General features: G+C 51.1%; 2 protein-coding genes across 2 annotated transcripts; both read right to left on the reverse strand.

The window, feature by feature from the left end:
• Window positions 1-35,085: 35,085 nt before the first annotated feature.
• On the reverse strand, window positions 35,086-44,463 carry MATN1 (matrilin 1). Its single transcript, XM_061149142.1, has 8 exons — window positions 44,367-44,463; window positions 42,286-42,632; window positions 40,962-41,184; window positions 39,917-40,042; window positions 38,515-38,931; window positions 37,465-37,617; window positions 35,807-35,887; window positions 35,086-35,217 (listed from the first exon to the last, which is right to left on the reverse strand). Exons 1-8 carry the CDS (start codon window positions 44,461-44,463, stop codon window positions 35,168-35,170), a joined length of 1,494 nt encoding a protein of 497 aa, XP_061005125.1. The 3' UTR covers window positions 35,086-35,167.
• A 15,545-nt stretch (window positions 44,464-60,008) lies between these two features.
• Window positions 60,009-85,676, reverse strand: LAPTM5 (lysosomal protein transmembrane 5). Its single transcript, XM_061148403.1, has 8 exons — window positions 85,512-85,676; window positions 69,752-69,845; window positions 68,813-68,889; window positions 67,043-67,177; window positions 66,210-66,332; window positions 64,952-65,047; window positions 62,658-62,750; window positions 60,009-61,403 (listed from the first exon to the last, which is right to left on the reverse strand). The coding sequence occupies exons 1-8, from the start codon at window positions 85,596-85,598 to the stop codon at window positions 61,314-61,316; spliced, it is 795 nt and encodes a 264-aa protein (XP_061004386.1). The 5' UTR covers window positions 85,599-85,676; the 3' UTR covers window positions 60,009-61,313.
• Window positions 85,677-142,990: the final 57,314 nt, after the last annotated feature.

Consider the following 142,990-nt stretch of genomic DNA (forward strand, 5'->3'; position numbering starts at 1 on the left):
GATGTACTGTGATAGTTAATTTTATGTTTACTTGGCTAAACCACAGTGTCCAGATATTTGATTAAATATTATTCTGGGTGCTTCTGAGACAGTGTTTTTGGATGAGATGAACAACCGAATCGACGGACTTTGAGTAAAGCAGATTGCCCTCCAAAACGTGGGAGGGCCTCGTCCAGTCCAGCTGAAGGCCTGAATAGAACAGATTGACTTCCCTCAGGGGAGAAAGACCCCTGCCAGCTGATTGCCTTTGGATTTAAACAGCAGCTCTTCCCTGGGTCTCCAGCCCGACATCCTACCCTGCAGACTCTGCATTTGCCAGACCTCCACATCTCATCAGGCAATTTCCTTTTTTTAAAAAAAAAAGGATTCTATCTCCTGGTGGTTCTATTTCCCTGAAGATCCCTGACTAATGCAAGCACTGAGTCTTATTTTATTTCTAATACTATGAAATATTTATGCTCTATCCATAAGATATTCTGTTTAAATATAGATATTTGTTTAAATATAGAAATGTCCTCCGTCAGCAGATAATCAACAAATGCTTATTGAGCAAATGGGTCAGGTCCTGACCCATTTGCCTTTTCTAGAAGACACTACATAGCTTCCAGTTCCCATGCATCACCCGCCCCCCCCCAACCTCCAGAGTTCACTCTCTCTCTTATCCTTTACTTGTTAAATTCCCATTCATGTTTCAAAGCCCAGCTCACTTGGTCTACTTGAACTGCTATACCTGGCAGAGAGGTGGACCAGGTACCGTAAACAACTGTTTCCCATGCAAATAACCTTGATCCTTTTTAATCTCATTAAAGGTATCAAGGCACTGTCACAAAATTATGAAACCCTAAGAAGTAAAAAACAAAGACATAGCAGAATTCCTAGGAGGTAAGAAGCACCCTAACTAGCTTTTCCCAAAAAAGTTTTACAAAATCTTGGAGACCTCAATAGGAGACAAAGTCTAGCACCATGCAAAGTGACGAGCTAATAGGAAATTCCTGCATGAAGAGAGACCCCCACAGGGCTGCACCCTCAGTGAATGGTTGAATAAAGAATAAACACACGGAAAAGAGAAGAGCAGTGAGAATACTTGTCTGACTCAAACTCAGTGTCAGGTAAAAGGAGAAACACTTTACAAAGGGTTGTAACTACAAGCCCATTCTCAGGTGAATTTGGAATCAAATTTGTGATATACATCATTCAAACAACTAACATTCTAGTTGGTAGTGACCCCACACTGATGAGCAGCAATAAATGCAAACTGAAAGAATGTAACCTCTAAGAACCATAAATTCACAGCACACACAAGGGAAAAAGTACCATAAGTGAGAGTCCACAGACACTCAAGACTACAGAATCAGACCCATGAAGACTCCAGATGTCAGGATGATTAGTCAGGAACTAGAAGAGCTTTGTCTAACATGTGTAATGCAATAAAAGAGAAGATTGAAAATATGAGCAAGCAGCTAGAGACAATAAAAAATTCAAAAAAAAAATTGACCAAGCAGATTTTAGAATGAATCAAAGAAAAGAGCAGTTTAGAAAGAGTTGAAGAGACTATTAGTGAGAAGGCAAGTAACACTGTTGAAGAATGCAGTACAAAAAGACAATAAGATGGAAAATATTAAAACAAGAGGTTAAGAGGCAATGGGAATGAAGAACTATTTGAAGATAATTATTCAGAATTACTGGAAGACAACAATTTTCATCTCCCAAACATTAAATGAGAAAATTAAAGATAGTCACACCACACTGTAATACGTATAATAAAACAACAGGAGAGAGAGAGAATTAATATCAAAAACAGCCAGAGACAACATCTCTCCTATTCCATTCCCTCACTCCCTCCCCCCAGGGGGAGATGTTTGAGGGTACATACTTGCAACTAGGAGATAAGTCCCGGAAACCTAATATACAGTATAGAGATTATAGAAATAAAAATGTATTATGAAAAATAAATTATTTTTAAAATCCAGGGATGGGGGGTGGAGATGCCTACAAAACAAGGATGCATTACTTCTCAGCAGCAATGGTAAAAGCTAAAAAAAAAAAACAGTAAAGTACTATTTTCATTGCACTAAGGAAAAGCAGCTGTCAACATAGCAGGCTAGCAAACCTATCTTTAAGGAGGGAAAAAGAAAGGTATTTTCAGACAAGCAAAAACAAAGAGTCCACCACCAGATAAATTCTAAAGCATGCCTTTTTCAGGTGAGAGGAAAATTACTCCACTCTGAAGGATGTGGTTTGGGCAAAAGGAAAATGAGTCCCAGTATAAGGACTGAGAGAAAAAATGAAATGGTGACATGCTGATTATCACAAGGGGAACCTAAACTAACATTAAATGTCTGAAACAATAATAATCATCTCTAACATCAAAGACAACAGTGTGATAACGATAATAAAATTTCATTTCAGAGGTTAGAAATAAACAAGAGAGAACAAAAACACCTGATAAGAATCCCAGGTAAGTTGAGAGAAGGTGATTAGAGCATCCCAGTGTTCCCATATTTCTTGGGAGCAGTGTAAAAAGACCAATTAACTTTAAGCCTTGTTGATTGAAGTAGACATCTTAAAGCAACTAGAGTAACTGCTAGAAGAATATATCAAATAGACCAAAGCCTGGACCATGTGTCAGGACCAAAAGCTAGCTCCACAAATGTCAAAGGATGGGTACAAGGACTCGGATCACAAAGCAATTAGGTTAGAAACTAATAATGAAAGAGATAATGGGGGAAATGCCCTTGCATTAAGAAATTAACCATATTTCTAAACAATTCAAAACTGAAAGAGAAACAATAATGGAAATGTTTAAATATACAGAAAAATAATAATGACACCATGATATATTAAAACTGATGGGTATAGAGAAATTGATAGTTAGAGGTTCAGAGCCTTAAAAAATGAGAAAAGAGCTTAAAATGAATGAGATAGCTATTCAAAGTGAGATGTTAGAAAAAGAACAGAATAAACCTAGAGATGCAAGGAAGGAAATAAGAGACAGCAAAAATTAATAACAAAAATAGAAATAAGAGCAAGTGTTTACTGAGCAAAATTCAGACTTAAAGAAAGCAGGGAAAACCACTAGACCATTCAGGTACAACCTAAATGAAATTCCTTACAATTATACAGTGGAAGTGATAAATAGATTCAAAGAATTAGATCTGATAGACAGAGTGTCTGAAGAACTATTGACAGAGGTTCGTGACATTGTACAAGAGGCAGTGATCAGAAACATCCCCAAGTAAAAGAAACGCAAAAAGGCAAAATGGTTGTCTGACGAGGCCTTACAAATAGCTGTGAAAAGAAGACAAGTGAAAGGCAAAGGAGAAAAGGAAATATATACCCATCTGAATGCAGAGTTCCAAAGAAAAGCAAGGAGAGAAAAGAAAGCCTTCACAGTAATGAAGAAATAGAGGAAATGCAAAGAAATAGAGGAAAACAATAGAATGGGGAAGACTAGAGATCTCTTCAAGAAAATTAGAGTTACCAAGGGAACATTTCATGCAAAGATGGGCTCAATAAAGTATAGAAATGGTATGGACCTAACAGAAGCAGAAGATATTAAGAAGAGGTGGCAAGAATACACTGAAGATCTATGCAAAAAAGATCTTCATGACCCAGATAACCATGACGGTACGATCACTCACCTAGAGCCAGACATCCTGGAATGCGAAGTCAAGTGGGCCTTAGGAAGCATCACTACGAACAAAGCTAATGGAGGTGATGGAATTCCAGTTGAGCTATTTTAAATCCTAAAAGAGGATGCTGTGAAACTACTGCACTCAATATGCCAGCAAATTTGGAAAGCTCAACAGTGGCCACAGGACTGGAAAAGGTCAGTTTTCATTTCAAATCCCAAAGAAAGGAATGCTAAAGAATGTTCAAACTACGACACAATTGCACTCATCTCACATGCTAGCAAAGTCATGCTCAAAATTCTCCAAGCCAGGCTTCAAAGTTTGTGAACCAAGAACTTCCAGATGTTCAAGATGCATTTAGAAAAGGCAGAGGAACCAGAGATCAAATTGCCAACATTCACTGGATCATCGAAAAAGCAAGAGAGTTTCAGAAAAACATCTAATTTTTGTTTCATTGACTACACCAAAGCCTTTGACTGTGTGGACCACAACAAACTGTGGAAAATTCTTAAAGAGATGGGAATATCAGACCACATTTCCTGCCTTCTGAGAAATCTGTATGCAGGTCAAGAAGCAAAAGTTAGAACTGGACATCATGGAACAATGGACTGGTTCCAGATTGGGAAAGGAGTACGTCAAGGCTATATATTGTCACCCTGTTCATTTAAATTCTTTGCACAGCACATCATGTGAAATGCTGGACTGGATGAAGCACAAGCTGGAATCAAGGTTGCCGGGAGAAATATCAATAACCTCAGATACACAGATGACACCACCCTTATGGCAGAAAGCAAAGAGGAACTAAAGAGCCTCTTGATGAAAGTGAAAGAAGAGAGTGAAAAAACTGGATGGGGGAATACGTGTAACTCTATGGCTGATTCATATCAATGTATGACAAAACCCACTGAAATATTGTGAAGTAATCAGGCTCCAACTAATAAAAAAAAAAGAAAAGAAGAAATTTAAAAAAAAACTCAACATTCAAAAAACAAAGATGATGGCATCCAATCCCGTCACTTAGTGACAAATAGATTGGGAAACAATGGAAACAGTGACAGACTTTATTTTCTTGGGCTCCAAAATCCCTGCAGATGGTGACTGCAGCCATGAAATTAAAAGATGCTTGCTCCTTGGAAGAAAAGTTATGACCAACCTAGACAGTATATTAAAAAGCAGAGACATTACTTTGCCAACAAAGGTCCGTCATGTATGGATGTGAGAGTTGGACTATAAAGAAGGCTAGCACCAAAGATTTGAGGCTTTTGAACTGTGCTATTGGAGAAGACTCTTGAGAGTCCCTTGGACTGCAAGGAGATCAAACCAGTCAATCCTAAAGGAGATCAATCCTGAATATTCATTGGAAGGACTGATGGTGAAGCTGAAGCACAATACTTTGGCCACCTGATGCGAAGGACTGACTCATTGGAAAAGACACTGATGCTGAGGAAGATTGAAGGCAGGAGGAGAAGGGGACGACAGAGGATGAGATGGTTGGATGGTATTACTGACTTGATGGACATGGGTTTGAGCAAGCTCCAGGAGTTAGAGATGGACAGGGAAGCCTGATGTACTAGATTCCATGGGGTCACAAAGAGTCGGACATGACTAAGCAGCTGAACTGAACCGAACTGAACTGATTTACTGAGCATCTACTATGGGTAGAATGCAATTCTAATATGTATTAGCTCAATTAATCTTCACAAGCATATAAGACACACACTATTGTTGTTACTCTTTTTGTAGATGGGGGAACAGAGGCACAGAATGGGTAAAGCAAACATAAAATAAAGAGGATTGGCAATGCCAAAGATTGGTTCTTTGAAATAACTAAAAAAACACAGTCTCTAGAATGAGTGAAATAAGAAAAAAAAGTAAATAGAGAGAAGACCCAAATAAACAGCGTAAACGATGGGAAAGAGACCATACCACAGAAGCTACAGGGATTAAATAGATAAATAAATAGGAGAATATCAGAAATAACTTTATGACAATAAATTTGAAAACAGATGACTCAGAGACCTTCCTGTAAAAAATACAAACTATGAAATCTGACTCAGGACATTTTTATGTCTTGTTGCACAATTGTATAACATTATGAAAGAATTAAAGAATCTATATTAGAAGTAGAAACATTTTGACAAAGACACTGGCCCAGATGGTTTATAGCATGACGTCTCAGACATTATAAATAAAGAACAATCTAGTCTTTCAAAAACAGGTCCCATTTATGAAGCTAATAAAACCTTGACAGTAAACCCAGAAAAGAACAATATGAGAACAGAAAATCACAGGCAAAATTCTGTTAAGAACACAAATGCAAAATTTTTAAACATAAGATTAGCATATGAAATCTAGCAATATATAAATAATAAACATATCGTGATCAATTGGGGTTATTCCAGGAATGCAAGGTTGATTTAAAGTTAGAAAATTAATTAATGTAAGCATCACATTAAATAGTTAAAAGAAGGTAAAACATGTAAATATCAATAGATGCACATAAAATTCAGTATTCTTCAAGACTAAACTCCCAGCAAACTAAGAATGAATTAGACTTTCTTAGCAGGATAAAGAGCATTTCTGAAAAATCTAATGCAAATATCAAACATTATGGTAGTGAAAACAACTTTCCCTTTGAAATAAGGGATGAGACAACAGTCTCTTCCGTCACCACTCTGGAAAGGTTAGAAAGAAAAGCAGTGAAAGGTGAAAGGAAGAAATAAACCTGTCCTTATTTGCAGATGATGTGATTGTCTATGGGGAAAGTCTAAAAGAATCTACCGATAAATAAATAGAATTAATAAAGCAGTTTATGTGTATATCTAATCATGTTATACACTTTAAATATCTTATCATTTTGTGTCAATTATCTCTCAAAAAAGAGAATTAAAAATAAGGAAATTTAACAAGTTTACTGGTCACAAAATCAATATACAATGACAAATTACATTTCCATGCCTCAATAAAATAAAAAGGAATATCATTTATAGCAGGAAAAAAAGTATAAAATACCTAGCAACAAATCTAATGAAAGTTACTGAAGCTCTTTCTGGAGAAAATTAATAAGTTCAATTTGTTTAATAATTATACATATGATAATAATTATAGCTTTTACTGTGTGTGTCTCTCTTTCCCCTCCCCTGTCTCCCAGCTGTTATGTTCATCCTTGAGTAGGGGGAGGACCAGCATATTTAACAGAACAATTTCTGTTTATTGATTATCATTGACCTGTAGCTTTAAAAATTTGAGTTCTCCATACTATCTCCTTCGTTATCTTTCTCACAGGTGGGCAATAATATTGCTATCAGCATTTCAGGAAATAAGTCTCAGAAACGTGAAGTAATTTGCCAAAGGATGGTAAAGTGTGCAGGCAGCAGCAGAAACCAGGTCTGTTTTGTTTCAAAGTCAAGCTCTTTCCACCCCATCTGGTGCCCCTTAAACAAGAGCTCATTGTTGATTAACAGTGTGCTGGAAGCTGGTATTAATGAAATGCAGCAAAGAACAAGATGGACATGAACTTGCTTTCATAGAACCCAGAGTCCTCTGAAGAAAAAAGATTGTTAAGTAATTACCACAGAGCTGAATAATGCCATTCTATGGGGGCTCCGAGCAGGGAACAGGAGGGCTTCCTGGAGGAAGAGGTATTTACTTACAAACCAGAAGAGGCGTATGAGTCATCCTGGTAAAGAATAGTGGAGAGGTTAAGGTAGAAGAGTGATGGAAAGGTATTCCAGGCTGAGGGAACAGCATGTGCAAAGGCTTGGAGGAGAGAGACTGGCCTGGACACAGAACAGAAAGCTGGCTAGAACCTAAGCTGTGGCCAGTGATGGGAGGCAGGCAAGGGCTGATCCACACAGGTCCACCACGGCAGTTACGGAGTTTGGGCTTGATCCTAAGGAGAATGGGAAGTTGTGCAAGTGCTTTTCTGTTTTTTGTTTTGTTTTGTTTCTGGCTGTGCCGGGTCTTCGTTGTTGCACAGGGTTTTCTCAAGTTGTGACCAGCAGGGGCTACTCTGTCTTCTCGTTGTTGCAGAACACAGGCCCCAGACCACAGGCTCGGTAGCTGTGGTATGCAGACTTAGTTGCTCTGCAGCATGTGGGATCTTCCTGGACTAGGGATCCAACCTGTATCTCCTGCATTGGCAGGCAGATTCTTTACCACTGAGCCACTACGAAAGCCCCCACCGAAGAGTTTGAAGAAAGAGAACATCATGTTTGATTTGGGTTTTAGAAGACAGAGTGGACAGAATAAAGGAAGAAGTACTGAAGTCTGGAAGCTGGGTCAGAGGAGAGTCTCATCCCCAGCCTACCTGCTTTCTGTCCATCCAGAGCCCTTACAACCTCATGAGGCCACCCCCAATACTGGTCGGGACCCTAGGCCAGAGCAACAGAGGCCAGTCCCGCAGCTGAGGCCTTCAGAAGGGAGATGATTAGTCCCCAGGCTGACAGAGGGGCTCAGAAGTTTGGGGGCAGTAAAAAGAAAAGCCAGAATCAGGATCTTGGTGCCCCCAGGACACACCGTCTACCATCGCTCATCTCTGTCTCTGCTTCTTTCTGCCGAGTGACCTCAGTTTCTCCCACTGCACCTGGGCATGACCCACAAGGCCAGGGAAGGTGACCCCAAGAGTCTACTTTGAGCTCTGACTCCAAAGGCAAGAGGACAGCAGCAGAAAATCCCAGGGGAGGCCTTGATGGGTGGGTCCTGAACCAGTAAGGAGGCAGGACTCTGATTGGCCAGCCTGGCCAAACATGTCCATCCCGGAGCTCTAAACTGGGAAGTGCGGAGGCCAAAGAATTGTAACTGATGGGAGAACAGAAATGGAAAGGCTGTACCATGACCTGGTAATAGGGGAGGCTAGTGAGCAGCTTAAAAACAAACCAAGTACATAATCAACAAACAACACATATAGACCGACATGCAGGTAATGATGGGTGGTTGAACCATTTATTACACCTTTCCCCCCAAACTCTCCTAGAGCTAACTAGTAGAAACAGACTAAAAACCACCAAAATAACTAGTCCGTCTGGATCAGCCAGTCCAACCTCCCGTCAGTGCAAGGAGGAAAGAAAGTCAGATGGTGTTTGGGGCTGGACTCACAGGTGACCCACGGTGCTGTTCTGAAAATTCTGTCCAAATAACTGCCAGTCAGAGATCCTCCTGGAGTTAGCAGTGTTACCAGGAGCTGTCCAAAAACCAGGCCAGAGTGAGTGGACTATTGGGCAAAGGCCAGAGCCCCTGCCCTCTTATTTCAAGCTGCCTATAATAAAGAGCCACCTGAAACCCACAATCCACACCTTCCGCAGCCCCCTGTGACCTCAGACAAGACCCGGCTTGACAAACCCTTGAGCTCAGCAATTCCACTTCACAGTATCGATTCTAGAGAAACGTTCTCACATGCACACAATGAGACATTCACCCAGGTTTTTATTGCAGCACTTTTTATGGAGAGAAAAAAAGTGAAAGGAACTTAAATATCTATCAATAGGGAAATGGTTTTTTAAAAGACGATGCGGACTTGCCTAGTGGCCCAATGGTTAAGGATCCGCCTGCCAATGCAGGGGACATGGGTTTGATCCCTGTCTCAGAAAGATCCCACATGCCAAGGGGTAGCAAGCAGTCATGTGCCACAACTACTGAGCCCTGGGCACCCCAGCACCTGTGCTCTGAAACAAGAGAGTCCCACACAATGAGAAGCCTGTGCACTGCAACTAGAGAGCCGACCCCGATTGCTGCAGCTAGAGAAAAGCCAGCACACAGCAACCAAGACCCAGTGCAACCCTAAATAAATAAGTAAACATTTTTAAAACAAGATGGCACTTCCAAGCCATGGAACATGACACATGACCTCATTAGAATAAGATAGCTCTCTATGTGCTAATGTAGAAAAATGTCTGGGATGTTACTAATATTAAAAAAAAAAAAAGCCAGATGCAAAAACATGCATATTGTATGATACCTTTCATGTTTTTTGAAAGACCCATAGCAAAAACACATGCATATGTATGTTATAAATGCATGGAAATGAAGCTATAAGGATTATACACTACTCTGATAACAGTGGTTACCATGGAGAAGAGACTGAAATGTAGGGGTGAGTGGTGCAGGAAGGTAGCCCAAGGAAGTTTTTCTTTATCTGAGTTGTTCAACTATCTGACAAGGAAAATATATGCAGATAGCACTTGCACAGTCAAAGTTAATATTTAGGGAGAAAGTCAGGGGGTTATATGCATTGTAGCACTGTCAGTAATACCAGGAAACCCAAAACCAACCTAAACACTCACCTGAAAAGGACCAACTAAACCAACACAGGCACCTCTGACAAAAGGACACTGGGCAGCTGCTGAAAAAAAATGGGGCAGAGCCAAGTAGGAAAATATTCTCTGAAAATGAAAAAAGCAAGCTGCAAGAATGATGCTTGGAGTATAATCTCGCGTTTACAAGACAAAGGTGAGTGAGGGAACAGACATATGCCAAACCACTAACAGGGAGTGTCATCGAGTGGAAGGATGCTCTTGGAGTCGAACAGATGTAGGTTCAATCCCTGCCCTGGACCCAGCTGAGTGGTCTTGGTGATGGGTCATGGGTGGAGGAGGGTGGGGGTGGCACCAGCTCTAAGCCCCTTTGCCACTCCTTGAAAAGAGAAGGCAGCAGAACCTTCCTTGCAGGGCTGAGAACAGGATTGAGGAACCATGAATTTTAAAAGTCTGACTCTGCAGCCATCTTTCAGTAAGCTCGTTGTCCTCAATGCCTGCACTGTTTCATCTGGAAGTGGGTTTCAGAGCTGGGGGAACCAGACACTCAAAATGCACTCTTCTACAATGCTGATTTTTACAGCGAGCTTGCATCACTTCCATGTTTTAAAAACTAAAAGAAGAAAACAATCCAGCCCAACAGCTGCCTGAGATGTGTCCTCTGACAGCACCTGGATGCTCCACCCCAAGGCTGTCCAGATGTGGAACTCCTGGGCCCATCACGCCGGCCATCACAGACCACGGGCTGTGAGTGTGCATGCCCAGCCACCACCAGCTCTCACCTCAAGAAAACTGCTTCCAGTTCCAAGACTGTGATTATGGAGAAACACAGGTAAGATGAGCCAGGCCCTCAGAGCATGAGGATCCCTCCCAGCTGCAGGCTCAGGCCCAGGGGGGACGGGCAAGAGGTGGGTGACAGGTGTTCTCCTGTCGCCTGCCTGTCTGCATCCTGGGATTTAATACAATTTGGACACTTCAGCTGAGTGGCGGCCGGGGCTCCAGCCACGTGAAATCAGGCAGATAAATACTGGAGCAAAGGGCGCCGAGACCTTGACTCTGTCATCTTGTCACCAGCTCTGCCAGCGCCCCGCTGGCACGTTAAGTCGCTGAATCAATCAGGGCTGAAGGGAGGAGGATGAGAATTCCACAAAATTGCACCTTGAGAATCACATGGTTCTGCTGCTGTTCCTTGGAGCATCTGGGAGGCCCATCCAGTAACGGAGGGGACCCTGGCCACAGGCAGTGGATTCTGAGCACCTACCCTGAGCCAGGCTTAAGAATTCCAGCAATGCAGGAGACCTGGGTTCGACCCCTGGGTTGGGAAGATCCCCTAGAGAAGGGAAAGGCTACCCACTCCAGTATTCTGGCCTGGGAAATTCCAGGGACTGTATCCATGGGGTCGCAAAGAGTCGGACACGACTGAGCGACTTTCACTTTCACTTCACTTCACCACACGGCAGGTCAGCACGCATCCCAGGAACGCAGCAGAGACAGGACAGCAACACGCTTCTTAGAAGGAGCTTCTGGGTTGGGATCCCCTCTGTCCCCAGAGTCCAAGCCCCGACCAACGCGAGGGCGGTATCTTTCACTCTCCAGAACTGCTCTGGGACCCAGGAACCTGAGTGCCAGTCCCCATCGGGCACTGTGTGGGTGAGCCCTGGTATGATTGGCCAAGTCACCCCTGCCCTGGGAACACTGGAGTGAGTGTAGGGGAGGGTAGAGAGTCTGACACTTGCTCCTTCATCTCCCACATGCTTGGCACCATACAGAGCATGAGGGTGAGTGGGGAACAATGTGGACATGCCCTGGAGGAAGCAGGGACCTTGAGGAATGAGGCCATTATCCCTAGGTGGCCAAGACAAGCCCATGGGGCCTTTGCTGCCACCCAGCCCCTCTCATCTAAAGGAAATCAGTCCTGAATATTCATTAGAAGGATTAATGCAGAAGCTGAAACTCCAATACTTTGGCCACCCAATGCAAAGAACTGACTCACTGGAAAAGACCCTGATGCTGGGAAAGATTGAAGGCAGGAGGAGAAGGGGATGACAGAGGATGAGATGGTTGGATGGCATCACCGACTCAATGGACATGAGTTTGAGTAAGCTCCGGGAGTCAGTGATGGACAGGGAGGCCTGGCGTGCTGCAGTCCATGGGGTCACAAAGAGTCAAAAACAACTGAGCAACTGAATTGAACTGAACTGAGCCTCTCTCAGCTTGGGGAGGGGATTAAGCACAGAGACCTTTGTCAGCCCTTCCGGGAGGGCAGAAAAATTCCCCAGGGAGGCCATGGACCAAGCTGCCTCCATCCCTCGCAGTGACTTTATGCCCAGCATAAGCCCTCCACCCTCCCTCTGTCCCAACCTCACAACACCTCACTTAGAAAGTTCTAGGTCTCCAAAACACACCAAATACCATGTTGATCGATATTTTGCCTACTCAGGGTGATTGTTGCTGTGGTTTTCTGTCCCTTTTTTCCCTTTTCCACCACCTGCCCCACATCATGTCAAGATGACATCAGTTCATGCCATCTCTCCCTTCCATCCACCCCCACATAGCTGCCCCGTTAATTCCCTTGGATCCCCCACAGATGACGGAGCAGCTGCCAGAGCCTGTGCTGCCCTGGACAGCAGCCTGGGGTACAAACCTCTAGACCCCAGCATGCTCTGGGAACAAACACCACTCGACTCACCCAGAGCATCTGACCTTTCGCCTTCACCTCATTCCTTCCCCCTGGAGGCTGAGTCACAGCAAGCAAGCCCCTGCCCCAATCTGGGCCTCAGTTTCCCATCTGCAGAGTGAGTTCCCAGCAAGAGGATCATCGAAGACAACATTCTCCATCCTCATTATACAACTGCCTCTCCCTGACTCACGGTGGGACCCTCATGGGATAGGACCATGTTTCGCTCATCTCCAGGTCCCAGCTCAGGGCCTGCATACAGGAGGGCAGGCGGCGTATGGTTCTGAGAGGGACTTGGAGTCCCACAGAGAGACTGGGGGCTGGGCAGGAAGGAAGGGTGAAGCCTCAAGTCCCAGCTTTGCTCTTTACCAGGCACAACCCCTGAGCACTTTGCACCAGAAGGTCTCCTGCCCTCCACCGTAAGACGTGAGAGCACCCTCACCTCCATCAAGGCTGTGGCTGGAGGTCAACGGGTGTAAACCTCTCGGCACAGAGCCCAGCACATACCAAGTATATGATGAAGATTTGTTGTTGTGGATGACGATACTTAGAACAACTGCTTGAATAAAACATATTACTTAAATAAAACATGTTACTTCCTACTCTTTTGAGACTTCGGCTCCCTGTTAGCATTCATTCATTCATTTCACTCACATGAACTGAGCACCTTCCACAGCCCAGCAGGACTCCCCTGGGACTATAGGGGTGAAGGGGACGGGCAGGGCCACCCTCCTGGGACTGATAGTCTCCTGGGGAAGAGCGTCGATCATCAAGTAAAGGAATAAACTGAACAGTCGTGGACAGGAGAAGATCTTTCTGAAAATGATCTTTCTTCTTCGTCTGAGAACAGAAACAAAACAAAACGCTGCATCAGCTTTGGGGAGGCTCTCTTGTCTCCACCGTGTCACGGACACTTCCTCCAAATGACACACCCTCCCCTCTTTCCTTTCTCTGCCAAATGAGTTCCCACTTATTTCCCAATCCCCAGCTGGCGCCAACTCTGGGCCCTTGCGGCCTTTCCTAGACACCCACCCCGCTCACAACAACCCCTCTCCTCCTCCAGAAACCATCCTCCCTTCTCACCAGACACGCTCACCTCCTCTGGGCTCCAGAGAGTCTGCAGCATGTGACCACACCTTTGACCCAAGTGGGTTGGACCAAGAGAGGATGCTTGACCCAGGTCGGAGCAGACTGGGATCTAGGCCTGGGAGCCTTGATCTACTGGGAGGCCTGGGAAGAAGGAATCCTGGGCTGCAGGGGGAGGTGGGGACAAAGCTGGGAAGACAGAGGACTGGGAGGCTGGACAAGGAGCTTGTGCCCCCTCTCCCATCCATGTCACCCATCCACATGGTGGGGCCTAGTTGTTCACTCACACATGCTCCAGGGTACTTTCGGGCCTACCCACTTGAGAACCCAGGAGATGCCTCAGAGTCCTGCTCACCCCTTCTCCTTACTGCCTGGGCCCTAAGCAATCTTCACGGCCACTGGAGGAGAATCCTGGGTTGGCCATTAATGCGGACCTAACCACCCAGGGTGGGAAGCGACATCCCAGCCTGCACGCCCGGCCCCAGCCCCCCGCCACTGTCAGGAGGTGGGAGATCACTCGCTGAGTGATTTGACATCTGCCCCAGGGGCTGCTCATCCCATGGATGGTTGATCGGCGGGGAAAGCAAGGGCCCCAGAGGAGGAGCTCAGTGCCCGCTGAGGGGATGGGGAGCCCAGCTCTCTGCCTACACTGGCTACAGCTCAAGAGGGTGGGGAAGGAATGAGAGAGAGGTGGGACTCCCCTAGAGGATAGGAAGCAAACATGGGGAAGGGAGGATAACCGTCCTCTAAAAGCACACAGAGAGACAACCCGTTAATTTAATGGGTTGGTTTTTTTTTTTCAAGATTCCAAGCAGCTCGTCAACTAGGTTTTTTAAATACCATTTTTCAAAATCCTTTGTGTCTAAATCTGGCCTTGTCCAGTAAGTACATTCAACCCCACACTGTGACCCCCGCATCGCACAGGCTTGGAGGCCCTGCCCAACTGGCTCCGGGGCAGGTCTGAGACTGGGTCTGGGGGCTTCCCAACAAGAGTCGCCTTTGCGTCTTCCTCCTCAACACCTTGCCCTCTGCCTGTGGAGATGCTCCCGGCCAGGTGTTCACACCTCTTCTCTTCTCTGCTCTCCTTTGCTAGATGAACCAAAGTGTCAAGGCTTAAATAACCACCCCCACCACTACTGACAACTCCCAAGCATTTCCCTCCAGCCTGGAATTCCAGGTTGTTAGATTCAGCTGCCTTCTCGACATCTCCTTCCAGCCATTTAATGAGCATCTCAAACTTAGTACCTGAAACTGAATTCCGAACCGTCACCTGTCCCCAGCAGTGCCGTCCCATCCACCGCCTGCCCCTTCCACCGCCATCCCATCTCTGGGAACAGAAGCTTCCTCCTTCTCATCACTCAGGATAAAACCCAGAGTCCACCTTGACTGCTCACTGTCTCTCACTCCCCACACCCAGCAAGCCCCCAGCACATCCCAATGGCACTAGCTCCAGTGTCCCACACTGACCATTTCCTCCCATCGCCACTGCTCTGGTCCAGCCACATGCCTCTCTCACAGCTGCATGGAAGGGCTCTCTGCTCCATGCCCCACCAAGGCTCCACTCAACCTCAATCCAGCAGCCGGGCACGTCCAAACACAAGTCAGAGCACGCGACTCCTCTGCTCAAAGCCACCCACTCGCCCCGGCCCCGGTCTCCCATTCCCATAGCACTCAGGGTGACCCTGAGGTCCTTACAAGGCCCTGCAGTGGCAAGCATCCTCCCCCAACCCCTCCCTTGGCCCCGTCTGGGGTGCTTGCAGAACGGAAGGAAGGCAAAAGAATGAGGGCAAGAGTCCGACCTACCTGCCTGAGCAGACAGGGGACCACAGCACACACCCGTGCTTGGATGTTTGTGCCCCGGTGTGTTTGTACACTAATATGGCCCCCAGGTGCACTGCTGAGGGAGTGAGGAGGAGAGAGCCAAAGGGAAAGAGAGGCAGAAAGCATCGTCTCACTTAACCAGCCCGACCTGCATATCTGAATGAGGAATGTATGTGTGTGTTTGGGTCAATGTGTGTGGGTATCCATGTTGGGGGAGGGGGGGCGCGGGGGGTTATCACACATAAAGAACTCACTCTCAGCCAGCCCCACAGCCCACCTGATGGCTCCATGCCTGACTCTGGTCCTCGGGGACATAACTGAAGAGGGTTCTCTTTGCAAGCTCAAAGGGAAAAGAAGTGTCCTGGCAACCAGGTGGGAAGTGGCCGGTTATAAACACCATGGAAGATGGGAAGTGAGGTGGCGGGTAGCAGGCACTGGGCTTCGTGCTAAGCGTAGCTTCATGGGATGTGAAAAGGATTATAGGAGGCAAGCGTGTACAAGGCTGTTGGTACCTAGTAAGTGCTTGGTGAAAGACAGCTCTCGGTATTATTATCTTGTCATCTTTTCCTCCTCTTGACAACCTCCTGGAAGCAGGATTAAGACCCCCATGTCACAGGGGAAGCTTAAAGAAGTGAGTCAGAGACCTGGGACTTGAACACAGGTCTTTGTGGCTCCAGAGCCCAGGCTCTTGACATGGCCCACCTGCTCTACCTCAGTCCTCCAGAGCCCGGAGTCCCCACTGGTGCTGTTGGGTCAGGACTGACCTGCAGGCAACAGAACTTGTGGTCAAGGGAAATATGGAAAAGAGTGTCCAGGGTGATGGAGTCAGATCTAGCCAGAGAGATAGCCATCGCTAGTGTCAACATGCAGTGGACAGGTAGGGAGGAGCAGGAACAGACCCAAGTTGGAGGATAAGCATAGACCCTCCCCCCTACGCCTGGCATTCAAGACCTTTCTTGATCTGGTCCACCTTCTCAGGTGGACATGCTACCCTGAACCATATTGGGTTCCTATTTCCAGTGCATTCTATTTTTTTCTCTTCCACCTCATTCACCTGGCAAACTCCTATTGATCCAGCAAAACCCAGATTAGAGGCATTCTCTTCTGGAAAGCTCCCAGATGATAAGTCATGGCGTCTCCAGTGAGGAATCTGGGTCTCAAGGAGGTTGAGGCTGTGTCCATGGTTGTCCCCACTAAGCAGCAGAGCCCACGTCCAAACCAAAATGGTTCAAGGGATCTTCTGAGGCGGAAGCCACCGGCCTCAGTGACCATCCTGGACTGAGATGAGCATTCTTGTCCATCAATCCCAGCCTCAGGGCCTCCCTACCCTAACGCTGCCCTCACTGCCCTGTGATTTGGCCCACTCCTAACAGCTGACCCCAGCTCCAGCCTCTTGGAAAGGGCACACGGGGAGTCCAGTGGCCCAGGGCCAGATCCTGCCTCAACACCTGCAGAGCTGTCTTCAACTTCCATCACGTCTCTGAGCTTCCGTGCCATCCTCGGTCATACAGGGATGACAGTGTGTTCTTGCTCATGTGGCCTTGAGAATGAGCCTAATCCATGTATGAAGGAAGCCAACCCAGAGCCCAGCGCCAGGCGATGCTCCAGGCACAGGTGTTAAGTTGGTCCATGCAAGGCCCTTAGATAATGCTGGCTTTCACTAAACAGGGGGCATTCCACGTTGTGGCACCCAGTTGGACTTTGATGCATGTTTTTAAGATGCATTAGTTCCTTAATGGGTTGAATTCTGGCTCTGACAGTTTCAGCTCTGACTCCCACCAGGGCCTGCCCTCTCCATATCTCACTCCCCTTGTCTGTGATCCTTTATAAAGCCTTGTCATCCACTCCCTGAGTTTCAAATATTCATGGCAGTAAAACCCACTCAGATTCAGGGAGACAAAAAACCAGGAGGGTAGAAAGAGAGAAACACTATCAAGGGGAAGCCAGGGGTGTCACGGCACCTCACACCCCTCCGGGGCCAGAAAGGCTGAGTTCAGGATGCCTGTATGAACAGGGGCTGCTAATTAAGCACAGAACTCCAAGAATGAGAGTCCTGGAGGAAGTTTGTTATTGACTTTGCTCTGAAGGTAGGACAAGGTGGGCGACTCATATGGGGACAGATTTAGGCTCAGCATCAGCAGCCAAATCTCCTCATCAGTGAGACAATTTGTCCTGTCAGGTAATGAGCTCCCTGTCCCTAGAAGTGTTCAAGTTATTACAACAAAGAGGGAGCTTTCTATATTACAGGAGGGAGTTGGGCTAAAGTTATTTCCTGTGCTAATATCCTGATTCCAACATTTCTATTTCAACTCTGTTCCTCTGAATGCTTTTATGTTGTCCCACGTCTTTTGTAAAGATTCCTAAATCCTCAGATTTGGCGGGCCTATGAGTCCATGAATGTATCTGTGCTCCTATTATTCTAGGACTTTGTACAAAGATGAGATGCTCAGATCTTGTGGTTTAAAGATTCTATAAAATGTATCTTTGAGCCTGTGAAAGATGCTCTAATCCCAAGATTCTGTGCATCTCGAATGCTCTGAATGGTACTAGCATATTCCAGAAGGCTCCAGCTACACAAGGGAAGTGAAGGTTCAAAGATCCTGGGCTTCTCAGACGTTTTGATATCTTTAGGAGATTATTCAGTGGTTTTTCTCCAGGGACCTCTCAGCATTAAGAAATGGAGTCCCTGGGTGTTCCCATTCCATTCGCCTCCCTCTCTCATCCCCACCTGGCTCACCCTGCTTTCTCTCTTCAAGGACCCAAAGCCCTCAGAGTAGAGTGAAACATTCCAGAAGTTTCCACCCCCACCTCCAACTGAGCCTCCACCTGGTTAACCTGTCAGCAGAGACACACCCCGTCCTCGATGCTAGTCCACAAACTGCTTCTCTGGATTCTCGCACATGCACTTCCCCTGGGGACCACCCCCCAGCTTGGAGCACCAGGGCTGAGATACCCCTTCCTGCACCCCAGGTCCTCTCCTCCTGCCCTGCCCCGGCTCCCAGACCTGGGTGACAAGTGTGGGCTGCCCCTCTGATGCCCTGTGGTTGGGACCTTCTAGGTGGGGGAGTTGTCACTTGTGACAACCCAGGTATAAGGTCACCACAGGGATGCCTGCACATGCCCCCACCTCTTGGGTAGGTTTAATTGGTCTTAAAGCCCAGATAATAAAAACCATTAGAAAATCTTCAGGCAGATGTCATAGAAAATCTCTGGGCCCAGAAGAACACCTCAGGGATTTTTTTTCCTCTAGTGGGCTGCCGTCTATGGGGTCGCACAGAGTCAGACACGACTGAAGTGGCTTAGCAGCAGTGTTAATTATCACAAGAGTAGGGACGCAGTCTTTGGAAACCAAGTGGAATTTTTCTGGTATAAGTTAAGTGTTAGTCACTCAGTCGTGCCCGACTCTTTGTGGCCCCATGGACTGCAGCCCAGCAGGTTCCTCTGTCCATGAGATTCTCCAGGCAAGGATCCTGGCGTGGATTGCCATTTCCTTCTCCAGGGGATCTTCCCAACCTAGGGATCGAACTCAGGTCTCCTGCACTGCAGGCAGATTCTTTACCGACTGAGCTACCAGAGAAGCCCCTTTCTAGTGAGTTTCACTCAAAAGAAACACCTTTGGGAGCAAGAAGCCAGGAGCACACTTTCCTTTCAGTTCTGTTTGTGTCCCTGATCCTCTCACCCTCTCCGTGGAGCTCTTCTCCTCTAGGCCTTGTTTAATCTGGGCTCTCAGCGGGCTCTGAGCACCAGACATCCTGCCGGGTTCACTTTGGTTTTTCTGGAAAGAACTGGATTCCGGGGAGGGACACATGGGAGAAGGCAGGGAGGGGCTGGAATTGTAGAGGCTGCGTCTGCAGTCGATCCTCCAGGGCAGCCCCCACCCACCCTGACCTCAGCGGGCAGGTGGCGGTCCTGGGGAACCTGTGTCAGAGAGGGAACCTGGAGCCTAGAGCCCGGCAGACTTAGCTGTGGAGGCGAGAACCCGGGGTGGCTGGGGCTAAATCTCTCAAGGTCTGGGTACAGAGGCCTGCCTATGAGGCAGGAGGGGTTACTGGGGACCAGGAGGCAAGGGTTTCCGCCAACCTGCTCCATGTGGTCTGGAGGCGAGAGCATCTCTGGCAGCTGCCTCCCTGGCCCCTCTGATCAGAGGTGAACAAAGGAGCCTGCGCCCTCCTGGGGCCGAGGCAGGACAGCCATCAGCTCAGGAACCAGAGACCAGGCTGCCTCCCTGCGGGGAGAGGCCTGTGAGGCCAGAGCATCAGGGGCAGATGAGAACCGAGCAGCCTCGTCACCGCCCTGGCCTGGATCCTTCCTCCCCTCGCAGGGCTGAGGTGGCAGCTACAGTGACGGCAAAGACAGCCAGGAACAGGGCCAAGGGGAGAGAACGCAGGGCCTGGGGGCCTGAGGGAGGGCTGACCTGGGCGAGAAGGAGGAGGAAGGGGAGATGGAGCGGGCTTGTGTTCAGAGCCCCCGGCCCTCAGCTGTGATGGGCACTTCACACACTCTGTCTTCTGTTATCCTTACAATGGCCCTGGGAGCCTCCTTTAATGTCCCCATTTTTCAGATGAGAACACGGAGTGTCCACGATGATATGACAAGCCCGAGTCCCCAGCTGTTCAATGACAGGGCCAGGTTTCCACCCAGGCCTGTCTGGCTCCAAAGCAGGTGATTTTCCTTGTGCCCCAATCAATGCAGACATGAAATAAACAACACTGGTGCTTTTGTACTGTGGTGTTGGAGAAGACTCTTGAGAGTCCCTTGGACTGCAAGGAGATCCAACCAGTCCATCCTAAAGGAGATCAGTCCTGAATATTCATTGGAAGGACTGATGCTGAAGCTGAAACTCCAATACTTTGGCCACCTGATGCGAAGAGCTGACTCATTTGAAAAGACCCTGATGCTGGGAAAGATTGAAGGCGGAAGGAGAAGGGGACGACAGAGGATGAGGTGGTTGGATGGCATCACTGACTCAATGGGCATGAGTCTGAGTAAACTCCAGGAGTTGGTGATGGACAGGGAGGCCTGGCGTGCTGCAGTCCATGGGATCACAAAGAGACAGACATGACTATGTGACTGAACTGAACTGAACTGAACTGACAGGCTCCATAAGGGCAGACAACAGGGCCACAGTTGTAAGCTCCAGGAAGGGCACTGGACTAAAAGCGGGAAACTGAAGCTCAAACAGTGGCCCATCCACTTCCTAGATGCCTTAGGCCTCTCTCAGCCTCAGTTTCTACATTTGTTAAATGGAAGTGATGACCCTATGGCAATAGCGGGAGGAGGGTTAGAGTGAGACCTGTGTGCCTGGTCACAGCAAAACACGAGCTGAAGCAGGATCTAAGGTTGTGCTCTGAGCTCTCTGCTGGCTCCTTTCCTAGAGATCTCTTGGTTCCTAATTCTTTCTGAATCCATCCATCTATTCATCCATCCACTCATCCATCTATCCACTTGTCTGTCCATCCACCCATCCATCCACCCATCCAACCATCCAATCACTCTCTTGCTGATTTACAGCAGGAACCTAAAACTGCTTTGAGCAGGTCCTGGAGGGAGACACCAGGAGGGATGAGACCATCACTGATGTCTGAAGGCCCTCCCAGTCCCGTGAGAATGGTCACAGGTAGAGGAGCTGGTGAAGTCCTCAGGGAGCACTCTCCCTGGGAGCATCAGGGGGGACTGCAGGAAGCAGGGCTAAGTTACCACCAGCTAAGTACCACCAGTCTCAGCAGCGGAGGAAGGGCATTCTGGGCAGAGGCACATGTGCAGAGGAAAGCAGGCACAGACGAGCCTGACTTATTCGAGACAAAGCTTAGCGTGGCTGGACCCCAGTTTCAGCACTCAGGTAGGCGTGTCAGGAGGGAGCAGGAAGAAGCCACAGCTTGAAAGGAGGCAGGGCCAGACTCGGAGAAGCCTTGAGTTTCAGGCCAAGAAGGTTGAGCTTGAGCCCACAGGCAGTTAGGAGCCACTGAAGGTTCTTGAGCTGGGGCATGGCAGGAAAATACAGGACAGGTGTGAGACGGACAAACTGGAAGGCTGTGCATCTCCTGGGCCCGGTACTGTATGACCCTCCTCTCACAGAGGGTCTCCTGGCACAAGGACCACAGGTTGGATAGTAGTGGTGTTAGTTGCTCAGTCATTTCCGACCCTTTGCGACTCCATGGACTGTACCCCACCAGGCTCCTCTGTCCATGGAATTCTCCAGGCAAGAATACTTGAGTGGGTTGCCATTCCCTTTTCCAGGGGATCTTCGAGACCCAGGGATCAAACTGGTGTCTCCTGCATCACAGGCAGATTCTTTACCGTCTGAGCAACCAGGGAAGCCCAGTTTGGATAACTAGTGCTAATAGCTGGGGGCGGGGGGGCGGGGGTGTGGCTAGCGGTGGAAGGGATGGGTTGAGAAGTGGCCTGGGGTCAGTTCAACCCAGAGCCCCGCCAATGACCCAACACACAAACACACAGCCTACACACCCCAACAAAGTCCAAGGGGGTCCTGGAGTCAACCCCTCCCCCAGTTCCCACCTACCCCAAGGGTCTCATCACCAAGGGGACTGTTTCAGCCCTTCTCTCATGCACCCCTCCCCTCCCCTTCTCAGCAAGTGAGCTCACTTCTCTGCCCAAAGAAAACCCAAGCCTCAAAAGAAACCCCCTAGATTTCCTGACACCAAACATTCTGCCTCCCCACCCCCACCCCCAGCCCCATCCCCAACTCCCACCCCCCTGCCCCCCACCCCTCCCGACAGCACTCAAGGCCCGTCCTCTTCCTCCTCCTGAAGATGGAGCTTGCCCCCTCCCCCTGCCTGGGCCCAGACCTGCTCCTTGAGGCCCCTCCTGCCCCACCACTGTCTGTCCAGGGGGAGAGGGAGGCACAGCTTTAACCTCTTTATCTATCATCTGTCTGTATTTATTTCTGTCTAGCTCTGTGGCCCCCTTCCATTCACACCCAATTCATATTTGCTTGTATTCAAGTCTCTCACCTTGTAACTAACAAACCTGAACTCCGCCTCCCCATCAGTTGTGTCCCTCTCTTTCCCCTAACAGCCCACCTTGTTAAACCACTGGCCCACAATGGTTGTGAACCACCCCCCCAGCACACACACACATGCACACACACACACACACACACACTCCTGAGCCCAGCACAGTCCCCATGCAGCCCCTATGACACTGTATCTGTCCACTCCGACCTCCACACTGGTTCCTCCAGGAGCTCCTCTAGCCTGCAGCCACCGCTTCCTGTCTGGCCTCTTCCCACTCTCAGCCCTGTCCACAGCCACACAGTGGCCAGAGGGACCTTCAGACCCAAATCTTCCCAGGTTCCTCCCCTCCTCACACCCTGCGTAGCAATTGCCCAGGATAACATCCCAACGCCCTGGCATAGCACCACTGCCCCCACCATCATTCATTGGAATGGATGGGTGAATGGATGGATGGATGGTGGATGATAGATGAATGGATAAATGAGACGTGAATGAAGGATGGATAGAGGCTGAATGGATGATGGATGGGTGGATAGATGAGCATGTCAAGGACAACACATCCTAACACTCAGAGCTGGTTCAGAACCCCCCAGATTGTGCCAAACTTTCCCTGCCCAACCAGCAGATCTTCACCCCAAGAGAAGACAAAATCGCACAGGATGAAGCCCTACTGTTCTGAAGACCTGGCCAGCCCTTTTCACTGCTCTTCACAGCCATGACCCTATGAGGTGGGTCTCTTGGTCTAAGGCCACAGTTAAGGATATAGTGGCTCCAAGCAGCCCCGTGGGTGGCCGAACTGGACGGACACCCAGCCTGCCTGGCCCAGAACTGTGAACATGAGGAGGGCGCCCCTGACAGGGGCTGCTCACATGAAACTGTGCTGAGGATTCTTCCCAGCTGAAAGCCGTGGGTCGCGGCACCCAGAATAAGCTCCTGAGGTTTGCACAGTGATGCTAATACTACCAATAATACCACCACATGCTGCTGCTGCAGCGCCGAGCAATGACTCGCTGATGAGGTCCAGGCCAGCCCCCCGCCCGCCTCACGGGGTTTCATCCCACCACAGCTCCTCAGGCTGCTACGGCTCCTCCCCACATGACAGAAGAGGAAACTGAGGCTCGCGAGGAGCAGCGAGCTCCCCAAGATGCCCCCATCCCGCCACCGGCAGAGCCAGGCTGGACCCTGGGATCTCATGGGCCTCCTCCGTGTCTCCCGAGCTTCAGCAGTTTCTCTGACCCTCCCGGGGGTTGCCGCCCACACTTCTACCTGCACAATACTGGTTTTGATTCAGTCCGACCCTTTGACTTGAAATGGCCTCCCTTTTCCAATTTGCCTCACCGTAAGCAATAACATCCATGAAATCAAGGTTTAATGCATTAATTGCTTGTGAGGTTTTTTTCTGATATTCATTAAAATAAATACATGACTGGTAAAATATAGAATATTAATGTTTGCCCATGCACCACCTGTGATCACCTCTCAGACGCCCACTCCCTGGGAGACTCCACGGCTGCTGGTGGAGAAGAGAGGAGGGAGAGGAGGTGGCACTTGAGCAGTGAAGCCGGTCTGGTCACTCCCAGCCCAGCCCAGCCCAGGTCAGCGGCAGTTCTTCCTCCTGGGGAGGCCTCACCCTCATCTGCTGCCCCAGGCTGGGCCTTGGCCAAAAGGAAACACCAGGGCAGCTAGAGAGGGGCCTGTTGACCACCAGCCATGTGAGGGGGGACCCTGGGGGAAGGGACCAAAAGGTTGTGATGGCCCCAGTGGGATGCCTATAGGAGTGCTCACCACGTCCACTCCCTACTAGTTCTGGCCCCTGGAGGAAGCCCCAGGCTTGGGACAGATTTCCTGGCTCTGCTCCAAACACAGGAGAGAGGCGGGGAGGGATTACTGTCCACAGGCCAAGGACTCCTGCCAGGAATGAAAGCAGGAAACTGCAAGGGAAAATTTGATACCAAGAGGAGGGGAAAGCCTTCCCCACTGTGGTCACACACCCAAGCAGCAGCTGTGCCAACCAAGGGGGCGGAGGGGAGGGAGGTGGCAGGCAGAGAGGCCCCGAGTGGGAGGGAAGGCTGCAGGACTGGGAGGGGAGTCTGTTCCAGCTGACACGGTAGAGGGGATGGGATCAAGCTGGACAGAGGTCCAGAGGTAGAATCGGTGGAACCAGGATCCCAGTCTAGGAAGGGGTTTCCTCCTGGAGGAAGGAAGACTCTGGGATCAAGTGGGGTAGACAGGCCGAGTTCAAGTCCCAGAGCCTCTCCTTGTCTCTGGAGGTCCCTTCTGGTCTCTGAGGCTCGCTTTACCCAACCTGTACAATGAGGATAATTGTACTTCCCTAAGTGGTTGTAAGAAATAAACAAGGTTAGCACTCTTAGGACAAGGCTTAGCCCATAGTAGGGCTTCCCTGCTGGCTCAGATGGTAAAGAATCTGCCTGCAATGCAGGAGACCTGGGTTTGATCCCTGGGTTGGGAAGATCCCCTGGAGGAGGGCATGGCAACCCACTCCAGTATTCTTGCCTGGAGACTCCTCACGGATAAGGAGACTAGCGGGCTACAGTTCTTGGGGTCGCAAAGAGTCCGGCACAGCTGAGCAACAAAGCATAGCATAGCCCAGAGAAAGCACAGATAATGTTAGCTATTCATAGAGTTAGACGTATAATTACTATTATACTGTAAGTATATTATTGTATGTTTGTTTATATGTTTATGTTATTGACATAATTATTATACTTTTGTCATTGTTGCTCAGTCACTCTGTCATGGCCAACTCTTTGCTGCCCCATGGACTTCAGCATGCCAGGTTTCCTTGTCCTTCACTAACTCCTGGAGTATTGCTCAAACTCATATAAATTGAGTCATATTATTTATATATATTTATTTATTATTTGCATAATTATATGACTTATTTATTTTAATTTATGTCTTAATGTGTTATATATAAGTATGTAGTTATACTATATACATTGTGAAGTGAAGTGAAAGTCGCTCAGTCGTCTCCGACTCTCTGCAACCCCATAGACTATACAGTCCATGGAATTCTCCAGGCCAGAATACTGGAGTTGGTAGCCTTTCCCTTCTCCAGGGGGTCTTCCCAACCCAGGGATCGAACCCAGGTCTCCCACTGAAGAGACCTCCCACTGAAGGCAGATTCTTGACCAGCTGAGCCACAAGTTAATATACCACAAATTGCGGTTTATAAATTATGTTTTATTATTATCACTAAAAGGCTAGGGGAACCACGGGAGCAGATATGCACTGTGTGGCCCGGATGCCTTCATTCTTTCCCACATTCACTCAACACACAGGATTCTCAGGAGCAACTTGGAGCAACTCTGCCCCAAGAGGCAGAGCGGTGCTCACTCTGGGCCGTGACTGCACAGTCACAAGCCCTCAGGTGGGTACGTTAGGAAGGACGGAGGGGCTGTAACTGTGACGGTGCCGGGGTTCCAAGGTCAGTTCCCAGGGAAGACGTGCCTTGTGTGCGCCTGGGGCAGCCCGCGATACCCTGGGTGCAAGGGGCGGTGGAGGACTGGCCATGGTCACACGGGTTCTGAGCACAGGCAGGGTGGCCACCCTCTAGGCCGTCCCCCTGCAGGGCCCCCTTGCCCCGTCACTGAGCCCGGGCAGCCACTCACACCTTACAAGGAGGCAGGAGACACAGAAAGGATCCACTTCAGGCCCTGGGACCTGGGGGGACGTGGGAGGGCTGTACCCTGACCTGTTAGCAGATTTTCATGCAGGAGGAAAGGACCATTTCTTTTTTTCTTTTTTGCTATGTGGGATCTTAGTCCCTGACCAGGGACTGAACCCAGGCCCTCACGGGACTGCCAGGGAAGTCCCAGGAAAGGACTGTTGTAGATGTGAGGAGATGTGCTTCCTCCTTGAGGCCCTCGGGGGAGACCTGTGACTGAGATGGGGCTCCTGGAAGACCTGTGACTGAGACAGGGGTCCTGGACCCAAACCCCGACGAAGATGCAGCTTCTGTCCTGAGCCCCTCAGGCCCCTCGCCCCACACTGGGCACTCACACCCTGTCTCCTTTCAGTCCTCACACCCCCGCCGGCGGAGACTCATTCTCCCCACTTCCTAGGCGGGCAAACTGAGACTCACAGGAACCCAAAGACATGCAGCTCAGGAGGGACAGCACTGGGACCTGATTGTGAGGTGCCCTGGGGCCCCCAGTCACCTCTGCCCCAGGGTCTCTAATAGCCCCTTCCCCGGGCTGCAGTTATTTTTGGCTTGAGAACACATGCCCTGATTTAGGGACAGAAGACTTGACCACTGCCCACTGCAACAACAGAGGGTGGGGGAACAGGAAGATGTCTCCTGGGGGGCCTCCTACTTAGCCCCCACCCTGCCCCAACATTCAGGACTAAGCTGCCTCCCCTAGTTCAGCAAAGCCCCCTGGACAGGCCCTACGAGAAGGAGGTGACTCCAGCCCAGGCCCTTCTCAGGGCTCAGAGCGAGCAATAAGAATGGGAAGATAACACCCACCTCTGAGACTTAGACCCACAGTCTGCCCTCCTGGCCCTGTGTGCGGGAGGGAGGGGCAGTTTAAAGGGATTAGAGTACTGAGTGTGAAGAGTGATGGAACTGCCCCAGCTCACAGGATGGAGCGCAGAACCCCATTCCTGGGCTGATGGTGCCATCCTGTGGCCAGCTTCCACCATAGCAGCCCCAGGTCTGCAATTCCAGCCCCAGTACAGTTACTTAGCTCCAAGGTCCAAAGTGATCCTTGAGATGTTCTTGCCCAGTGTCAGCGGTCCGTTTCACAACTGGGGAAACTAGGTCACCCAAGTAGCAGCAGAGGCTGAGTGGGTACAGTAGGAAATAGTCCAACGGGTCTGAACAACAGCCAGACCGTACAGCACCTAGAATGCTCAACTACTAAGAATTTTATCTCCAAGATAATAGGGAGCCTGAGAAGGTTCTTGAGCAAGGGTGTATGTGTGACTGATCAGATGCTCCGTGTAGGACCATCACTTTGATATCAGTGTGCAGAATGGACTGAAGATCAAGACAGGAAAGCCAGTTAAGCTGCTATGGTCCCAACCTGTGGAGGAAGGACTAGAACTTCCTTTCATCCTAGTGAGTCTGAACCCCAAATAGAGAGGCAACCTTGGTTTCCCCATTCGCGGAAAAAAATTATTTAAAAAGGGCACTAAGAAGTTATTAGAAATTGAGTGTATATTTCAAATCACCTAATGGCTGATCCAAAAAAGGTAATTCAGTGAGTGATCTAAATCTGATTCTGATCCTAAATATGCAAAGGCTGCCGTGCCCCCACCAGAGCCATCCCCTCCCCAGGCCAACATAGCCTGACGGTGGCTGAGCCCCCTCCCTTTCCCCTCTCTACCCCTCCCCTTCTCCTCTCCTCCCCTCCCCCACCACGAAGCCACTGGGAGAGGGGAGATAGCACATTCACAAAGCAGGAGTCTCTGAGCATCTCCTGCCTCCTCCCATATTAACTGCATTTGTATCTGGAACAGATGGGGTGTTGGGACTTCCCCACCCTCTACCATTTTTCACAGCGCATTGGTTCAGGAGAAAATCATGTAATTAAAAGAGGAGAAATGCAAAACAATCCCCTTAGCGGACTTTGCCATCTTCCCTCCCTTGTAAATCCATTAATGAACTGTAATTACAAAGACAAACCCCTTATTGAAACCTGGTAACCAATTCACTGGGGGGCCAAGAGACTCCTATTGTCAGCCACAACCTGAGGAAAGAAAGAAAGAAAAAAAAAAAAACTAATTAGTTTAGCTTGGTTTATCTATACAAAAATCAAAAAAACAAAAAACAAAAATATCAGTTACAGAGTAACTTGCCGTCTGCCAAAAAACTGCAGCTGCCCTGGGGAGATGCTGGTTTTTCTTCTTTCTGGGACTTGTTTATAACCTTCTGTTAATCAAACTGAAAGCAGAGATGGGGGGAATTACACAGAAAAGGGCGGAATGGCAAGGGGACCTGGAATAGCTGTGGCAGAATTGAGATGAGCAAGCAGCAAGAGTTTGGATTTGAAGGATCCCAGGATGCCAGCCCCTGCCTTCCCTGGAGCCTGAGACGTGGTCCTTTATGAGCTCACTCCCCACCCCACCCCCATTCCCCCCATGCAGGGAAGAATGATGTGATCCACAGGAGCTGTTCCAGCAGGGGTTCCATGCGTCCCTGACCACACTAGTTGGGACTACTCATTAGTTCTGCCTGCCCTGCTCTAGGCCCCTGCATATCACAACCCTCCTCCTTGAAGAACCACTAAGTCGATTCAGTCATGTCTGACTCTTTCCAACCCTACAGACTGTAGCCCTCCAGGCTTCTCTATCCATGGAATTCTCCAGGCAAGAATTCTAAGAGTGGGCTGCCCTTTCCTCTTTCAGGGGGAATCTTCCCCACCCAGGAATCGAACCTGCATCTCTTACATCTCCTGCATTGGCAGGGGGGTTCTTCACCACTAGCACCACCTTGGAAGCTCAGGTTTCTGGACCTAGAGAATCCTTGCAGCCAACTCACCCATCACCGGGGAAAGGCAGAGCCCCAAGCCTGGCCAGTCACAGCCTTGTCTCCCCCTGGCCGCTACGATGGTTCAAGAGTGAGCGGAGGACCCAGTCAGACCCAAGGGGTCTGAACTATAGGAATGGCCACATACTTGGAGCTGGCAGAGGGTCAGTGCAGAGCTGATGGGCTGTCTCCAGGAGAGGCCGTGCCGGGGCCTGAGGCCATGGTGGTGGAGACCAGAGTCAAAAGTGGGGAGAATCCGAGGCTTGACAACATTGCTGATCCCTGCACCCGCCCCCCAACCCCACCCCACCCCACCCCCTGCAGCACCTTCAGCCGCCGGAACCCACCGACTCCCTTCTTGGGCTTAAGTTGCTTGCTGTAGAGTTTCTGTCACTTGCCACCAGGAGCTCTAACACTCTGTTCTGCCCCCACCGTGCCTGTGGACCAGCCTTCCAGTCTTTGAACTCACTGCTTCTCCTGCTAGCTGTGTCTTACTCTCCCTCCGGGCATGGAATTTCCTCAGGCAGGAATGTTGGAAACAGGAAGTAGTCCCCCTTCCCCACCCCAGCATAATGGCCATATCCTGGGCATGTACCCTTCTCCATTTGTTGCTTTCATAGAAAACCCTGAGGCTCCAGATCCCCAAGCCACCTCAGCTCAGCCTGGATTGGGGCCAAAGCCAAGTCTGACCATAACAGCAGCATCAGGCCCACTGGGTCTAGCCTCTGAGCTGTGGCAACCCCCAGCCTTCATTCTGGGGACCCTCCCTGACTGGGTTCTGAGGATTCTCCATGGCTGGCACCTCCTCCAACCCCAGTCTGTTGAGGAGGCCCTTACTCCCTGCCTGGCCCCCACCAGTCCCCACCTTTGGGGTCCAACCCTGCCCCCTCTGCCCTCCAAGGTCCAGCCTCAGGCTCCTCCACGACCAGATCCACTTTCTGCCAGACTGTGAGCCTGCTGACTGCCTGGGTTGGGAGCAAGGGGAGGTCACTGGGGTCTGCCAAGCACCTACTGTGTGCCCCGGGCTTGACATCTATTATCACAATCAGCAGAGTTCAGGGATTGTTCTTGAGAAAAGCTTTAGCGTCAGATAAACCGAGGAATCAGCTCTTCCACTGACTCGGACAAGTCCCATCACATGGAACACAGTCATGCTGCCTCCAAGGTCACTGCACAGATTCATCGGGGCCTCTAGCACCATCTTCAGAAGCAGTTTCTCAACTCTCCCCACAAGTTAAGTGTTTGAACCAGCCCGGGTCTCACTGCCTCACCCTGAGAGGCAGGTTAGCTGCCTGCACCTGCCCCAGCTCGGGGATGCGACATGGATGTCTGGTCCATGCCCATCCCAGCTGAGGCCTCTTCACAGCCCACCTCACACTCCATCTGAGGGTTTGTAAGAGAAACAGGAGTCCTACTGATAATTGGGAAATCTGGTCCCTTCACCCCCTTGCTTAAAACCCTTCCATGCCTTTGTATCCCACCACAGATGGAGCCCTTGCCCAGTCTGGTCCTGGGCTCCATCCCTGCTCCTGATTGTCCCCCCACCCCCAGGTAGAGCTGCATCCAGACCCTTGGAGGACCACATACCTTTCTGCCTCAGGGCCCTTGCACGTTCTGCTCCCTCTTCTTGACATGCTCTTCTCCACCACCCCTTTCTCCTTCCTCTTAAACCACCTTCAGATCCATGCTCAAGTCCACATCTTCCAGGACACTTCCCCACCCTTGCATGACTTGACTGGACCCTCCGTTATGAGCCCCTGTGGCACACCTTTGATCAAAGAAACTTTCACATATTAAGGTCTGGGGAAGTCATTCTGGCTTATCAAACAAACATTATGCATCTGCTTTAATTATTAAAGAAAAGGGTCTGTTGACCAGAAGTAAAGAAAGTACGTGTTAGTCTCTCAGCCATGTCAGACTCTTTGCAACCCCATGGACTGTAGCCTGCCAGGCTCCTCTGTCCATGGGAGTCTCTAGGCAAGAATAGTGGAGTGGGTTGCTATTTCCTCCTCCAGGGGATCTTCCTGACCCAGGGATCAAACCCACGTCTCCTGTGTCTCCTTGCATCGGCAGGTGGATTCTTTTCCACTGAGCCAACTGGGAAGCCCTTTGGCCTTTGGGGATGCTTAGTAAATGTCAAAGGAAGGAGGAAGCAATCAGACCGGAACTGTCCCTGCAACCCCACAGCCTGACTCACGGCTCCCTTCCTCCCCCCAGCCCTCCACGCCTCCCCCAAACATGTCACTTTTCAGCTCCTCTCTCCCGCCCTACACATCTCACTTTCCAGATTTCCCCTGCAGGGCTTTCCCCTGCAGGTCCAGCCCTCCTCAAATCCCCCTCTGCTGCCTCCTCCAGGGATCCCTGCAGGGCTGGCCACACCCATAGCAAGCCCTCTGTCTGCCTAAGTGATGACCACTGGGAGAAGCGTGCTGTTGCCCTGCTTACTGTTGAGGAGGCCGACATCAAAGAAAGTAGGAGTTTGTTCAAGGCAAAGGAGTTGCAGGGGACTCACACCAGGGATGTGTGACTCCAAAGACAACCACCTGCCATCACCTCCCCGTGGGACATTTCCTGGAACCTCGGGGCCCAATGCTTGGTCTCTGCCAGGCCAGAGAGGTTCCCCCTGGCTACTTTGCTATCTTCGTTTCTTTGATTTCATCAAGGAAGTTGGCAGCTTTTGGTCTTTAAGTGCACACCACCCGCTTCTTTGGAGATTTCTCCTCATTTATTTCATGTTTCTGGATCATCTCTCCATCTAACAGATGAAGAAATAAGGCCCACAGAGAGACAGGGTGACTTGTGCAGGTTCACATAGGCAGAAATAAGCGTGACTGGAATGTCACCCATGAACACAGGGACCTCGGTCTATTTTGTTCTCTCTCTAGCACCCAGACAAGGGCCTGGCATTGGTGCGGTACAAGCGTTTGCAACTGACTGTGTGATGGAGTGGCCACTGTTCCCAGAGGCCCCCAGGCTGGCACCCCTCCCTGCCTGGCCTCCTGAGCCTTGGCACTCAGGCTATCGCCCACAGCAGAGGGAAGGCTGTCCTCTCCTTGGCTTCCTGCTGGGCCAGGGTATGGGCATCTGCTAACATAACACAGAGGGGCCAAGCTCCCTGCTGAGGAGCAGAACCCTTGCAGGGAGCCACGGCGCACCCTCTGGGGTGGCTTCCCAGCGAATGGCACAGCCTCTGGAGGCCAAGTGGCCACAGCATCTCAAGGGACAGCAATGCCAGATGGGAGCAAGGGAGGTGTTGAGGAGCTGACAGGTGTGGGTGTGTTCCTGAGGCCAGGAAACCACCCCCAGATGGCATCAGTGGTGCCAGCTCCACTCTGGATGCAAAGTGTGGGTGGGCACCATACTGCATGCCTCCTATTTTTTCCTTAGTCACATCCTGCAACCCCACCATGAGGCAAAGCGAGTAGTTTTCTTCCACGCTTGTAGCCTGTGGGACTCAGGTGAAAGGCTCCACCACGTTGGCAGGCCGCTGAGGAGCTAGAAGCCAGGATGCTCCAGTCACTTCCCAGAATTGAAAGCTGAGAACCAGAAGACCAAGGCCTCACATGGGTTATGGGGGAGATACAGGTGAGGAGACAGCCAAGTCAGGGCTTTTGTGTTGCATGAAACAGACCATGCAACCATGTTTATCTTTGCTGAGGTTGACTGGGTGTCTCATGTATGACCAGACAGGGAGTGTAGCCAGGCCCAAGGAGGGGGCCAGTGAATGACCCCAGGTGGTAGATTAAAGATGGTCACAAATTCCTTGTCACTCTCCCCCCGCATAGAGGAGAGGTGAAGTTTATCTCTCCGCTCGTTGAACTTGAGCTAGCCTATAACTACTTTGACCAACAAAATGTGGTAGAAATCAGACAGGGCCACTTTGGGCCTCAGAAACTTCTGGAAGCCCTGAGCTGTCGTGTAAGAAGTCCAGTTTCCCTGCTGAAGAGCCCACATGGAGAAAGTAAGGCCCTGAGACTACATGGAGAGAGAAACAGAGACAAAGATAGGGACCCAGTCTGACAACTGTCTCCACCGAGGCAGCAGTCATGTGAGTGGGCCTCACTGTATGTTCCAGCCTGGTGGGGACTCATCACTGCAGCTGCAGCCCACACCCAGTGGGGCAGAAGAACCACCCAACTGAGCCTGGTCAATCACAGAATCACACAATAACAGGTGGTTGTTTCAAGCCACTAAGGTGGCTTGTTGACTTTGGGGTGGTCTGTTTTACAGTAGCAGGTCACTGAAACAGCCTTAGACTAGAAGGCCATCAGCAACCCAGCAAATGCTACTTTTCCCCCTCCTGATGATGGCAACCACCAATCTCAGCCATTCAGCACACCTGGAAGAAGAGAGACCTCCCAGCTTCGGCAGCAGCTACCAGGTAACTAGGGTCCACACTTCCAAATTCCCAGAAGAGAGGCAGCAATTGGCCCAACTTGAATCACGTGATCCCCTTTGACCAATTAGCTGAGCCCAGGAGGCAAGGTTATCCTGTATCCACATGACCCTGCTGCCCCGCCCCTATGGACATGCTGGGGGTGGGTTGTGGGGATAATCTCAGGAGGCAGGAGGTGTGGACTGAGCAATCGCCACAGAGGTTAAGACAAGGAGCCTTTTCAGACAGCAGAAAAAAATCCTTGTCCAGAGACTGGCACAAAAAAAGGGCTGGGTGAGAGCTGTGCAAGGTTGTGTGACTTTTACATTGCTCTTAGGAGGCTGTGCTGTTTTACTAACACACAGGTTAGTTCGTGGGTGTTGCTGGTAGTGTTAGTTCTACCTCCTTGATCTTCCTTCTAAGGAAGATCTTTCAGGATGGTCTGAGCTTCTTATAAAAGCCTTTTACAAGCTCTCAAGTATGAATCTAGTACTTATGCTAAAGGTGTTCCATTAAACAAGAATGGGTTCCAAGTTCCCCCAGGGGAGGTACAGGTTTGAGACTCCTGAGGCACCTGTGACAGGGTCAGGGGGACATGGTGGTCAAAGACCTTCTTGGTACTGTCCCTGAGGTGGAGGCTGCAACTGTCTGTGTTGGGCATGGGGCTGAGGCTGCTGACCAGGAAGCAAGAGAGAGAACTCCTAGTCAGGGTGTGGTGCTGGGCAGAGGGCAGAGGGTCAGCCCAGGCTCATCATCTGCCCCTCACCAGCCTCACACACATGCACTCACTCACTCATCCCAGGATCTCCTGGTACAATCTAAACCTCTCAGCTGGCTAACAGGGCACCCTCTCCAATGGAAGAGACAAGACTGTGTCTTTCCCACAGGCCACCATCTCCCCACCGCCCCACCATCTCCCCACCGCCCCACCATCTCCCCACCACCGACACAGGGCACAGGCTCTTTGTGTGTTGCCTGAATGAATGATGGATGGATGAATGAATGGGTGGATGGATGGATGGTCCTCTCTGGTGCCACGGCCCTTCTTGTCTGATGCCTTTATCTCTTGATGTCTCAAAGTCCCAGATTCAAGAGCCCTGTCTCTCCAATGAGCAAGTCATCTCATCATTCAGACACTCAGGTTTCCCATGTGTAAAATGGGGATGACTCAAGTCTGTTCTGGGTAAGGTTGCTGGGAGGATGAACAGAGATCTCGTCAATGAATCGGTAATTGAAAAGTCAGGACAGACATGCGCGGGTTTGGGAGCAGTGGCCATCTTCCCTGCTACCACCATTGCTGAGTTCTGCAAGCAAACTCATCACCTGCCACCCCCACAGTCCTTCCTCCTGCCCCCCAGATGACCACATGGCCGCCAGCCTCATTCAGTGCTTACGTTAAATCACATTTAATGGTTTTTCAAAAGGGAAGAGAGAAACCAGAAAAGAAATTCACAGCACTTGCAGTCAAGAAAGAGTGAACTGAAAAAAAACAGGAATATATTAAGCTTTTGATTAAAAAAAAATGCAAACGCAGTTCCTCCCACACTCACCCCGTGTTCCTAGTCATGTTCCTCACTCATGTTCCTAGTCACATGCCTACCCTTGGGCGTACACACACACACACACACACACACACACACACACACACACACACTCCCAAACAGGCGCACTCTCCCAGCACACACACTCAAACACACATTCCCCCCAGGCTCAAAGGGTGAAAGAGGAAGAAGCCCAGTCCCGTCCTGGGGCCCCACCCCTCCCAAACCCCCCCTCGCTGAACTGGCAAAGCTAGACTAAACTCGGGCTCCAGGGGACACACGCAGGGCTCCGTGCGCTGCGCTGGGGACAGGCGGCCTTAGACGATTCTGTTCTCCAGGATGGCCAGCCGCTTACTCACAGCTTCCAGTGGACTGGGAGTTAAGGAGAGGTGAGGGCTGACCGGAGCAGGGCAGGGACAGGGTGGCACCTGCATTCAGGGCCCCGCTTCCAGGACTTTCTCTCATCCCTCCCCATAGCGGGTGCTCTCACCAGTGTCAAAACTTACCCATCCACGGCCCTCAGGATGGTGCTTTCCAAAAACGAGCCGGCAGTTACGGTGGGTCTGGAAAGCCCAGCCCTGCCCAGGTGCAGGTTTAGGCCTGCTGGGTACCTGCCGAGTCCTGCCTGAGCCCGGGGAGCTGTGCGGGGTGCCGCCCCATCTGAGAGGAGCCTGGTGGGTAGGCAGGTCACCCAGCGTCTGAGAAAGCGGAGTCCGCAGGCACCATGCTTTCCTGACTGTATCCAGGACTCCGTGTGTGCCCAGCTTCTAGCTCTTGGTTTCTGCCTCTCCTCTGTCAGTACCAAAGCCAGGGCCAGCCTCCCGGGCCAGGATCCAGCCCGTCTTCAGCAGGAGCCTGCCCGACCCCACAACACAAGGGGCAGGGCTCTCCTCCCCCCGCCCACAGGGCCCTCCTGACCTCTCCCCCTCCTCGCAGAGGCTTCTGGGAAAGGATATGCTTCCGGGTCAGGGCCTGCAGCAGCCCCTCTACTTTGGTCTGGAATTTCACGATGGACTCGCAGGCACACGGGTCTTCCTCTGGGGTGGGCAGAAAGTGGGAAAAGGGAAAGGAGATGGTGAGTGACTGCTTGCCGGGGAGACGGGTAGTCACTGCTCGGGGCCAGAACTGGACTGCCTTGGGGAGTGTGGGACCTGGGACATGCAAGAAGGCAGAGACATGTAGAGGTCTTGAGACAGAGCTCCCAGGAGTGACAGAGGGGGCGATCCCTGAATGTCTTCCTGACCCCTCAAAATCCTGATAAAGAACTCCAAAACAGCCTCCCCAACGCTGGTCCCCTACGATGTGCAGGACGCTGTAGTCAGGGGCCCCGAGGTCATCCTGGTGACTCCTCACCCCAACTCTTTGGGTCCGAAGTCATTAATCCCATTTTACAAATGAAGAACTCGAGAAGGAAAACAACTTGCCCAGAGCCAGCAGCTAGTTAGTGTCAAAGCAAACATGCAAACCCCAGGACTGGGGAATCTACACTCTTTACCACTGGGAACCAGGAGAGGAAGCAGGGTTCAAATCCTGGCTCCTCCAGTTACTGAGTTGTTCCACCCCTCTGGCCTTGGTTTTCCTGTCTCTAAAATGGGGATAACAATATTCCTACCAAGTAGGGTTAAACGATTTCACATTTGGAGAGCACTGAGAACAGTGCCACTTGTGGAAGAGCATTCGGTACACGTTTGCTGGTTATAAAAAATCAGACAGAGGAGAAAAGGAGAGTGAAAAGGCTGGCTTAAAACTCGACATTCAAAAAACGAAGATCATGGCATCCATTTCCATCACTTCATGGCAAATAGATGGGGAAACAATGGAAACAGTGACAGACTTTATTTTCTTGGGCTCCAAAATCCCTGCAGATGGTGACTGCAGCCATGAAATTAAAAGATGCTTGCTCCTTGGAAGAAAAACTATGACCATCCTAGAGAGCATATTAAAAAGCAGAGACATTATTTTGCTGACAAAGGTCCATCTAGTCAAAACTATGGTTTTTCCAGTCATGTATACATTCCAGTCATGTATGGATGTGAGCGTTGGACTATAAAGAAAGCTGAGCACCGAAGAATTGATGCTTTTGAACTTTAGAGAAAACTCTTGAGAGTCCCTTGGACTGCAAGGAGATCAAACCAGTCAACCTTAAAGGAAATCAGTCCTGAATATTCATTGGAAGGACTGATGCTAAAGCTGAAGCTGCAATATTTTGTCCACTTGACGTGAAGAACTGGCTCATTGGAAAAGACCCTGATGCTGGGAAAGATTGAAGGCAGGAGGAGAAGGGGATGACAGAGGATGAGATGGTTGGATGGCATCACTGACTCAACGGACATAAGTTTGAGAAAACTGCAGGAGATGGTGAAGGACAGGGAAGTCTGGCATGCAGTCCATGGGGTCGCAGAGTTGGACATGACTGAGCGACTAAACTGAAAAGTCAGATTGGTCAGCCCTCCTCCCAATTCTGCCAACTCATGATGCTATCCCAGCTCCTGTTTTCCCCACCCATATCTAGTCCAGGATCGTTACACACACACACACACACACACACACACACACACGTATCGTCAGAGCCCCACCTGCTCCTCCCATCAGTGCCCTTTCTGGTCTCACTCACCCACACAGATCCTATTCTGCAACTTCTTGCCAATCTGGTTGATGGTCTTGAAGTCAGCTGTGTAGAAATAGTGCTCTGCCACGGGCTCCGAGGCGATTTCCCTCAGCTCATCCTCCACGGCATTGCCCACGCCCACAGCAAACATTTTAAAGCCTACCAAGAGGGACAAAGTGAATAATGGTGGCCATGGGGACAGGCAGCTTTCTTGATAGCCCAGTTGGTAAGGAATCTGCCTGCAATGTAGGGAACCCCGGTTAAATTCCTAGGTCAGGAAGATCCTCTGGAGAAGGGATAGGCTACCCACTCCAGTATTCTTGGGCTTCCTTTGTGGCTCAGCTGATAAAGAATCTGCCTGCAATGCAGGAGACCTGGGTCGATCCCTGGGTTGGGAAGATCCCCTGGAGAAGGGAAAGGCTACCCTCTCCAGCATTCTGGCCTGTATAGTCTATAGGGTTGCAAAGAGACAAACACGACTGAGTGACTTTCACTTCACTTCACTTTCACATGGGGACAGGCAACCATGGCTAAATCTGGGGAATGCCCAGGCACTCAAAACCAGTCACTTCCTGGTGGCAGATGCTGGCATTGCAGGCACAATGCCTGGGACAAAGACAATGAAGAAATCAACATTAACTGAGATGTTACCATACATCAGACTTGTACTGACTCCTTGTACTGAGAATTTTGTAATCTCATGTAACCCTTATAATATGCATCTACTGGTTGCTATTATTTTCATTTAATAGGTGATAAAGTTAAGACTCAAGCTTGTCCCAAAGTGGGGTTGCCTGCCAACAGATGGTGTGCTCTTGGGAATATTCAACTGGAAAAGTTCCAAGCCTCACTTACCAAAAGACCATCAGAACAAGCCACTTACTCTTCTGGGGCTTCAGTTTTCTCATCAGTATAAGAAAGGGTTGGACAAACCTCATTTATATGGAACCTGGGTTTAGGGCACTCATCAGAACAGACACTAAGCTAAACTGAAACTGAGCTATTCCGTGTGTAGCCCTGGCCAGTGGTGGTGTTCAGGGTCCCAGCAGCACCTACCAAGGTCCTTGGCTTTCTTGGCAGCATCATTAATGTAGTCCTGGCTCCGGCCATCAGTGAAGACAATGCCCACCTTCTGGGCACCAGGCCTAGCCCCGCTGGACACTGTGAAGGAATTGTCGATGAGGTACTTGAGGGCCGCCCCGGTCATGGTGCCCTTCTCCATGTAGGACATGTTCCGCACGGCTGCCTTGATGTCCTTCTTGGTGTGGAAGCGGCCCAGCGGGAACTCCTGGCGTACGGAGCTTGAGTACTGCACCAGCCCCACCTGGGCCAACTTGTCCGATACATCCAGCGTGTCCACAATCTGGTTGATGAACTTCTTCACCAGCTCAAAGTTCTCCGGCCGTACACTCTTGGACCCATCAATGAGGAAGACCAGGTCAGTGGCCGAACTGCCCCCGCCACTATTGCAGACTGGAGAGGGGAGGAAGGCAGGGAGGTGAAGCTTAAGGACACGGTCATTCATCCCAGCCACTGGCTGGGTACCCACCACACCCAAGAGCTGTTCAGAAGATCATCCCATTTGGGCCTCAAAACTCCCTCTGGGGAGCCTAAGCTCCTGGTCCCCTTTTACAGCATTGAAACTTGAATCTCTAAACGCTGTTAAATCACACAGCTCAGAAGCAGTGGCATCAAGATGTGAGCTCAAGACTATATAACTCCATCCACCACACTAAACCCAACATCCACAGTGGCAGAAAGAGAGACAGTGGGAAGAGAACTGCAAACACCAAGCTCTAGATGGCATCTGTTTCTTTTAAACTGGAGGATGATTGCTTTACAACGTCGTGTTAGTTTCTGCTGTACAATAGCCTGAATCAGCTACATGTACACACGAGCCTCTTGAGCTCCCCCCATCCACCCGCCATCCCACCCCTCGAGGCATCACAGGGCACTGAGCTGACCTCCCTGTGCTCCACGGCAGCTTCCCCTGCCTGCCTGCTCAGTCACTCAGTCGTGTCCAACTTTTAATGACCCCAGGGACTGTGCAGTCCACCAGGCTCCTCTGTCCATGTGATTATCCTGGATAGTATACTAAAGGGGGTTGCCATTTCCCCCTCCAGGGGATCGTCCCCACCCAGGGATCTGAGCTGTATCTCCTACAGTGCCTGTATTGGCAGGCAGATTCTTTACCACTGAGCCACCTGGGAAGCCACAGAAGCTTCCCACTAGCTATCTGCTTTACACATGGGAGTGCCTATACGTCAACACTACTCTCTCAGTTCATCCCACGCTCTCCTTCCCTCTCTGTGTCCGCAAGTCCATAGAAGACATCTATTGCAGATTGGTCCAGAAGTAAGGAGAAGGGAGGCTCGGGTGGGCTTCCTGGGGACTGGCCAAGGCCCCATCCCCCCCCCCCCGCCACCCTCCCCAGGCTGCCTGTGTCCGGCCCACTGACCATTGCATGTCTTGCCGTCACTGTTCAGGGTGAAGCCCTCGCGGCAGGCACAGGTGTAGGAGCCCGGGGAGCTGATACACACCTGCTCACAGTCATGATCGCCCGTGGCACACAGGTCTGACACCACTGCAGGGATGAGAGGAGACAGAATCACACAGTTACTGGGCCTTGGGTGTCTCAGCCAGGATGACCCCTCATATGCTCAGGGAAACTCAAGCCCTCACCCGGGTGGGGTTCCAGACCCTCAACCCAGGCCAGAATCACTGCAGCTGGGCTGACATCCCTGGAGGACAGTGACATTGCTGATAATAAATTAAAGCTTCCTGCTGAAATGATATAGGCCACAAGGGCAGGGCCTAAATCCCTTTTGTTCTCTGTTGTATTCCAAATGACTAGAACAAAACATGCAGCAGTGAACACAGCACACAGAAGACGCTCAACAAATATTTGTGAAATACCGGATTCGTGGTACTGCGCATTATGGCCTAGAATTCTCACAGTTAGATTCAGGCTCTTCCGAGACCTGTTTTACACGTGGAGAAGAATCCTTGCACTGCCCGCCTCCACCCTGCAAAAGGTTCTGAACTTTCTCCACCCCAATGCCCAGGCCCCTCAGACCTTCCCACATCGCAGAAGACTCTGGCACCCCAACGACCACCCCCTCATCACCACTACACACACACATACACACCCCGCAGCCAAATAGCACAGACTTTTTTAGGCCTGTGTTCCCTGCCAGGACTCTATCTCCAAAAAAAAAAAGGGGAAAAAGCTCTTTTGAGAGTCACCTCCTCCCCAAGTCCCTCAACCTCTGACTGGGTGGGGATCAGCCCAGATAAGGCCCTGGCCCCGCCCCCAACGTGGTCTCAATCTCAGTCCCCACCCCATATAGGCCACCGCCTTCCCAGGCTCCCCAACAAGTGTCCACTCTCAGCCCCGCCCCTGCCCTGGCCCCGCCCAGGCACCCGACCGCCTCTCTGCAGTCTCACGTCCCCCAGCACCACCCCCAGCCTGGTCCATCGCCTGCCCCCCGCCGCCCGCGCACAGCAGAAGGCCTCCTGGAACTTCTTGGACAGCTTCTCGATGACGCTGTAGCTCTCCACGTAGTCGACGTGCTCGTCCTGCGGCTCGCTGGCGATCTGCTGCAGCGTGGCCTTGTCCACGCGGCCCACGCCGATGGCGAACAGCTCGATGCCGCTGGCCCGGGCCCGCGCAGACACATCCCGCACGCTATCCTGGGGCCTCCCGTCCGTCACCACGATGACCACCTGCAACGCAGAGGAGGGACGTGCGAGGACCTGGCCTCCCTCCCCACGCTGGGTGGACCACTTTGTCCTCCAATAGCACCCCCGCCCCCAACACCCCAGGACGGTTGACATAAGAGGAGATTGACCCGGAGGGGCGGAGGGGCAAGCCCAGGTCACACAGCTATTCGGTGGCAGGTGGATATGACTGCCACCACCACCAATATCAGGATAGTGGAAGAGGAGAAAGGTTTCCTCTGAATGAGAGGCCTGGCTAAGGTGCTCTTCCATCTGACTAGGGCCTCTGGGTGTCTCCTCCTCCATCAGACAGCTCTGTGACCTCTGAGGGCAGAGCCACCTCTCCTCCGTCAGCCTGGGGGGCTTGCGAGGGCAGGGCCAAACCTCTGTACTCAACACGGTGCAGTTCTACCTTTTGGCCACCAGAGGGAGGCAGAAGCTATAGAATGGCAGTTTTTCCTCTCTTCTGCCCGTCTGCGCTTGAATACCCTGGGAGAGAGGCGATACCTATATAGGTGCCCACAGAATGAAGGAAGACGCTGTCTTTTCTCCCTCCATTCCCCAAGACACTAACTTCCCTAGGAGGAAAACACTTCCCCTCCCACAAGTCCCCTGTGTGCTGTATCTGGGAAAGGGCCACAGGAATGGGCCCTGGTGCTAAGGCTAGCCCTTACCCACCCACTGCCCAGCCTGCCCTAAGTCGGGTCCTCCTCACTGCTCTGTAGGGGCCTGGGACTCAGCGTCCCGCCCCCCTTGGCTGCTTTTCTGCTTCTGACCTGAGTCTGCTTCTGATTCCTGAGTCTCCTCCCCTGGCCCAGGTGCCCAACCCCCTGTCTTGGTGACCTGATGGGCCTGGGTTAGAAATACAGCTCACCTTCCAGAGCCCATGTTTCTTTATCTGGATAAAGGGAGTGTGGTGAGACCCCCTGAGATAATTCTTGATAAGAAGCCAGAGGGGGCAGCACTATTTTTAGTATCCTTACCCTGGGCCCCCTGGGGAGCAGCCTTGTACAATCTCCTCCCCTCCAGAGGCCGAGGCTCCTGCCTCTGAAAACCTAGCTGTATCTCTTCATTGCCGCAGGCTGCCACGCTCCTGTGAGCCCCTACCTTGCTGATGTCGGGGGACCTGGGGCGACCGCCCTCTGCATCGCTTAAGGCCTTAGTGATGGCGAAGTGGATGGCCAGACCCGTCATGGTGCCCGTGGACAGCGGCTGGATGCGGCGCACAGCCTGCAGCAGCTCAGCCTTGGAGCTGTGGGCCCGCAGCGGGAACTCCTGCTTCACGGAGCTGGCGTAGTTGACCAGGCCCACGCGGGTGGCATTGGGCCCCACGTCCAGCGACTCGATGACCTGGGACAGGAACACCTTCACCTTCTCAAACTCCACGGGCCGCACGCTGCGTGAGCTGTCGACGACGAACACCAGGTCGGTGGGCCGGGTCCGGCAGAGGTGCCCTGGCAGGGGGCAAAGGTCGGGAGGATGGAGCAGAGTTACTCAAGACAAAGGAACAGAGCACCAGGGGCTCCTTAGGTCCAGACCTGAGGCTTCAGGCAGAGTAGGCCAGACATGAATCAGCCTGGCTGGGTCCTACTGTCAGCATGGGAACACTCAGGCCAGCAACTTGCCAGAGGCCCCCAACTCAGCCCATAGGAAAGACAGAGGTTCGAATGGCGCCTTCACCTCTCTGAGCCTCAGTTTCCTATCTGTACAATGGGCAGGCGATCCCTTCTTTACAGAATCCTTTGAGGACAAGCAAAAATATGTGTAAGGTGCCAGCTCAGGGCTGGGCATGCCAGGTTCTCAGAGGCAGCAAAGGAGAAGATAGCCTTCACATCTCAGCTTTCAGCCCAGAGTGTAAGCAAGAGCTTCTCTTTGCCCTGCCTGGGCAGGAGGGAACTGAGAGTCAGCCCTTCGGCGGGCACAGCCTTGAAAGCTAATGTAGCACCCATCAATGTGGGCTCTTTCATCTGAGCATCAAAGAGAATCAGCAAAGTCACCCAGTTTGCCTCAATCCCGCAGAGCCTGCTGGCTAGTATCTAAGATCAGGAAAAACAGCAGGAGGTCCCCCTGGCCACCGTGGCAGTCTGACCAAGTGGGCCCCCAAGACACACCCCCAAGGAGCGATGTCTTTCCAGACGGCCTGGGAGGCAGCACCACGTGCTGAGAGGGACACAGAGCCCAAGTGAGGTAGAGGGGTTCCGAATCCCAGCTTGGCCATTCTGTGGCCTTGGGCAGACCATTGCAGCTTTGAAGCTTCACTTTTCTCATCTGCCTGGAGGGGAGGATAGGCTTAATGTTTGGTGTTATCACTGGCCTGGCCCTGCAGCCAGTACAGAAGTCTGCACTCTGTCCCACACTAAATCTGGGCTGCTCCCAAGCAGGGGTGCAGGAAGAGTCAAGAAAGACAAGGTGTGTGGACAGTCCTATCTCCCAGCCACGGTGCCCCAGGCCCAGACATCAGAGGTCCTCAAGAGACCTCAGAGATCACCTTGCAGCTTGGCTTCCTGGTCCCCACTAGCTGAGGCTACAAATGGGTAAACTGAGGCCCAGAGATGGAGAGGGCATTGGCCACACTGTGGGACAGTGGACCAGGAGCCATGAGGCTCTGAGGCTTTCTTGCTCACTGTGTGGTCTCAGACAGGTTCTCCCCTCTCTGGCCTCAGTTTCCCCATCTGCACAGAAGGAGCTTGGCATCCTAGGGCTCTATCCCCACAGCTGAAACTCAGAGTGGTACAGCTCATGGAGAGCCCAGCCCAGAATATGCTGGAAGGGCTGGTGGAAGGGGGAATGTCATCTTGCCCACCACCCCGCCCCACCCCCCACCCCCAGATCTGCAGTCATCAGAGAGTCATGAGCTCAGCCCTGGGCCTGGTTGCAGCCCTAGGTGTCAGCAGGCTGCACCCTTGGTGACCCAGAAGACCAAGGTCCCTGCAGCATGCGTGGTCCCTGAGGACAGACTGGGAGCTGCGAAGCCCAGAGACAGGCTCAGAGAAGCTGTCTCGTGCCCCCTCGGCACAGAACAGACAGGGTCATCCCACCCTGGTCCTTGTGTTTGTCACCATCTCTGTTTGCTCCTGGGTCAGCTCTGTGGGGCACCCGTGCCTCCCCCCTCCCAACCTCCATCCTGGATCCCGTTTAGCCTCTGTCTCGGTGCCCGGTATCCCCCACCTCACATGGGACCCCCTCACCTCTGGACAGGGGAGCGAGGCCAGGGGCGCATGGGGCCTGGAACAGCAGCAGCAGCAGGCCGCAGGGCACGAGGCGGGGGCCGCTGAGCGCACTCATGGTTCTGGCACGCGGGCAGTAGCAGCAAAGTCGTGAGGGCCAGTGGGGGCCCGGCCTTATCAACCTCTCTGCCTGCTGGTCCAGCCTCCCAGTCAGGCGGGCCCCCCACTAACGCGGGGTCAGCCCCCTTGGAGGGCGGACCCAGGCTGAATGGAGGTGTGTGTGCCAGGGAGGGAGGGAGGGAGTCGCCCCGCCTGGGCTCCAGAGGCCCCTCCGACCACAAGGGCTCCTTTGCCTGCAGAAGCTGCAGCCGGAATCCAGGAAACATCAGGTGGGTGGAGGGTGGCTCCTCCAGGGCCCGGAGCCTGCGCTGGCCCGAAGCTGTCAGACTGAGCCGAGGTAAACCTGAGTCCAACAGCCTCGCACCCCAGCCCTGCCTGGCGCCCTCATCCCACACCAATACTCTTCTCCCACCTACAGCTCCAGCCCCAGTTTCCCATCTCCAGCCTTGGCTGTCCTGTCCGCTGCCTCTCCACACACACCCTGCCCTCCAGCCGCGCCTGGATCTGAGTGCTCCTCAAGCCTTTGCCCACGCAGGACCATCTGCCCATGATGTCCCCTCCTCCTGATCACTCTCTACCTAACAATCTTTCAGAGTCATATGGGAGCGAACATGCACATAAGCCCCTTGTAGGAGCGGGGCAGGCTTCTGTGGTGGCTCAGACAGTAAAGAATCCATTTACAATGCAGGAGACCTGGGTTCGATCCCTGGGTTGGGTAGATGCCCTAGGAAGGGCAGGGCAGCCCACTCCAGTCTTCTTGCCTGGAGAATCCCCATGGACAGAGGAGCCTGGTGGACTACAGTTAACGGGGTCGCAGAGAGTCAGAGATGACTGAGCACAGCCCGCTAGGAGCAGGGCGGTAGGAAGATGGCTGAGAGCACAGACGCAGGAGCCAGATGACCCGGGTGTGCTCTCTACTTGCCTTGTGCCTATGGGCAGGTTGCTTCACCTCTCTGTGCCTCCTCTGAAAGGTGGGCATGCTAACGGTGCCCACCTCCCAGGGCAAGCAGTCTTCTATGAACCATCTCATCGAATTCTCTGGACAACCCTTGGAGGCAACCAATCCTATTACCCGCACTTCCCAGATGAGGAAGTGAAAACCAGAGTTTTGAAGTATCTTGTCTTAAATGCAGCTGAGTGTCAGTGCCAGAAAAGGACCACAGGCCAGAGCTCTCAGGCACCCTGCTTGCATGGGGGAAGCTTGGTGGAGGGGCCTTCTCCCTGCCCATCTCTCTCCCCACTTTCCTGGGTTAGGACCCCTTCCCTGTGCTTCTGTACCTTGTCCATCTCACCCGTGTGTGGATAAGTGTCTGGTTGATTCATCTGTGCATCCGGGCCCAGTCCAGGGTCTGCACAGATGAGGCAAAACTAAAGGCTTATAAATAAAGAAATAACCAGGAAGGGTCCCCATCATTGCATCTAAGTCCAGTTCAGTTCAGTCGCTCAGTCATGTCTGACTCTTTGGGACCCCATAGTCTGCAGCATGCCAGGTCTCCCTGTCCATTACCAACTCCCAGAGCTTGCTCAAACTCATGTCGATTGAGCCTGTGATGCCATCCAACCATCTCATCCTCTGTCATCCCTTTCTCCTGCCTTCAATCTTCCCCAGCATCAGGGTCTTTTCTAAGGAGTCAGTTCTTTGCATCAGGTGGACAAAGTATTGGAGTTTCAGCTTCAGCATCAGTCCTTCCAATGAATATTCAGGACTGATTTCTTTCAGGATTGACTGGTTTGATCTCCTTGCAGTCCAAGGGACTCTCAAGAGCCTTCTTCAACACCACAGTTCAAAAGCATCAATTCTTTGGCGCTCAGCTTTCTTTATGGTCCAACTCTCACATCCATACATGACCACTGTCTGTAAAGTAATGTCTCTGCTTTTTAATATGCTGTCTAGGTTTGTCATAGCTTTTCTTCCAAGGAGCAAGCGTCTTTCAATTTCATGGCTGCAGTAACCATCTGCAGTGATTTTGGAGCCTGAGAAAGTAAAGTCTGTCACTGTTTCCATTATTTCCCCTTCCATTTGCCATGAAGTGATGGGACCGGATGCCCTGATCTTAGTTTTTTGAATGTTGAGTTTTAAGCCAGCTTTTTCGTTCTCCTCTTTGACTTTCATCAAGAGGCTCTTTAGTTCCTCTTTGCTTTCTGCCATAAGGGTGGTGTCATCTGCAGATCTAGTAGTTGATGAAATAGAGCATGGGTTTGACCATCTGAGAGACCCAGGTTCAAATTCACTTCTGCTGCTCACCGACTATGTACATTGGGGCTGGTGACTTAGCCTCTCTGAGCCTCAGCTTGTTGCCATGCAAGATGACAAGGGAATGGTGGCTCTTGGCTTGCCGGCCTCACTGGAACCATGTGAGGATTCAGTGAGAGGATGAAAGTGGAGATTCTAGGGTTGAAGGATTATCATCTTTGGGGAGGTATAACTACCAATACCTACGACCTGTGATTTCACTGTATATAAATTACACCTCCATAAAAGGAAATGTAGGGATATTTTTTAAAAAGTGATTGCCAGGCACAGCTGACCCAAGCAACGTTGTCACAACCTTCAGGAATCATGAAGGTAACAGTCCCCTGTGCATGTGACGTGGCACAATCACTCACTATGTCACTCTGTCTTTTGTCCCCCAGCAAACCTGTGAGGTCAGCAGGCCCAACTCTGTTAGCCCATTTGTCAGATGAGGAAACAGGCGCAGAGAGGTTCTTGACTTGCGTGAAGCCACCCAGCCTGTTTAGAGCCAAGCTTAGAAATCAGGTCTCATTCCCCTTTGCCCCTATTTTAGGGAACAAGGAACTTAAATCCTTCTGACTTTTTGTTTTAGTTTCACTTTTGCACAATTCACAACCTCCTCCAATCAGCTAAAGCTGACTTCTTGTCTCTCTGCAATTTGTAAGTCTGCTACTCTCCTCCCGAGATGCCGCAGGGCATGGTCCCTGTGGCCCATATCACTTCCCAAAATTGTGTTATGAATATAGGACCTGCTCCCCCACCGCCATCCCCACCCTGCTCCAGAGGATGTCAGCTCCCTGCCTGCGGGGATCTTATCTGTCTCATCACCAGTGAACTCCGCAGGCCTATCACAAATCTCTGGTGAGCAAATGAAGAAAGGAATTAAAAGAAGGAACTGGTGAAGAACTGGGTCCATTTCCATGTTAACCAGCAAAGGTCAGACAGGGGTGGGCGATGGTGACTGATGGCGAGTGTCCCCCACCACTCCCCTCCTGAAGGTGGACGAGCAGAACGTGAGCTGGAGTCTCCTCGCCCACCACCGCCCCTCTCCCGACGGACGGGGTACAAAGCCCTCTTGGCCAGGGCCACGGCTGGGCCCATGAAACAGCTCTTTCAGCTCCATCTCTGAATGGCAGGTCTATGGGCTCCTGGGAGGAACACAAGCGCCTTCTCTGTGTCACTTTGCTCATTAGCGAAGCCACAGAAATATACTACAGGTAGGTTTTCAGGAACAGAGATGGGTTTCCCCCAAGGGGGCAGCTTTAACATTCCATTAGCGGGAGCTTGGGGAGGGGGAGGAGACCTGGATGTTAAATATATACATTGAGGAAAGAAACTAAATATTTGTGTTTTTAAAATGTGAACCATTTTACGCCAGGAATCAGAATGGGGCACAGCGTGTCTGGTCTTGGCCAAGGAGAAACAGTGCGTTGCGTTGAGGCGCCTTCACCGAGGCTGCTCCTGGAGTCAGACAGGCAGCCCGTGAAGGGCTCCCCCGTTCCCTCCTCCTTGTTTTCATGCTCCTCGGGTTTCCAGAGACTTAAAGCCTTTAGTGTTTTATCCAAGAGAGAGTGTTCATGATCCACCGAGAGGCCTCTGGGCAGAGTGTGGGTCAGGGGAAGGCGCAGGACTTCCCCATCCTGTGCCCCACGCTCAGTTCTTTTCCTGAAGAGCAAACCCGGGTATCTCTAGATGCAGCGCAGTCCACGGGTGCCTGTCCCCTTCCTGTTTCCAAACCATCGTCACCATTTCCTGGATCCACATCTGTTGTGGTTGTTCAGTCACCCAGTCATGTCCAGCTCTTTGCGACCCCACGGACTGCAGCACGCCAGGCTTCCTTGTCCATCACCATCTCCGGGAGCTTGCTCAAATTCATGTCCATTGAATTGGTGATGCCATCCAACCATCTCATCCTCTGTCGTCCCCTTCTCCTCCTGTCTTCAATCTTTCCCAACATCAGGATCTTTCCCAATGAGATGGCTCTTTGCATCAGGTGGCCAAAGTATTGGAGTTTCAGCTTCCGCATCAGTCCTTCCAATGAATATTCAGGACTGATTTCTTTTAGGATTGACTGGTTTGATCTCCTTGATGTCCAAGAGACTCTCAAGAGTCTTCACCAACACCATAGCTCGAAAGCATCAATTCTTTGGCACATGTATCTTTACTTTTTTTTTTTTAATGAATCGTTCTAACTTTAAAGCAACTCACTTTTGGGCAAAAATTTATCCTCCTAATTTGAAATGGTAGCCATGAAATCATTGGTTTGATGTACATATTACATGTTTATTCCAATACGGCTTCACATAAACTCAAAACGAATTAAACTTAACTTTTTCATCTACATGTCACGGAAAATTACCTTGATTTCTGTCACTGGTGCTCATGCCAGATACTAAGGAATCCTATGAAGTGAAAAAACTCTTGGAATCAGACAGAGCTGGGCTTGAGGCTCTGTTCTGTTACCTGTCAGCTGTCTTGACATCTGATGAATCCCCCCCACTTTTCTACCCTTCATCTATAAAGTTGGACTCTCAACGCCAGTGTCAGAGGATGGTGGAGAAGGAAAGGTATTGAAGGCCACACCTGTGCTTATGGTTCTCAGAGTGCCTTCTTGTATTAGTCAGCGTAGAACAGGCTAAGTGACAGTAACAAGCAAGCACTCAGATCACAATCAGTTCAGTTCAGTTCAGTCACTCAGTCCGTGTCTGACTCTTTGCGACCCCATGGGCTGCAGCACGTCAGGCCTCCCTGTCCATCACCAACTCCCAGAGCTTGCTCTTACTCATGTCCATTGAGTCGGTGATGCCAACCATCACATCCTCTGTCGACCCCTTCTCCTCCCGCCTTCAATCTTTCTCAGCCTCAGGGTCTTTTCAAATGAGTCAGTTCTTGGCATCAGGTGGCCAAAGTATTGGAGTTTCCAGTGAATATTCAGGATTGATTTCCTTTAGGATGGACTGGTTAAATCTCCTTGCTGTCCAAAATGGGCCCTCTGCAAAGCTGCTACCAGCTTGCTAACCCACCATGTCCAAGCCTTTTGTCTCCAGCCACATGGACAAGAGAGAGAAAAGGAGCAGACATCACTGCATTCTGCCTGGAGATGGAGTGACTCCAGGGGTGGGAAGTGAGTATCCAGTGAGCAGGACACTCTCTGTCATTCTCCTCAAGGCAAAAATAACTTGTGATGGTCTTGTATCACCTCTAGATGAATATTCAGACCTAGCTGAGCATTTAAGGTCCTTCAAAATCTTCTTTTCCAGACAGTTGCCAGTCTCTCTCCCTGCCCCCTGCCTTCCCCATCTCTTCTCTGCCACAGAACGAGTCACTCCCTCCTCTATCTTCTCTCACCACACTTTTTTTTAAACATTTACTTTTATTTATTTGACTTCCCCTGGTCTCAGTTGTGGAATTTTTTACTTGCTGCACGGAAACTTTTAGTTGGCAGCATTTGGGATCTAGTTCCCCTACCAGGGATCGAACCTGTCCCAGCCCCTGGACCACCAGGGAAGTTCCCTCACTGCACATTTTTATTAGCTTCTATCCCTGTTCTGCCTCCCTCCTGCTCTCACTGTACTCCCTGGAACCACCTCCCCAAAAAACAACCTGTACCCAAGTCTATGTCTCAGGATCTGCATTGTGGGGGGGAAGGAACTTAAGCAAAGTGAAGGCAAAGCTTTGGGCCCCACCTGGGGGTGGGGAAGAACAGAATCCCCAAGCGGTGGGGCAAGTGAAGGCCAGAGATGGACATGCCCCTACAGGACCCCAAGGGCAGCTGGAATCTGTGGAGTGCTAAACACAATTCTCATTCAGATGCCCTTGCTAGTCACTCTCTGCTTTGTATTTCCTTCAGTTGCTCCCAAGCTATCCAGACAGTTTGGATAAGATAGTTCAGAAGACTATACAGATTCCCAGGTTCCATCCCAGACCCAGGGAACCTGTATTTCTAAGCTCTCCAGGTGGTTCTGCTGTAACTAAAGTACCGATCTCACCCAGACTCCAATAAGAAACGTAAATTCGCTCTCTGTCCCTGGGAAGCTGATGTCCAGCCTATGGCATTCAGCATCTTGGACAGAGAGCTTAGAGATCCCCCAAAGTATTGTCCATCCAGCTAAGAGAGCGAGTAAGCCAGGCTCCCCCGTGTACCATGTTCAACAACCTGAAGATCATGGTCACACCCCTACTGAGTCAATTCTTCTCTAATGAAAACTTGATTTCCTACAACCATCCTTTACAACACATGGATTTCAGCACATGTTGCCAGCTCCCTTGGCATTTTAATTTGGCTCTTTCCTGCTTAAAAAGTCTGAGCTCTGAATTTAATATAATGCTTTAGCTAGCAGAATGGAATGTATTTTCTTCCTCATTTTCTGAGGTATCTCACCTCTCTCTGGTCTGCCTGAAATCCCTGCTGTTTCCCCTCAAAGCAGAGCATCTGGAGACCTGAGAAGAGCATTTGAGGATGTGCAAACAGTGGTTGGCTCACCTGTTCCACCCTTCAGTCTCAAAACTCTGAATATACCCTGACCACGACTTCAGACGTGCAAGATCGTTGGTGCGGCTGCCACTTAGACATTGAAGAGGAAAAATAAAACTTCCTCCAAACTGGGAAGGAGTGCTACATTCTTGTCCCTTTGCTGTGTAACAAAATTACCACAAAATTAGCAGCTTGAACATAGCAAACAAAGTTCCTTACAGTTCCTGAAGGTCAGAAGTCTGGGTTCCCAGTCGCTCACAAGGCTGAAATCCAGCTGAAGTCAAGACTAGGCCTTGTTCTTCTTTTCTGGATCTCAGGATCCTCTTTCAAGCTCACACGGTGGCTGGCAGGATTCAGTTCCTTGCAGTTGTCAGACTGAACCTCCCCCCCGCTCCCCTCCCCTGGCCTCTTTCAGGCCGCTATCCAGGAGACTCAGCTTGCAGGGGCCACCTGCCACTCCTTGTCATGTGGACTCCCCCAAGTCCTCTCACACTTCACATCTCTCCCATGCTGAACCCCCTCTTCCAGCAGAGCCCAGTCCCTTTTAAGGGATCAACTGATCAGGTCTGGCTCACCCAGAGTAATCTCCCTTTCCTAAAGTCAACTTGCCAGATAACATAACCCAAAGCCAGGAGTGACTGATCAGAATCCCAGAATCCACCCACACTCAAGGGGAGAGAACTAGACAAGGTCGTAGGTCATTAGAGGCTTCTTAGAATTCTACTCACCTTAGGTGGTATATGTGGGTATAGATCAGGGGGAAAGCGAACTTCCCTGGTGGTCCAGTGTTGAAGAATCCACCTGCCAATGGAAAGGACACAGGTCCAATCCCTGGTCTGGGATGATCCCACATGTGGCAAGGCAACTAAGCCCACAAGCCACAACTACTGAACCCACACGCCGCAACTACTGAAACCTGTGTGCCTAGGGCCCATGATCCACAGCAAGAGAAGCCACTGCAATGAGAGGCCTGTGCACCCTAACTAGAGAGTAGCCCCTGCTTGCCACAGCTAGAGAAAAGCCCATGCACAGCAATGAAGACCCAATTCAGTTCAGTTCAGTTCAGTCGCTCAGTCGTGTCAGACTCTTTGAGATCCCATGGACTGCAGCACGCCAGGCCTCCCTGTCCATCACCAACTCCCAGAGTCCACCCAGACCCATGTCCATTGAGTTGGTGATGCCATCCAACCATCTCATCCTCTGTCGTTCCCTTCTCCTCTCGTCTTCAATCTTTCCCAGCATCAGGGTCTTTTCAAATGAGTCAGCTCTTCACATCAGTGGCCAAAGTATTGGAGTTTCAGCTTCAGCATCAGTCCTTCCAATGAATATTCAGGACTGATCTCCTTTAGGATGGACTGGTTGGATCTCCTTGCAGTCTAAGGGACTCTCAAGAGTCTTCTCCAACACCACAGTTCAAAAGCATCAATTCTTCGGCGCTCAGCTTTCTTTATAGTCCAACTCTCACATCCATATGTGACTACTGGAAAAACCATAGCCTTGAGTAGACGGACCTTTGTTGGCACAGTAATGTCTCAGTTTTTTAATATGCTGTCTGGGTTGGTCATAACTTTTCTTCCAAGGAGTAAGCGTCTTTTAATTTCATGGCTGCAGTCACCATCTGCAGTGATTTTGGAGCCCAAAAAATAAAGTCTGCCACTGTTTCCACTCTTTCTCCATCTATTTGCCATGAAGTGATGGGACCGGATGCCAAGATCTTTGTTTTCTGAATGTTGAGCTTTAAGCCAACTTTTTCACTCTCCTCTTTCACTTTCATCAAGAGGCTCTTTTGTTCTTCTTCACTTTCTGTCATAAGGGTGGTGTCATCTGCATATCTGAGGTTATTGATATTTCTCCCAGCAATCTTGATTCCAGCTTGTGCTTCCTCCTGCCCAGCGTTTCTCATGATGTACTCTGCACATAAGTTAAATAAGCAGGGTGACAATATACAGCCTTGACGTACTCCTTTTCCTATTTGGAACCAGTCTGTTGTTCCATGTCCAGTTCTAACTGTCGCTTCCTGACCTGCATACAGATTTCTATAGAGGCAGGTCAGGTGGTCTGGTATTCCCATCTCTTTCAGAACTTTCCACAGTTTATTGTGATCCACACAGTCAAAAGTTTTGGCATAGTCAATAAAGCAGAAATAGATGTTTTTCTGGAACTCTCTTGCTTTTTCAATGATCCAGCAAATGTTGGCAATTTGATTTCTGGTTCCTCTGTCTTTTCTAAAACCAGCTTGAACATCTGGAAGTTCATGGTTCACGTATTGTTGAAGCCTGGCTTGGAAAATTTTGAGCATTACTTTGCTAGTGTGTGAGATGAGTGCAATTGTGCAATAGTTTGAGAGAAGGGAATGGCAAACCACTTCAGTATTCCTGCCTTGAGAACCTCATGAACAGTATGAAGATCCAGCTTACCTAAAAATATTTTTAATTGATTAATTAATTTTCAAAAAAGAACAAAGAAGGGGCAGGGGATTGACAAGGAAATATGACATTTTTATAATACAAATGAATCTATAAAACAGAAAGAGACTCAGACATAGAAAATAAGCTTATGGTTACCAAAGGGTGGGGAAGGGATTAGGAGTATGGGATTAAAAAATACACACTAGTATATAATGTAGAGAAGTAACAAAGATTTGTTGTATAATAATATTCAATACTTTGTAATAACCTATAAGGGAAAATCATCTGAACAAATTACATGTATCGATCACTTTGCTGTATACCTGAAGCTAACACAATATTGTAAATCAACTATACTTCAAAAAAAATCTGATTCAAAAACAACAGAGGAAGTGAAGACACAATTTTTCAAAGGAGACATCCAAGTGGCCAGCAGATACATAAGAGATACTCAACATCACTATCAGAGAAATGCAAATCAAACTATAGGGTGTCTCCTTACACCTGTTAAAATGATCATCATTAAAAAGACAAGGTAAACCAAACATCTGTGAGAATGTGGAAGAAAGAGGGATGTTTGTTCCCTGTTGGTGGAAGTGTACATTGTTTCAGCCACTGTGTAAAGCAGGATGACATTTCCTCAGAAAATTAAAAATTGATTTGGACCCTTATATTCCAGGAATGCCACAATTAGGGCTATATTTAATAAAAATATAAAAGTGAAAGTCTCTCGGTCGTGTCCGACTCTTTGCAAATCCTTGGACTACACAGTCCATGGAATTTTCCAGGCCAGAATACCGAAGTGGGTAGCCTTTCCCTTCTCCAGAGGATCTTCCCAACCCAAGGATCAAATCCAGGTCTCCCACATTGCAGGCCGATTTTTAACCAGCTGAACCACAAGGGAAGCCCAAAAAATATAAAAAGCAGATCTTAAAAAGAAAGAAAAAAATTATAGCACTTTTCAGTTAAGGCAAAGTTGCTTCAGAGTCAGTATGGGGAGGTGAAAATGAAAGTTGAAAAGTCGCTCAGTCTTGTCCAACTCTTTGTGACCCCATGGACTATACAGTCCATGGAATTCTCTAGGCTAGAATACTGGAGTGGGTAGCCTCCCCTTCTCCAGGGAATCTTCCCAACCCAGAGATCGAACCCAGGTCTCCCTCATTGCAGGCTGATTCTTTACCAGCTGAGCCACAGGAAAGGATTAGGTGTTAATTACAGCAAATCTGCACATAGTGCTTCACGCGCTTCCCTCTGCAGTGCCTGCAGTGATGAAGTGTTGGGGAAGCAACCTGTGGAATCTAATCACCTGAGAGCAAGGTCTGGCCCTGTTCTTACAGAGTGACCATGGGCAACAGAGGAATGTTACAGTGTCAAGGTTGTTCCACCTACAACCTTTGTGCATGTGTGCATTCTAGTAGCTTCTCTGCAACCCTATGGACCATAGCACATCAGGCTCCTCTGTCCATGAGATTCTTCAGGCAAGAATACTGGAGTGGGTTGCCATGCCCTCCTCCTCTAGATGATCTTGACCCGTCTCCTGCATCTTCTTGAATTACAGTTGGATTCTTTACCCATAAGCCACCTGGGAAGCCCACAGCCTCTGTAAGGATGCCCAATGCCAGCAACGTGTGAACCTTTCCTTCCCATCCTCCACTTAAGACACCTGACATCACTTCTCAGGACAGAGGAGCCGGGAAAGTACATGGTAACATCCTTGTCCCTCCACGGTCCCACCTGAAGCCCCTGAGAACACCTTGGCTTTTCTCCACACTCTCAGACTAGAATTCAGCTCAGCCTCCATATAAAGTGTCAGCAACTTGGCCCTGGCAAGAAGGATAAGGCTGAACAACTTGTGTTGTCTGTCGTCAGCTGTGAGTTCTCAGAGGGGAGACTTCCAGACTGGAACCACCCTCTGACCCGTGATCAACATCTCCAAGACTTTGCCTAGGCTGTCCGCCCGCCTGGCCTGTCCCCCCAACACGTGGGGCAGAGGAAGCTTCAAGGTCAATGTCCTGCTTGACCACCTGGGCCAGGGGGGAGCAGTGAAACTGTTTACCAGATGGACTCTGTTTATTTAAGCCTGCAGCTCCCCTGTGTTGGCCGCTCCCTGCCAAGCCCACTGCCTGTTGAAACGCCCTTGGTGGCTAAGGAGGCCACTTCCTCCTGGAGTCCCAGGGGAGAGGCTGGAATGTGAGTGCTGGCTCCAGAGAGCCCGTCCAGGAGGGCAGGGGTTGCGAAGACCCACAAAAACTGCCTTGCACACCCAGAGTAGGTGCTCGCACACCACCCAGACCCAGCATCCTTGAGCCTGGGAACTGCTCACCTTGCGAGTTAAGACTATTTCATTACAAGCTGGAAATTTCTTTTTTTTTTTTTTTCTCTCTCTCTCTCTCTTTGTTGTTGTTTTGTTTTGTTTTGTTTTTGGCCATGCCACATACCTTGCAGGATCTTACTTCCCCAACCAGGGTTTAAACCCATGCTCCCTGCAGTGGAAGTGCAGAGTCTTAACCAGTGGACCACCAGGGAAGTCCCTAAATTGAAGATTTCATGGCCAGATTGGGCATGAATTGCTGGTCTCCCCCTAGATCTCCCCACAATATGGAGAACTTTCCCATAAGCAGGGCAGTGCTCCTTCATCGGCCGTGGGGGCATTGTCCGTTCCCACCACCCCAGGCTGTTGCAGGGTCTCTGTGTTGCCCTTCTGGTTTGTGGCCCCTTCAGGCCACAGCCTCTGTGTATGGGAACCACTGTCTCCCAGGTGTCATCTGACCAAGTGTTGTCTTGGTCTCAGCCCCTACAAGCAATCAGGAAAGCTGGAAGCCAGAGGCTGGACAGGGCAAGGGGACATGTGCTATCACATGAGAGCATGCCCTGGGAGGCCACAGGCCAGCATTACATCCTGCTGATGCGTTAACACCTCTGTGAACCCTATTGAAAATGGTATACATGAGTTTATTTGCAAAGCAGAGAAAGAGACACAGATGTAGAGAATAAGTGTATGGATACCAAGGGGGAAAAGGGTTAGGTGGGAGGAATTGGGAGATTGGGGTTGACACAGATACACTATTGGTGCTATGTATAAAATAGACATCCATCCTAAAGGAAATCAGTCCTGAATATTCATTGGAAGGACTGATGCTGAAGCTGAAACTCTAGTACTTTAGCCACCTGATGCAAAGAACTGACTCATTTGAAAAGATCCTGATGCTGGGAAAGATTGAAGGCAGGAGGAGAAGGGAACAACAGAGGATGAGATGTTTGGATGGCATCACCTACTCAATGGACATGAGTTTGAGCAAGCTCCGGGAATTGGTGATGGACAGGGAAGCCTGGCGTGCTGCAGTCCATGGGGTCACAAAGAATCGGACACGACTGAGTGACTGAACTGAACTGAACTGATAAAATAGACAAACAATGGGAACATACTGTATAACACAGGCAACTCTACTTCATGGTGTCCTAAATGAGAGGGAAATCCAAATGGGAGGGAATATATGGGTAGGTACGGCTGATTCATTTGGCTGTGCAGTAGAAAGGAACACAACACAGTAAAGCAGCTATACTGCAATAAAAAATAATTTAAAAAACAACCCTGATGACTCCCCACCCACGTGACATCCCATCACGTGTCCCCGGCTAGCACACATATTCTAAACTCCTCCTCCTTCATGCTCCTGACTCCAGACCTGTGGACGCAGTTGCCCCTGAGCACCTCCCATCACGTGGTCCCCCAGGTAGCTCACATGCAAATAAAGCTGACTGCACCCTCTTTTGAACCCTCTCAGGTGTCCTCGCCTCAGAGCTGGGCAGCACCATCCCAAAGGCTCTCCAAACCTGGGCACCAGTCTCATTTCCCTCCTCTTCCTCACTTCTGCCCAGCAGGTCCTGCTTCCCAAATGTCTCATGAATCTACCCAGCCCCAGAGCAAGTCCATGCTTGAGTTTGTGCCCCCAGCGTACCTCACCAGGACCACCTCCCCATCACTTTCCGTCTGGGTCCTGCACCCTCAACAGACCCCCAGCCTCTACCATAAGCAGCTCGGGGGCTCTGGAGCCAGGCCTGGGCTCAGTGCCAAGCATACAAGGGTGATTATGCCTCTGTCCCCATCTTCAAAGGACTTTCCAAGGTCATCCTGACACCATCATTCTGATCACCCAGCTAGGTGGCCGAGGTGGGCCAGGAAGGACCAGCGGGAAAAGCTCAGTCTCCATCAGGCATGTCAGAGTCAAAGCCCAGCTCCAGCCCTCAACTGCTGGCAACTTTGACGGTGACGTTGGACTTGCCCGCTCTGAGCCTCAGGACGCAGCATCATGTGGCACCCGCTTGTGAGGCCAGTGGGAGAGTCGCGGAGGCAACACACTAAACAGCCAACTCCGTGACTGTTCCTGCCACCGTCACAGCGCCGAAGAACTGGGGTGTTCCCTCCCTTCAGCCACAAGGGCTTGATTTTGTCAGCCCTCCTTCCCTCCCAGAGATGGCCCATCTGGGCGGCCCTCACCTGCCCAGCCCGCACGCAGACTCTCTTTCCTGGGGCCAGCTCTTTTCCGGGCATCTACTCAAACAGGGCCCTCTCAGTGGGTCACCCAGCTCCGTCAAAGGATCCCTGTACAAGCCTCAAACGGGGCATTGATGGGGCTGCAGTGAGGACTGCCCAGTGATGGCGGGCTGGCTTGGCTTGGCCCGGGCCACGTGACTTCCCCAAACCCAGCTATTTCCTGTTCCTCGGGCCAGCCCCCTCCCAGCCGCCTGGCCACAGGGCACAATTCCACCACACATCTCTGCCAGTTCTTTGGCTTCGGGCCACAGGTGGAAGTGGGAAGGAGGATGGGAGTGTCACCTCAGCGTTTGTCCTCAGGACACACGGCCACTGCCCCTCGACAACTTCTTGATGAAGACGCAAGGCTGGAGGCAAGGCCAGCCCCCTCCTCCTGTGACCTCTGCCCCCAATTTCCCGCTTACTGGGGGTTTCAGGGTGGGGGGGGCTCTCTTCATATGAATCTTCATAAGAAGCAAGAGCTCACACAGACTGCATCCCCAATGCCCTAAACCTGCCTTGCAAGTAGAATAAAAAGGGACTTAGTCTAACCCCTGACTGCTGTGTGGCCTCGGGAAAGTCACTTGATGTCTCTGGGCCTCACTTCCCTCATGTGTGAGTGAATGGGAGACTGCTGTCCGTCTCCATTAGAGTCTCACCTTATCGTTGTTTGGGCATTGGATAAAGAGCGGGTAAAAATCCATGAAGAAATCTGCCAGTCTTAAGAAAAGCTGACAACTCCAACAGATTGACAGCATGCCTCAAATTCCCTTCTCTCTTTTCCTATCGGGGGACTTCACCAGCCTTTTTATGGGTCCCAGAATTTGGTCTCTTCCTTCCTAAAACCCAAGTCCGATCCTGTAACTACCCTGCCCAAAACCCCTCAAAGAGTCCGCTATCCCAGGATAAGCCCACACTCCTGGTCATGGCATTCAAGGCTCTGCTCGGTCTCCTTTGGTGCTGGTGACAGAGCCCAACTCAGATGGAAGAAGTCTAGAGGTGGGAAAGGAGAGAAAGAGATTATTGAAGATTTTGATTCCTGGATCCAGCCATGCCTGAAGCTGAAATTCCCTGGATTTTCACTTACATGAGCCAAGAAACATCACAACCACCATTTATTTCTGATTGCTGTTTTCAGTAAACTTGGCTCACTAAATTTTCTGTTACTTGCAACCATCTCCTTCCTATAAGTGCCCTTCTCAGCTGAAGTTAGCCAGGGTGGGCTTACAGCCAAAGAACCCTGATGTACACAAAGGCTCTTCATGATCCAGGCCCCAAGACACTGCCAACCTCCTCCCCACCCTCCTTACTTGCAGCCACACTGGGCTACCTCCCCCAGTTCCTCTCCCCACCTCCACAAGGCTTATCACACTCTGCCACTTGAGCCCAGAACATCCTTCCCCACTGTGCTCACTGCTGCCCTTTCATCCTTCAGCTCAATGAAACCTCTTCCAAGAAGTCTCCTCTGGCTGACGGGGTCCCTCAGACTTTCCCCATGATGGTGTTATAATCATTACAGGCTATTTACAATCATTTACGCTTCTGCCTCCTCTTACCCAGACTGAAGGGTAACTGGAGGCTACTCAGATCCACTGTGGTCACCCCAGTGCCCAGCATGGGACCTGGCTCCAGGTGGGTGCTGTCCAGTGAGTGCAATTCACACCTTGCCTGGGAAACCTGAGGGTGTTTACAGGGTCCATGATTTGTGATCAGAAACAGTGCCAGGTCATGACACTCCCTACCTGGACATGGGCCCTGTGAGTTTCTGGACCGAGAGAACAGCGTGTGTGTGTGTGTGTGTGTGTGTGTGTGTGTGTGTGTGTGTGTGTGCTCTGGAGTGATGAAGGTTAACCCTGGCCACACACCATATTTTAGGAACCACATGAGCCAAAGAGAAGCGTGTTGCTGCTTTATTAAAACTTCTTCCCCATCACACAAAGCAATGACACAAGGGGTGTTGGTGGGGAGCCCCTTGCACAGCCCTCTCCCTCTGCACCCCCCTCACAGACCCCAGAGAACCTGCCTCTGTGGCCTTCTCTCCACCTTTGGATCTGTGCCCTCAGAAATCCTGGCCCCCAGGGAGGCAGACAGAACAGGTGGTACAGGTACCAAAACCTTCCCTATGGCCCCACCAACATAAGCCCCAAGGGCTGGGTCTGTGCCCACAAAGGGTTTGCCTGTTTTGACTGAACTAACCTGTGGATTTAGTCCAACAAATGCATTTGCCTGATTTCAGGGCTGAATTTCTGCTTGACCCAAGTGTCAGGCAGAGCTGGGTAGCCTACGGCTAACTGGCGGCGGACAGGCCACAGAATGGGCCGATAGTGCGTTGCTAGAGATGACCGCGGTTGAGGACACCCGTTTCCCAGGACCCATGGCTATGTGACCACACTGGCCATGAGTGACTGGTTGTTGAGGATGACAACTCTTTAGCAAACCTATTATGTGTCTGTAGGGGCTGTTTGATGATTAAAACAACTGCTACTTCCTGTTTTGGCAAATGTCTGATTGCATTTTCATTTGAATGAACAATTATTCAGGACTCACAAGGACTGAACTGACCACAGCAGGCAGTTGGGTTATTGGACTAGATTGAATTGAATGGTTTAGGGACTAATTTGAGTTTTTTTTTTTTATTATTGGATGTTATCACTAAATTAACTGAGGGTTGGCTGACTTAATCATTGTTTAAGCAACTATTGGAAGAAACTGGACATATGTATTTGGTGGGGAGGATCAACTGATGATTACTTGACTAAATTGCTCTGTGAATTGACAACTATTTACAAATCAATGCAATGGACTTTGTTGTTTGACCACATTATTTTCACTGAACTGACAAGTGTGTTTTTGATTTGTCAGCCCCTTAGTAAAACTGGTCAAGTTGAGAGTTACATAAGCAAACTCACTGACTTTAGAAAGACCAATCATGTAGACCAATGTCAGAGCTGATCGAAAGAAGCCAAGGGCTGTTGGACTGAATTTTTGAGACCCGAGGAATCATTCAGCCTAAAAGGGTTGACCCATTGTGAGCATCTCCCAGGCCCCGCAGAAAAAGCAGGCCAGCGAGGGGGACACAAGCGGATGGTCCTGAAGTCAGCCAAGTGGTTCACCCAGGCCACGGGGGCCACCAAAGCAAAGAAGCGGATTGCGAGGCAGCTCCGCCCCTCCCAGCACCAGGGCTGGGGCCTGGCGAGCGTCACACCTCTGAGTACGGGGGTGGTGCTGGGCCCCCCTCCGGAACCTTGTATGGCAGAGACACGGCTTCCTCATAAGATGGCAGGACCACCTGGGAGAGACAGAGAGATGAGGATTGAGAACAGACCAGATGGGACCACCATCCCAACCCGGGATCAAGCAGCTCCAATCCCCACCTCTGGCAAGATGATGAAAATGATGATGAGGATGACGACTAGCATGCTTTGGGTACTAACTATGTGCTGGCATTACACGAACAAGACAGGTGCGGATGGACTTGCTTCTGCCTGTTCAGCATCAAGCCCCCTTGTTCTGAGAACAGTATACCATTCTCCCTGGGAAAACTTTCTCAGTCCATGCGCTTTCAGAAGAACTGATCATCCTTCTGACCTAAGGGAGTGGATATGAGACCTGGGGTGGTCACTCAAAGTAGAATTTCATCCCCCCTGGGAATCCATCATTGGTTTGGGGACAGGTTTGTAACCCAGGCTGGCCCAATCAGACATGCTCCTAGAATGTCTTTCTTTCTGTTGGGGTTACTTAGAGGGTGAGATGTCAGTCTAGGGCTATTGGCAGCTATTTTGTCACCATGCAGACAGGGATGTCCGAAAATGAAATCATTTCTGGACATCAGGCCTCAGCTGTACCTGAACCAGACCTACACTGGACTTTCAAGTTCTACAAATTAATAAATTCCCTATTTTTTTTTTAACGTAAGTAAGATTGAGTTGGGTTTCTGACACTAGCAACCCAAAAAAAGTCTTAACCAATACAATCCCCATTTTACAGATGAGGAAACTGAGCCTTCAATAATTTAAACCAGTTGCAATTTTGCATCATTTCTCCAATCAGCTGCTTCTTAGTGCATGTCACCCTTCTTCCTGGAAGATCCCTTCCCCTTTCTCAGCTAATTTGTACCAACTGACAGTCTAAGTTTTGGTCAGGTGCCACCTCCTCCAGGAAGCCTTCCCTGAAGCCCCAGATAAGGCTAGGTGCCTCCTCTGTGCTCCCATTGCCCTTGAGCTTCACAGCAAGTTGTGACTGAATCTCCATGTCTAGGTTCACTCTGGACTATGCTCTCCTCCAGAACAAGGTGGCATCTTAATTTTCTCTGCATCCCAAGAGTTGGATGTGAGGCCAAGAAAGAGTAAGAGGCAGAAGATGTTTAATGCGTGAGTGAATGAACAGAATCCTAGACAATCAGAGTGGAAAGGGATCTTCACACTTCTTCTGGTCCAACTCTCATCTCATGAGTGGAGAAACTGAGACCGAGCCAGGCAGAGAGACCTGCCCTCAGTGACACAGTGAGGGGCAGACCTGGGACCTGACTGCCCAGCAGGCTCACCTTTTGTAGCATCTTGGAACCACTCCTCTCCTCAGCTGAGTTCATGTACTTCATGAATCTGTAGCATCTCCACACACACTTGAACATGTAGACCTGGAAAAAAGGCCCAGGTCAGGCTATGCTTCATGATCCCCTTCTTGCCACCCCAGCAGGCCTGGGACAGATGCTAGGTGCTTCCTGGGGAGCCCCAGTTCACCTCCAAAGCCACATTCAACTGCTGCTGCTCAGACCCCTCTTCTGGCTGGAGGGGGGCTCACCTGCCAGTCTCAGGCATCCAAAGTGCTTCCCTTTTCACTGCCCCACAGACTCAGCACAGGGGGGCAGTTTTGGGGAGGCTTCTGGGCTACCCTCCAGCCACCCTGGCAACATTCCTGCAGATCCTGCTTCTTCACCCCGGGGACAGGAAACTCACTACCTCCTAAGGTGGCTCCATCCCTCCCGAGACAGAGCTAACAGCCAGAAAAGTTTTCTACAAAATCGCTTATGATATGTTGATTTTTTTTAAAAGCAAATTACCAAACTGTATGCAGTAGTGTTTATCAATGCATAAAAATTATATGTACAGATGCATATATCTATCAGATGACATGAGCAATAGTTTTCTCTTAGCAATTGATATAAGAATTGGGGAGAAGTTTTCCAGGGTGGGGAGTGAAGTCCCCAGGGGTGCTTTCAAGGAACAAGAGCCAGTAAGTCTCTCTCTGCCCCTAAACTGCCTTCTAAGCAAGGTATCTGGAAGGTCCCCTGCCTTATGGAGTCCCATGATGGAGACTTAGAGGGAGCCAAAACAAATAAAATGAGCTATAAAAGAATGAAATATGAAGGGCCCAGGCAAAGCAAGCAGGTGGAGGGTGGCCAGTGAAGCACCCTCCCTCACTGGATGAAAATAAAGAATAGGAGAGGCCTGGGGGTGGAGTTCTGTGCTGGCATTTGGGCACCTTTCTCTAGCAGCATGTATGATGTGAACCCCCTACTTGGATTCCCCCAAGCCTTCAGAAATATTCTCACTGAGCATGACTGATGCTCTTGTGATAGCTCAGTCCTTTGAGGGAGGGTTAAAAGCAGTGAAGCTGTTTCCAGTTTGTCATTGAGAGCAGAGACTGCTCAGGGCCTCAGATGAAAGGAGGCAGTGATGTCTGGTAACACCACCCGTAAAAAAAGAGGGGGCGGAAATGCACCCAGATATCCGAGGTGCTACTCTCTGAGAGGTGGTGGATGGTGGGCTGATCGTCTTCTTTCTGCTCATCGGTAGTTTCTAAATTTCTACAGCGATCATATGCTACTTTCACAATCAGAAAAGAACGCTTTTAAAAGCCCTTCCTTCTCTTGAGTCAACATCAGCCTCCCTGTGGCTTCCGGCCACAGGTCCCCACTGTGGCCTCTAGAATCCCCATGAGAGTCCTTCGGGTACTTGGAGACAGTGATCACATCCCCCTTGAGTCATTTCTTTCTCAAGCTGAACTGCCCCGGTTTCACTGACTCCCTAAGACAGCAGAGTTGTCTAGCCCCTTCATCTTCCTGTTGTGCTGCTATTAACACATTACTGACCAGAGAGGTATTAGCACATCTTTTGTTACTCAAATGTTACTGACCATTGCAGGCAGGTTCTTTACCACTGAGCCACCAGGGAAGCCCATTATTGACCAGAGATGTATCAGTATGTGTTTAGCGACTGATACAATTAACACACTCCTGTCACCATATCTCTGAGAACTGGGACCTGAAATGGAACTCTATCCTCTGGGTCTGACTATTCCCGAGAAAAATAAAACCGATCTCCTTCCTCTTTCTCATCACGAAACTTCTAATAATATGACCTCAGGACCTGTCTACATTTTGGTGCCTGAATCACATAAAACTGTTGACGCGGGCAAAGCAAGACATAGGATGTGCCTTTCACAGGTGAGACCCAAGACCCAGAGAGAAGTGACTTGAAAACCAACCATACAGCTACAGAAGGGAAAGCTGGGATTCAAATCCAGGTCTTTCTGAATCTAATTCCAGACAGAATAGCTCCTCCTTCCCCTAGATCAGGGTTTCTCTGAGTCACACATTAAGTCCCTGACAAACCCAGCTGGGTCTTCACAGATCCACTTGCTCTAAATAGGGGGTTCCTGAGGATCCCATGTGGGGTCAGAGGAGCTGGTGTGGGGAGCACTGGAGTTTGGAGCCAACAGCAGTGAGGGCAGAAGTGGAAGACACGCCTCCCTGCCTCCTAACAGCCTGGCATGGGAGGGCCCAGTGCAGCACAAGCTCATCACTCCTTCCTGAGCCGTGGGGCAAGGACCACTCACCTTCAGGATGAGGACAGTGATGAAGGCGATGGAGAAGATGATCATCATCTTGATGAACTGGTGGTGAGTCATACCGTCCTGGCTGGGGAGGTAATTCTGCAACAGATTTGGGAGCCATTTCAGTGCCTCTGCCCTAAAGAACTCTAACAGGAATAAAAGCCAGCTCTCCACGCACATAGGAACACGTTATCTCAGATGATCCTTGCAAGGTCCCTGGGAGGCCAGTGCAACCTACCATCAGCCTTGTCTAGCAGGGGAGCAAACCCAGAGAGGCAAATGCAGCTGTTGCCCATCCAGATGACCCTTATCTGGCTGGTGCTCCTGTTCCCCACCCCACCCCCCAACCATGTCCTTCTCCGGAGGATAGTCTTGGCTGACAGATCCACCTAAACCTGAAATACCTGGGGGGCATGTCACCTCCCCTAGGGGCAGCTCACAGCAGGACTGGTTGATGGAAGGTCCTGCTCTGGGGGGACAACCCCTGTGGCATATGCAAATATGTGCACATATCCTTTGACATTCCTCCCTTGAGTGTGAGCTCGACTTATGGACTCACTTCTCACAAACAATAGGATGTGCCATAGGCACATGTGACCTCAGAGACCACATGGCTGTTTCCTCCTTGCTCATCTCCTCACTCGGCTACTCGCTGGGGGAAAGCTGGCAACCATGACAGGAGGATGCGCAAGCAGCCTTCTCAAAGGTGCACAGAGTTGGGAACCGAGGCAAAGAGCCCCAGAGCCATGCCCCAGTAAGCCAGCCTGGGGGTGCATCCTCCAGACCTAGAAAAGCCCTCGGAGTCCACAGTCACATGCCCTCAAGGCAACCTCAAGAGAGACCCTGAATCTGACCAACCCAGCTAAGCCACTCCCAAATTCCCGATCCTCAGAAACTACTGAGATATCAATTGCTTATCGTTTTAAGTCACTATGTTTGCGGATCATTTGTTAGAGAGCAATGAAAAACTATCACCATCTCTGCACTGCAGTTCACACTGCAGGGTGCCCTCTGGGATCCCGCAGGGCTACTCCTAAAGCCACATATCTGCCTGGCTTCTTCCTTTTGTCTAACCTGCTTCCCTGGCTCCTTTCAGATTTCTTCCTGAGAACTCTCCTTCAGGAAATCACTCGCACAAGAATCTCCCCACCCAGCTCCACTTTCAGAGAACCCAGCCTAAGCACTGAGGCACAGACAGGGGAAGCAACTCACTCAAGGCCACACCATCAGTGATGGCAGTGAACCCTCAGCCCAGACTTACCATGTGGTTCATGGACTTGAAGTTGAGATAGGTGGGCACCTCCATGTAGGAGCTGCAGAGGGTCAGGATGCTCAGGCAGAAGTCCAACAGCTGTAGGGTCATCAGTGGGACCTTGGAAGGGCTCTTTGGAGGAAGAAGACAGACCAGCAAGTCAGCCCAAACCCAAAAGCCTGGGTACCATGGGGCACAGACTGGATCCTCAGTTTGAGAGACTGCCAGCCAGAAACACCAACAATTCTCTGGTCCATGGTACCCAGAAAGAAACAGAAGCTCATTCCTCAGACATTGCCACCACAGGCTGCTGCAGACCCAGGAAAAAAGCCAGGGTGTCCTGACTGCCAGCCCAGGGTCATCTGCAGTATAGCTTGTCAGTCTCCTCAAAGGCCACAGACAGGAGAAGTGTGAAAGCAACTCTACGAAGCAGTCAGTGATTGGCACCAGGTGTCATGGGCATTCCCACCAAGGATGCTCACCATCTTTCCCTTCCTTTCTTCAACGTGGTTACAAAGGAGGGACAAAGCAGGAGCTGGGGACAGAAATGGGGCGTCCCCTTTCCTATGGTGTAAATTCACCTCTGTTCCATGCTTACTTACCACATGCCACGCGCCTTGTGCACGCATTCCCCAATTAATACTTAGACATATGGATGAGACATGATCTCAGACACATTTTACAGGAAGAAACGTGGGGTGATTTGAAGGGGCTTAGGGACTTGCTCAAGCTTACCAACTACAAAGGGGCCTTGTGGGCTCCCGCTCTCACCGGCCTGAGCGCCTCTGTCCCCCCCCGCTGGAGGTTGGGAGGCACGGGACGGGGACCCGGGATATACTCACCACCCGCCTGCTGCTCCGGGAGGCGAACTTGAGGTAGGCGGGCAGCTCGATGTAAGAGCCCAGCAGAGTGAGCAGGCACAGGAGGAAGTCCATGATTTGCAGGGACAAGAAGGGCAGCAAGTACTTCTCCCGGTTCTGAAAGGCAAGTCCAGCATGGTTGGGGTCCCTTGCACAAGCTGTCCCATGCAGCCTGAGGGTCCCTGGCGCCCCCCACCTGGCCTACAACGTCCTTCCTTCCCTGGGAACTCTATGCTCTCCCAAATCATCTGTGCAGCTCAGCTGAGGTTACCCCGTGGGGATCCACATGCCTTCCTCTGAGCGAGACTCTGGACACGGGGAGAAGGCAAGACCCAGGCCCGAGTTTCGGTGTCCTGGGAGACAGCAGGAACACCAGGAACAGTCCTCACCTACAGAGATAAGTGCGCGGGGCTCTAGGACCCGGGTCTGCCTCAACTCACTCTTACGAACCCAAGCAGGAAAGACTTTGTGTCCATTTGACAGATGAAAAGGAATCTGAGAAGACTTCCTGGAAGTGGAGGCACTGGGACTACAGCTGGAAAGAAGCAGGGGAGGAGGGGGGGGGCACTGGAGGCAGCAGGGCTGGCAGGAGCTAAGGCCTGAAGGTGTGAAAAAGAAAGCTTGCGCTGCTTTAACAATGGGTCTGGCCTCTGTGTAGCGTGCCTCCCGAGATGTTCAGTCACAGTGAGAGGCCCTGGGAGGCCGAGGCTGACATCCCTCTCCTTCAACTGAAAGCAAGTGACCACTGTGACCAGTATGAATTCATAGGAACCCACAGTTGGGGACAAAATCAGAGAAAAGGTGGTTTCGTGGTTTCTCATGTGGTTATCCAAAATCGCTCAGGAGGCAGCAGAATCAGCCCAGGCTAAAGCTCAGAAGCTTCAGGGACGATCTGATCCATTTTCCTAGCAGGACCATTTGTATCTCAGCACGACACCCCAGGAACCACCGGGAACCAAGGCGAAAGCCCTCCCTGCAATGCAGGGCTCCCGAGAGAGTGATCTTAGCTAGGGAGTGAACAGTGGTGTTTGGAGCAAGGTGAAGACGTTCCAAACCAGCACCAAATCACCACCCAACCCTGCTGGTCCTGGGATGCCCAGCCCACCATCTGCCCAGGAAGGACTCTCTTTCTGGGGCCCACTCCCATGAGTGTGTGACCTGGGCCCTGGCTTCCTGCCCACTCCCAGGGGTGCCAAGGGACAGACAGGTTCCTCTTTGCAGGAGGCTGAGCCTCAGCCTGTCTCTCTCATCCACTAGCTGGATGGCACTGAGCTAGAAGCATCTACACCCTCCCCTCTGCTTGGGCTCCTCTCACTGATTACAAAATCCACTGCTTTCCTCCCCTCCACCTAAGCCTCAAAATGCCCCTTCCTTTTCTCTCTACCAAATTCCCTGCCACCACCTGCAGTTCAAAAGGATGTGGTTCGGCAGCTAGTTCAGCCAAAGTGTCGGTGATGAGCAGCGGCCACAGCTGGCTGAGCACACCCTCACCCGTGGAGGACATATTTTCATAGGAAACCGGGGCCTCCAGCCCGAGGGGTCTGGCATGGAAAAAGGGGAGGGTTTCCGAAAGCTAAGTGTGAAGATCTCAGGGTGCAAGTTGGATCTCTGCCAAATACCTGCCTCCCACCTCTCAGCATCCAGGGCTGCCCATGTAGTGGGTGTGAATAGGAGAGGGCAGGAGGGCAGGGAGCGTTCCATGCCCACCCCCCAGGTCCCAACTCCCCTGCCCCTCCCCAACCAGGCCCTCACCTTGACCACGCCAACCAGCAGGCTCAAGCTGATGATGAAGAGCATGGTGATAAGCAGGAAGCTGGAGACCAGTTCGGCTGCAAGGCAAAGAGAGCGGTAAGAGGCCCAGAAGTGCCTTCTAGGGAGGCATTCCAGGTTCCAAGGACCACACTTTGGGAACCTCTGGTGTGGGCACTATGCCCGTGAGCAAGAACGCCCAGGACCCACTCTCCTGCAGTTCTCAGTCTCGAGGAACTACCAAGTTGCAAACAGAACATTTCAGGTAACAAGGATGGTGCAAGAGAGGGAGCGGGGTGGCAGGGGCCTGGGAAGGCCTCTGAGGAGGTGGCCCGTGAGCCAGGAGGCCAGGCAGGGACCCCGAGACAGGGCCCAGCTCGATGTGGTCGGCGCTGCAGGGGGAGGGTGGCGTGGTGGGAGCAGAAAGAGACGAGAGATGAGACCAGAGAGGTGAGCAGGGGCTGAGCCCATGCTGAGGAGCCGAGGGACGGGCGGCTGTCTGGGGTAAGCAGGGGAGAGTCCTGCTGTCCCTGCCACTAGTGCAGCCTAGAAAGGCTGGTTAGGTTTGCAAAGTGGGTCAGTCGCTCAGTCATGGCCGACTCTTTGCAACCCCATAGACTGTAGCCCGCCAGGCTCCCCAGTCCATGGGATTCTCCAGGCAAGAATACTGGAGTGGGTTGCCATTCCCTTTCTCCTGGGGAGCATCCTGAGCCAGGGATCGAACCTGGCTCTCCCGCACTGTGGGCAGACCCTTTACTGTCTGAGCCGCCAGCACCCTCCTATTTGCTCTCACACCTGGAGACTCCGTACGGACACGTGGGAATTTCTCCACTTGCAGACGTCAGAAAGGACAAGTGGCAGGGCCTCAGCCCCAGCTGGCCCACCCCTGGCCGGCGCCTCTCCCCTCACCCCTCCCCACCCTTCAGCTTCCCCTAGACCTACCGATCCTGAGGTAGCCCGTCTTCGAGAACTTGCAGGAGGACTTGCCGTGGGCCACCTCCACCGCGTGCTCAATGAACAGCAACACACTCATGATCTGGGGGCAGAACAGAGCGTCAGTGAGCCGGGGTCTGCACAGCCCCACTACCAACCCTCACACCCCAAAACTGTGCAGTCGGGGCCTGTAAAGAGAGGTCCTGGAGGAGGTGGAATGCCGGGCAGTGAGGCATCCTGGATACAGCGTGGCCTAGACAGAGAGGCAGCTCAAGCTCTTAACCTTCCTCTTCCCAGCTATGTGAATGTGGGCAAATTATTTGACCTCTCTGTGCCTCAGTTTCCCCATCTGTAAAATGGGGATAAACCTGAGAGCTACCTAAGGAGACTAATGGGGGAAGTAAAGGAGAACATCGCCGGACAGCACTAAGAACCACACCCAGTTCTTAGCGAAGCGGTAACTGTGACTACTGAAGGTCAGGCTTGAGGAAGTGGAGGAAACGGAAGACTCTCACCAGGGACTGGGCCCCTGCTGTGTACCCCTTTTTATAACGACAGGCTCTGGACATCACAAGATCTTAGTCACAGCATCTGAGCATAACAGAAATTCAAGTTCTTGGGATCATCAGCTCAGACCTGGGAGCCTCTGATCTATGAATGCCAGTCCTCCTGGTTTCTCAACCCTCACATGCAAATGGAGATAATACTAATATTTGTCTCATAAGGTTGTAGGAGGGCCAGATGGCATGATTCACTTAAAGTACCTGACAAATAATAAGCACAGTCTGTGCTATTATTGCTGTTGCTATTATTCTCTCTGGATTATAGAAGATGCTGGCTCCTTGGAAAAAAAGTTATGATCAATCTAGACAGCATATTAAAAAGCAGAGACATTACTTTGCCACCAAAAGTCCATTTAGTCAAAGCTATGGTTTTTCCAGTAGTCATGTACGGATGTGAGAGTTGGACTATAAAGAAAGCTGAGCGCCGAAGAATTGATGCTTTTGAACTGTGGTGTTGGAGAAGACTCTTGAGAGTCCCTTGGACTGCAAGGAGATCCAACCGGTCCATCCTAAAGGAAATCAGTTCTGGGTGTTCATTGGAAGGACTGATGCTGAAGCTGAAACTCCAATACTTTGGCCACATGATGGGAAGAGCTGACTCACTGGAAAAGACCCTGATGCTGGGAAAGATTGAAGGCAGGAGGAGAAGGGGATGACAGAGGATGAGATGGTTGGATGGCATCAGTGCCTCAATGGATACGAGTTTGAGTAAGCTCTGGGAGTTGGTGATGGACAGGGAGGCCTGGCGTGCTGCCCTCCATGGGGTCGCAAAGAGTCAGACATGACTGAGTGACTGAGTTGAACTGAGGAAAGGACTGTGTCTCTCTTGTTCACTGCTCTAGCTGCTGTAGATGAATGAACAGATGGATGGATGGATGAATAGATAAATCCTATTCCCTCAGGGGACCCTTGCTAAGAATGACAGAGAAGGGGCAAACCTGAAGGGCATTGCTGCGGTCCTGGCAATAGCTGTAGTTCAGCCACAACGCTGCAGTTTCAAAGGACCTCAGAGGTCACCTTATCCCTGCCCTCCATCTTCTAAGGTAGGAATCCTATACCATGCAGCCTCTACTTGAATGCTTCCATCCACAGCAAACTTAATCTTCACTGAGTTCATGTCCTTACAGCAAGCCTTCTCCCCATCATACACACACACTTCTCCAGGTGCCATCTGACCACACTGTGAAAAAGACTGTCTCCTCCCTTGCAGTGGATGGCCTACCTCTATTAATATGGCCCAAGTTTGCATGGGCTTTCTAGGCGGCCCTGCACTAGTAACTGATGCTCAGCTGACAAACAACTAGACACCCACCATCTGTTTCCCCCTGGCTGACTTGTGATGGGTTTTTTTTAGCTCAGACATAGGTTTCAATTTGTCTTCCTGCCATATTACATCCTGTTCAGGGGGCAGAAAGGAACAGCAAAGAAGACTGATGAGGAGCTAGGCTCCAGAGTCAGGCAGAGATGGATACAAATCCAGGTCATTATGTGACCTTGAGCAAGTCACTTTATTTCTCCGAATTCCCTCATCTGGAAACTGGCAAGCATTGGATTTAACGGGAAATAAATTGTGTTTGCAAAGCACTGAGCTTCAAGCCCTTCAGTGGGTGCTCAGCATAAGCTGCTTTTGGCTGGTGTGAGTTGACATGGGGCCCCCTCTACCTGGTGAAAAAGGTTTTGTTTCAACAGGACAAAAGCAGCTCAGGGCAGAAGGCAGATGTGGTGGGGGCTGTGGCTGGTACCCACAGGAAACAGCTCGGAGAGAGAAAGGCTGCTTCCTCACCTCCTGAAGGCTGGCGCTCCAGCCCCTCTTCCCCCAGTTTCCCCTGTAAAGAGGGAAAGAGAAAGGGAGGCACGTGACGGCTCAGTTCAGGACAGAACAGGGCACCTTGAAAGATGGTAAGCTCTGGGGCTCCCTGGGATATGCGAGCAGAGCACAGATGACTCGCCACAGCCGGGCTTAGAAATGCATGAGGATCTGTCAGCCGTGATACAGGAAGCCTTTGAAGTCCCAAGAGTCCAGGATTGTCTGAGTCTAGGACGAAACTCAGAATCAGACAGTCTCGACCTCTAGCTGCTAGAAAGAGTCTGTCTGCTTCTTTTATAAACTCCTTCTGCTCATTTTCTAAGCTCAGAGAGGTTAGGTGGCTGGACCAAGGACACACAGCAAGCTGGGGACAATGAGGAGACTGGAGTCCCAGTGTCCCAGGGCTATCCCGATGCCTTCCCACACACCCCGCTCCCCAAGTCACCTCGGAATGCTGCTTTTCCTGACTCCAGAGGGCTCAGATACTCTGATCATGTACCTATGTCAATAAAATCGTTTGCACACACTACTCTCTGTTTCTTGATTCCCAAATTATACGCATGTGCTACCATCCTGGTTTAGAGTGAACATCATAAAACCTATACACAACATACCCAGAAATGAATAGAGAACATGACTGAACAATTCAGAAATTGTAATATTGTCACTCTGAGGCCCCAGTGGTCACCTTGGGTATCACCCCACTTTGGAAGCCGGTGCCAACCCACAAATCATTCCCGAGATTCTCAATTCTGGCCCTAACACTCTCCCATAGCCCTGCTGCCGTGTCTGCAATCCTGCTACTAGCGTCCTAACTACCCCTCTCCAACCACCCCCTCCTGAATATCCTGGGATCTCAGGAAGGAGAGGGAAGAGGGGGGACATTTATACAGCCTGATTCCATGCCCGGTTCACCACCCACACCATCTCCGTGATCCTCCCAAATCCAGCAAAGGGACTGTTCTTAATGCTCCCACCCCCATTTCACAGACGGGAAAAGTGAGGCGTAAAGAGGTCCGGTAACTTGTCCAAAGCCTTTCAGCTGGTCATTTGTGGGACCCCAGGCCAGTGAGCGCTAGATCTGATTTTCTTCCCCGCTCCAGTGTCCTCCCAGCATCTCCCCACCTCCTGGCTCTGCCTGAGGTCTGCCCTCCTCCCCCACTCCCATGTGAGAGCCCAGTAGAGCCAGCAAGGGCCCCGCCTCCCCTTCCCTCGGCCGCCTCCTCCACCTCCCACAGCTTGTGTGAGAAGCAGCAGCAGACACTAGAAGCATTTCCACTTTTGTAAAAGACCACCTGTGCTTAAAACCAAGCTCTTCCTTTACCCCGTTTCACCTTCTCACCCAACCTTCCGGTAGGAGGAGAGAGATAATCCTGTCCCCATTTGCCAGATAAGAACCTGGAGGCTCACAGAGGCAGGAACCAACCCCAGAGCAACCTCAGAGTCTGACTCAGACCCCTTGCAGAGCAACCTCAGAGTCTGACTCAGACCCCCTGCTGGCCTCTAACCGTCAATGGAAGACACCAGTCCCTGATCCAGGAGGAAGACAGGCATCTCAGTTCCACAGGAGATGAAGGAACTGACATTCCCTGAGCACCCGCTCTGTGCTCAGACCTGTATCTACAGGCTTGCACCGCCATCTCCCAAAACCCTGCAAGAGAGCCAATATCTTCCCCATGTTAGAGATGAGGAAAATTCACGTGCCCTGAGTCATGTGGCCTGGCTGGGATATGAACCCTGTTGCCTGGGCTCCCAGAGTCCAGGCTCCACTCCAGGCTGAGTGGTTGATCTGGGGCCCAGCCCTGGTCTCACCAACCATCTGCCAGCCCTCCCCAGGCCACCGACCCTACGCCCACAGTTCAAGGGACAACAGCTGGGGTAGAAGAGGCCTCTCCCACTGTCTCACAGCTAGATAACCCTGGCCGAGTCCTGGCTCCTCCCTGACCTCAGCTCATCCCCTCCAGCCAATGAAGAGAGTCACCCCCATTCTCACTGGAATGGCTCAACTCCTGCCGCCCATGGCATGTCACACCCAGGCTGCCCAGGGTCTCCCACCCCGGAATGTACCCCACTCATCAGAAAGTCCTCACTGCTCCACCCAAGTCCCCAACCAAGAGCTGTTTGTAGTTCCAGAAAGTACCTGACTTACCTATAGCATACGCTGGGAGAGACCAGGAAACCCCAAGAGTCCAGACTGCCCAGGCCACCTGGCCCTCCCCTTCCCCTCACCTCCCTCCTCCCACCAGAGCAGAGCTGTCCTCTCCCTGAGTCTGAGCGCCCGCCTGGGCCATGATTCATGCCCTCCTGGGACAGGAATGGAGCTTCTCTCCTCCCACAATGCCCGGGCACACGGCATTCACTTGCCCACCTGTTCCTCCATCATGGCATCTTTGGTCAGTTACAGCTAAGAGCCAGGGTGCTGGACTCAAGTGACCCTGCCCCTACCCCAGCTCTGTGCCCTTGAGCAAGCTCCTAACCTCTCTGATCCTCAGTCTCCTTCTCTGGGAAATGGGATAATAAATGGACCTGCCTGGCAGGGCTGCTATCAGGTCAAACAGCACTCCAGCCCTGAGCCTGGAATATAGCAAATGCCCCATCAGTACACACTGTTGGGCAGGTGTACACCTGCTCCCTTGTTTGTTCATCCAGTAAACACTCTCTGAGCACACACCGCCTCCAGGCCCTTTCTGGAAAGGCCTCTGACCCTGGCCTGCAGGTGTCACAGTCCCCAGAGGGACCCAACAGGTAACCAGAGTGATCACAGCCATGTCATGGGACATGCAGGAGGCTGAGAGTCCCTGATGAGGGACTGATCAGAGCTGTCTGGAAGGCTCCGGGAAGGTTTCACCAACAGGAAAAGCTTGACCACGGCTTTGAAGGAGAAGTAGGAGTTTTCCAGCAGAGAGGAGAGAAAAGCATTCCAGGAAGAGACCTGGAGCGTGGCAGTACAGATCCAAGGAAACTCAGGGGCAGGAATGACTCTTCCCTGAAAGAGGGGACTTCACCGTGGGCATGTGGAGCCCAGAGAGAGGCAGTGACCAGCCCAAGGCCACACAGCGAACATACTGCAGAAACCATCAGCTTGAGTCCTCTGGACACCGCACCAAGGCTCAGGCTAGGCCACCGACCGCAGAGTTCTGACCACGCTCAGCCCGCCCACTGCCGCCTTCACTCTCCATTCCCCTTTCTCACCTCTTCCCTCGCCTTCTCCCTGGTTTCAGTTCCCACTTTCATCCCCACCCCAGCTCTTCTTTCTCAAAAACAAACACACAACTTCCCTAAGCCGTTGCGATGGGGGAAGTGGCTTGGGAGGCCAGGAGAATTTCTACTTGTTTTCCTGGCGGTTCTGAGGAGCAACAAACAGCCGGAGCTAAAATAAAAGGGCAGCTGAAGGAAAGGTACACAGCTCAAAATAGCCTGGAGTTAAAACTCCCCTCCAGGTCCTCCCCACCATTCTATGCAAAACAAAGAACTCTCTCACCCGAAGAAAAAAAATGGACGTTAAGGTTGATTACCCCCAGCTCCTAGATAGTCCCAGCTTCTGGCCAGTCCAGAATTCCTTGCCCCAGCCGTTTAAGAGATAACTACTCTGAACGACCTTGGAGAAGAACAGGACCCCTTAAGACAGTAGATTTCCCCATACGTGCCTATATATACTTACTCGTTTCTTGGGTTAGTGCAGCAGCTCACTTATCTGACTGCTGCCCCTTCTTGCCTCATTAAAGGGGATCTGTTCCTGTAAAGTGCTGGTCTCGTTCTTTTCCCAAACGTCGCCTTCTCTAACTGCCTTTCCCTACAGCAGCGGTTGTAGGAGGAGAGGAGGAAGAGGGAGAGCAGGGGTATAGGAGCACTACTGAACATGGCCGTGGCCATAACGGTGGTGATGCCGCCGCTGAATGGAGGAGAGGGTCAGGTCAGGGCTTGACAACGGTGGGGGAGCTGGGAGGCAGGGACCTGGCTGCCCTGTGGCTGGGTTATGATCCTACGGGCAGTGATGATAGAGGTGACGGTGGAGGTGGCAGGGTGGTGGTGACGGAGCTAGCCACAGGCCTGCTGGGAATTGTAATTAACTAACTGCAAAGGCTGTTAGACCATGCTGTTGCTGCTGATGTCCACGGCACACCTGACTGCATGATGTGATGATGGTGGTGATGAAGGTCATGGCGAAGGTGGTGATGGCACCAGATCCCCTGACTCTGGGGATCAAGCACCATTTCCCAGTCCAAGAATGGGGGCCCATGCTTCTCAGACCTCCTAAAGGGGCTTAGGATCCAACCTTTCATAAGCAGGCAGGCAGAGACCTATCCTCTGAGCTTCCAGGGGGTAAAATCTACAGAGAGATCTAACGCTCAGTGAGCATCTACTATGTGACAGCCGGTACGTGGGCCATTTCCTGTCTTTTAACTCCACTGACTCCTCCTCACAAGCCAATGAGGTCAGAACTGCTGAACCACTTCCAATCGGAGGAGAACGGGGCCTGTGGGTGCCTCAGCCAAGGTTGCACAAGGAGTCAGGCCCCGGCTTGTCCTCCGCCCTCACCGACAGAAATGAAGCGGTTCACACAATGGGAAACCGGTCCCAAGCGCACAGTTCTTCCAGCCTTCCGGGGCTGCTCCAACCTGACCCCACATCCTCCAGCTCTGGGGGCCAAGGAACTCATGGACTCCTGCACCTTCAGGCTGTCATTATTGTTGTTATCTTCCTCCTTCCCATCATCATCATCATCACCCCCTCCCTGAAGTTCAGTCCTCTCCACCTCACCCACCCACCCTGTTTTCCCTGGGGCAGTGGTGGGGGCGGTGGGTGCCCAGGGCTGTCTAGCCAGAGGATGGGAGAAAAGAACCAGATGCTTCAGTGTCGGGAGGAAGCTCCCCTCCCCCAACCCCACCCCATACTTCCTGTCACAGCTTATCAGGGGCAACTGGGTGGGGGCCATTCCCCCCTCCCGCCTCTGCGGTGCTATCTCCCCAGACACCTCCCCAGCCGGCCTAGATACCATCACTGGTGCGCCTTCCCAGAGCCACGGCTCAGCGGCTGCCCCAGCCAGGCCGCCCTCACTTCCCTGGGAGCCCAGCTGCACGGTCCTCCCTCCCATCCCCGCCCCCTCCTCCTATCAACCGCCCTTCCTTCGCCCCACCTGGCCCCTCGACGCCTCTGCGTCTCGGTTTCCTCGTCTGTAAAACAGAGAGAAGGCCCCACCCACTAGCAGGGCTGTTGTGCGGAGCAGATGAGGTTGACAGACGTCTGCCACCAAAGACATGATCTTCAGAAAGAGCAAGTGACCGTGCCTGGGGTGGACAACAAGCCAGAGGTCCCCGTGGCCATGGTAAGGGCCCCACGCTGGAAACAACCCGTGTCTATCCCCTCCCTACAAGAGGCAAACATACTCTGATATATTCATGCAGTGAAATAGTATACAGCAAGGGGGAAACAAAGTGGATACACACAGTCATGCAGAGAAAGGTCACAAACACAGTGTTGAGAGAAAAGAAGAGCCCGTGATGTGTCAACTCATCCCTGGGTGCTTCTAGAACTACGAGGGTTGAAAGAAGTCAGTGAGGGCCGCGTAATGATGAGCAGGGGCCACCAGGGGCCCTTGGGGGCTGGTCCCGTCCTATTTCTCAGTCTGGAGGTTACCTGGATGTTGCATCCTGAAAAAGGTCATCAAGACATGTACTTATAGAAATTATGCATCAATAAAAGTTCTGCAAAAGTAAAATACAATTGAGATTGGCAGCCACCTACTCCGTGTCAGGCCCTGGGGATGACGAAGATGAATCAGGCCGGGCCAAGCCCTGGATGAGCCTTCACGCCTCCAGGCCAGACCACAGGACCCCCAGGGCCCCCACAGGTGAAGGTGGGGGCCAGCCTGGGCTAGGGGGAAACGCTGAGAACTCAGGGTCTAGGAGTCGGGGCTCTAGGAAGGCTTCTGAGAGGTGGTGAGAATTAAAGATCTCTCCCAAAGGGCAGTAGGAAGGGTGTTCCAGGCAGAGGGAACAGCAAAAGCAAAAAAGGATGAGGCGCATTTAGGAAACTGCAAGAAGCTTCTCTTGGGGAACTGTGTCCTGGGCTCAGCACATCCCAGCACACAGGAGGCCCCCAGGAAATGGTAGCTGCCGCTGGGTGGCTGGGCTGGTGGAGGGATGCAGGAGATGCTAAAGGGACATGTGCTTTTCCAGGGATGTGACTGTGAGGTTGGCAGGAAAGGGAGAAAGAACACTCCAGGGAGAAGGAACAGCTCGTGCAAAGGCCGGGAGCTGGCAGAGAACACGGTTGGGATTGCACACCCCATGGTTCATCACCTTGCAGTGAAAAGTGGAAAGTGCCGGCACGGGAGCAGCTCGCTCTGGGCCCACGTCCGGGAAAACCAGTGCGTCATCCTCTGAGCCCCGTCCCTTGCCTGTGCTTCGAGTGCGACAGTCCAGCAAGGCCTGCCCTCTGCTCTCTGCCCTTTGACCTTTCAGACCTGCCCCTGTGAAAGAAGACAGGAGGGCAAGCCTTCCCCTGAAGGAACAGGCACTGAGGGTGAACTTTCTGACCCGGTGAATCCCAGGGGGTCTCTGCTATTCCTGGAGGATAGGGGGCTGGTCATCCTTTATGGGCACCCATTTAGGGGCTCCGAGTGAGCCTCCAAGCTGAGTCCATGCTCCCATCCTCCTCCACTTCCTGCACATCCCCAAACTATCCCCAGAAAGCATCAATTCCTTATTTACCTTCAGGGCAAACGCCCCCCCTGTGATAATAAGTGTTACTATGACATTTAGGAGAGGTCATTTCCCCCTCATTTTACAGGTGAAATAGAGACCGCATCTTTGCCCACAGGCTCAGTGTTTCTAAGAACAAGGCTCACCGGATATTTCTGTTGAATCCCACTCCACAGCTGCCAAGAAACCTGCCCTTCCCCCGCCACCGTCTGGAGCAACAGCGGCAAAGCCTGGGCCTCGAGCAGGACTCTTGGGCTCTTGTTCTGGATCTACCCCAGGCTGCAAAGTCGCTTGGCCTGTCCAAGCCTCAGTTTCCTCTTCTGTCAAATGGGGGCTCCAGGGGTAGCTCCCATTTGTGAGGCACTTGCTGGGTCTCCCACCTCACTCTCTTTGAGTCTCTGACTGTGCCGGTCATGGTTATTGGCCCCCCATTGACAGGGGAGGAAACTGAAGCTCAGAGAAGGAGAGGGACCCACTGTGCCTGCAGCAGGCAGGGCTGAGAGCTGGAAGGCGCCCAGCCAGCCCCTTCGCTCTGCAAGCTCCCTGCTCAGCTTCCTGCCTCATGAAAGGCTCTGGGCCCCCAGTGGGGTGGGGTCCCCCGGGAGACCAATGCAGGCCTCAGTAAGCTCAGATAGAAGTCCCGGTTCTGAGCCACTGCCCTGGGCTCAAAATAAAAGCCTCCCTTCCGGGGCAGTGGGGGGCGGCAGCTCTGGACTAGGGTGCTGACGGAGAACCTTGGCCTCCGCAGGCCCTGCCCTCCAGCCACAGGGCCAGGTCTGAGTGAGGCCCCAGCCCCTGCACTAGGGAGGACCCTCCGCGGGGCTGGTATGGCTCTCTGACAGCAGTGGGACCCTCCAGCCAAGGTGACCCCCCAGTGGCTGGAACCACCACTCACCACCTTCCATTTCCAGAAGCCCTTTCTTTCTCTTTCCTTGGGCTTGAGAACCAGGAAGTGGGGATGGGATGAGGCTCAGTCTGGGGTCTGGCCCATCCAGGCCCACCTCACACAGATGAATGGCCACCATCACTCAGCCCACCAGGCCTGGGGTAGCAAGAAGAGCCCAACTAATTTTGCTCCCCAGAAGGCCCTGCCTGCCACCCCACATTGGGCCCAGTGGGTCCAGGGGTCCCACTGACATTTTATAAGCTAGAAGGCAGGGTGCACACCCCAGAGATGGGGAGGACAGCTGAGTTCCCACCAGGGTGCCTTGGCCATGGCTCTGGAGAGGGGCCATGATTCCCACCCTACCCCCACCGCCCCCCCATTCAGGCAGCATACAGAGCAAGTTCTTTCTGCCCCACATGGGGCCACTGGGCGTGAAGGCAGAGGTTCTAACAGATGGACCTAACAGTTAGGACCTATTTTTAGACTCTGAACAGATGAGCTCTAGAAATGGGAGTGGCCTCTGGTCACGTCCCACAGCCCACACTGGGCACTTGCCTGCCAGCCCCCCTCTCTCATAGGGCCACATCAGCTCAATATTTCAAAACCATCACCCTTGAGACAGGGACCACTGGCCCCATTTAATAGATAGGAAACTGAGGCCCAGACAGCAAAGGCAACTGCCTGCTCAGTCACAGCATCAGTGAGTGATGGAGAAGAGTCCACGATCTTTTCAGGCCCCAAAGTGGAGCAGAGAGAGAGGAGCCACTGCAGTTCTCAGGAGGACCAACAAGAGGGCTTCCTGGAGGAGGAAGCTTCTTCCTATGAGCTGGACCATGAAGAGGAAACGAACGCTGGGTGAGAGAAGGGCCTCTCAGACAGACGGACCACCCCTGGGCCATGGACCAGGTAAGGAGTTCATTTGTGCACCCATGAGGCTCATCCCACACACCAGGTGTGTGCTGGTAGCTGAGATCTGGAGCACCCATCTCCCTGTGCAATCTGGAGCAAGTCAGGGACCCTCTGGAGCCTGTTCACTCCTCTATGAAATGAGAGAACTAGGGCAAGCAGAGACCCATGAAAGAAGCCAGAGATTTGTTCCAGTTTCTTACCCCTGCTGACCTCTGCAACCTCCCTTACCACACCTCATAAACATTGCTCCCTCCATCCCAGCTCCATGAGCTTCTCAGGGCTTCCAAAGCTTCACCTGCTGCTTCCTCGGCCAGCATGCCCTTTTTTCCTCTAGGTTCTCAAGCAAAGTCCTGTTCATGCTTAGCACTCAGGCTTCCTCCCACAAGCCTTGCCTGAATCCCCAGCCTCCACCTGGTGTATGCTCAGTAGAATCCAACTCTTACTCCAGCTCCGTGGACTATAGCCCACCAGGCTCCTCTATCCATGGGGTTTTCCGGGCAAGAATACCGGAGTGGGTTCCAAGGGATTTTTCCTGACTCAGGGATCAAACCCATGTCTCCTGTGTGACTCAGGGATCGAACCCATGTCTCCTACATTGCAGGCAGATTTTTTACCTCTGAGCAACCAGAGAAGCCCATATCTTCTATGCCAGGGCTGAGCTAAGGCGGCTTGTCTGTGCCCCCATCCAAGCCAGCACTGTTATCCTTCAACACCGTTATCACAGCTTTTCCTTGGTAGGTTGGAACCCCTAGAGGACAGAGGCCATGGAAGAGTCAGGCCTGTGTGCTGGCCTGGGGCTGGGCATGGAAAAGAAAGACATGTTGAGAGCGAATCCACATTGACAAGAGGGTCCTTTAAATAATAGAGGTTGAGTGATTTCTTATTAGCAGTGCCTCAGACATGGAACCTGCTGCCAGCAGACCTGTTAGTCAAGCAGAACACTGGTGGAGAAGCAGTCTCTTTACAGTGGAGAAACACAACAGACAGGACCTCAGCCAGGTGATCAAGGTCAACATCAACAGTGATAAGACATGTGGAAGTGTATACCCTCGATATGCAGTGCAGAGAAGGGCACTTTACCTCTGCAATCTCCCTCCCAAAACACATTGTCCAAGTCTAACCAGGAGAAAACCACCAGACAAGTCCCATTTGTTGAATATCTGACAAAATGCGTGACTAATATTCCTCAAAACTGTCAAGGTCATCAAAAATGAGGAAAATCCGAAAAACTATCATAGCCCAGGGAAACCTAAGGAGGCGTGATGACTATATACAACTTGGGATCCTGGGAGAGAAAAAGGATCTTAGAGAAAAGCTGAAGAAATCCGAATAAAGTATGGGCTATGGTTAATAATAGTGTATCAATACTGACTCATCAGTTGTGACAAATGCACCATGTTAATGTAAAAGGGTATCAATCCGGGAGCCCAGAAAGGGGGTATACAGGAACTCTGTTCACAGTTCTTCTGTAAATCCAAAACTGTTCAAAAATAAAACATTTATTTTTAAAAGTAAATACATGTTCATTGTCGCAAATACTGAGGATACAGAAAAGTAGAAAAAAAAATAGAGCTTTCGCAACCTGTAACCCAGAGACAAGCCAAGGCCAGCATCAGTCTCATTTCCTCCTGGCCTTGTTTCAGTGTATCCTCTTACTACAGGGCTGAAATCACTGTGGGTGTAAGCTTTTTATCAGACAATGAATTTCTAGTGGAAGTCCAGGCACCTTGGGAGGGAGATATTTCTCGGCAAAAGGATCTCCTGGGGTCCTTATCTCCTGCCATTAACTTGGGACAGACATGCTTTGGGCTGCCAGATAAACCAGAACCAAAGAGACCAATTTATGAAAGTTCTCTGACTCCTCTAGGTGTGCCACTTTGGGTCAGAAATCATTTGTGACCCAGGGAATCCTCTACACAAACCCAGTGAAGTGGGGAAGAGGGTCCTCCGGCCACTGGATGTGGAGGTCCTGCAGTAATAACGCCCCAATGACTCAATAAACGGTGGTACTGTCTCAGGATGACAAGAGCCTGATTTAACCCTCCCTAGAGGGGCCCCGTCCACGAATAGCTCTCCGTGTGCAGGGCTGTCACCCACGACTGGCTCCAGATGACACCACTCTAGGTGATCAATACATCTGGAGGGCAGCTTCTACTTTTCTATCCATATGTTCAAGGCCCTGACAGTACACCTGCTGCCTGACTGCCAGGCCACAGAGAAAGCCCTGCCCTTTCTGGGAAGGAGCAAGACCTCTCACAGCGAGGGCAGGCGGACCATCCTCCACTGGAATCAAACAAGCATCCCAGCCCAGAGAATACTGCCCAGGCCGGCTTCTAGACTTTTCTTCCCTTCTCCTGCCTTCTGCTCTAGGACATCCCATGGCTCCCCATGACCCACATGAAAGACGGTGGTTCTCAACTGGGTGTGATTTCACCCCCAGGAGACATTCACAGTGTCTGGAGATATTTTGGGTCATCACAGCTGGTGGGGCGTTATTGGTATCTTGTAAATAAAGGCCAGGGGATGTGGCTAAACATCTGACAGTGTACTGTTCACTCTCCACAACAAAGAATGCACCAGTCCCAAATATCAATAGTGCCCTGTCGTCAAGGTCCAACATCTAGCTTATCAATCCAATCCCCTCCCACCTCCTACTCCCCAGCCTAAAGCCTCTGGTTGGTCTGTGTAGGGTCCCAAGTGCAAGCCACAGTCCTCAGCCTCCACAACTTTGCACACCTATCCCTCCCAGATCCACCGTCCTCAGAACCAGACTACACCTCTGCCAGTGGCACTCCTCCAAGAAGGCTCCCTGATCACCCACCCACACTTCCTCCAGCTCTGTGGGCAGGGGCTGATGTCCCGTCACTGTGTACAGGTGAGGATCTCAGACGGCATGAGCAAAAGAAAACCTCAAGAGTCACAAAGTCAGGGGTTTGCAGGGCAGACTCCGGGCCCCACAGCCTGCAAGTAGATTTGACTCGGTCTGCCCAGGGATTTCTTTTTTTTTTTTCTCAAATCAGTCACCAACACGGAGACAGCAGAAGTTGTGACATAAAAGCCCGTGTTTCCTGTTTCTGCAAATGTCACAAGAGTGGCGGCTGGGGCCACAGAGCAACAATCGGCGGAAACAGAAAGCAGCTGCCAGAACAGACGCAGAACAGGCTTCCCAGGTCACGGCGAGGTCCACGGGCCCCAGGGCGCTCACTTACAGGAGCTGCCTGGCCCTGAACGCATCGGCATTTGAGGCCTCTGAGCCAGTCCACACCCCTCATCCATCGTCTTGTAAGGGAAAAGCTGAGGCCCCAGGAAGCAGCCTGTCCAGGGTTGCATGGCCAGTTAGCAGCAGAGTAAGGGTAGAGACCCAGGGGCCTGCTTCCCACAGGGACACCCCTGCTTAGGACACTGTGTTTCCAAGAACATGATACAATCTCAGAGCTTGAAAAGGCCCTAAGGACTTGGTCTGGGGACAGTCAAGTGCCTTTCACTTCTCTCAGAATCACTCTCACACTGGCAGGAGCCTGGCAGAGCAACCTCTGAACTCCGCCCAAAACCAGTGTTCTGGGGATCTGACCGCTTGACTTATGGGTGTGCCAGCCTCAGGCTCTGCGTCTGAGGCCCTGCTAATAATAATTTCAACTGCCTGTCAGGCCCCTCTACGTGCCTCGTAGATATCTATACCCTTGATCCTCGTGACAACCCCATCAGAGGGGTATTATTTATTATTCTCAAGCTCATTTTTTTTTTAGACGAGGAAACAGACATTCAGAGAGGTTAAGTAAGTGGCCCAAGGCTGCACAGCTAGGAAGTGATGAGGCCAGGACTGGCGCAGAGAGTCAGGATCCAGAGACTGTGCGCTGAACCCTGAGCGGCACCAGCGCTCTGAAGGCTGGGCTCTGGCCACGGCCCTGCCGGCTCTGCCTGCTACAGGAAGCAGATGCAACCAGGTCTGAACGGTTTACAGCAGCCTGCCGCAGCGTTGCCGGATTTAGGCTAATTTTAAGGAAGCCCTTCCAGGCTCATAAAAGAACTGTTAACCACAGGCCCTGAGTCACCCTGGGCGGGAGGCACTGGGTCTGGTGAGCTGCGTGTGTCTCAGAGCTGTGGGCTGGGGGGATGGGTCTGGACAGGGCCCAAAAAGAGAACCCCAACCTTCAGCCACCTAGACAGAGGGAGAGCCTCTGGCCCGCGGGGGCTATGACTCGCCCAGAGTCACTCTGAGTTTATAAGACACAAGACTCAACGCCTGGCTGTGCGCACCAGCCTCTGAAGGGGATCCAGGGGGCCTGTTCCTCCTCAACTGGCCCCAGTCTCCAGGGCCAGGCCAGTCCCCCCACTCACATGCAAGTCAAGCCAAGAGGACTCTGGCCCCTCTGGAAGCACAAAAGGGAGATTCCCGCTTCCCATCCCTTCCAGTGGCCCAGGCCCCAGGGAGAGAGTCGGTACAGCCGGGCCTGTGACCTGACCCCATTTCCTGACAACACTCCCGGCTCACGTTCCTCCCGAGATTCCGGGTTTCCAAAGCACTTTCACATCTGGGGCTGTGTGCTCCTGAATGAGCTCGTGGAGCTGAAGGTCCCATTTCACAGAGGCAGAAACTGAGCCTCAGAGAGAACGGGAGCTACATTCGCTTAGAACAAGGACCCCCTCCTTCCACTCCTGCCACTGCTGCAGAGGTCCCCCCGCCCCCAAACCCCACTCCTGGCCCGCACTTTGGACAGAGAGGGACCCCAAGGCCCAGAGCAGGGAAGGGACGGGGCCGGGGTTCTACGAAGAGGGGGTGAGCAACGGTCCTCCCGTTCAAGGGGTTCAGTAGTTGGGGGGTGGGGCTCTTTCTCTCTCTGTTTCTCACACACACACACACACACACACACACAGCGCCCAGGGCCACCCGCACACTCACCACATGGTAGATGGCCAGGGCAGTGGTAGCGATGCGGGCGTTGAAGCAGCAGCAGGTCTGGCGGATGGCGGCCGCGCGGGGCGCCATGATGCTGCCTCCCCTCCTCTGAGGCACTGGCGGGGAAGGAACTAGGAGCCTGGAGCAGGGGCAGAAAAGGGGAAGCTGCCGGCTGCCCTCCTCACTTCCTTCCTGCCCCTCAGACAGGCCGGGGTGTGGGCGTCACAGCTGGGGCGGGGCGGCAGGGGAAGGACAGCGTTGGGGGGGGGCCCTGCCACTCCCGGAGGGGCATCCCTTACATCTCCGCTGCCTGCTGTCTGCCAGGGCTCAGGGCTGGGGTTTAAGCAGTTGCACTCACAAAACCCCGCTGACAGGATGCTCACCACCATCCTTGGACGCAGGGACTGTGACCAATCCCATTTCCAGACGGAAGTTAGACCCTCAGAGAGGTCAAGGCACCCCCCCAAAGTCACACAGCAGTTGGTGCTGGTGGCAGGATTCAAGCCCAGGTCTGCCCAGCTACAAAAACTGCTCTTGTTTAGTGTTTCCTAAGCATGTTCCTGGATCCACGCCTTTAATCCTCTAAAGTGAAGTCACTCAGTCGTGTCCGACTCTTTGCGACCCCATGGACCATAACCTACCCGGCTTCTCTGTCCATGGGATTTTCCAGCCAAGAATACTGGAGCGGGTTGCCACTTCCTTCTCCAGGGAATCTTCCCGACCCAGGGATCAAATCTGGGTCTCCGGCATTGTAGGCAGACGCTTTACCCTCTGAGCCACCAGGATGGCTAACCACTCCTCTAATCTTCTCCTTAGCCCTTTCAGGGAGGTACTGTTATCCCTGTTTTACAGAAGAAAAAACTGAGGCACAGAGAGGGGAAGTGATTTGCCCGAGGTTATACATTCTACCCGTGGAGGAATGGAGATGTGAACCAAGGCTTGACTGGTTCTAGGAACCAGTGTCTTCACTCTGCCCTGAGCCTCAGAGAGAAGCCCAAACCAGGACAAGAATAATTACTAAACAAATCCACCAACTGTGTGTCAGGTCCTGGCCTAGGCTTTTCCCACAGCTGGTTCATCAATGCGTCATAGCAATCTGGGGGACCCACCATCAAGTCCCCCTTTGTGAGCCACAAGGCCCCTGATGCTCCCATGCAATCAGGGATTTTTCTGCCTCACTCTTAGGAAAAGCTGGAATGAATCTACTGTGACTATTAAACAAGTTACACTGGGATCTATACTCCCTTTGTGTTGCAATAAAGGAAGGGAATAGGAGGCACTTGCAGAATTCCTGCAAGAAGTCTGCTCGGTCCAGACACTGAGAGTTCACTTGCTTTGTGAAGCTTCCTCCAGTGCAGAAACTTAGCAGCACCTGCCATGAAGTCCCACCCTCTTATGAGACCACAGAGTTAGAATTGGTCACTGTAGCTGCCCATCATTTATACACCAGGAAAGGTTATTAAAGGTCTCTAGCTCCTCCGCCTCAGCAGGAGCTGCTCTATTAGACCTACAAAACTTGGCTGGGGGTCTCGATCAAACCTTTCTCTTTGCCAATGAGACCAACGAGAGTTCTACAAGCTTGGGGCTCCTGGGTGGCCCAGCCAAGCCCTTCCCTACTTCATTTTCAAGCCTGTCTTTATTGTTACAGGCCTTGCTGAGACCAGGTATCATAGAAAGGTGGTACAGAGTGGTGTTTAACAGCTTAGCTCAAGAGGCTCATGCCTTGGGTTCAAATCCCGGCCCCTCCCAGCTGAGTAGCCAATCAGTTCAGTCAGTTCAGTTGCTCAGTCGTGTCCAACTCTTTGCAACCCCATGGACTGCATCACGCCAAGCTTCCCTGTCCAACACCAACTCACAGAGCTTACTCAAACTCATGTCCATAGAGTTGGTGATGCCATCCAACCATCTCATCCTCTGTCGTCCCCTTCTCCTCCTGCCTTCAATCTTTCCCAGCATCAGGGTCTTTTCAAATGAGTCAGTTCTTTGCATCAGGTGGCCAAAGTATTGGAGTTTCAGCTTCAGCATCAGTCCTTCCAATGAATATTCAGGACTGATTTCCTATAGGATCAGGATCTCCTTGCAATCCAGCAAAATTGGGTAGCCAGTGCAGCAGAAAAACCCTTCTTTCCCCAAGAGCAGCAAGTCGAGACTTGCCGGAGAAGAGGACAGCAGAGGCCTGAGGCCAGGATGACGAGTCTGGATTTAATGGTGCCGGGAAGACATTTGAAAATTTAATACTGTAATAAATGATAGCCATGAATAATATTATGATTTGGTGAAACCAGAGCAGGTATGGCGTCAATTCCCAAAGAGAGGGCCAAATGTACTAATGGAGCTGAGAGCTCATTGTACATGGTATAAGGATGAATACTTTTCATTTTTATGGTGATAAATTCATTTTCATGTGCATTATAAAAATATACATAACCAGCCCGTGGATTCTGTGATTTTCCCATTTATGGGAGTAATATAAAGTCTCAATTTAAAACAGAAGCATTTAAATTTTTAAAAAAGCAATAAGTTTATTTAAAGAAAATTATCAAGGAGCCATAGCCCATGAGGCAGGCAGATGCAGCCAACGGCCTTGGAGGGGGTGAGGGCGTCGCCGGTTTGGGAATCCTGGCGCATGGGAAATCCCACAGTGGTTATGTGATCTCAGACAAGGCGCCTAATCTCTCTGTCTGAGCTGTTGTTTCCACATCTGCAAATCGGTGGCAGAAGCTCCACCTCAGTGGAGATGAAATGAGGTCACGTGCACACACGTCTTGCTTGTTTCTCCCTTTCCGGCCTACCCTACTCCTCCATCTCAACCACACCCAGGCTTCTGGGAGAAGGCAGAGCAGGAATTTGAACTCTGATCTGTCTGAGGCTGAGTCCTGGGACATGCCTCCAGGAGGGTCCAGTGACTGTAAGGGACATGTGCTTCATGGGAAGGTGGCATTTCCCAAGCAGTGTCTCCCTTCCAGAAACATCAGAGTTCTGATGGATCTTCTATCCCTCACTGGATGGCCAGCCTCCAGCACAGGCTGGTCCCTGGATGGGGCTTCAGTAACTTCCTGGGGGATGGAAATCTGATCCTCTTTATTTTCACTCCCTCCAACTTCCTAGGGAAGGGATAGCTGTTATCGCAAATACTAGGTCCCTTGGCCAAGACCACTGTGGTAGGCAGAATAAAGGCCTTCCAAGGGTACCCACATCCTAATGCCCAAAACTGGCAGATACATGTTACCTAACATGGCAAAGGGAATTTGCACATGTGATTAAGTTAGGAATCTTGAGATTGTCTTGAATTATGCAGGTGAACCCAATGTAATCAAAAGAGTCCCCATAAGTGAAAGAGGGAGGTGGGAATATCAGAGTCAGACAGAAACTAGAAGATGCTACACTTCTGGCTGTTAAGATAGAGCAGGGGCCACAAGCCAAGGAATGCAGGCAGCTTTGAGGGGCTGCAAAAGGCAATGGAACAGATTTTCTCTGTCTAAAAGAATTGCAACCCTGCTGACACTTTGCTTTTAGCCCAGTGACCCCCATTTTGGAATTCTGTCCTCCATAAGGTCAGAAAGATAATATACCATAATAAATATCATATATTTATTTACTATAAGATAATAAATGTGTGTTGTTTTAAGCCACTGCATTTATGGTAACTTGTTACAGTAGCCACAGGTAACTCACACAGCTACTCAGCAGAGTCCACAATGGAACCCAGGAGTCTCTGACTTTGGAATCACAGTACACTCCATCTCCATGGGAGCCCCAGTCCCCATCTTCACAAGTGCAGCCCTTGACCTCCTCGCTGTGTGATCTTGGCCAAGACATGGATGTCTCTGAGTCTCAGTTTCTTCCTGCACAGGGTGGAGATAATGATAACACCCATCTCACCGTCTGTGATGATTAAATAAGAAAATCACATAGGGACTTCCCTGGCGGTCCAGTGGTTGGGACTCTGTGCCTCCAGGGCAGGGGGTATGTTTTTGATCCCCAGTGGGGGCATTAGGACCCCACATGCCATGTGGCCAAAAAAAAAAAGAGAGAGAAGAAGAAACCGCACATGCAGCTAACAATGCTGCAGATGCTCCGACTCCAGTTCTGTCCTCTTCCATTACCAAGTTTTGAGCTCCTCCAGGCTACTCTTTAAACTCCCTTTGTTAATAGGTAGAACCCTTTAAAATTTCACACCTTCCAAACTCCTCAAAATAAGGAGGAAGAAATGTTCCACATCTCTGCAGAGATGAATCTGCTTATGAAACTGTCCTCCTAAGTTCGACTTCTTTCAAGAGTCTTCTAAGACTCCCTGACTTCAAGGATGATTCGCCTATCCTAGAAAGTCACCTTTCATCCAGAAAAAGTCTATAATTCTGGTTGGCTGCCTTGCTTAATTATTTACTGCCATGGTATATTAATATTGCAATGGACACCTCTGTTTCCTCAAAGGCAGAGTTACTTGCGGGTTTTCTTTGTGGAGCCAGAAGAACATCTTTGGAATTTCCCTCTTCACACACATGCCTGGAAGTAAAAATAAAACCCATGACTCTATCAGGTTTCATATTTAAACAAAGAACTGGGGAGTCTTGTGTCCTTTCAATGAACCAGGTAAAGCACTTTGGAGGGTCTGGCTCATAGTAAAGCCCTAATACAGGGAGCTATTTTTATTGTGATTGTTTTTATGATCATTTCTATTATTAGCTAAGCTCTTTCCCAGCTCATTGCTCAGCTGAGCATCCCCCAGACCCCGCCTGGAGAGGAAGGCAGCCTGAAGTTGCTGGTATGGACCTGGCAGGCCTGAGGGGAGACTGGCCTGCCACAAGACACGCAGCCAGGCAGCAACAGAACCATAAGTGGGGTCCCACTTTGGGAAAGCGGCTTGGGAAGCATGTGAGTGGTGAAACCACGGGTAACTCACCAGAACTCTCCTCCCCAGGGGGCTCCTGGGTACCCTCTGCGGCGCTCCCCAGCCAAGGGTCAAACTTCCTGCCAGACCACTGGTTTTTAATTCCCTCCTGGCAGCCCACACCACCTCACTCTTGCCTTTGAGATTTGGAGCTGGGACCTGCAGGGCCAAGGCCAGTGGTCTGGAAAATATGAGAAACCACATAGCCCATCTTCCCCTTCTCCTGCTCCCAACTGAGCAGACTCACCAGCACCCACAGCCTGAATATGCAACCTGGGTGTCCCTCTCCTGCTCCCCTGTCCTGTAAAAGGGGATCAGGCCTTGACCACCGAGGATCAGCCTGGCTATCACAGCCCAAAGGCCTGGACTTGGGGAGAGCAGGCCCTCCAATGACCAGCAAGTCAGTCCCCAAGGTAGGCAGGGGCCCTGAGGCTGTCTGTCTAACATTCCATCAAAGAGTGTACCTCTCGGCCAGCAATCCGCGGTCACTGGCTGCACCCAGGAGCACAGTCACACCGTATACAGATCTGTCAGTGCTGCCATGGTCTTTGTGGGCAGAAGGCCCCTAAACAGGAGGCTCTAGGGTGATGGCACCGCATTCGGAAAGGGTGCTGGCTGGAAATAGCAGGAAGAGCCATGCCATTGCCCTCTGGCAGAAATTCAGCTCTGGGCATTCCCCAAAGTCTAGCATCCTGGACCAGGGGTACCACTGATGCTGTCTATGAGGATAAGATCACTGATCCGGGAGCTAGGAACCCAACTCCTCTCCTCACTCGGGTTTCCAATCTGTCTCCTTCTTACTCTGAGTCTATAGAGTGGGAATTGTCATACTATATCCAGGGCTGCTGTAAGGACTGGAGGGTAATCTCTGTGAAGCATCAGTCTCTGGCAGCATCTCCCTTCTCCTAGCTGTCAACCCCACCCTTGGACAGAACCTCAAAGATCCAGGTCCCTGAAAAGTTTCACACCTGCCATTAACCCCACAATAAGAATGACCTCATTAGGGCATTTCCCCAAGTTAGGGGATTTTTCCTTAATCAAATAAAAACAACAACAACCAAACAACAAAAGTGATAGGGCCTGCTAAGAGCTAAGTCACTACAAGAGATTTTTTTTAAAAAGGACAACTGAAAACTAGTATTTATGGTTCTGGCCAATGCACTATTAATGGACTTCTAGGAAAACTATGGTTATGCTGATCAAAAAGGGACAGACTTGATAAGTATGCGCTCTCTACCCTTTGTCCTAACTCCCCTGTTCCTGCCAGGAATGCAGGCTTAGTGGTTGGAGGAGCAGCAGCTATTTTGGAGGCATGAGGACAAAAGTCATACCCTAAGAATACTTGAGGAGAAAGACGGAAAGAGCCTGGGGCCCTGATGGCATCGTGAAGCCTCTGTATCAGCCCTGAACTCCCTTTCTCTGGCCATCTTGAACTGTAAGAAAAAGAAACCTACCCAGGAATTCTGATTTAATTCATGTGTTCAGCTAGAAGCTTGGAACACAAGCCTTCGGTGCTTGGAACACAGCAGTAGACAAGACAGACAAGGTCCCTGGTCTTGTGGGGTGAACACTCTAATAGGGGAGACAGGAAGTAAACAAGGACCCACAAAACAAGGTCATTTCAGTAAGAAATAATTCCCAGTCACTGTGCTCTGCTGCCTCTGCTAACCTAACTTCTGGTCTCAACTAAGGAATAGATTTTCTGTGGGCTTTGGGACAATCACTTACCCACTCTAACCTCTGTATCACTCTCTGTAACATCAGAGAGGGGTCCAAAGTCATCCTCCCTAAGGCCTGGCCCTCCTCACCCAATGCCCGGCAGGTTACTTACTCTAAGAGACTGCTCCCAGAGCCTGGATACCCTCCAGGCTGGCTGGGCTGTTGCTGCCCTCAAATTTCTCGGCATTGGGTAAACAGCTGGGAGGCCCCGGCCCAGACCTCCTGACTGCAGCCCTTTCAGAGCCACCAGTAAATCTCAAGCAACTGCTGAAAGATCTGTGCCCAGACAGCCTGAGGCTGAAGGGCCTGATTGTGGTCGAGGCCTCTCCCTGCCAGCGGTGGACACAACCCTGGGCAGGTTGGGAAGCTGGGCCAGCAGAGGCCAGGCTGTACTCTCAGCAGCCACCACGGCTGCTGTCCCAGGCCACCGTCCCTGTTCTGGGGACCCCAGCTGCTGCTGACTTCCTGCCCAGGTCCCCCTCTGTGCCTCAGCCCCCCACACACCCCACACAGGGCCCTCTGGATGTGAACCCCACCCCCGCAGCCTCCCCTTCACCCAACACCCCTTCACCGCCCCCTCACCTTCACTTCCTCCCAGTCACCAAGCCCTGTGGATTCAGCCTCCCTTTCCTCTGTCTTTCTCCATCCCCACATACAGGGCCCAAGGACCACCTCCCACTGGACTTACCTGTGGAGAGAGGCTGGGGCAGAAGGAAAAGGGCCCTCCTCCCGGCCCCTGGGGCTGAGCAGACTCTGAGGGCTGGTGCCCTGGTCCAGCTCCCACATTCTCCCAGGAGGGAAGGTGTTTCTTTGGCCTGAGGGCTTTCAGAGGGCTGGGTCTGCTGTCAGACCTGCACTTCGGGGCCCTCTGTCCTCCTACAAGTGTCTGAAGAGGAGGTGGTCCTGGCCACAAATTCAGAATCAATGGATAGATAGATAGCATAACAGGGACAGGTAATAATACCTCTTCCTAGCAAAAGGGATAATTGAAATATATTCAAAAAATATATATTTCAATTATCCCTTTTGCTCAGAGGTGGTATTATTACCTGTCCCTGCTGTGCTATCTATCTATCCATTGATTCTGAATTACATTAAACACCATTAGAAAAAACTGGACAAATGACGAGCAGCCCACCTGGGACACGTGACTGACCTGAAGGCCACACCTCCTCCCACAGAGTCTGCCCATGTGCCTGAAGTCCAGCACTGTGCTTATGAGGATGCCCTGTTCAGACTCTGCAGGCCCATCCACGCTGGCCTTATGGTCCAGGGAACCTCAGTCTGTTCTGGTGCCTCCTCCAGGGGGACATTGGGAAATGCTAATCTGACAGGTCTGATCTGTGAGTTCATTGGATGAGCACTTACTGCGTGCCTACCGTGTGCCAGGCACTGTGCTAGGCCTCAGGGATCAAGCAGTGAGCAAGACGAAGGCCCAGCCTGCAAGGGGCTGCCGATGGAGGATGCCAGCTAGGTCCCAACCCCCCACTTGTAAAAATTGGAGTGGGGGCCTCCTGACGATCGGAGCTGCCTCGAGCCTGCGGTCACAGGTGGTAGCCCAAGTGATTCCAGCCAAAACCCAACCGGGGAAAGCAGAGGCCAGTAATAGTCATGACATTATTAATAGCATCAAAGGGACAGGTGACGATACCACCTCTTAGTAAAAGGCATAATCGAGATGACACCAGTGGTCTAAAAATAGCTGGACCCTCAGTTTGAGAGGCATCAGGCTTAGGGGAAATCCGCAGACCTTGGAGGGGGACCAGCCTGGGTTCATACCCCCTCTTTGTCCCTGGTAAGCTGTGTAACCTAGGTCTAGTCTAATGGCCTGTCTCAGTTTTCTCATCTGTAAAATGGGTATAACAATAGGCCAACTTTTCCGGCAAAACTGCCATGAAGATTAAGGTAATGATTAGGAGGTTGAACTGTACAGGCGGCCTCTGAAGCATCTATACCTGCCCCAACTCATCACATTTACCCTTGCCAACCACACTTCCTGAAGGCTGATTCTGAACCATTCCTGGGTGGCTCAAGAACTTACAGTGGCTTCCTACAGCCTGCAAAGGCCATTCTTCGGCAGCCGCTAATCAGGGGCTCTGTCTGTAGCTGCCCAGGGAAGCTAAGACTCTCTCTGAGGCAGAGCTCTTCTGGATCTCACAGAGCAGGGCAGCCGTGAGGCCCACACGCTCCACCCCTACCCCAGGGATATCTTGGTACGAGGCCTTGGGGTACAAGGCCTGAGGCTGTCACTTGTATCACCAGCCTCAGCCCCACCCCATTCCCCCAAAACCCCCTTACACTGGAGGGAAATGTGGGGGTGTTTGTGGTTGGAGAAGCGTGCTATTTCCCATCAGGGCTAATCTGATGTTGACATTTTCCACCCCACCCCCAAGCTGCTTTGCTAAGTAACACAGCCCTGTGCTCCCACCTCGGAAGGGTAGGGGGCCGAGTCCTACCCCCCTCCGGGGGTTCCCAGGGACGACAGAAGGTACTGATAAGGTCCAGGGAAACTGGAGGGGCAGCGTCACAGGGCACCTCTGGAGGGCTGGCCTTTCACACGCATCATTTCATTTTCACTCTGGGAAGGTGCTGTTCTTGTCTCCACTTTACAGATTAAAATACTGAGGATTCCAGGGGAGAATGGGTTTTCTGGGAGTACATTCTCCCTATGGGTAAAGTAAAACTCTTTTTTTAAGTTTATTTTTGGATAGATAACATGCATAAACTTTTAAATATACAAAAAGATACACAGTGAAAGGTTAAGTATCACCCTGTCCAGCTGAGTTCAGTTATCCCACCCCTGTCCAGTTCGGTTCAGTCCCTCAGTCATGTCTGACTCTTGGCAACCTCATGGACTGCAGCAGGGCTTCCCTGTCCATCACCAACTCCCAGAACTTGCTCAAACTCATGTTCATCGAGTCAGTGATGCCATCCAACCGTCTCATCCTCTGTCCCCTTCTCCTCCTGCCTTCAATCTTTTCCAGCACTAGGGTCTTTTTCAATGAGTCAGTTCTTCACATCAGGTGACCAAAGTATTGGTGCTGAGTGCAAATTAACTGAGTTAATATTCAGGACTGATTTCCTTTAGGATTGACTGCTTTGATCTCCTTGCTGTCAAGGGACTCAAGAGTCTTCTCCAACACCACAGTTCAAAAACATCAATTCTCCAGTGCTCAGCTTTCTTTATGGTCCAACTCTCACATCCATACATGGCTACTGGAAAAAACATAGCTTTGACTATACAGAGCTTTGTAAAGTTCCTGACTATAAGCAGAGTAATGTCTCTGCTTTTTAATATGCTGTCTGGGTTGGTCGTAGCTTTTCTTCCAAGGAATAAGCGTCTTTTAATTTCATGGCTGCAGTCACCATCTGCAGTGATTTTGGAGCCCAAGAAAATAGTCTCTCACTGTTTCCATTGTTTCCTCATCCATTTACCATGAAGTGATGGGACCGGATGCCATGATCTTAGTTTTTCGAATGTTGAATTTTAAGCCAACTTTTTCACTCTCCTCTTTCACTTTCATCAAGAAACTCTTTAGTTCCTCTTTGCTTTCTGCCATAATGATAGTGTAATCTGCATATCTGAGGTTATTGATATTTCTCCAGGCAAACTTGATCCCAGCATTTTGCTGTGATGTACTGTGCATTTAAGTTAAAGAAACAAGGGGACAATATACAGCCTTGACATATTCCTTTCCCAATTTGGAACTAGTCCATTGTTCAATGTCCGGTTCTAACTGTCACTTCTTGACCTCCATACAGATTTCTCAGGAGCCAGGTAAGGTGGCCTGGTATTCCCATCTCTTGAAGAATTTTCCAGTTTGTTGTGATTCACACGGTCAAAGGCTTTATCCTATTCAAGTCACATCAACCATGAAGCAGAAGTAGATGTTTTTCTGGAATTCTCTTGCTTTTTCTATGGTCCAACAGATGTTGGCAATTTGATCTCTGGTTCCTCTGCCTTTTCTCAATCCAACTTGAACATCTCGAAGTTCTCAATTCATGTACTGTTGAAGCCTAGCTTGAAGAATTTTGAGCATTACTTTGCTAGCATATGAAATTAGTGGAATTGTGTGGCAGTTTGAACATTCTTTGGCATTAGAATAAAAACTGATCTTTTCCAGTCCTGTGGCCACTGCTGAGTTTTCCAAATTTGCTGGCATATTGAGTGCAGCACTTTCACAGCATCAACTTTTAGGATTTGAAATAGCTCAACCAGAATTCTATCACCTCCACTAGCTTTGTTTGTAGTGATGCTTCCTAAGCCCCATTTGACTTCATACTCCAGGATGTCCAGCTCTAGGTGAGTGATCACACCATTGTGATTATCGGGACATTAAGGCTTTTTTGTGTAGTTCTTCTGTGTATTCTTGCCACTTCTTCATAATATCTTCTGCTTCTGTTAGGTCCATACCATTTTTGTCCTTTATTGTGCCCATCTTTGCATGAAATGGTCCCTTGGTATCTCTAATTTTCCTTGAAGAGACCTCTAGTCTTTCCCATTCTGTTGTTTTCCTATATTTCTTTGCATTGGTCACTTAGGAAGGCTTTTTTAATCTCTCCTTGCTATTCTTTGGAACTCTGCATTCAGATGGGTATAACTTTCCTTTCCTCCTTTGTGTTTTGCTTTTCTTTTCTCAGCTATTTGTAAGGCCTCCTCAGACAACCATTTGCCTCTTTGCAAATTCTTCTTCTTGGGGATAGTTTTGATCACTGCCTCGTATACAATGTCATGAACCTCTGTCCATAATTCTTCAGACACTCTATCGATTAGATCTAATCTTTTGAATCTATTTGTGATGAATCTACTTCCACTGTATAATCGTAAGGGATTTGATTTAGGTTATACCTGAATGATCTAGTGGTTTTCCCTACTTTCTTCAATTTAAGTCTGAATTTTGCAATAAGAAGTTCATGATCTGAGCCACACAGTCAGCTCCTGTTCTTGTTTTTGCTGACTGTATAGAGCTTCTCCATCTTTGGCTACAAAAAAATATAATCAATTTGATTTTGGTATTGACCATCTGGTGATGTCCATGTGTAGAGACATCTCTTGTGTTGTTGGAAGGAGGTTGTTTGCTATGACCAGTGCATTCTCTTGGCAAAACTCTGTTAGACTTTGCCATGCTTCATTTTGTACTCCAAGGCCAAATTTGCCTGTTACTCCAGGTATCTCTTGACTTCCTACTTTTGCATTCCAGTTCCCTATGATGAAAAGAGCATCTTTTTTGTTGTTGTTAGCTCTAGAAGGTCTTGTAGTTCTTCATAGAACCATTCGACTTCAGCTTCTTCAGCATTAGTGGTCGGGGCATAGGCTGGAATTACTGTGATATTGAATGGTTTACCTTGGAAATGAACAGAAATCATTCTGTCATTTTTGAGATTGCACCCAAGTACTGCATTTCAGACTCTTTTGTTGACTATGAAGGCTACTCCATTTCTTCTAAGGGATTCTTGCCCACAGTAGTAGATATAATGGTCATCTAAACTAAATTCGCCCATTCCAGTCCATTTTAGGTCACTGATTCCTGAAATGTAGACGTTCACTCTTGCCATCTCCTGTTTGACCACTTCAACTTAACTTGATTCATGGACCTAACATTCCAGGTTCCTATACAACATTGTTCTTTACAGTATCAGACTTTACTTCCGTCACCAGTCACATCCACCACTGGGTGTTGTTTTTGCTTTGGCTCAGGCTCTTCATTCTTTCTGGAGTTAATTCTCTACTGTTCTCCAGTAGCATATTGGGCACCTACCAACCTGGGGAGTTCTTCTTTCAGTGTCATATCTTTTTGCCTTTTCATCCTGTTCATGGGGTTCTCAAGGCAGGAATACTGAATGGTTTGCCATTCCCTTCTCCAGTTTGCCATTCCCTTCTCCAGTGGACTAAACTCTAAAACCAGAGTTTAGTCAGAACTCTCCACCATGACCCGTCTGTCTTGGGTGGCCCTACATGGCATGGCTCATAGTTTCATTGAGTTAGACAAGGCTGTGGTTCATGTGATCAATTTGGTTAGATTTTCTGTGATTGTGGTTTTCATTCTGTCTTCTGATGGATAAGGATAAGAGGCTTGTGGAAGCTTCCTGATGGAAATGACTGGCTGTGGGGGAATCTGGGTCTTGCTCTGATGGGTGGTAAATGCTCAGTAAATCTTTAATCCAATTTTCTGTGGATAGATAGGGCTGTGTTCCCTCCCTGTAGTTTGGCCTGAGGTCAACTATTATAGGGGTAATGGAGGTAATGGCGACCTCCTTCAAAGGGACTTATGCCACCATGCCGCAGCTCCCAGACAGTTGTATTCGGTGCCACTGACCCCATGGCAGGCCACTGTTGACCTATGCCTTCGCCAGAGACTCCTGGACACACACAAGTCTGGTTCAGTCTCTTGTGAGCTCACTGTTCCTTTCTCCTAGGTCCTAGTGTGCACATGGTTTTGTTTGCGCCCTCCAAGAGTCTGTTTCCTCAGTCCTGTGGAAGTTCTGTAATCAAATCCCACTAACCTTCAAAGTCAAATTCCCTGGGGCTGCTCAGTCCCTTTCCCAGGTGGGGAAATCTGGTGTGGGCCCTAGAACTTTTGCAACAGTGTGAGAACTTCTTGGTACAATTGTTTCCCAGTTTGTGGGTCGTCTGCTCGGTGGCTCTATGGTGGGGCTAATGGCGACCTCCTCCAAGAGGACTTATGCCACATGCCACGCCTCCCAAGTCTGCTGCAGCCAGAGCCCCTGTCCCCACAGCAGGTCACTGCTGACCCATGACTCTGCAAGAGACACTCAAACACTCAAAGGCAGGTCTGGTTCAGTCTCTTGTGGGGTCCCTGGGTCCTGGTACACACAAGGTTTTGTTTGAGCCCTCTGAGCATCTCTGGCGGGTATGGGGTTTGATTCTAAAGTCAATTTCACCCCTCCTACCATCTTGTTGGGGCTTCTCCTTTGCCCTTGGACGTGGGGTATATTTTTTCGGTGGGACCCCTGTCCAACAGCTGCCCCATTACCCTCCCCTGGGGAACAAGGTGACCTGGTTTGTAGTGTTTCCTTCCAGAGATTTCTACACATGTACAAGCACAGCCACATACATTCCAATATCAAAAACAGTAGCTTATCTTGTGTTCTGCATCACGTGGTCCCTGAAGGATAGGTTTGGAGCCTGCTGCATTTAAGTACATAAAGAGAGTTCCCATTCTTTGTTATGGCTGCATGGTACTCCTCTGAGTGACTATCTCATAACTAAATAAACTTTAATCAATGGATATTAGATGGCTTCGAATCTTTGCTATTATAAACACTGCAGCAATAGATATCATTCAAATGCATCATTTTCACATATTTGAGGACACGTGTAAGATAAACTTCAAAAGGTGGAATTATTAGCTTAAAGGGTACAAACATACCAGTTTTGATCCATATTGACAAACCACTTTTCATACGGTTTGTACCAATATAAACTCCCACCAGCAACGTGCCTGTTACCCACATTCTCACCAACACAGTGAGTTATCAAACTTTTTGATCTTTACCAACATGATAGGTGAAAAATGGCTTGCAAATACAGTTCAATTCATTTTATAAGTAAGGTTAAGGTTTACTTGTGTTTCATAAATAAACTTTTACCTTTTTATATGTTTAGGAGCCAAGTATTTCCTTTTCTAATGAACTATCCGAATCCTTTGCCCAATTTTTCTGTTGGTTGCTGATCTATTTCTTATTGATTTAGAGGTGCTCCTTATATGTTAAGGAACTTAATCTTTTGTCAGCAATATAAGTCTAAGTATTTTCACAAAGTGTATTTTTTGATTTGCTGGTGGATTTTTTTCACTATTGTTAAAGGATACTTGAATTTGCTAATATTTTGGGTTATAGCTATTTAAGTGTCTGATTATAAGAATATTCCTCCATTTTTTCTAGTACTTTTATGCTCTTTTTTCTACATCATTCCCTCTTCTGACTGATTTTCTTTGCCTTGATTTACCCATTCACCAAGTAAGAGAGTCTTCCCTCATGGTGGCTCAGACGGTAAAGAGTCTGCCTGCAGTGCAGGAGACCCCGGTTGGATCCCTGGGTCGGGAAGATCCCCTGGAGAAGGAAATGGCAACCTACTCCAGTATTCTTGCCTGGAAAATCCCATGGATGGAGGAGCCCGGCAGGCCACAATCCACGGGGTAGCAAAGAGTTGGACACGACTGAGCGACTTCACTTTCACTTTCAATTTTCCCTCATGGATATTCAGTGGTTATATCACTGGGAAGGACATTAAACAGAAAAAGTAGTGAGATTACAGAAGGAGGAATGGTGGGGATTTCCAGATCCATTTCTGTCACTGTGTGACCTTAGCCAAGTCCCTTCTCTTCTCGGAGCTTCAGAACAAGGAAGTTGTCCTGGAGGCTCACAAAGGCCCCTTTCTTCTCCCCATCTCTCTCATTGTTGAGCTGTTTATTCTTTGAGCCTGGAGTTTGGAGTTGCCTGGGCTGTGGCAATCAGGGAAGGCTTCCAGGAGAAGGTGGGTCTTCATCCAGGCCTAGTCTAGGAGCTGGAGATGACAGAAGCCACTGCTCTGTACCAAACTCTCTTATCTGCTTCAGTCCTCAAAACAACCCAGTGAACCCATGAGACTGGATTACCTTGTTCTGCCCATTTCACAGATGAGAAAACTGCAGCTTTGAGATGTTGAGTAACTTGCCCAGGATCCCAGAGCCAGTCCATGGTAGAGCTAGGACTCAGATGCTGGCTGGCGTCTGATGAGCAGAAGCTAGGGTTCTCAGTTTGTTTGAGAGCTGGGGCGGGAGGGGGCAGGGGTGCTGGCTCTGGGAGTGGACTGCGGTTGGTGGTCAGTGACTCTCCTTGTGGTAGGAGCGTGCGTTGGGAAGCAGCTGGATTTGGGCGATAGGAGGCCAAGGGCCCACAGATAAGGCAGGAGGTGGGTGGGCAATGTGTCCGTCCTGGCAGCTGGAGTTTAGATGAAATCTCGACTAGCCCAACCCAAAGGCTAGGAGAGGGGCCACGTCAACCCAGGCCCGGGGAAGCCCACTTCCTGCTTCTTGGGACCTGGCTCACCGCTCAATCTATGCAGCGTCTCCTGGCAATTTCCCTCCCAGGAGTGTTCATCTTGTTCTACTGTGAGTGCCGTTGTGCAGGGCCCACACTTCCAAGCTCCCCCCAACTGCTCCCAACTTGCTCGCATCTCACGGTCATGCTCTCCACCTGGCTGGCCCCCGGTGACTTCTGAGTTTGAGGACCTGAATTAGCAGCCCAGAACCCTGGAAGTGCAGAGGTGATAGTTTGCAGGGAGAAGGGAGGTCTTTGAAACAAAGGAGACAGAGGCCCAGAGGGAGGCAATGACATCCCACAGTCCCACCGTGGAGCCAGGCAGCACCGGAAGTAGTAGGATCTGTGACTCCGAGTCCAGTGCTTGCCCACCTGCCTTCTGCTGCCTCCCAGAAGCCAGGGGGTGTGGAGGAGGGTGGGAAAGTGGCACAGAACCATCCAAAGGAGAAGAACGGAGAACACAGCTGACGGCTCCCTCGATGGCCGGTCCCACCACCCACACTGTGACCCAAGGCAAGTCCCTGCCACCCCGGGCCTCAGTGTCCCCATCCCGCAGAAGGAGGATGGACCTAGGACATCCACAGTGTCCGTGACCTCCTGAGCACACCCCTCACCCTCCCCGCTCCGAGAGGCCTCGGGAGCAAACCGTGCATTCCTCAGGCCTGTTCTGCACGGGCTAATATTGACCCAGGGCTGTTTCCTTTGGCCTGTGCAGGGGCTGTGTTTGCTCTGGCGGGACCCCTAGCCTCGCCTGTGCCCCTCTGTCCTCCCGCCGTGCCGGCCAAGACAGGAGAGACCCAGACGTGTGCCTCATCGGCTGGGGGCGGAGGGGGGAAGCAGAAACCACAAGGGGCCCAGAGCACTATCCCATGACCCCCTCACCCCCGCCCAGCTTTTAACGCTTCCAGTGTATTTTTTTTAAATAAGAACTACCCAAACAGCAAAACGTCTGAGGTCTTTTTCAGTGTTGTATTTTATAAATATATTCTCTTAACAAACATCTAACGCTCACCCATACACACACATATGATACAATAAATGTTTGTTCTACCTCACTTGGGAATCACAAGGGAAACTTAAAAGAATCCTTTCCTTGGAGAAATGGTTGATTCCAGGGTCAGGCCGGGGACAGAAAGAGATAAGCCCAAAACATCTTTCTGCACCAGAAAGTAAGGGAGAAATGAAAGAGCAACAAAGCCATCATTGGAGTCACAAGAGCCGGCAAGAAGGGCCCCCTCCAGCCCACTCTGAGCATCAGGATAGGAAAAGGATAGTCACGTTATTACCCACTGAATAAAACAGGAGTTATCATTTATCACCCTGAATAAATGCACAAATGAATTAGAAGTGTGATGAGAAGTTAGTAATTAGCATTGCGTCCAAGTACCTCCCTGAACATGCTTTTCTGAGACCAAGGGGAACGTGTAACCTGACTATGGAGAAGCCTGCAGGTCGATCCCAGCAGAAGGTCCAGGGGGCCTTCATCAGCAATGGGGCAAAACCCAAGCACATGCCACCTGGCAGGGCATCAGGCACTGGCAGCTCCCATCTTCCTGTGTTTCTGTCTCCCTCCTTCAGGCTTTTTGAGGCCTCCCAGGATTCTGGGCAGCACCTGGTCCCCTGGGGCTGACACCAGACAGAGACCAGAACTCTTAAGTTTCATCCTCACTCTGCCTTGTTCATCCTTGTTCACTTAGGTCTTCCCCTCTCTAGGTCTCCATTCCCCATCTCTGGTCCGAGCGGACAGCAAGTTGGTGGCGTTCTATGGGGCTGGGAGTTTAGGGACTCAGGTTTAGCCAGTTCAGTGTTTGGCCCTCTGGATAATCTGCAACAGGACATTGAAGCTCTCTGCAATTGTTTCCTTATCATCACGTGACAGAATAACATGTCCGAATTTTCACCAATGCCTCCTTCCCCTGAATTTCCCATGTCCCGTCTCCAGCCCACCCCCTCTGCTCCCCAGTCCCCATCTGGAGTCTGGCATGCTGCTGTCCTCAAGATAACACAGAAGCATGCAGATGATGCGAGAGTCAAATTCACTGACTTTTGAGTTTCCAAAGTCCAGACTCCACCATCGTGTAGAAAATATGGACGCCCAGGTGATAAACCAGAGGCATCCACCTTTGGGACCAGGTAGATTTCTGGGCTGCGGACAGAGACAAGGACCTGTGAGGGAACCTGGGAGGCTGTGAGTCCCTCAGCTCCCACTGGAGTGAGAGTCCGGATGCTCAGAGGGTCTGATGTCCTAGGATGTCGTGAGAACAGAGTTCCTCCCTGGCACAGCAGCCAGGAACAAAGCCTCTCCTAGGGACGGATGAGGCAGCAAGAGCGCCCCAATGGCACGTGAGCAGAGAGCTCTCCTCTCAGAGGGACGGGTGCAGGGAACTTTCTCCCCTGTACCCACGGCAGCACCATCATGGCACTGATGTGGCCCCAGGAAGCTGGTGGCTCCGAAGGGGCACTGTGATGGGAAATGAGGGCAGACTCAGCAGAGCCCTCAAGGATAGAAACACAGCGACAAGCCAGCAGATGACAACACTGATTTCTAATGCGCTCCTCCCACCTAAGCCCCCGACCTTCAACAACCCTGGGGCAGCGGCCAGGGGCCAGGGGCACAGGGCATGACTAGATGATGATATTTCCATAACTTGATGGGGTGAAGGCCTCACACAGAAGTTCAGGTCAGTTCAGAATTTAGAAAGAAAGCTCTCTCCTCACACCTTGCTGCTGCTGTTCAGTTGCTCAGTCATGTCCAACTCTTTGCAACCCCATGGACCGCCAGGCTCCCCTGTCCTTCACCATCTCCCAGAGTTTGCTCAAACTCATGTCCATTGAGTTGATGATGCCATCCAACCATCTCATCCTCTGTCACCCCCTTCTTCTTCTGCCATCAGTCTTTCCCAGCATCAGAGTCTTTTCCAATGAGTTGGCTCTTCACATCACGTGGCCAAAGTGTTGGAGCTTCAGCTTCAGCACCAGTCCTTCCAATGAATATTCAGGGTTGATTTGCTTTAGGATAGACCAGTTTGATCTCATTGCAGTCCAAGGGACTCTCAAGAGTCTTCTCTGGCACCATCTATTCTTCAGGGCTCAGCCTTCTTTACGGTCCAACTCTCACATCTGTACATGTCTACTGGAAAAACTGTAGCTCATTTGCAAATTTTGATTGCTACCTAAGGTGTGGTAAACAGGAACAGACCAGGGGCATGCTTGGGGCAGGCTCCGATGGGCTGGTGAGGCTAACTGTGCATGCATGTTTCTAACTCTGCATTCAGCAACCTTATCAGCCACGATGGAAGTATTTACACTTTGGAAATCGGCAGATGCTACTAGTCGGTAGGAACTGTAGTTTGTTTTGCTTTTCAGAGGGACTCTGCTAACGTGTCCCTGAATAGCCTCTCCTGCACAAGGTTGCCGTGGGCAACAAGTGGACTTGTTCAGAGAGCTTCACACTGTGCCTGGTACCCGGTAGAGGCTCAGTCAGGGATCGCTGCTTCCGCTGCTGTTGCCTCAACAGGAAGATGAGGTCAGGTCCTGCCTATGAGCTGGTCCCCTGTCTGTCTCACTGCTGGGGTTGGGATCAGGGGCTGTGGAATTATTTAGCCTTGTGAGTCACCAGAGCTGTCCAATGTGAGGACCCCCCAACCCCCACCGCTGAGAAAGCTTTATCTTGTGGATGCTCTGCCGGAATTTGCAAAGATCCAGGCTGCTCGGTGGAGGACAGAAAGGTCTGCTGTGGGCCTTCTAGGCGAGCCAGGAATACCAGTCTCTAGGCAGGACCCTGTAAAGAGCCAGCAGCAGGGTACAAGCCCCTGGATGTGGGGATAAGCTTGATGGGAAACAGAGAGATGGACGCTTGGACACCTGGACAGTCAACCATAGCCAGCTCTGTAAGAACTAAAAGCACTCTGTGGAAAAACTACAGAGCTGTTTTGCCCTGTTCTGTGGGCTGCCTGTGTGTTTGTGATCAGGTGACAGGAAAATGGTTTTCTTCAGGCTGTATCGCATGCCCCGTCACACTCTGGGGAGGCCTTGCAGAGGGGTGACATTGGGATTGTTTATGTTTGTTTTATTTTTCTTCATTTCAGGATGCCCATTCCCAGCCCAGAAACCACATCGCCATTAAGAGGTCAGGACATTTGAGGCCCCTGTGCCCACTCCACCCAGCCTGGGCTGAGGGAGTCCCGGTTATACGCTGATGCTGGCCACTGACTGTCCAGAAAGGCCAGCAGAGCCATAAACAAGAGTGGCAGGAACTTCCAGGCTGGTTGGGACCAGCTTATTTGGGCCAGAGTAGAGTGCACTGGCCAGGGTGTCCCAAAATAAAACTCAAGTGGCTGGGGCTGGAAGCCAATCCCTCCATGGAAAATTTAAGATAATTTTTCACGGCTGCAAGGTCCAGGCCTCTAGATGAGCCAGCCAGAATCACCTCATTGCCGAGGTCCTGACGGGTCCAAGGAAGCCATCCCCGTCTCTGGGCTCCCTCCCATTGCCAGGAGTCTCAGTATGGCCAGAGCTGTCGGATGTTCAGAGTGCTACCCCTTTCAGCATCACACATATGCGGAAACTGAGGCCAGAGAAAGAAAACTAAAACCATAAGAGCTGGGACTTCCCTGGTGGTTCAGTGGTTAAGACTCTGCCTTTCAACGCAGGGCGTGCTCCTCTGATTGGAGAGCTAAGATCTCACTTGCCTCCGGGCCAAAAAACCAAATCATAAAACAGAAACAATATTGTAACAAATTCAATAAAGACTTTAAAAATGGTCCACATCAAAAAAAAAACTTTAAAAAATACTACTAAATACATTAATAAATAAAACCATAAGAGCAGAAGTGTGCTTTGTCAGATTCTTGTAGGTATTGTGCGCAGTTGTTGCCCAGTCATGTCTGACTCTTTGCGGCTCCTTGGACTGCAGCACGCCAGGCTTCCTTATCCATCACCAACTCCCAGAATTTGCTCAAACTTACATCCATCAAGTTGATGATGCCATCCAACCATCTCAACCTCTGTTGCCCCCTTCTCCTCTTGCCTTCAAGCTTCCCAAGGATCAGGGTCTTTTCTAATGAGTTGGCTCTTCCCATCACGTGGCCAAAGTATTGGTTCAGTTCAGTCGCTCAGTTGTGTCCGATTCTTTGCGACCCCATGGACTGCAGCACGCCAGGCCTCCCTGTCCATCACCAACTCCCTGAGTTTACCCAAACTCATGTCCATCGAGTATTGGTATTGTTGCTGAGTGCAGATTAACACTGAAGGGAGCAGCTGAGCGAGCAGCGAGGAGGCGGAAGATTAAGTAAGCTGAGCACGGGGGCAGCTGAAGAAGGTCAGGGGTGTGGGATCTCAGTCGGGGGTCTTGACAAAGGAAAGGGGCCTCGAGGGGGCCTTGCAGATGCCATCTGTGCCCAGGAGAGACGAGAGGATGAGAGAGGCACTTCTGGGAGCAGAAGCAGAGCAGGCAAAGGTGAAGAGGTGGGACCACGATGCCCTGCACTCACAGGGCTCATCCACAGCCAGAGGTCAAGCTCCGACCACCCAGAGGGAAAGCGATCCACCTGAGCTTGAACCCCTGATCCCGAATCACATGCCCTTCCGGTGACCCGAGGCTGCCCACCCAGGGACTGGAGGAGCCAAGAGTGGGCTCCAAGGACCCCCCATCCTTGGTCACATCACACAAGGCAGGAGCCTCACATGGAAAGAGCCTGGGACTTGGAAATGTACTTGTCCTCAGATTCCTCGGCGGGGAAGGAGCCTGGGGCCTCTGGAAGAGTCCAGGTTTCAGAGTCAGACACTGGAGCCCCCAGTTCCCTCCAGGCTTTGCTAACGTTCACAGTGGAGGCTGCTGAGACCCTACCCATCTGTGCAGCCTCTCAGTTCATCTTTCCACACCCATGAAGGAAGCACTGGTGTCATCCCCACTTTGCAGATGAAGGGGCTGAGGTGCAGAAGTTAAGCAGCTTGCTCAAGGTCATGCAGTGGCCAGGGGACAATCCAGGAGCTCAGCCCCAGGTTGCCTGACACCAGAGTTCTCACGAGCGGCTCCCATTTCCAGGCAAGTCACTAAACCCCTCCTGGCCTCTGCATCCTCAAAGCCACTGTGACTCCTGTGGGGGCCTCAGGAAAGGAGAAAATGCCTGTCAGGGACCTGGCCTGTCCCCAGCGAGGCAGCCTACACATCCCAAAGCCCTCATGCCCCTGACCTTTCCCAGGGTCCCTGCCTCCCCTCCCAGGAGGAAGCTGGGCCCCTCTAGCACAGCAGGGCAGGAGTTCAAGAGACTCATGGGCGCACTGGGGGCCCAGGTAAGGGACCAGGCAGCCAGGCGAACACAGGACCCCTTCATGGCCGGCTCAGCCAGTTGGATCCTCCCTTGTCCCCCTGGACCCACTGGGGACTTAGGGTTTTCATACATCTGCTTAGCATAAATTAGCAGCTGCCAGCAGGAGGGAGGAGCACATTCCGGGGGGCCCAGTCTTGTTTTTGGAACCCTTATCGAGTCCTGCTGAGGGCTCCCCTTGTTCACCAGCCACCGGATGGCCGTCTGGTGTTTGTGTACCCAGCAGCGGCCCACCCCAGCCCCCAGTGAGCCCATGACCTGCGGGCTCCAAGGATAACACAGAGGGAAAGAGCGTGATGCCCAGGAGGGGACGCGATGCCCCAGGAGCATCTGACTCCAGATCCAACCCCAACCCCAGACCCTCGCCCAGGATCCCTGTACGCTAGGAGAAAGACCTCTGTGCAGGGCAGTGGGGGATGCAGGGGAAGGGCCTGAATGGCCTCCCGCAGTCCTCCCATCAGGGAAGCAGTGGTCCTCCTGAGCCGCTCGGGCCGGGTTACGTTCACAGTGCCCTTCCCACTGGGCACACCAATCCTGTTCCCTGGCGATGAAGCAGGTGGGCCCTGACTTCCCAAGCAAAGGGAAGGCAACTTCCATCCCCCAAACCCCACTCTGCCAAGCCCAGGTTTGGTAATTGCTGTGTCATCCAATGATCCCAGGGGTGGTAGAAGGGACAAGGACAGCTTCTGTCTACCAAGCAGCCCTTCCCCCTGCTTCCGGTAACCGTAACCATTAGAGTTTCTTATTAGGTGAACCATGAGCAAGAACTCTGGAATCAAAGTTCAGATCCCAGCCTCACCACTCACCAGCTGTGTGGCTCTCTGCCTCAGTTTCTTGGCCTGCAAAATGGGATCATTGTTACCGGAGTGAAATGAATTAGTGCATTTAAGGTACTTCTTAGACCATCACTGGGACATGGTAAGTATGATGTGTTAGCTATTACTGATTGCCTTAGTGAGACTGCTAATCACAGGACCTCTCTCTCCAACCACAGGGGTGGACATGTGACCTGCTGTTGTTATTCAGTCATAAACCATGTCTGACTCTTTGTGACCCCATGTGCTGCAGCACGACAAGCCTCCCTATCTCTCACGGTCTACCAGAGTTTGCCCAAGTTGGTGTCCATTGAGTCGGTGATGCTATCCAACCATCTCATCCTCTGCTGCCATCTTCTCCTTTCGCCTTCAATCTTTCTCAGCTTCAAGGGAAGACATGTAACCTAGAGGTGGCTAATTGGAACATCTCATCTCCAATTGACCACAGTGATTGTCTCAGGAATAGACAAGCTCAGCCAATCAGACTTGTGCCCTGGTGTTTTATATTTGCTCAGCCAATCAGACTTCTGCCTGGTGTTTTATATTTGCTCAGCCAATCAGACTTCTGCCCTGGTGTTTTATATTTGCTCAACCAATCAGACTTCTGCCTGGTGTTTTATATTTGGATGTTGCAAGAGATGCTCTCTGACTCTCTGGTGTGGCTGAGCTGAAAAGACATAGCCCAGTGCTGTGCATGGCCCTGCCCGCCTGTCCTCACTCACCATGTCAAATAGGAGAAAGTGTAGCGTAGTGTGCAGTAGGAGAAAGTGAGGCCACCACCTAGAGACAAGCAGAGCCAAGAGAGATGGAAGACAGATGAGAAACCAAGAGACACGGAGACTGACAGAGTGACTGGCTGACAGCAAAGCCCACCCATTATTTCTATCCCTGCACCTCCCCTACTGTGAGCCAGTGAAAATCCTGAATAACCCAAAGGCTTATCATCCCTGTTGTACAAACAAGCAAACTGAGGCTCAGGATGAAGGGTACCTTTATCTATTTAGGCTGCCATAACAACAGACCATAGTCTAGGTGGCTTACAAACAATGGAAAGTTACTTCTCACAGTTCCAGCGGCCGGGAAGTCCCCACTTCTTGGTTCACAGACAGCCGTCTTCACTTGAATTCACATGTGTAAGTGGCAAGGGGACCTATGGGGGCCCCTTTAATAAGGGCACTAATCTCACTTTGGAGGGCTCCACCCTCATGGCCTAATTACCTCCCAGAGGCCCCACCTCCTAATACCATCACCTCAGGATTAAATTTCAACATAGGAATTTGGGAGAGATGTGAACATTTAGCCCAGAGGAGGAATGATCTGCTCATGGAGGGGAGAGGTAAATGGTGGTGGAGCCAAAGGCAGGTGGCACTCCAGAGTCCAAGGAGCAAAGGAGGGAGGGAGGGGGAAAGGGAGAGACAGTTTAGCCTCTTTGTCTCCACATCCCTTCTTGGACTGGACATTAGCCCTCTGTTTGGACAGCTGCCTGGAAGAGAGAACCTGAGCTGGAAATCCAGCTCTGCCATTGTCTTGCTGTGGGAACTTCAGGCAACTCATTTTTCTTCTCTGAGCCCAGTTTCCTCATCTGTAAAATGGGTAGAATAGTCCTTATTTTACTGTTAGCATAAACTCATGTCACATTGAGAGTGCCCAGCGCGTACTCAGCACCCAGTAAATGTTCACTTTTCAGTTCCCCTCAAATCACATCATTCATCTCAGTCCTCCAGGAAGTCAAAACACCCTAGATCTGAAAGGCCTTCCACGCGCTCAACGGGTCACCAAGGCAGGGTGGTAACCCCCATTTTGGAGACGGGGAACTGAAGCTCAGGACAGTTCAGCAACATACCCAAGTTGTTGGGACCTCTCAAACTCCACCCAAATTGCCCTGAGTCCCTGCCCCAGCATTCTTTGCAGTCAGAGGCTGAGAGTCCAAGTGGGAGAGATGGGGGTCAGGTAAGTGGTGAGGACGGAAGGGGATGGGAGTGAGCCCCGAGCGCCCTGCCCAGCTTCCAGGGGCTCAGCCCTCCCCACTCCCTCCACGCCTAGGCTCTGGGTTCTAGGTAAAGGACTCCCCCTGCTGGCCAGACAGGGAACTCCAGCCCAGGCTCCTGGTCAATCCCAGGAAAGGCACACACAGACAGTTGAGGAGCTTGGAGCTTGCACTCCTTGTGAATTTAGGGAAAGGAGTTTACCTCTCTGAGCGCTGTTTTTTTCATAGGCCAATTGGGAATAATAACAGTGTAATAAATGAAACAATGCTGGAAAATGCTTGGCGCAATGCCCAGACCAATGGTTTTCACACTTGAGTGTGTATCAGAATTACCTGGGCGTTCCAGGTGGCTCAGCTGTAAAGAATCTGCCTGCAAATCAGAAGACACACAGGAGATGTGGGTTCAATCCCTGGGCAGGGAAGCTCCCTTGGAGGAGAAATGGCACCCCACTCCAGTATTCTTGCCTGGAAAATCCCATGGACGAAGCAGCCTGGTGGGCTGTAGTCCACGGGGTTGCAAAACAGTTAAACACAACTTAGAGACCAAGCAACAATGAAAATAAAGAAATAACCCAATTGTCCATCAATGAATGAATGATGATAAAATATGCGTACAATGGAATATTATTCAGCCCAGAGGAGGAATGATCTGCTTTTAAATCTGACATATGCTACAACATGGATTCACCTTGAAAAGATTATGCTAAGTGAAATATGACAAACATTATATGATTCTGCTTATATGAGTTACCTCAAATAGCCAAATTCATAGAGACAGAAAGTAGAACGGTGGTTTCCAGTGGCTGGGAAGAGCAGAGAATGGGGAGTTCCTCTTTTCATAGGTACTGAGTTTGAGTTTGGGAAGATGGGAATGTTCTGGAGGCAGATGGTGGTAACAACAGTGTGAATGTATTTAATGTCACTGAACCCCTACACTCAAAAATGGTAAAAATGGTAAATTGTATGTTACGCATCTCTTACCCCAAAAAAGTCAATAAATAAACATAAATAAAAGAGCACTTGGAACGAGATCTGAAGGACGAGCATTCCTCCAAAGAAGGGGATGGTGTCCTAGCAGAGGGAACCATGTGAGTCCAACCTGGGAGGCCAGGATCCTCAGCGAGTCTCGGGGCGGGGCAGAGGGAGGCTGGGGCCAGGAACTTATCCCTGAGTCCCCTGAGACTCAGTCTCCCCATCTGCAACATGGGGATGATCCACTCGCTTCACAGAGAAAAAAGATCTCTTATCAACTGCCCAGAAACAGAAAAAAATCCTAAACTGGAGCTTGGTTTCTCTGAGATAGGGAGGCTGGTGATGGGATTACATTTGGGGGTTCAAAAGCATCCCAAAGCTTCCCAGGAACTATAGCAACCCCATGTCCACCCATCCCTCGCTGAAGGAGAGAAAACTGCTTCTTACAGTGGGGCCCTAACGCAGGAGGGAGGCCTTGGGGACCGGCGCCTGGACGAGCAGTGTTCCAGAATGACCACCAGGGGGCGCACCGCACCCACAAACCCAGCGTGTCTCCCACTCTGGATGGAGGGAGAGAGGACTGTCCTGGGGGCACTTTCCTGGGCAGAAGGCTCCAAGGTCTGCTGAAAGCTGCCCCTGGGTGGGGGACACCCTGCATCATGAACTCACAGCCACGGAGATATGCAGGTTGGAAACGGTTTAGGAAGGGGACCTCTTTACAGAGGTGAGGAGTCCAGAGCGTAGAAGGCACCTACCATGGTTGCAGGGCAGGGCAGAACAGGACTGGAACCCTGTAACCCTCAGCCTCCAGCACACAAACCTATTCCTCCCCTCCAGGCTCCCGGAGAGCTGGGCCCAGACAGAGGCCAGGGACCAAGACAAAATGGAATTGTGGGAAGAGGGGGCTAAAGCGTACCCACCGTCCCCTGTCTTCCCAGGACACTGAGACACAGAGAGACAAAGCTTGCCTGCCTCCCTCCTGAGCGGCTCAGGAACCTATGGTGGGTCCAAGTGAGCCCCCTCTGCTCCTCCAAGGGGCTTACTTGGGGATAGGGCTGTGACTGGCCAGGCAGACCAGGTTGCTGCGGTAGCCGGCTCAAAGCCCCGCAGAGAGCCATTGATTGGGTCTGTGGTCAGTAGGGCACTGGGGTCAGTCTGTTACAAGTCTGCAGAGGACAGTCATCAGATAGTCATCTGATGGGTCTCCTGGGCCCTCTCTGGAGGCAGCAGGACTGGAGAAGTGTCAGGGAGTCCCCTGGGTCTCTGCGGGGCCTTCCTCCCCTCCTCCGCTTCCTGACCCCACTTCCTTCCTCAAATTGCTACTGAAAACTACACCTCCTCCCTGTAAAACAAGGCCTCATCCTTCTAGGCATCTGTCCCAAGGAAACCATCAGAAACAGACAGTTGTAGTGGAGGCACCTTGGTACGGAAGTTTGTGTAATCCTCAGAACAACTCGACAGCTTAGATACAATGAGTTTGTTCCCATTTTCCAGCGGGGGTACCTGCAGCCTGGACAAGGAGGTCACATTTTTACAGAAGAAGAAATGAAGCCCAGAAAACAAACTGTCCTGCTAGTCAAGGCCCCCCCATCACTGCCCAGACCTTGGATAACAGAAGCACCTAAAATAGTCCCTCAACTCTCCAGGATGTTGTCAAGCCTTTATGGGGGGACATTGAACATGTGAAGAGACCTGCAAGGAGAGATCAAAATAGAAGGGCAGGAAAGAACCTGAGTTGGTCCCACAGCACCTTTTCCAGCCACCCCCTCTCTGCCTTCTGCAGCTCTATAGGCTGGAAAGCTAAAGTCTCATTTTTCAAACTACCTTCCAGCCAACAGTAACCAGGGACACATTCTGGCCAAGGAGATCTAGGTGGGAGTCTATTAGAATGGACTTCACTTCCCAAAAAAACAAAGCCTCCCAAATTAGAGACCTTTGACGTTTCCACTGACATCCTGGCTGAAATGCAAATGTGAGTGCCGGAGGTCTGGCAGCCACTTTGGAACTATGAGGGAAAAAAACCAAACAAACACAAGTTGGGGACAATGGAGTACAGAGAGCCTGTTCTCTGACACTGTCACTGAGTGGCCAGGTCAGCCCTGAATTTCTCATTATGTGAGAATGTTAACCCCGAGTTCTTTCAACATTACTAAGTTTTCTGTTCACTGCCGCCTATCTTGGTTTTCATTCCCATCTGATACAGAGCAGCAATGAGTAGAGGTTAAGAGCAAAGTCTTAAAATATTAGCCTATAGATTAGCAGCTATATATTCTTGGAAAAGTGGTTTTGTGGTCTAAGAGCTTCCATTTTCTCATCTGTTAAATGGGCATAGGTGTACCTCCTGCATAGTGTTGTTGGAAGGACACTTGAGTGCCCTCAGCCCAGGACAGAGCATACATACACAAAGTTCAGCTATTACTAGGAAACAGGCAAAAGGCAGTAAAGAGAAACAGAGACCCTACTCTAGATATTCTCCTCTCAAGGAAGGACATTTGGAAATGAGGCTGGACTGGAGGAGATCAAGCATCAGCTCCCGACAGATCAGCAGCTCCCTGAACCCCCAGACTGTTGACTGCCCTCCCCTTTAATTAAGGGCAAAGCTTAGTGCACTCAATTAGCTGACCCACTAGGCAAGTGGGTTGCTTGTCAGAGAGTCAGCGCTGGCTGAACACACTGGGGATATGGGAAGGAACTGCCCCCTACACACACACACACACACACACACACACACACATACACACACACACAGCCTTCCAAGCCTCTCCTGTGTCACTCGGAATCACACATTCCACTATTAGAGATTTACTTCTTTGGATCTAAAGGCTTGAAGGAGCTTGGTTCAGAGTAGGATTCAGGGCATGGGTCTTTGTACAGCTCCCTGGTAATCCGGGCCAGCACCCTGCTGAGAAGTCATGGCTTTAGAGGCCACTAGTGAGGTGTGAGTGCCATGGAGCATGTCACCCTCTAAGCTGAGGTCAGCACTGGCGCCTGGGAGCAGGGAAGGGGAAGGAAAGGAACTCACACCACGGGGAGGCCATGCCCCTCACCAGACACTGCTGAGCACACACAGCCCTCACCCTGTCAGCACAGAAATCCTGAGAAAGGAGGCTATTGTCCCCAGATGAGGGACAAAGCCTTAGAAAAGGTAAGGGACTTGCCTGAGGTCCCACAAGTAACATCCAATAGCTGGAATTCAAACCCAGCCCTCAGCACTCCCATCACAGCCCTGGGCTCTGGTCCCGGCCTTCCCTAACTGGTTCTGTATCCTGAACAACCCCACCCCCACCCCCAGGCCTTCTATAAAATTCAGGGGTTGAGAGTCAAGATCTTGCATGAGCCCAGGAGGTCAGACACTGCCTAGAACCGAACCCCAGCCCCACCCCTTACAGGTGAACTTAGGCCTGTTCCTTAATCCTGTGGTGCCTCCATTTGCTCATCTGTAAAATGGGGCTAATACTAGCCTGGCCTTCAGAGAGTCACAGTGAGGATGAACTGAACTGATATTCGGAAGGTGCTTGGAGGGAAGGGGTTGTGTCTGGCATGGAGGGAAAGCCATCCTGCTTTGAGTCCCGTGTCAGTCACTCACTTGGGTGGTGAGATGCCCCCAGACAGGTCCCTTGGAGGGGGTGAGGCTGGCATCGGAGTTGAGGCTGGCTCAGGGGGCGGGAGAAAGCAACTTCCAACCGATCACAGTCTGGATAACGTGTCAGCGAAAGGTCTGCCAGAGCCCCAGGCTCCTCGCTCTTTGGCCCCTCGCTGGTCCCACGAATCCCTGGGCAGATAAAGCCCAGCTCCTCACTTCCTGGCCTCAATGAGGCCCTTTGTGTGGCGGGGATCAGAGGCCAGATCTGGCCCCACTAGGGGTCTGATCAAACTGCAGCGCCGACGGGGCACAAAAGGCCCTCACACACGGCCAGAGAGGCCCGGCTCTGCTCAGGACCCGCCCGCTGTCCCCCAGCTTCCGCGGCCCGGGTGGCCAAGGGGGGCCCACGCCAGCCGCCTGCCCCACATCACAGGCAGAGGGCACAGAAGCCAAGACCCGCCGGCGGGGGGCCGGGGAGGGCCCTCGATAAGGGGGCGGCAGGAAGGGGCTCAGCGGGGGCCGCTGGGAATCAAAGCCTCCCAGAGTTCCCCATCGGGAGCCAGAGGGCCCTGCTCTTCAAAATAAATAAATAAAGCATTCAAAGTCCTCTTGTAGCTTCTCCTCCGGACTCAATGCCAGCTGCTCCCCAGCCGCACGAAGCTCTGCCCACTGCTGCCTCCCCCACCACCACCACCTCCTCCTCTTCTCCAAACCCACTGACCCCTGCCCACTCCCCCAAATCCCCCAACCACCCCCCACTCCCACCTGGCCCCAGCCTCTCCCTCTGGCTGTGGCACTTCCCTCCACCAGCTCCCCATCCCTCATCCTCACTTTTCACTAAGGCTTTGCTCAAAGATACCTTCCTGGACCCCTGACCGCTGGCTCCCAACCTTTCTCCAGCCCCACCTCCAGCCCTCCATCCTTTCCCTCTGGAGCCAGTGGGTCCCCACCGCGCTTGCCAAGGTCACCAACGACCTTGGGCCCGATGGCCAAGTCTCAGCCTCCTGACTAAGTGGCCTGCCGGCAGCCTGGACACAGCCTGGACAACACGCTGTCTGTTCTGATCTCTCGGGCACCTCTCAGTCTTCCTCCTGCTTCATGGGCTCCTGCAAAAGTGGGAGCTGGTCTCCCTCACCTTTACTCCATCACACAGTCTCTGTTTTTTGGTTTTGCTTTTTTAAAAAATATTTATCTATTTGGCTTCGCCAGGTCTTAATTGCAGTGTATGAATGCTTAGTTGAGGCATGAGGGATCTAGTTCCTGGACCAGGGTCTGAACCCAGACCCCTGCGTTGGCAGCACAGAGTCTTAGCCACTGGACCACCAGGGAAGTCCCACACAGCCTCTGCTTCTCAGCACCTCCTTTCTGCTGATGACACCCAACTCACACCTCCAGCCTCAACCTGTCCCCAGACCTTGGATTCCCACCGTCCACCCTCATTTCCAGGAGCCCTGGTGGTGGTTCATAGTGTGCCCAATCCCCACCCAGAGCCACCCTGCCCCCAGCCTGCTGACCACCGCCTCTCAGCTCCTGAATAAGCACCCCTTCGCTCACGCTCACCCCTCTCAAGAGACAGGAAGGATCATGCCCCTCCCGCCCTCAAAACAGATGCAGATCACTTCTGCCACTCCCAAGGCCATCACCCTGGATTTTTGCCAGGCCCTCCCAACCCGTCTCCCCACTCTGCCCCAACCCCTTCAAACCCTGCCATGGCTCCCCTCTCAGTCAGGATCAAAGCCAGTGAGGGCCTACGTGGCCCTCCCAGCTGCCCTCCGAGCCCTCCACTGCTCCCCTCTGACCTCTGCCCCTGCCCACTCCCCCCTCCGCCTGCACGGGGGTCTCCTTGAACATTCCAAGCCCACTTTGCACTCAGGGCCTCTGCATCTGGTCTCCCCTCCTTCTGGACCACCCTTCTCACAGATTAGTCGATCCCTCCTACGAGTCTCAGCTTAAATGTCAGTAGATCCATGAAATCTCCCCTGGCTCCCCTCCGTTCAGAGCAAAACAACTGTGTCCCCATCCACACCCCCCGTCTCCAGCCCCTGCTCCATAGCCTGTATCACCCACTGGCCTCCTCCGCGTCTGCCGTGGTGGTTTAGTCACTAAGTCGTGTCCGACTCTTTGCAACCCCACGGACTGCAGCCCTCCAGGCTGCTCTGTACAAGGAATTCTCCAGGCAAGAACGCTGGAGTGGGCTGCTATTTCCTTCTCCAGTGTCTGCTGAGCCCCCCGCAATCAGTAGACTCCATGATCACAGGCGCTTCACCAGGCTGGGTCAATGCCAGCCACCCAGAAGAGTGCCCAGCACATAGTAGGGGCTTCAGAAACACTCACTGGGTCAGCGAATGAGCCGTGTATGGAAGGAAGAGTGAAAGTTTGTCAGGGGCGGGAAGGGGGATTCCGGAAGAGATGCTGGCAGAGGAACTACGTGGAGGAGACTGGGCATTAGAGAATAAGTGTGTTTGAGGAGGCAGGGAGTGGAGTGTGCAGGGTAGGAGACGGAGGGTCTGAGTCTAGGGCTGGGGAGTTGGGTGAGAACCTGGTCACGAAGAGCTTCTATTCATTTATTCATTCATTCAGTATGTATTAAGCCCTATGTGGAGCCTGGCCTTCCGCCCACCTAAGGGGAGGGGACTTAACCCTGAAGGTACTTGGGAGCCATTGAAAGACACAGAGCAAGGGAAGCACATCTCACTGCGGGTCATGATGCTCCACACCAGGGAACCTCAGTGGTCTCCCCCCAGGCCCCCTGCCCAGACTGGCTTTCACTCCCGGGCAGCCCTCTGGAGGTCTGGGGAGAGCACACCCAACTAAGGTTTCTCCTGAGGCTGCACAGTGACCATCTCCATATGAGCCAGGCTATCCATCTGTGACCCGCCCGGTACCTGGGTCCCCCCAACCCAGATGAGGGACTTGAACCTCCAGGGCTGGTGGAATCTCTTCCTGAGAATCCAACTCTTACATTTTCAAGGTGGGGCAACTGAGGCTATCAAAAGGGATTCATTCAAGGTCAGTACTGCACATCAGTCACAATGCTTTCATTTACAAAGAAAATGAAGTGAAAGTGAAAGTCTCTCAGTCATGTCCGACTCTTTGTGACCCAATGGACTATACAGTCCATGGAATTCTCCAGGCCAGGATGCTGGAGTGGGTAGCCATTGCCTTCTCCAGGGGATCTTTCTAACCTAGGGATCAAACCCAGGTCTCCTGCATTGCAGGCAGATTCTTTACCAGCTGAGCCACAGCGGAAGCCCGTTTACAAGGAACAAGCACCCAATTCAGATGGACTTCTTTTAAAAGAAAAGGAAAAAGAAGCAGCAGAGAAGGAAGAAGGGACCTGACTCACATAACTAGGATGCTGAAGTGTGAACTTCAGGTACAGCTGAATCCAGGCATCAAACAATGGCTGGCTCAGCTTGGGACACAGGCTGCCCATCCCTTGGATCAATTACTGAGCCAAGGGTCTGCAGAACTCTCGATGGCCAAGCCTAGGCTTAACATGCCTCTTGCTGGAGTGGAGATCAGGTGGGCAGAGCAGTGTCAGCCCCAAAGGACACCCCAGGACTGAGGAAGGACCAGGACCCTAAAGAAAAATCAGAGTGCTGACCTGAGAAGGGGGAGAACAGTAGCAGGTGGCCACCACCCCCAGGAACTCAGGGACCGAACCAAGGTCAGAATCCTAGCCACCTGACTCCAGGCCTCCCGCCATCCCACTGCCACGAATCCCGTGAGCAAAATTAACTAGACATCAGCGTGGGAGGCAGCAGATGGGGCCAGAGTGGGAGGTGCGGGAGCTGGAGGCGGGGGGCCAGTCGGGAGATCGTCTGGGCGAGAGGTAATGAGCCCCTTGACAGAAACTCATCAATCTAACTCCCTAACCCACTTTCCCACTTCGGCATTTTGCTGGGGGAAGTATCTGTCACTTGTTCAAGATGAATGATGCACCAGCACCATTATTAATGTATTTTTAAGTGGTGTTTAGAATCCACTTCATTTTAAATAAAAGAAAACGACGTAGATCTCTCCTGACTTGTTTAGACGCTAGAGGTGCTGGGCTGATGTGGCTGCTGCCTAAATGGTGCGACATCTGGGCTCTGCCCCCAGCACGGTGCTCTCAGCCAGGTCCACCTCGACCCAGTAAGTAGCGGGACAAGGCAACCTTCATGAGAGAAACCTGAGGCTGGTGAGTGTGGGTGAGATGAGTGATTTCTTCTACAGCTGGCGAAAGCATCAGTGTCATTTTTCTGGGAAGTCATCTAATAGGATGTTTTGGCTCACTCATCACTTCTGGGAAGCTCTCTTGAAGATATCACTGGAGATGTGAAACAAAGCTTCGAGGGGCTGGGGATGTTCATCACGGCATTGTTTACAACAGAGAGAAATGGGAAATAACAGAAATGTCCAAGCAGAGAATGGTTGTGCAAAATTTAGGCAGGTCCACTCGATGGGACATTTTATGTCTAGTCAAAGAAAATGCTGCCTATGATGATTACTGACGTCAAATGACTTGATTGGGAAAAGGAGAAGTTTAAAGAAACTCAAGTCAAAAGGAGGGTTATTTTAAGCATCAGAGGAGTTTCCCAGAATTTAATCGCCAGCAGCACAACTTGACACACCAACCCTTCCAGGTCCTCAGGCAGTATATATCTCCCCAGCTGGGCTCCTCATCCCTGTTTCTCTCTCACTTGAATTTTCTCTTTCTGCAGAACATCTTGATGGTTCTGCTCCCCTCAGAGTTAACCTAGTACTGTATTCCATCATGTTATTTGATTCAATCTTCTCCTCCTCCTGTTGAAAGAAAAAAAGAAAAAGAGGGAGGGGAGAGAAAGGAAAAAAAAAGAGAGAGAGAAAAGAAAAGAGAATACCTAGAAGGTCCCAGTTGAGTTCAGTCGCTCAGTTGTGTCTGACTCTTTGCGATCCCATGGACTACAGAATGCCAGGCTTCCCTGTCCATCACCATCTCCCAGAGCTTGCTCAAACTCATGTCCATCGAGTTGGTGATGCCATCCAACCTCTGTCATCTTATCCTCTGTCATTCCCTTCTCTTCCCACCTTAAATCTTTCACAGCATCAGGGTCTTCTCCAGTGAGTCAGTTCTTCGCATCAGATGGCCAAAATATTGGAGGTTCAGCTTCAGTGTCAGTCCTTCCAATGAATATTCAGGACTGATTTCCTTTAGGATGGACTGGTTGGATCTCCTTGCTGTCCAAGATCACAAGTCTTCTCCAACACCACAGTTCAAATGCATCAATTCCTCGGCGCTCAGCTTTCTTTATGGTCTAACTCTCACATCCATACATGACTACTGGAAAAACCATAACTTTAACTATGCAGAACTTTGTCAGTAAAGGAAGGTCTCAGCCTGGTCCAACCAGCTGTGTTAGACCAGGTGGTCTACCCACATGACACCAGGCTTCGAGCTTGATTATTTAGATGGGGTAAGGTAGGGGGAACAGTTGCTATCTCAAATAAAAGGACATAATCCAGGGTGTATCAGTTATCTATTGCTGCATAACAAAAGATCCCCTTTAAACATTTAGTGGGTTAAAGCAGCATTGATCTCACACTCTTCCTGAGAGGCAAGAGTTGCAGGGCAGCTTAGGTGGGTGGCTCTGACTCAGTGTCTCACGTGAGGTTTAACGCCACGCCTTCTGCCGGTTTGATGGGACTGGAGGACCCACTTGCAAGCTCACCCACGTGGTTGTTGATGGAAGGCTTCAGTCTCTGGCTGGCTGGCTATTGGCTGGCTATTGGCTGGCTGTTGGCTGGAGGCCACAGTCCCTCCTCACACTACCCTCTCCATCAGGATGTTCACCGCGGTACAGCTGGCCTTCCCAAGAGCAAATGATCTAAGAGAGAGAGAGAGAATGCCCAGGACTGAAGCTGTAGGGTCTTTTCTAACCTAACCTCACAAGTGACCCCATCAGTTCTTCCACATTTTACTGGTCACACAGACCAACCCTGGCCCAAGGGTGTGGGAGAGGGACTATATAACACTGTGAACCCCAGGAGGACATATCAGTGAGGGCCACCTTTGAGCCTGGCTAACACCCAGAAAGCCAAAACATCAGTGCTTGAGAAAACCAGTCAGCACCCACTCCCCCCGATGTCATACTCTTCAGTGTTCAGGTCTGCCCATCACAAGCCATCAGAAACCATGCATCCTCCAGGACTGCAGCAGGAGCCACACTGGACAACCCCCGCCCCCAAACACCCATTAGAATGGCTCCACTTAGAAAGACCAACCACGCCAAGTGTTGGTGAGGATATAGAGCGACAGGAACTCTCGTCCACTGCTGATATGAATGTAAAACAGTACAACCATTTGGGAAAACAGTCCACCCTTCCAAGCACCCCATACCTTCCATTGCTAGGGATTTACCTAGGAGGAAAGAAACACGTAGCCACAACAAGACTTGTATATAAGTCTTCCTAGAAGCTTTATTTGTAATAGTCCAAAACTATCGATAGAAACAACTCATTGTCCATCCAAAGTGAACGGGAAAACAAACTGGTGTATTCATAAGACGAATACCACTCAGAAATAAAAGAAACGCAGAACCCTAAGAATGAATCACGAGAAGATTTTGTTGACTGAAGGAAACTAGATGCAAAAGTCTACAAACTCTGTGATTTCCTTGAGGTAAACTTCTAGAAAAGATCAAGTGATCTACAGTGACAGAAGACAGATCGGGGCTGGCCTGAGAGTGGGAGTGAAGGGAGGGAGGCAGGGGTGGCTAAGGGGAAGGAGAAAACCTTCCAAGCTTTGATGCGGATGTCAACAGTACTGATCGTGGTGATGCCCTCGCCAGTATATGCACCTATTCAAGCTCTCTGGGGTGTAGGTTTTCAGTAAGTTGTATACATGAAACAGGTACAATGTATTTTAAGTTGTTTCTTAGAAACCCAAATGCACAATCCCTTAATTGAGTGATTTACCAAACTGTGGCTAAGCTGGAGACCTCCTGGGTCTGCTTTGACTACTCTTTGCAAGTACCTCATGGATGGGCTTGAGTGATACCAACTGGGCACCATCTCCTTGGCAGGTTCAGACCTTGTTAATCCATTACTTTGCCAACAAAGGTCTGTCTAGTCAAGGCTATGGTTTTTCCAGTGGTCATGTATGGATGTGAGAGTTGGACTGTGAAGAAAGCTGAGCACCGAAGAATTGATGCTTTTGAACTGTGGTGTTGGAGAAGACTCTTGAGAGTCCCTTGGACTGCAAGGAGATCCAACCGGTCCATCTGAAAGGAAATCAGTCCTGGGTGTTCATTGGAAGGACTGATGCTGAAGCTGAAACTCCTATACTTTGGCCACCTCATTCGAAGAGTTGACTCACTGGAAAAGACCCTGATGCTGGGAGGGATTGGGGGCAGGAGGAGAAGGGGACGACAGAGGATGAGATGGCTGGATGGCATCACCGACTCGATGGATATGAGTTTGAGTAAGCTCCGGGAGTTGGTGATGGACAGGGAGGCCTGGCTGTGACTCATGGGGTCACAAAGTGTCAGACACGACTGAGCGACTGAACTGAACTGAACTGAATCCATGACTCTGGAAACTGGCTTCCCATACCCACCAAAGGTCATTTGGTAAGTTCATGGCAGAGCCTGGAGCTAAGCACAGCTCTCCTGATTCCCTGGCCCTTCTCTTCCCCTCGGCGGAAGGAGAAATAGAAACACATGGCTTGCTTCATGGTTCTCCAAGCTGCTTGACATCTGTAATCTCATTTCCTGGATTAATCCCATTTAACACAGTTGAATGTGTAATGGATAAGACGGTGCTGGGAGGACAGACAGCTTGTTTATTTATGGCAGGCGTCTATTCCGATGGCTTGGGGCCCAAGCCAGGCCAATTGTTAGATATCTTGAATAACCCTCCTGGCTTAAGCATTCTGGGCTTGGGAGTCAGAAAGACCTGGGCTGGAATCCAGGCACTACCACTTAACTGGTGGAAGAACATGAGCAAACCATTTAACCCCTCTGTGCCTCAGTTTCCTCCTCTCTAAAATGGGAATAATAGCAGTTAACTGCCTCACAATGCTGCTGGGAGGATTAAATGGGATAACAGCTTCCAGCTCATGGTGTGTGCGTGCTAAGTTGCTTCAGTCATGTCCAACTCTTTGCGAACCCGTGGACTGTAACCTGCCAGGCTCCTCTGTCCATGGGATTCTCCAGGTAAGAATACTAGAGTGTGTTGCCATGACCTCCTTCAGTAGATCCTCCCAACCCAGGGATTGAACCCACATCTCTTACATCTCCTACATTGGCAGGCAGGTTCTTTACCACTGGCACCACCTGGGAAGCCCCCCCAGCTCATAGTAAACACTTAAAGTCTGGCGGCTGTCATTACAAATATTACTACTGTAATCCTCACGATACTCTTATGAAGGAGGTCCCATTATTATCCCTACTTTACACATAAAGAAACAGGCTGAGAGAGGCAAAGCAATTCACCCGAGATGACCCAGCAAATAAGTGGCAGAGCCAGGACTTGACCTCACGTCCCCCTCTATGGCTCCAAAGCCTCTTGGGTAGCAGGAGGAATTCTAAGATAAGCAGCTGTGATCAAAGTCCCCTCAAAGCCTTCTAGTTACAGTTAGAGCTGAAGGGAACCAAGGCCTGGTGAGGATGGTGCAATTGAGGCCAGGTCAAGAGTTCCCTCTCTGGACTCCGGGCTTGGCCACTGAGCAAAGCAAGAGAGCACAGAGAATGGAGACCACGAGCCCAGAGAACGGACCCCCAACCCCAACACATCCCTGAGAGTGGCCAGGCCTGCTCCTTCCACCAATGGCCAACAGTCCTCAGAGGCTGAACCCCAAACAGTGATAGGATCACTGTGTGACCCAAGGCAGGTCCCAGCAACCAAAACCCTGCACCCGGCCATAAGCCAAGGGCCCTGGACAAGACGGCAGTTCAGGACACGTTAGCTTCCAATGTTCCAGGGATGCCTGATGCAGAGGGCACTCAACTCCAGGGGGGGCTGGAGACTTGAAAGTCCAAAGGCGGTGTCCCAGGTACAGCCCAGTGGAGCAAGGCGCCGGCCCCAGCGGGGGGTCACCATTGACCCAAACAAAGTGGCCTGCCGGGGCGGGGGGGGGGGGGGGGGGGGGGGCAGGTGGAGCGATGGCTTTGGAGACAGCAAGCCTGGATCCACATTCCACTCCAATGTTCACCAGCTCCGCCAGCCTGGTCATTTCACTGCCTGGCTCTGAGCCTCAGTATCTTCATCCACAAAATGGGGACAACCACACCAGCTTTATCGGGTTATGTGGCACTTAAAAAAAAAAAAAAAATCATTTACCTAAAGCACCTGTAAATAATCAGTGGTGGTTGCTTTAATCACTGCTTCCTGCCTTCATCCACGCAGCTCGTGAAGGTCTGAGTCCTCGGGTTGCAGGAGAATCCATCCACCCAGGTGACAGGCACCCCACAGTGGACACTGCAGCCCACGGCGCTCGGACGCAGAAGTGAGTGCACACTCCCCCTTGCACACAGGGACCCCACCTGAGCACATGCACACATAGTCTGCACTCCGGGGGATTCGCAACAGGATTTGCTGGAGAGACACGAAGAGTCAACAGTAGCTCGGCTGACACCAGGAACCGGCCGGCTCACTGCCAGGACCTCCCCGCAGGAGGAGATGCTTCCCGTGGCTGGGCTGTTGGAGGAGCCCGCGACCTTAGTGTTGCTTCAGCAGGTTTCTCATCAAGCCGGCAGGCCCCTCGCACAACCTATGGCACCAGGGGATCTGGAGAGAGGAGAGCCCAGGGTTCCGGGGAGAAAGAAAAGGCTTCCTGCCCAGTTCACCCTGCTTCCAGGTTGAGATTGTTCCAAACCGCCTTGGGGTTGACCAGTGAGTGCGTGAGTACCCAGGAGGCCAGGATAGGGGACCTCGGTGGGAAGGAGACTGCACAGAGAGCCAGGGGTGAGGGGAGGTCATTGTGGCAGGATGGTACAGTGGTTACACCGGTGAGCTTTGGAGCAGGAGAGCCCTGATTTGTCCCCCAGCTCTGCCATGTATTAGCTGTGTGACCCAGACAAGTTACTTAACCTCTCTGGACCTCAATGTCCCACCTATCAAATGGAGATGGTATTATGAGTGGGATGATGTTACATGGTAGGGATACTAGGAGTAGGGGGGAAGAGTTAACAACATCACATATGCCCCTGGATGTAGTAAGCACTCAGTGGTGTGAGTCATTTTTATCAAGCGTCCAGGAGTAAGAAATGGCCTCTAGATAGTGGGTATCCCATGGGGTACAAAGTGACAGCTCATGAGCCCAAATGCAGCCCACAAATGGCCTTTGTTTGGCCCACACAGTGTCTTTCTTTTTTCCTTTCTTTTTAAAATTTTGCCAACATTTAATAATCAGATTTCACATCAAAATCTGAATTTTCTGCTTCTCTTGAAAAGTATAAACATTGGCAATCCTAGGCCCGCTTTCCCGCCTGTCAGGTACCCTCCAGAGCCGAGTGGCCACTGCCCCGCTCCCCCCAGCCTTTCCTGGGTCCAGCCGCTGCCCCTGCCCCTGCCCTGGGGGCCCTGCACGTTGCACCCTCTGACCTGGTGCAGGGCCTTCATGAGGCACACAGGGAAATGGGGCTCTAAAGGGGGCAGAAACCCAGCCAGGATCACACGGGCAAATCGGTGGCAGAGCTGAAATTAGGACTCAGGTGGCCAGATCCCGTCTTCCCTGAACACTGTGGAGATGCTAAGCTGGCCATGCCCCCAAAGTTCCTGCGTCTCCAGCCCTTACTGGAGACATACGATCTTCACTGGGCATGGGCCTACTTCCCTGAGCCTTAATTTCTTCATCCATAAAATGGGATAACCATCCCTTAGGGTGATTGTCAGGAAGAAATGAATTTTTTAAAGTAAGCATCTTAGCTCAGCGATTGATTGACAAGTAGCAGTCTTCATCACTGTTATCAATGAATCCTGGCCTGCATGATACATGCTCACCATCTCACTGCTTCCTCTAACCAGCTGTTGTCACATCATGCTGCTTAGCCCCATCTGACAGGTGAGAAAAATGAGGCCCATAGGAGGGGCATGAGATTCAGACAGCCCAGGAGTGACAGAGCCAGGATGTGGGATTCCAAGTTCAAGCCAGGACTGTCTGGCTCCCAAACCCCAGCTTTCCTCGTGCCTCAGAGGCCTCTGCAGAGTCCGCATATGACGACTGAAGGGCTACTATGTGCCAGGCCCTGATGCAGACACGGGGGACAAGGTGGAGAACACAGCAGACGAACAGGGGTAGGACTATAAACAATAAATCGCACAGGCTCTAGCAGTGGTAGATGCTAGGGAAAAAAACAGGAGAGAATTAGAGAGTGCCTGGACGGGCAGAGTGGGCGCCTTAGGCAGAGCCATCAGGGCACGCTGCCCCAGGAAGGTGACATTAAACTGGGACCTGAAGGCCGAGCAGGAACCAACCAGACAACACCTGGGCAAAACAGGCTCTGGACCGGACCAGGGCCGGTGTTCTCCAGACACAGGTAGAAGGCCAGTGTGGCTGGAACAGGAGAAAGAAGACAGAGGCAAAGTCAGAGAGGCAGGTGGTAGCCTGAATACTGAGCAATAGGGCCCCTGGTTTAAAAATAATAATACCCTCCACCCCATCCAGGGCATGCCAGGTGCCAGGCACCGCACTGAGACTTCTGCCTGCGATACCTCCTTCCATCCTCCCCAGACACCTGCGAGCTAGAACCCATTGTCCTGCTTGTCAGTGAGGACATTAAGGCTCCAAGAGAGACTTGACCGGGGCCACCCCAGGGGGGAGATGGGTACAGGTCTGGAATTCCCATCTGAACCCTAAAGGCAGGCTAAGTCTCCAGGTCCCACCTACTGGGAGCGAGCTCAGACCCCTGGCCTTGATGAGATGAGAACAGGACCTAAAGGGTCACCTCCCAGCCGAGCAGGCCTCTTCCTGGAGCAATAAGGCTTTTAAGGTTCCCATCCTCAGTGACACCAAGCTTCCAGCCCACGGGCAGGGATACACAGAAAACACACGCTCACATGCCTATGCAGGCTCACACGTACACAGCAGCCCAGCCAAGAGAAAGGACTGGGGAGGCGGCAAGAGATGGTCAGGAGGAAACTGTGCTCTCCATATGGAATGAGCTTTCAGGCACCCGGGGGCTGTGGGCAGGTCCCCCCAGCCTCCTCTCACTGAGGGGCGCAGCTCATCACTCAGGCTGGAAGCCTGGGCAGCAGCCTGCTCTCTCCTCTCTCCTTCCCTCCCCACGTCTAACCCAATACAAAGTCCATCCTAGCTCCCACACCCACCCCTGCCCCTGACCCAGCTCGAAAGGCAAGTATCTTTCCTGCTTTCATGTCCCTTCAGTCCACTGCCGCCCCCTGAAGCTGGAGAACCAGGAGCAAGATGCTGGTGGCAGGTCCCGAGGACTTGGGGCTGGGCAAACCGGTTCAAACGGAGACCAGAGCACTTGTCCGGTGACGTCACCAGCCCTGGGCACCGGCTGATGGAAACCAGCGTCAGCCGTTTAGACACACACACACACACACACACAGACCTTGAGCCCCCGTTTCGTGGCTATCAGGTTGCAGTGACGCTGCTCCAAGACAAGACAGGAAATCCCACGACGGAGCCAGCCAGATGGGGTGAGGGCTGAGAATCTGAAAACCTCCTCTGCGCTCCACGATCACCCCCTACCTGGAGTTCCCCAGCGAGGAATACCTACCCCCACCCCCACCCCAGGCATGGACAGAGCCCCGTCCCAGACTTAGGGCCTCAAATTCCTCTCTGGGCAAGCTCCTTGCCCCACACGGAGCCTCCTGTCTCTATCGGTAGGGCAGGGGTGGATGATCCCGGGGGTCCTTCCCGGTTGAGACAGTCCACCTTTTATGGACATTTGGTTCCCAGACCCAGTGGCTGGGAGTCTCCAAAGCCTCAGGTGCAGTCAGCCAGCAAGCCAGCAGAGGGCACGCACGCCCCGTTTACGGGAGACCGAGGTGCCCAGCCCTGGAAGGACCCTGGAAACAAGTGAGTCTTCATTTGTACCCTCTCGTACGCTGGTTTTCCAAGGGCTTCACAGTCTCAGGACCAGGCCTCTGAGCCTGTGCATGTAAGGCAGTCCCCCTGCCAGCCAGTCCTGATCTTGCCTGCAAATCTGAGCAACGCATCTCACCTCTCAGCTGGGGAAGCCTGTCCCCGCTCCTCTGGGCAATCACATCTCTCTGAACTGCTTTATCCAGATCCTCAGTGCATACTGAAGGTCTGGCATTGAAGAGGGATGGATACATTGGTGGATGGAGGGATGGATGGAAGAAAACCATCTACAAGCCACCCACATATTTCTCCAAAAACAAATAATATGACCGGGAAAATGATTTACTGAGGAGGAAATAAGATATAAAACATTTATTGAGGTCTAAGGAACTGACAACTGGATGGACACTTGTGTCCAGTATAACAATCTTATTAAATTGTTAGCACTCCTTTGGGGCAGGTAAAAATGCCCCCATTTTACAGAGGGGGCAACTGAAGCTTAAAGGGAACAAAGATTGCCCAAAGACACCCTGCAGGTATGTAGAAGAAACAAGATTTGAACTCAGATCTGTTTCACTATTCATCCTGCTATTACCCGAATGCCAGCTCTTAGCTCATGGCCCTCCTGACTCCTCAGCAGGGTCCTCTGGGTGATTCCAAGAAGCATAGACAAACACAGACAGGCCTCGAATGGACTGGCAGCCGTTGGCCCTAGTTTTCACTAATTCTATCCTGACTCTCAAATTCTAGAGAGCCTAATTTTGACCTTACTAATAAAAGCTGACATTTGCAAACTGCTTACTGAGCACCGAGCACTCTGGATGGAATATGTGTGATCCTCACCAAAACCCAATATGAGGCATATTATCCCCATTTTACAGATGAGGAAACTGAGATTCTGAAAGGTCAACTGATTGTCTGATGTCGCACAGCTAACAGTTGGCAGAGGCAGAATTCAAACCCAGGGCTCTCTGTTTCCACGACCCGAGCTCTTTAACCATTACTTACACTCACATTCTCCTATCCTCCAGCAGACATTACAAAGGCCTCCCCTGGCCAAGACTCAGCTGGACTCATCCTGAGGAGGTATGACCCTCCTCAGGCCCCCAGACAATCAGAGTCAAGGCCATAGCCCCAAGGCCTGGCTTCAGTATGGCTTTCTGGAGTTCTCATCCAAGGAGGAGGAGCTGTGAGGAAACTAAAATGAAGACCCCTTCTTCTCTCCAGAAGCACCAGGGTCCCCAAACCCTTGTCCTAAACTTGGCTCTGAATCACCCAGATCCTGGCTCTGCCACTGAGTCTCTCAGGGCTGGAAAGGATCCTTTAATAGCTGTAAGCCTCCATTTTCTCATCTGTAAAATGAGATAATAGGATCAGGATCTCAGGGTGACAGAGGGGACTCCTGGCACATTCAGAGGTTCATTCCATTCTAGTTCCCTTTCCCTGAAGCGCCAAAGGTGGATCCAAAGACCCAGCCATGGGAGACCTCCCATTTATTCACACACCCATTCAGCAAACTCTGGGCACAGCTGTTCTGCGCTGGGCTCTGTGCTCTGCGACCTTGGATGAGTCACTTCACCTGTCTGTGCCTCCACTGATCATCTATAAAGTGAAGATGAATATGGCACATCACCTGCTTCCTGGGTGGTCAGGAGAGATAGAAATCCTGCAGGTGAAGTCTCGGCACAGTCCCCGGTACACAGGAAGAGCTCAGTGGTGACAGCTATTTGGATATTATTGAGGAGTTTTCAAAGTTTGATTGGGGGAAGGGACAGCTAATCAAATAATTGTCATACAATGGGATCACTGCTAATATTGGGCTTAAAGGGAACAAATAGATTGCCCAAGTGGATGGGCACTGGGGATGGGATGCCGAGGGGACACAGGAGAAGGAGCAACCAGCCCTGCCTGGGGAAATCAGGAAAGGCTGCCCAGAGGAGGTGCTATTTGAAGCATAACGAGGATTTCTTCGCAAGAACGAGGGAAGCATTCCCGGCAGGGGAACAGCAGTTGCAGAAGCTCAGAGGTTCTTGGTGTAAGGAGATGCTCAGTAAAGAGCTGGCTGTTGTCTGGAAGTTTGAGGACAGGGATCTGGGAGGTGATGGTGAACTACATCATTGGTCTGACTGGGGAGGGGTTGGGACTCTCTCCTGGGGCAACAGGGAGTCACAGAGAGAAAACCCAATTCATCTGTGAGGAAGAGGCTTCAAATAGAGGCGGGGCCAGGTGGGATGGTGCAGGGCAGGGCAGGAGAGACACTGAGAAGAGAGAAAATCAAGGAGAGGAAGAGGTGTTAGGGGTCAGAGAACCTACTCAGACTCTAAGCCCCCAAGACCTCTGCCAGGAAGGAGGGGCTGGAGCAAGATGAGGGGACAGGGGACAAGCACCTCTCCTGTCAGCCAGGGCCAGAGCCAAGGCTGGGGGTCGGGTGGGGGGCTGCTGGCAAACGGCGTCCCTCACTCCCCTAATTGGATTTCTGAGAAATTGCTCTCCTCCCCCACAGCCGGGCAGCCAGGCAGCTCCATTAAAGCAGCTCTGTCCATCAGCCCAGGAGAAAGAATTGGTACTGAGCAAGAAGGGGCTGACATCCACCCTGGGGATTCTCAGAATGGCCCTGGGAGGGCTGGTACTCAGAGTCGATCATACAGGGAGGCAGGTGGGGACACAGTTAGGGGCGAGGAGGCTGGAGCTGGCAGTCTGCTTCCAAACTCAGCCTTTCATGGCTGTGTGACCTTGGGCCGCTTCCTTAGCCTCTCTGTGCCTCAAATGGGAATCCTCATAGGGTCTACTCAAGACAGAGGGGGTGTTCTGGAGAATCCTAAATAAAACCTATCAAGTGCTGGCCACACAGCGATCTCTGGGTGAGAGCTGGGAGCTACTGTTAGTGAGGAGAGGGGGGTCGTCTAATGCCGCCAACAATCTCAACCCACAGATTTCAAAGGCTCCCAAGATAAAATCCAAGCTTCTTAGATGTCTCATGTTCCTTTCCCCAGCCACCCCTGCTCCTCCCAGGCTGAACCCCTACCCTCTGTCTGTGCTGGTGCTTCTGCCAGGATACCCCCACCTCATCCCCTTGTCTCGCTGATGAAAGTGTGAGTCACTCAGTCATGTCCAACTCTTGTGACCCCATGCACTGTGGGCCGCCAGGCTCCTCTGTCCATGGAATTCTCTGGACATGAATACTAGAGTGGGTTGCCATTCCCTTCTCCAGGGGACCATCCCCACTCAGGGATCGAACCCCGGTCTCCCTCATTGCAGGCAGATTCTTTACTGTCTGAGCCAGCAGAAAGACCCCTCTTGTTTCCACAGTGGGTCTCTGCAGAGAGGTGCTGTTCTCTGGTTTGGGCCATCTCTCCTGCCCCTTCATGCCAGGCCATCAGGGGTGGCTCTCTCCCCTGGACTCCCCCTTAGAGCACTAGCTAACATCTGTCATTTATGGTTTATAGTCTGCTCCCTTACAATACTGGGGACCCCTCAGAGTGGGGTTGTTGCTGCTCAGTCATGTCTGAGTCCATGCCACCCCATGGACTGCAGCACACCAGGCTTCCCTGTCCTTCACTATCTCCCGGAGCTTGCTCAAACTCATGTCCATTGAGTCAGTGATGCCATTCAACCGTCTCATCCTCTGTCGTCCCCTTCTCCCACCTTCAGTCTTTCCCAGCATCAGGGTCTTTTCCAACAAGTCAGTTCTTCGCATCAGGTGGCCAAAGTATTGGAGTTTCAGCTTCAGCATCAGTCCTTCCAATGAATATTCAGGACTGATTCCCTTTAGGATGGACTGGTTGGATCTCCTAGCAGTCCAAGGGACTCTCAAGAGTCTTCTCCAACACCACAGTTCAAAAGCATCAATTCTTCAGTGCTCAGCCTTCTTTATGGTCCAACTGTCACATCCATACATGAGACGGGGGATTGTGTCCGAAAGCCAGAATGCAACACACCGTGGGCCTCAGCTAATAGTGGGTGAGTGAATGAGTGTACAAGCACCAGCCAGCCCCAAACATAAGCTACCTCCTCTGAGACGGGCTCTGTGCCAGGTGCCTGGCATGGGGCACCTCACTTGATGCTCACAAGTGCCTCGTGAAGCAGGGAGCACTGTAAGTCCCACCTCACAGGTGAGGAAACCAAGGCTCAAGGCTGAAGATCAAGGTCCAAGGCTGCCCAGGCAAGAAGTGGTAGAGCAGAGATGAGAACTCGAGTCTGCCACATCCCACCTCACTCCAGAAGTCAGCCCCAGGCTCTCTTCCACTTCCTCAAGCCCTCCCACTCTGGAGCAGACAAAACACTCTGACAGGCATTACCGCCTCTGCAGGGAGAAGCCTCAGAGAAGCAGAGACCGCACTTCCAGCCCTGGCTGCCCGCTTTCCCGGCGGTGGGACCCGGAGCAGGGCGCAAGTAGGGAAGTGAGGGAGAGGGGGTCAATCAGGCCCGGCTCACAGAGCAGGCAGCACCAGCTGGGAGCTGGTGTTTCATTACTGATCTGTGTCATAGTTGGCTCAGATGAGCCTTCCTCCCATTTCACAGATGAAGAAACTGAGTTTCCAAATGCTGGAATGACTTGCCCAACTCACAGATGTAGTAAGTGACAGAACAGAGGCTCCAACCCCTGCTTTCAGAACCAGACCTAGAACCTTATCCCAAATCACTTCCCAAACAGTTCTCATCCCTCAGGAACCTAAATGTGTCAAGGGACCCGTGCAAGTGACCAGAGCCGACATGTACTGGGCACTTGCTGTGTGCCTGTTCTAAGCCCGTTACCTGTATTATTAGCTCATGTAATCTCAACCAGCTAATGTGGGTCTTATGATTAGCCCCAGTTTACAGACGGGAAACTGAGGCACAGATGGCTTGAGCCACCTCCCAAAGGCCACAATGCCACAAAGAGGCTGGAACAGGAATCAGAAGGTGGGCAGCCTGACCCCAGGTCCAGCCACAGGTTGGGTGTGAGATCGGGTAAAGGCGAGGTTATATAGAGGTCCATCGTCCAGAGATCAGGCCGGGAGTCTGGGCTGGAGGGCGCAGACGGGAATCCAAACGTGAGGACCTCCCCTGGAACCCCGCCCTCTGCTTGCCTGTGGATCAAGGAACTCGGAAATGGGAGAGACAGGGGGATGTGCCTCCCATCCCGTTTCCGACCTAGGGGGCACCCTGACCTGGTCAAGGTTAAGCTGCGCCTGGCTGGTCCGGGGGAGCTCCCCTGGGAGCGCCTGAGAAGCCACACGGCGGCCCGTTTCATTAGCGACTTGGCCGCTGGCCCGCTGCGCTGGAACGCGAGGTGGGACTCAGAAGGCCGGCGCTTCCTGGGCCTGAATGCTCCTCCCTGTTCCAGTATCCTCCCGAGGGACCGGGCCGCATCCATCCCCTCCCTCACCCACCTCCGCGCGCAGCCGGGCTCCGCGCCAGACCCAGACGCAGCCCTGCTAACACAGTTACCACCACGCAGAGAATGCCTTTCAATCGGGAGATTAATGAAAATAAAGACTCACGCTTGTGCCAGGCTTCCAGTCCTCCTTGTTGAGAATGCTTTACATATATCCCCTCGTGCCACCTTCCCCAACAGCACTCAGAGGAAGTGCCACTCTGAGCTCTATTTGACTGTCGTCCAAGGATGCCCACTATTAAATGGCGAACACCCATTTTCTGGAAGTTTCCAGAAAAAGGAAAGCAGCTGTCATTTACTGAGCACCGTGTTCACTAGAAACCTCACTGCTTTCGCTGGATATCAAAGAAAGTGCATGAGCTATCCTGTTTTTTACCTGTTAAATCGCGGAGGTAGATGCAGCCAGGGTGTTACCACCAAATCTTCTCAGGAGAGACTGGGAATGGGGTAGAGCTGGGCTTTTCATTTGGAGCTAAAGTTGGTACCAAAGCCACATTTTTGCACCCACACTGTGTGCCTCTCTGTGCTGAGGCTTGTGCCTTGCCTATGGGAGCACCAGCAGAGAGGTGTCAGGAGAGGCTCCCTAAAAGAAGGGATATTTGGACTGGGTCTTGAAGGATGAGTAGGAGTTCACAAGAGGGCAGCCGGCTGCAAAGGTCAGAATTCCCAAGGACAAGTCCTGACTTTCCCTCTTAATTGCTGAGTGATTGTCACAAAATTTGTTCACCTCTCTTAGCCTCAGTTTCTTCGTCTGCAAAATGGGAATAGTCCTGAGGTTGTCCTGATTGAGTGAGATCACAGAAGTATAAGTGCTTGGTCAGCCATCACTCAATGAGTGGGAGGGTACACTGGAGAGCTGACCACCCACTGCATTGTGTATGCTGCCCTTCATGGAAATGATTCCTTTCTGCTCATGAAAAGAAAAGAGCTAAATGATATCCTTGTTCTACCAGTGAGGAAACTGAAGCTCACTGAGGTTAAAGAAATGCCCCACGAAAACAGAGCACTGACCGGAAGAGCCAGGATCTGAACCAAGATTCACCTGACCACAAGGAGCATCACCATTTCACTGTATCAGCTCTAGCTGCTGTCTTGCCTTCCATGGATCCATCCGCCACAATTAACCTTTTTCTCACTGTTTCACATTGAAGCAGGTTTCAGATTGGTGTACTTAAAACATTCAACTGAACATCTTTGGTAACAAACCTTTGCCACAGTTTACATTATTCCCTCAGATGAGATTATGGGTTCCAGAGGTAGGAACAATACTGTGACTTTTGATGACCATTTTCAAAATGCTTTCAAAAGGGTTCCCGTTTTGCATTCACACCTGCAATACCTAAGAGGCAGGCTGTCATTGGATTCTCACCAGTTTGTTTTTCAATGTCCCAAATGTCCAAGATGAAATATGGTGTCACATAGATGTGTTGGCATTATTATTATTATTACTACCAATGACGCTGAGTGTTTTTCCGGGGCTGGAAATTTAACAGGATGTGTGTCAGAAGTCACGGACGTGGGAAGGGACAGGAGTCAGGTGTGAAGGCACCCAGAGCGGAGGATGTTCACTGCTGGTTGAATGACTGGTGAACAGAGTGCCCAGCCGGGGTGAGCAGGATTTCTAGAGCCTGGGAACAGGCTTTGGTGCTTGCTTGTTCCTCTTTCCGGAGAACTCTTTCCTGGCTTCTCACCAGCTGAGCTCTCAGCTCCTCCGTCAGCTCCTCAGAGAGCTCCCCCTGACCTTCTCCATCTTAAGGCACCCCCTTCCAGTGTCTTTCTGATTTATCCTCTTCACAGCCCTCAGCACACCTGAAATGCCTATTCGTTTATATCCTGGCCTGTTTTCTGCCTCTGTCTCTGGAATGTGAGCCCCTTGAGAACAGGGCTGATGCTTCTTCACGCCATGCCTGTATCTCCGGCCTGGTGCGATGCTTTTAATGAATTAATTCAATGTTCCTCTTTGTGGATCATCTTGCCATCCAGCAGTGCTATTCCTGTCAGCATCCCTTTGCCCAGAAGTGAGACGATTCCTACCTTTCATTCCCCAGCCCCCATCTGTCCCAACACCACTTACACAAGGCACAGTATACGAGCGGACCTCCCTGAACTTCCTACACCACCACGTTGCTCAGGCTCTTCCTTTCCTCAGACCCCACTTTCTGGGTACCAGGGCTCCCCTTCCTTAGGACTGCATCTCAGAATTCCATCTCCCTCCCTGTGTCAGACAGAATAAGTCCACCCTCCTCTCAGACCAGCCTCTGGAGACCCACTAGCATCCCTGCCCCTGGAAGGACCACCAGTCCAGGTTCCCTGCAGAGCAGCAGGTCAGGAAAGCGGGCAGCGACATCGATATCCACTGTGCCCTTCCCCTCCTCCATCACACTCGGCACAGTGAGGGAAGTTCTCTAGAGTCTTAACTCCCCACGACCACACTCAGCATCAGAACCAGAACCAAAGATGATCTAGACTGTGTGGGTTTTAATAATATTTTTTTTCCTGTGTTCTCAAACCGTATCACTCTATTATTGTTGTTCAGTCGCTAAGTTGTGTCTGACTCTTTGTGACCCATGAACTGCAGCACACCAGGCCTCCCTGTCCCTCACCATCTCCCGGAGTTTGCCAAAGTTCATGTCCCTTGAATCTGTCTACTATAACCTTCACATGATAGCATTTCTCCTTTGGAGTCTCCAAAGAACCTCCTGTGTGTGCAGGAGCTATCTCCCTGATTCCACATGGCAGGTATCGTCTTCCTTCTTGCCAGTTTCCCTGTGGGCAAGGGCCCAGTGACCCACTGGAATGCCAGAAGCCACCGTGGCAGTGCTCTTGCCAACTCCACAGAGATCCACCTGCCAGTACTTCTTGGCCGAGCCTGAATTAGGAAGACAGCAACATAGGACCTAGGGGGAGGGGTTCTGTAGGGTTCAAATCAGTTTCCATGGTCAGAGGGAGAAAAGACTGTTACCTTTAGGAAACAGGTTGACCTGAATGACTGGTTTTAACTGCAAGGCAAAGCGAAGGAGTGATTTGGTGCTAATGAGTATTGATTACAGGGAGGAAGCAGGTTAATTGAGTGAGTTGGAAAGTTGGTTGCTAAGGTAACATCTCACTTGGAATAAAATCATCACAGTGAGTGCAAACTGTGTCTGGAAAAGGACCAGAGGTGCAGCTGAATCTTCCCTGTTTTTTGGACCGAGAATATGAGCATCGAAACATTGGGAGGTACTGGAAAAGGAAATTTTAACAAAGGCTAATTCCTTTCTACAAAGAAGACACATGCGAGTGAGCTGAGGACGGAAGCCCCTCTCTTCTTTGGATCGTTTTGTCCACAGACTGCAGGAGAGAAACCCGGGCGCCTCTGTGGCAAGTGGGCAGCATGTCAGCTTTCCAGTGGAAACAGTGGAAGTGACAGAAAGGAACAATTTTCCTGAGGTTTAAAAGAAAAGTTAACGTTTCTTTGCCTAGAAGTTGATCACAGTTGAGTTTAGGAGAAAGGTGACAGTTTGTGCCTAAGGTTTGTTTCTTTACATTTTGCTCTATATTTGATCCTATTAAATGCTGAAAATAAGCCACTGGAAAGATCCAAGCAAACCTGACATCCCAGTCTAGCAAATATTTAATACCTTGAGGCATGTGTTTTGTTTACTAACTTTCCTCTTTACGTGTTATTTTCATATCGTTAGCTTTCCTTCACCCTGATCTCAATTGTTTTTACCCTATTATATGCACCACTTCAAATTCTTTTTGAAATGAGTCTAAAGAAATACAATCTGTCATTTCTATAAGATGTGGTAGCAATAACGTGTACATTTTGAATAGAAAAGCCAAAGAAACTGAATCTCAAATGTTATATCCCACTTCTTAGTTATCTCCACCTAGAAAAGGCTTTCCTGATACACCTATTACAGGCTCTCATGATGGCAATGAACAGAACCCCAGAGTTAATATCTAAAAAGAGATGATAGACTTCCATTTGCAACTAGCAAGGGAATGAAATTGTCACAGCCTATAAAAATGAGGGAAATGATTAATGTTTTAATGGGTGGTGTCTGGCTGGAGCCTCTGTGGAAAGGTTAACCAAAACATAGCTGGGATAAATCTGTGTGAATTGACATGGGTGAGGTGCAATTTAATTATGACCATCAAAATCTTGCTGGATTATCACACTCTAGACTGTGAGCACCTGTTCTCCTTCTCTCTAAGGATAGAGCAAAAGGCAGGAGGGTGACCTCCTTATGTAAGAATTCTTAACGCATACACAAGACTTGAAATAACTTTAATTGCTTTTATTGTCACACCCCCACAGTTATCACCTTGGTGATAAAAATTTCAGCTATGTCTCCATGCACACATGCAAACAATGTATCTTTTTCTAACAAATTAGAATTGTACCTTTTTGAAGCTTGCTTTATAATACATAGTCAGTTCAGTTCAGTTCAGTCGCTCAGTCATGTCCAACTGTTTGCAACCCCATGAATCGCAGCATGCCAGGCCTCCCTGTCCATCACCAACTCCCGGAGTTTACTCAAACTCATGCCCATCGAGTCAGTGATGCCATCCAGCCATCTCATCCTCTGTCGTCCCCTTCTCCTCCTGCCCCCAATCCCTCCCAGCATCAGGGTCTTTTCTAATGAGTCAACTCTTCGCATCAGGTGGCCAAAGTATTGGAGTTTCAGCTTCAGCATCAGTCCCTCCAATGAACACCCAGGACTGATCTCCTTTCAGATGGACCGGTTGGATCTCCTTGCAGTCCAAGGGACTCTCAAGAGTCTTCTCCAAGACCACAGTTCAAAAGCATCAATTTTTCAGCACTCAGTTTTCTTCACAGTCCAACTCTCACATCCATACATGACTACTGGAAAAACCATAACCTTGACTAAACGGACCTTTGTTGGCAAAGTAATGTCTCTGCTTTTTAATATGCTATCTAGGTTGGTCATATTAGTATCTCTTAAATATCTGCACCAATGAGTTACAATTTACTTCATTCTAAAGGCTACATAGAAATCCATTCTATCAATGGAACATAATTTATTTATTGAGTTACCTGTTTTTGTGCATATACGTTTCAGTTCAGTTCAGTTCAGTCACTCAGTCGTGTCTGACTCTTTGCAACCCCATGAACCGCAGCATGCCAGGCCTCCCTGTCCATCACCAACTCCCGGAGTCCACCCAAACCCATGTCCATTGAGTCAGTGATGCCATCCAACCATCTCATCCTCTGTCATCCCCTTCTCCTCCTGCCCTCAATTTTTCCCAGCATATAAGGTAAAGGGTTGCTTTTTGTTTGGGGGGTTTTGTTTTGTTTTGTTTTGCTGTTATAAACAACACTTCAAAAATCATCCTTGTAATTAAATCAGAAACTCCATGAGTTTCTCCTTTGAATAAATTTTAAGAAGTGAAATTTCTGGGTCAATTTGTCTGCAAATTATAAATGTTTCTCCTAGGTATTTCCAAATTGCAGAAAGTGTTAAAAATTCAGTTTACATCTGGAAACCATGTCTTTAAAGAGATAATTATTCAAGTAATTACAGAGGAAAATCAGAAAACAATATGAACAAAAGTATGAAAGTCAAAATCACTCATTGTTTTACCATACAGACATAATGCCTGTTACCGTCTTGGAATCCACCACCTCTCTCTGTCTGTCTGTCTCCCTCCCTCCTGCTCTGTCTCTGCTTGTCTCTGACGCTTTCTCTGTCTCTCCTGTATCTCTGCCTCTGTCTCTTTCCCTCTCCCACCCCCAAATCTACCTACCTACCTATCTCTTGCTCGCTCTCTCTCTGCCCCTCTTTCTTTCTCGCCCTCTGTCTCACTGTCTCCTGGGTCTCTCTGTCTCACTCTTTCCTGGGTCTCGTTCTGTCTCTGTCTCCCTCTTTCTCGGCAAAACCAGGGTCACCTCTTGCACGCAGCTCTGTGGTCCGGTCAGCACTAATAATTCGCCACTTTCCGGCAGAAGCTGTGAGCTGGCCCAGCACTTTCACATGTTATTATCGCCCTTTGCCAGGTGAGACCCCGAGGTTCAGGGCAGCCCTTCCTTGCCCAAGCCCCACAGTGCCTAAGTGTCTCCAAGCCTTGATTTTTAAGGCCCCAGGCTGTCCCGGCCATTTCCCAAGTTCACACGTGTGTGTGAGGCAGCTAAACCCAACCCTCACCCAGCCCAGACTGTTGCCAGGAAACCACGGGGACAGGGCCTGGGAGGAAGCTGCGGGGAATGGCCGGTGCTTCCCCCTCCACCTCTGGGCCTGCATCTCTGCGTCCATTTCCTCCACTTTGCACCTCCTCCAGTCCACCCTCCACCTTCCCCTCCTCCCTGGGCACCAGGCAAGCTCCAGCATCAGGTCCCAGCCTCCAGGCTGCCTTTCCAGGAACCCTCCCCCTCCCCACACCCCAATCCAGTTTGGTCGCCCCTCCCTGGGCCTCTCATAGGACCCTCTTCTTCCCACTAGCCTCAAACATGTGCTCTGATGGCCAGTTTCCCTGCTGTCCAAGGCTGAGCATCCCTGGACTCAGGGTGGGTGCCGGACCCACCATCCACTCTCCAGGGCCCTACACAGGACCACACCAGGAAAGGCCTTCCCCTTTCCTGCCTTCCTCCCTTCTCCCCCTCTCTTCTCTCCTCCCTTCTCTCATCTCCTCTGGTCCTCTCCTCCCATCTCCATCTACACTTTCTCCTTCTTCGATCTCATCGAGCCCTGTGGCTTGAAACACCACATCTACACTCTCAGCTCCCAAATCTCTCTTTCCTGAACTCCAGACCCGGTATCTCCACTCACATGGCCCCCAGGCTTCTCAAACACAAACATCCTAAAACAAGCTCTGGGCTTTCTCCGCACAAAGCCAGCTGTCCAGCACATCCTGGGTCTCTCTCAGGTAGCAACATCACCCATCCACTCAGTCGCTCAAGACAGAATTTAGGAGTCATCCTTCATTCCTTCCTGTTCCTCATCCCCTGCTTCCAGCCCATCAGCAGGTTCTGTCCACTCTGCTGGCAAACTCCATTGCACTCAGAAGCCTCCCTCCCTCCCCATTGCCAGCCTTGCAGCCTGGGTACCACCATCTTCATCCTGGACGACTGTGATGTCCTTCCTCCTGGCCTCCTTTCCTGCCCCTCTCCTACTGCTCCCCACGTGGCAGCCAGAGGGAGCTGCTCCTGACAGAAATCAGGTCAACTCTCCTCTTAGAACCCGTGGATTCCACTGCCCTTAGAATAAACCACATTTCACATCCTAGCCTAAGAGGCTCTGCACGATCTGGCCCCCTGCCTGCCTCTCCAGTTCATCCTGGGCCTCCCTCCCCCTTGCTCACCACCTCCAAGCCCCTCTGACCCCTTCCAGTCTTGAGGACACAGCAAACCCATTCTCACCTCCAGGCCTTTGCCCATGCTGTGGCCCCTACTGGGGTCTCCAGTCCCTCTCCTGGCTAACTCTTCCCACCATTCAGAACTCTTGTCCTTATATGTTCTATGCAGAGAAATCATCCCTGATGACATCACTCTCTCTGAAGAATATTCATTTAGGACTCCTCTGGCAGTCCATTGGCTAAGACTCTGCACTTCCAGTGCAGGGGGTACTGGTTTGATCCCTGATCTGGGAACTTAAGATCCCACATGCCGTGCAGTGAGACCAAACAATAAAATTTTTTAAAAAGAATATTCTCTCATTTTCCTCTATCTCAACATACTACTTAACACAATATTTATTATGTTTGTTTCCCTTGTTTTCCATCTCTCCAGTAGATGCTCCACAGGGCAGAAACTGGGTCATCACATAGCAGGTGCTCAATAAAAATTAACTGACCAGATAATAAAGTGGTTAAGAGTGCACTCTACCAAGTGACACCTGCATGACCTTGGACAGGGTCTTGCACCCTCTTTTGCTCAATGTCTTCAGTCATAAATTGAAAAGAAGAGTCCTGCCTCATAGACTTGTCGCAGGGAGTAAATGAGATGAGGTTAAGTGCAGTTCTTCACACAATAAATGCATTAAAAGCACAGTAAATAAATAAATGCTCAAGAGATACGAGTAGTTTTCAACACATGCATTGGATGAATAAGCAGCCCTATAAAGCACGTATTCAGAGACACAGAATCCAAGGCTCAGAAAGAGGGAACGACTTGTTCAAGGTCACATGGCTAACGAGTGTAGCATTAGGGTGCCCTCCCAGGTCTGTCCAGGGGCAAGTGTGCCAACAGTGTGTTGATTCTCAGAATGTATGTGGGGGCCATGGTGTGGAGATGGTGGTTGAATAGACCTGGAACTCAGAGACCCGGGGAGAAACAGAATAAAGGAAACACAGCCCTGGGAGAGGAAGAGCCCACGTGTGGGGTCAGGACGGGAGGGACACCAAGGGTGTGATCACAGAAAGACTTATCCCCAATTTACCTAAAGATAAGGGAATGTGGATCTCCATGTCCTGAGTTTAAGGTGGGAGCCTGAAGCCGCCAGCAGACTCTGCATGCTGGAATTGCCTCCTCTCGGACCCTAGGGACTCTCCTAACCCTGCCAAGGTGGAGGGGCAGGGACTCAGGGGACAGAGTGACTCCCCTCCCCGGGCATCCCCTCAGGATGCTGAGGTGCTGAGGCCAAGGGAAACAACGCATCAGCAGGTGGGCTGGGGTCCAGGCCCATCCTGGAAAAGGCCAGCTACGAGTTTCCATGGAGCCCGTCGCCATGGTAACCAAACCTCAGCGGCAGGACTCCAGCAGAGCCAGGAAAGACAAGCTCCTTTCTTGTCCATATCCCAGGAGTCTAAGGAGGAGGTGCGGAGGGAAGTGGGGACAATCAGGCTTTCTGAGCCAGGGTGGAGGTGGGGGCAGGGAGACGTGGAGGTTGTCTTCCCACTCAATGGGTCAGCCATAAACCACAGGAACGTGGCACCCTATTTCACGCCTCCGTGCCTTTGCTTACTATTCCGTCCCATGCAATAATAAGCCCTCCCCTGACCTCTGTCTTCCCAGAGTGCTCCCTGCTGTCATCCATGCCTGACTTTTTACCTGCTGACCCTTTCAGGCAGAATCAGCCCCTCCCACCTCTAGCCACTCAAAGTCCTTCTTTCTCATACGTTCCCAGTATGTCTGGCTCCCTCGAGAGTTGGGGCAGGGTGGGTGGTGGTTCAGAGCATGGGCTCTGAAGTCACAGAGCCACCTGCGTTCGAATCCCAGTTCTGCCATTAGCAGGTGGGGTGACTCGTGGTAAGTCAGGTACCCCTCCGAGCCTCAACTTCCTCACCTGCCACTTTCCAGGTAGGTGATCTCGGGCAAGTTTCCAAACCTCTCTGAGTCTCGCTATCTTCTGCAAGAGGAAGTGATCCCAGAGCCTGCGGCACAGTCAGCATGGCTGTTCTCACTCTGCCTCTCCATCCTCTTGCGGGTGGACTTCCAGCTCCCACCAGACCTGGTTTTTTCCCCAGGCTCACACCCGGACTCCCACCCTTATACTGACTCCCTCTTCTGCCAGGACTGGAGCCTGGCCTTGTGCATCTCTTGCAGGGCAGGGTCTCTGAGGTATCCTGTGTTCCTGGCGCTCAGTACAGTGCTGACATTTCCAGCCCAACACCTGTGAGTGAGCCTTGTGATGGAAGACAGATCCCCTAGGGCATGCTGACAGCACAGTCAGCCTTCGGGCTTCGTGTGTGTGTGTGTGTGTGTGTGTGTGTGTGAGTGTGTGTGAATGGTTGGTAGCAGATGTTCTAATATACACTCAGACACACATGTGTACCTACGTTCTCACAAATTCTCACACATACTCCACACA

The sequence above is a fragment of the Dama dama genome, chromosome 8, assembly GCF_033118175.1.
Source record: "Dama dama isolate Ldn47 chromosome 8, ASM3311817v1, whole genome shotgun sequence".
Classification (NCBI taxonomy): domain Eukaryota; kingdom Metazoa; phylum Chordata; class Mammalia; order Artiodactyla; family Cervidae; genus Dama; species Dama dama.

Coding starts and splice junctions, on each gene's coding strand:
- LAPTM5 (XM_061148403.1), bottom strand. CDS start 85,598: ATGGCGCCCCGCGCGGCCGCCATCCGCCAGACCTGCTGCTGCTTCAAC. Junction 65,048..66,209: donor TCAAGTCCATGAACCACATG/GTAAGTCTGGGC, acceptor AATCTGTTGCAG/AATTACCTCCCCAGCCAGGA. Junction 61,404..62,657: donor GTTCCAAGATGCTACAAAAG/GTGAGCCTGCTG, acceptor TGTCTCTCCCAG/GTGGTCCTGCCATCTTATGA.
- MATN1 (XM_061149142.1), bottom strand. CDS start 44,463: ATGAGTGCGCTCAGCGGCCCCCGCCTCGTGCCCTGCGGCCTGCTGCTG. Junction 38,932..39,916: donor TGACGGCAAGACATGCAATG/GTCAGTGGGCCG, acceptor TCCCCTCTCCAG/TCTGCAATAGTGGCGGGGGC. Junction 35,218..35,806: donor GCAGGCCCTGACCCGGAAGC/ATATCCTTTCCC, acceptor CTCCCAGTCCAC/TGGAAGCTGTGAGTAAGCGG.